Genomic DNA, 140,699 nt, shown 5'->3' with positions numbered 1-140,699 from the left:
TGAGTTGCCTCAGTTTGCCACTGACCAAGACTAGAGGATAAGAAAATACTGTCAGGCATCCACATGAATCTCTGTAGTTCCAGACATCACCTCCCTTATGTAGAAACAACTTAATCTCCCCTCTGATATTAAGCATCAGTAGTTTCAGCCAGTTCAGTGACTCCTTTCTCTGCTTGTTGGCTCAGTGGCACAAGGACCCCAAATGGCTCTAGTTTTTAAAAATGTGACTTTACCATATCCCACAAGTTTTGATATCTCCGTGTTACTCAACTGTATGTGTTCTTTTAATTCAATCATGCTTATATTCTTTTTTTTAAAGATTTATTTATTTTTTTGAGAGAGAGAGAGAGCACTCAAATGCGTGCATTGAGGGGAGGGACCAAGGGAGAGGGAGAGAAACACAAGCAGACTCTGTGCTGATCACAGAGCGCGACATGGGGCTTGTTCTTACAACCCTGAGATCGTGATTGGAATCAAAACCAAAAGTCAGATGCCCAACCATCTGCACCACCCAGGTGCCCTGTGATTATATTCTTTGAGCTATCAGTTACTTAGTGTGTGTTTAAATTTCTAAATGTGTGAGGATTTTTTTTTTTTTTAGCTTTAAGGCTCAAATAAAACAATACAGAAAGTGCATAAAAAGAAAAATAGCTGGAAGTTAACAGGCTAAGCTTACAATAGCAGAAGTTAAAAAAGGAACAATAGAACTAGTACAGGGAGATATAGAAGAAATAACAAAGATAAGCACAGAAGTCAACGTCAACAGCAACAACAAATATGATAGAAAATGATGAATAAAGCCCCAAATGGGTTCTTTGGGAAAACTCTGGCAGGAGTAATGAAGAGGAAAAAAAAAAGCGGGGGGGATAAAAGAAAACAGTGTTAGGAATGAAAAATGACCATAATGACAGATAAAACAGAGATTTAAAAGAAACTTGCAGAAATCTGTCAAAAACCATAGATCCTAATTTTAGATTTTATACAAAACAAATATTTAGAATAGCATATCTTGCTAAACAAATTTTTTGTCTTATTTATTTGTTTACTTGAGAGAGAGAGAGAGAGAACAAGTTGGGGGAAGGGCAGAAGCAGAGCAGGGAGCCCAACTAAGGACTCGATCCCAGGACTCTGGTATATGACCTGAGCTGAAGGCAGATATTTAACAGACTGAGCCACTCAGGTGCCCCTTGGTAAACAAATTTTATCAAGAGATAATTTTCCTTTAAAAAACTATTAAATAAATTGAAGCAGAAGTATTGTGCCTCGTTAGGCATATACTACAGTTTATGGGTGAATTCTACCAAAATTTCAAGGAACAAATCATGCTAATATGACAAAAAACGTCCAGAAAATAGAAGCCAAAATTCTTCCCCACTCATCTATGCAGCCAGAATTATCCTGATGCCTAAACAAAGATAGTTCAAGTAGTAAAAACAATAAGCCAATTGCATATATGAATATGGATAAAACATTTTAGCAAATAAAATGCTGTAGAGCACAAAAAAAATAATATAAATGACTACATTAATTTAAGCCAGGCATATAAAGGAGGTCTTGCATTTAAACGTCTACAAATGTTCACCACTGCCTAAGACATTAAAGGAGAAAAACTATAGGTCATCCCAACAGATGTGGGAAAAGGAAATTGGTACTATTTAGAGATCCATTCATGATTTAAATCACATGAATATGCACACAGACACACACACACACACACACACACACACACCTCTTATTATACTGGGAATAAAGAGACTTGCTTAAGCTAATAAAGACTGTCTTCAAGAAAACTTACAGGAACACCTGGGTAGCTCAGTCAGTTAAGCGTCCAACTTTTTTTTTAACTCAGGTCGTGATCTCAGGATCCTGAGGTGGAGCCCTATGTCAAGCTCCCTGCTCAGCACACAGTCTCCTTGCCCCTCTTCCTCTGCTGCTCCCCATGCTCTCTCTTTCATAAATAAATAAAAGCCTAAAAAAAACCCACCTATAGCAAACATCATTCGTAACATAAAAATACTGGAATATTAGCAGCAGTTTCTGTACTGCCTATCTATGCAACACTAGAGGTCCTAGCCAGCTCAGTAGGGCAATTAAAAGAAATTAAAGTATAAGGATTGCAAAGCAAAAGCATAGCTATCATTATTCAAATTTGATATAATTGTCTATATAGTCAACCCAATAGATTGTACAGGCAAATTATTAGATCTGATAATAGAGTTTAGTTATGTGGCAGATGATACTAATACTAAAACTTGATTGGCTTTTTATATACCAACAATAAACAATTTGAAAAAAATTTCACATCAATAAAATTTTTAAGCTACTTGGAAATAAATCTAAAGATATACAAGACTTATAGCTATAAGATTACAAAACTCAACTGGAAGATTAAAGAACAAAATAAATGGAAAGGCAGCCCATGTTCATGGATATGAAGCTAATATCATTTAAAGATTTTGTTTCCTCCCTTTGACCACAGATATCCATAGGTTGAATGCAATTAGAAAAAAAAATACTCCTGTGTTTATTGTTTGTTTTTGTTGGTTTGTTTAAAGTTTAATAAATTTTTCTAAAATTTATATAGAAAAACAAAAGACTCAGAATAGCCAGTGTACTCCTGAAGAAGAATAAAGTGATGAGACATGCCTTCCAGAAAGCAAGACTTCTTTTAAGCAATGGAAATGGAAAACAGTGTGATACTGGTGCAGGAATTTACAGTTCAGCAGTGGAACAAAATAAATAGCCCAGAAATACATACACACATGGTATTTGATATATGAAAGAGATGCCTTTGCAAATTAATGGGGGAAAACAGGACCAAGATTTAAAAATGGTGCATGGACAAATTGCTCAACTGTATGGAACACAAAATAAAGGAGATTAAATCCCTAATTCAAACTACCCCCAAAGGCAATTCTAGATGTATTGAGTCATAAGAGAGAAAAGCAACACTTTGAGAAGATATGTAGGATACTATTTACCTAATCTTGGGCTAGGGAAGGATTTCTTAAACAAAGCAAAAATAAATAAATATTAATACATTTAACTACATTAAACTTAAGATGTTCTGTTCATCAAAGACGCAAGGGAAAACATAAGCCAAAATCTAGAAAACAGTTGCAAGAAATATAACTAACAAAAAACTAGTATTCAGAATATATGAAGAATTCCTATATATTGATATGAAAAATGCAGACAAATATATTTTAAAATGTGCAAAAAACATAAATAAGAATTCCACTACAGAGAAAATAATCAGTAAAATATGAAAATATGCTAAGTAGAAATAAGAGGAATGTAAATTAATTCAATCACTTAGGAAAACTGCTTGCCAGTAGTTTGTAAAGTTGAACATTCATGTATCTTTTTTTATTTTATTTATTCGACAGAGAGAAATCACAACTAGGCAGAGAGGCAGGCAGAGAGAGAGGAGGAAGCAGGCTCTCCACAGAGCAGGGAGCCCAATGTGGGGCTCTATCCCAGGACCCTGGGATCATGACCTGAGCCGAAAGCAGAGTCTTTAATCCACTGAGCCATCCAGGTGCCCCTGAACATTCATGTATTTTATGACCCAACAATGAACTCTGACGTGTGACCAGGAGACATAAGCAAGAATATCTGGTGGCAGGTCTCTTTGCAACCCCCCCCCCGCCACAAATGTAAGCAACCCAAATTAATTACAACACGGTGGTGAAACACATATGAAGACATGAATGATTTTCAGAAACATAATTGAATGAATAAATCAAGTCTCCAAACACATGTTCCTATTTTGATAAAGCTAGAAACTAGAACAAAAAATAACAAACACAAAATTCAGGAGAGTGGTTACTTCTGGGAGGGAGGTAAGGAATGCATAGGGAGGAAGACAGATACAAATGTCTTGTCCTGTGTTCAGCACTTGGGTTTGAGTGACGGGTTTACTGTGATTTGTTTCATTCTACTTTACAGCTTACATACATGTGACACATATTCTTATCTATACTTCAAGTGTGACATTAAAGGTATAATTTAGATTAAAAGTTTAAAATTGGTTTCCATGGGAAGTCCACATTCTCCAATTTTCAGAACTTTGGCTTCATTTTGTGTGAATGAAATTATTTTGATCTACTATGCTAAGAGCTTTTGCTCCCTCCCTGCCTTGGGTCACTTGGTACCCACTGATCCATTCTTTCTTTCCTGCTCTGGATGGAGCATGGTAGGAGTGAGGATGACCATCACCCTTCTCTGTGGTGATTGGATGGTGCCAGTATTTCCTAGAGGGAGTGGCTTCTATTGTTTGTAGTGCCCAAGGCTCCAATAGGCAATCCATGAACTTACTGAACTTCAGTATGTTTTCTGATATTCTGGCAGACAGATGTGATGGAGGTGGGGCTTTCCTGAAAGATAAGGCAGGAAGAGGCTGTGGACTGGGGAGGCTGGCCTCAGAGAAGAAAGTCTGGGGCAGGAGTCCAAGTCAGCACTCTGTCGGGAAAGGGATTCAAAGCTCTTCCCAGGCTGAAAACTTTGGGACTTTCCACCTTTGCAGATGTGGTCAATGTTCCATTTCCCTATGAGCAGTAAACCCTGACAAGGAGCCTCGGTTTAGAGGTTTGACTTTAGGGCCAGAGGGGAATGGGAGTAGAGGAAGGAAGGACGGGTGTTGCTGGGCACAGGGTGCAGGAAGGGAAGTCCATGCTAAAAAGGAAAAGGAAGCAGCTCTCCACCTGGAGGCTGCTGTGACCAGCAGGGAAGCAAGGGATGCCCTGTGGCCTGTGGGTGAAAACATGGGTCCTGTCACTATCACCTCCTAGCTGGGTAACTTGGATAAGAGACTCAGTTTCCTTGTGTGTGAAATGGGCTAATAAGAGTATATTCTTTGTCACAGGGGAAGACCACCTAAAAAGAACTGACCTAAGCTTTAAGGAAAACCAAAACATTTGAGCTGCGGACCCACAAGGCAGGAAGGAGGGGCACAGGGAGGGCTGGCTGGAGCTGGAGGCAATAGTAGACACCCCAACAGGATCACGTTGTTCCCCTACCCCCTGCCCAACCTGTCCCATAACAGTTCCTGCAAGGGGAAGACAAAACCATCCGGGAACCGTGCTTCTGGTTCAACTGTTCCTGTTCACTGGGCTTTCAGAAATTGTGTGTTTTTCCTCCCAGGCCTTACGAGAAATTATCAGGACATTTCCTGTAGGATAGGAGTGACTTGTTCAGCCACTGGATATTTAAACAATGTACACCTAGACCCAAATAGTCCCGGTTGGGACATCTGGTCTGGGACTTACATGTTTCCTGCTTGGAAAGTGGAGCCTTTGAGAAGCAACATTTGTTCTTGCAGATACTTTAGCTTTATAACCTCAGACACTTGGGTAATTGGAATCTTAGAATCCTTGGGACTAAATCAGAGAACCCCCAAAGATCAGTGTGTGTGTGTGTGTGTGTGTGTGTGTGTGTGTAAGAAAGGGGAGAGTAGATAATACCAAAACAAAACCTAAGCAGGATAGATAGATCAAAGTCTTGCCCAAAAGGACAAAGCATTTCTGAAATCTGAAGTAGAAAGACACCTGGGGATAGCAGGTCAGCCACCGCTGACTGTCCCCATACCCCGGTAAAAGGCAGAGGCACCACTAGCCTTCTGCCCTGTCAGGGAAGGGGTGACCCAAAGATGAAGACAGAGGAAGCCAGAGGCTTAATTAACTGTTGTTTATGTTCAGATCTCTCGGGTCAAATAAATTGTGTGATCTCTGTCTCTGGATAGGACACTTCCTTATACAATAGATATTGTATTGGGATTTAGAAGTCATTGTCTGGCTCTTAGAAGGTCTGTATTCGAGACCTAAGTCTATCACTAGTATAAAATCAAGTAAACGATCCCATGGATTGTCCTCTCTTGCTCTGCTCCCATCCTCTTGGGTTACAAAGTTCTACCTGTTCAACTGCTCTTACTTCCAGGAAATAATAATAATGATGATGATAGTACGTATGATGAGTTTATTATGGATCCCATAGTTCCTCATTTGCATTTTCTAATTTAGTTTTCCAAACGAGCCCATAAAGTTGATACTAGTATCATCTTCACTTCATATATAAACACTGATACCCACTCAGAGAGGTTAAATGACTTGCCCAAAGACTCAGAGCTCTAGATGACAGGGCCAGAAATCAGCTCCATAGTTGACGAACTCAGAATCCATGTGCTTCACCTAGTGGCTGCCATGTTGTGGAAAGAAACAGGCTCTGCGTCGCAGCTCTGCCACCAACGCAAGGAGTGGCCAGGAAGCCAAGTACTGGGTAGCGCCATCTTGTGAAATGATGACCTGAGGCCGCGGGAGCAGGAGTGAGCCAGGTGCTCAAGTCAGCAGTGATGGGCGGGGGTTGACTGGAGCTCTGGCAGTGTCAGCAGCACAAAGAGGCAGAGTAGACTCTGACAAGAACTTCAAACAAGCTGGGGTTGTAGAAGGAACAGAGAAAAACCATCCTCCACTGGAGAGAGCTGCCATGTCTTCAGAGGAGGGCAGCTTGGAGTCAGAGCTCCGGGTATACATAGTGGTTCCCTGGGGCTGAACCAATGGAAATTTTTTGTCTCAGTTCTGGAGGCCAGAAGTTGAAAATCAAGGTGTCAGCAAGGTTGGTTCCTTCCAAAGGGTGTGAGGGAAGCATCTGTTCTCTCTTCTCCTTGGCTTATAGATGACCGTGTTTCATGTTCACACTGTTGCTTTTGGTATGTGTGTTTGTGTCCAAATTTCCTCTTTCAGTAAGGACACCAGTCAAATTGGATTGGGGCCTATTTGACACATTTGGCCCATAATGGCCTCATTTGAACTTGATTACCTCTGTCTGAACTCTATCTCCATATTCTCAGGTACTGGGAGTTAGGACTCCAACATAAAAATGTTGGCAGGATGCAATCCAACCCATAACAAGAATGTAGGGAGCAGTCATCAAAGAGACCAAGAGAGAGTGGGCTCTAGCTAGACCATGAGTCCCCCATGGGTTCAGGGAGGGGTTTGGAAAAGCTGAGGGCTCACACAAGGGTGTGATTAGGAGGTACACAGAAGAGTCCCCTGACATGAAAGCCTGGACTTCTGGCAGTGATTGTAGTGAACCAGGAAGTCAATGGACTGGGCTTGCCCTAAAGTTCTCTCAGGAAAGGTGGTAATCAGTTCCAGTGGCCACTGACATCTGCCCCTCTTCCACTCTTGGTGGTTCAGTGCCAAGTGGGGAGTGAAACCTCCCCAAGTACACTCTCAAGAAGCCTTAAAGGATGGGGTGCCTGAGTGGCTCAGTCAGTTAGGTGTCTGCCTTCAGCTCAGGTCATGATCTCAGGGTCCTGGGATCGAGCCCCACATCGGGCTCCATGCTCAGTGGGGAGCCTGCTTCTCCCTCTCCCTCTGCCGCTACCCCCCTGCTCACTCTTTCTCTCTCTCTCTGAAATAAATAAATAAAATCTTTTTTAAAACTTCCTTTAAAAAAAAAAGAAGATTTAAAGGTGAGTGGGGTTCTTCCTCCTAGAAACAGTAGAACAGGGATTCTCCTCCAAGGCCATCAAAGCAAAATTAGCATCACTGGACATCACTGACCATTCTGTACAGGATAAGGGCAGGTTCTATGGAAGTTCTGGAGACTTTGTGACTTCCCTCAATTAACCAGTGTTATTACCCATTTTTCTTTTATAGTCAGTAGGAAAACAAAATCCTAAGAATGCAGAATGCCCTCATGGCAGTTTTGAAGCATTCTGCCTTAATGGGTGTTGGGGGAACAAGAATCCCTGAGGCTGCAGAGGGAGTGGCCACTTGAAAAGACGGTGATGCAGAGAATTTTAGGAGCCTATAAAAGACCACCTGCTGAGAAGACTGGGCTAGAAGGAAGCAGCAGTGCTGGGGATCAAGTTTCTGGGGCATCTCCCAGATGGGGGAGGCCCTGAATGGCCTTGACCTCTAGGGATGATGGATGGCCCTGGACCCCAGGGCTGATGGATGGCCCTGAAACGCAGGACTGATGGATCACCCAGGACCCCAAGGATGTTTACCCAACACAGGCTGAACCTACTCAGCTGTCTTCATCTGCCTCCCCACCAAATCCCAACCCCTCCCTGCCTCATCACCTGAGACTGTCTGATGTGAGAGAATGCATGTGTCCAGTCAGCACCCCCACTTCCATCCTAATCACCCCAAGACACATTCTCACCACTTCCTCTGTCATACTCAAGAGTGTATCAATTCAAGGAAACAGTTACCCAACAGAGAGAGAGCAGTCGAGAGACCTGAATAAAACCACAGTCTAGAGAGCAGGAGAATCTTACGCAAGGAAAATGCATTTGAAATTGAGAACAGAAGCTGAGCACTCCATGAGCTCTAGACAAGTCCCTACAATGTTGAGGTGGGATGATGAAAGGGGCCAGGTGGACCTCGAACTCCCTCTCATCTCTCTGTCAGCAACCCCAGCCAGGGGGAGGTTCACCCTGGCTGTACAAGTTCCTAGCCCAGCCTGCCTTCTCTGAGCCTAGCAGCCTACACCCACCTCTTCTTTCTCCTCTATCCACACCTCTGCCCTCAGTCAGAGGCAGCCCCAGGCCTTGAGTCATACTCACAGGATCTGTCTGTCTGGGGCTCTCTCCAGGATGCCCCCTGGGGATCCCTGCATTCTTGCCTTGGGCATGGCCTTCAACCCCTTAGGACAGAGTTTTCAGTGATGCTCCTAGGTCATCCTTTCCCATGTATGAGCCACTGCTCATGTTCGCTCCCCATTTAGAGCCCTAGGACTGGAGCTGATGTAAGACAGGAGGGATTCACAGGGTCACAGCTATTCCCCAACCCTCCTTGAGACTCTGTTCTCACCCCTGGGTCTAGCCTTGTTTCTGAAAGCCAGGGCCCATTTATGCCTGACAGTTGAATTTCTATATACCTCTCCATGCCAGAGGCCCTAACTAAAAAAGCTCAAGATGTTCCTCAACTTGATAAAGAGTATCTGCAAACACCTACCATTGACATAATACTTAATGATGAGAAACTTGAAACTTTTCCATTAAGATCAGGTACAAAGTTAAGGAAGTCCCTGTTCACTACTCCTTTCCAACATTGTACTAGAAGTTCTAGGTAAAGCAATAAGATAAGAAAAGTAAATAAAAGGTATACAGATTGGGAGGGAAGAAATAAAACTGCTTTGTTTGCAGATGGCATGATCATCTACATAGAAAACCTGAAAGAATTTTTTGATCTCCTGGAAATAATAAGTAATTATGACAGGTTTCAGGGAAAAGTTAATATACAAAAGTCAATCATTTTCTTAAAACCAGTATATAATCATTTATATTAGCACCTATACAAATGAAATACTTAGGTGAAATCTAACAAAATATATATAAAATCTATATAAGAAAATTACAAAACTCTGATGAATAAAATCAAAGAATAACTAAATAAATGGAGTGTTATTTCACATTCTTGGATAGGAAGATCCAATATTGTCAAGATGTCAATTCTTTTCAAATGATCTATAAGTTCAATTCAACCCCAGTCAAAGGGGTAAAACACAAAACTGTGAAAGTCTTATAAGATAATGTTGGAGGAAATCTGGATGACCTTGGGTTTGGTGATGACTTTTTAGGTACTACACGAAAGGCATGATCCATGAAAGAAATAATTGTTAAACTGGACTTCATTAAAATAAAAAACATCCGCTCTGCAAAAGACAAGGTCGAAAGAATGAGAAGAGAATCCACAGACTGTGAGAAAATACTCACAAAAGACACGTCTGATAGAGGACTATGATCTAAAACATACAAAAAACTCCTAAAACTTGACAGTAAGAAAATGAATGATCCAACTTAAAAATGGACCAAAGTCCACTTTAAAATGGACCAAAGTCCTTAACAGACACCAAAGAGGTACAAACAGCAAATAAGCACATGAAAAGATGCTCCACATCATAAATCATCTGGGAAACACAAATTAAAATGACAATGAGGTATTACTACACACCTATTAAAATTGTCCTGATCCAGAACACCAAAAACACCAAATGCTACAAGGATGTGGAGCAGAAGGCATGTTCATTCATTGCTGGTGGGAATGCAAAATGGTATACACTCTGGAAGATAGTCTAAAGGTTTCTTCCAAAGGAGTAAAAAGTATGCTCACACCAAAACCTGCAAACAGATGTTTATGGCAGCTTTATCCATAATTTTCAAAACTTGTAAGCAACCAAGATGTCCTTTAGCAGGGGAATGGATAAATGAAGAGTGGTCCATCCAGACAAATGGAGTATTCTTCAGTTCTAAAAAGAAATGAGTTATCAGGCCATGAAAAGCCACGGAGAAAACTTAAATGCAAACTACTAAGTGAACAAAGACAGCCTGGAAAGGTTACGTATTGTATGACATCAACTGTGTGACATTATAGCAAAATTAAAAGGAGACAAGGGGAAAAAAAATCACAACTTCTCCCCCCCAAAAAGAAGGAAAGATCAAACTATGGAGACAGTGAAAGGGTCAGTTGGGTGCGAGGCACTGGGAGAGGGTGAATAGGGGATGCTACCAGATTGGTGGATACATACCTTACACATTCATCCAAACCCATAGAAGGTACAACACTGAGAGTGAAGCCCAATGTAAACTCTGGATTCTGGGTGATAATCCTGTACAGATATAGGTTCACTGGTTTTAACAAACCTACCAGTCTGGTGGGGGATGTTGGATACCGGGGAGAGGGAGTGGGGGTGAGGTATGGGGGAAATGGGAGATTTCTATACTTGCCCAATCTTTCTGTGAACCTAAAACTGCTCAAATAAATAAACAAATAAATAAATAAAGTCTTTGGGGCCCCTGGGTGGTTCGGCTAAGCATCTGACTCTTGGTTTCAGCTCAGGTCATGATCTCAGTTGTCATGAGATCGAGCCCCATGTCAGTCTCCACACTCAGTACAGACTCTGCTTAAGATATTCTCCCTTTCCTTCTGCCCTTCCCCCTGCTCACACAGTCTCTCTCTCTCTCTCTCTCTAAAATAAATAAAATAAAGAAATAAAATCTTTAAAAAATAAAATTAAGTCTTAAAAATTTTTTTTTAACGCTGAAGGTGGAGGCCTGCCTGTCCCGTCCCCTCCCTTCCCCAACTGGCCTTATAACTTTGCACCTGTGGCTCCTAGGCCCCAACCTTGAGGCATGGGGCCTGGCTCCCTCTTGAAAGCTTGTCCTCAGAACAAACATGCTTTCTCTGTCACTGTCATCAGCCTGGGGTGGGGACGCCCCTCTCCTTGGGCAACTACTACTGTCTGCTATTGGTGATGACCTCAAGTCCCTTAGCTTTGCACTCTCCTGTTGGGAAACCTCATGACACCGGCCCATCTCTCAGAAGAAAGTATTGCTTGTCGGGTAGGGATTTTCCTGCAAACTTCTCACGCGAGGGCAGTTGTTTTATCTGCCTCTGCACAGATGAAATGCTGACGGGCTTTTATCTTCCTCATCACTCCAAACCACACAGTTCAGTTCCTGGTATCTCCTTGACCACATTGGCCTATCCTTGAAAAACAGCAGGTGGTTTCAAGGCAGGGATTTGGGTTTCCGCTGCAGTTCCCATTTTTGGGCTCAGCATGCCCTGCTGGTGAGTTGGGTATTGGGTGCTTTCCTGGCCTCGGAAGAGCTAGTGGTCCAGGACAAAGCCACTAAGATGGTCCACTGAGAGGCACAGGCAGGAGGAGGTGGAATCATCAGGTCTCCAAATAAATTCTCCAGCTCTGGGATTTCAGACCAGCTTCCCTCCTGTCAGGGAAGCCAGTTCCATAAATCCTGAAAGAGCATCTTCCATGTGCCCAAAGTTGGTGGCCACCCCTCCCAGGTCTGAGGGATTACCATCACCAGACCTGGTGATTCTCTCCTTTAACTATGTCCAGAATCTACTCACTCTTCTCTCCTCCCTGTCACCATCAAAGCCCTGACCAGCGTCATCTTCCTCCTGGTGACAGCCTGCTCAGTGGCATCCCTGTCCCCAGTCTATTCTCAGCATGGAAGCCTGAGACATCTGTTCCAAAAACAAATCTAATTGTATTACTTCCCTGCTTGAAGTTCTCATAGCTTCTCAGTGCCTGTGGGATGAAGTCCCAAAGCACCCCAGAACCTGAGATATCACCATATCTCCATCTTACGACACCCCTGCTCTTCCCTCCTCCCTCTCTGCACTTCACCCCTGCTCTTCCCAGTTCCCAAATGCCTCATCTCAGAGACTCTTATCTGACACTTTTCCCTCCCAACCAATGCCTACCCACCTTTTCAGTCTCAGTTTAAATGAAACTTCCTTCAGGGTGCCTTCCCCAAACCTCCAGGCTAGATTAGGTAGCTCTGTTCTTTACTTCGCCTAGTAGCTACACTTTTCTTTTTACAAATCTTTGAAAGGTTCACTATACTTTTGCTTGTTGCTTCTGTCTTAAATGAAACTTTGGGCTTTGCAAAGGCAGGATCATGGCTGATTATTCATTGCTCAGTCCTCATGTCCTGCATAGTGGCCAGAAAATTGTAGGCACTAATATATTGTTCAGTTAGGGTTGTGTTCATCTGCAACACATTTTATGTGTTTATAAAATTTATTTTTATATGAATTTATAAAATTCATTTTATCTTCACAGAATAAATCTGAAAGTGAGGGATCCCAGTGTTGGTTCAGTGCCTTCATAATGTTGGGGCCCCTGTGTGAATTGTTCTCTTGGTTTTTCCCTCATTCGTGTTGCTCCATGGTCAGAAGATAGGGATGCTTCATTGTTCAAGTGTATATTCAAGGAGAGAAGGAGGGAGAAGAAGGGAAGAGCAAAAGACCATCTCCTTGCACTTCTATGTCTTTTTATTTGTGAAGAGGAGCTCTTCCCAGTAGACCACCCTTTTTGGGTTTTGTTTGTTTGTTTGTTTGTGGTTGTTTTACCCTTTTTGTTTTCATCAAAACAAGGCAGATATTCATCCTTAGGTTAATCATTTTCCAAACAGAAGGAGGCTTCCAAAACTGCTTTATTAAATCATTCTTCTCCTTCTTCTTCTTCTCCTCCTTCTTCTCCTTCTCCTCCTCCTCCCTCTTCTTCTTCCTCTCCTCCTCCTCCTCCTTCTCCTTCTCCTTCTTCTTCTCTTCTTCTTCTCCTCCTCCTCCTCCTTCTTCCTCTTCTTCTTCTTTTTTCTCTTCTTCTTCTTCTTCTTAATAATTTTTAAAGTCATGGTTCTTCTAATGGGTTGCAATAAAGAACTGCCTTCCCTGAGCACAAGACATCCTCCTATAGACCTAAAAAATAATGATTTTGTTAGAAGAGAAGAAGAAGGGTGAAAAGCATATAGAAATGATTTATTGCTATGTATTGAATTACCCCAGTGCTTAGTGGCTTGAAACAATAAACATCATCTCACAGTTTCTGTGGGTCAGAAATTTGGGAGCAACTTAGTTGTGTGGTTCAGGCTCAGGATCTCTTATGAAGTTTCAGTTAAGATTTTGGCTGGGGCTGAATTCATCTGAAGGTTGGACTGGGGCTGGAGAAGCCACTTCAAGTCAGTTCTTGTGTTTTCTGGCAAAAGGTTTCAGTTCCTTGCCATGGGGGCTTCTCCATAGGACTGTTCATGACATGGCAGCTGGCTTCTCCAGATTGAGCTATCTGTTTAGGGATTTGGGGTGTGAGGAGAGAGATATGGAGAGGGAGAGAACACATAAGACAGAGAGAGAAAGAGTGAGAGAGAGAATGAACCAAGGTGGAAACCACAGTGTTTATTATAATATCAGAAATGACATGCCATCTCCTACTCTCTTCCATCAGTCAGACAGACCAGCCATGGTGCAGTGTGGGCTGGGACCACATGAATGTGAACTCAGGAGATAGGAATCATTGCAGTGATCCTGGAGGCAACTAACACAAACCTGTAGAGTAGACAGCAGACCTTGGGTGCCACAGTGTGTGTTTATTCAATTGAACTGCACTGAAAGGAAGGAAATGGGTTGAAGTTAAGTGTTCCTGTTTTCAGGATGAAGAGAAGGAACAGATTAAGAAATCTTACAATAATTTAATGCTTGCTATATGCTAGCCATTCTATATAGGTAATTTCATGGACTTTTCCCAAGAGTACTATGACAAGTAGGTGGTGATGTTTCCATTGTCTGGGTAAGAGCATGAGGGGAGCCAAACCTCAGTATGCCTTCGCAGCTTCTGACCCTCAGAAGCCACCCTAACCCACAGCTGGCTGTCTAACTGTGATACTTGGATTCATTCAGTCTGTTTGATTCTCTTTTGTGAACTTGAACAAAGGAATCCTAATGAGAGAGTGAGGTTCTGGTAGTGGGATTGGAAGTTGATACTGATGGTAGACACTAAGATGCCCCATCAATGAAGGACTGGTGCCCTAGGGACAGGAAATGCTGTTGGCTCAACCGGCAGCCCCTTCAGGGACCGTTCAGCAGAATCTATGATACTGGAGCCATCAGTGGGAAAATGTGCATGTGGCAAGTCCCAATGAGAGAATCATAATGGAGACCCCTGGGGTCTGGGGCAAGGTTATGCCATCTGCAGTGGAGAATTGTATACCTTTTGGAAAAGAATCCTCTGCATGCTATGGGGCCCTAACAGAAACACTGCTTGATTACCGGACACCCCATGCCTGTGTGGCCATAACTGGCCTTCATGAATTAGGTTCTGTCAAACACACCAAGTCAGGATGTGGGGCAGGCCCAGGGCATTATGTTGTCAGGTGGAAGTGGTCTACCTGGGGTCAAACATGAATAGGACTGGGGGGCATAAAATAAGCAAGCTGCATGAGCACGTTGCCTGTCTGTACCAATGCCTCTCCCTTAGCTCATGCTTAGATTACAAAGCATGGGAAGGTCCCTTGGGACAAGCCAATAGAGGAAGAAAACACTAAGCTTGATTCATACATGGGTCAGCTGGATATGTGGGTGTCAGGATTAAGAGAATTATGTTTGCACTGCAGCCCCACGTAGGAGTGGTCTTGTAAAATAGTGGCAAGGAAAATCCTCCAGTGGGCAGAGTTTCAGGCAGAGCATTTGGCCACTTACTTTGCATGGAAAATAAAATAAATATAGACTTATGGGTGAGGCTGTGTTTGGACGTGCATCACAGCTCAGCTTCTGCTGCCAGCCCTGCTTCTTCTCCTTCCTTCTTGTAGGTTTTGATCCTAAGGGCGCATCTTAATAAGCACCCTGCAAAACACCAGGCTCCACCTTAGAGCCTGCCTGATAGGAGCCCCATTCTGTGACAAAGAGAGAAGACAGCTAAAAGAGACTCTGAGAAGGAAGAGCGCAAGGGAGCCATGAATAGTTCTGGGAGTCAGGTAGTGCATACTCGTGGGAGTGGCAGGAGGAACAGGGACAGAGATGGGGGGAGTGGTTGGAGTGGTGGCAGGTGCTGCTGCTAAGTAGATGATAGTGAAACTAGAGCTACTTCAGATTCTCAGCCACCTGCAAATCCCCAGTGGCTTCCCCAATTCTGTAAAGCTTGGTTCTGTGGGTTCCCAGGAACGCCCATCATTATTGCACAGTGTCTGTACTTCCTTATTCTTAATAAAAGAATTTGCGCTGGATACATAGTGTAGTGGGTTGAATGGTGGCCCCCCCAGAAGACATGTTTACATCCTAACCCCCAAAACATGTGAATGTGACCTTATTTGGAAAAAGAGTCTTTGCAGATATAATTAAGAATCTCAAGATGAGATCACCCTGGCTTATCCAAGTGGGCCTTAAATCTAATGATAAGTGTCCTTCTAATAAAAAGGGAAAGGATAGACACAGGGGAAAGAGGGAAGACCATATGAAGACCCAGGCAGAGACTGGAGTCGTCCAGCCACAAGCCATGAAATGCCTGGATCCACTGTGAGCTGGAGAGGCAAGGATGGATCCTCCCTAGAGCCTCTAGAGGGAGCACAGTCCTACTGGTGCGGCTGTTTTGGACTTTTGGCCTCTGCACTGGGAGAGGAAAGATTTCTGCTGTCTCAGACCATCGCGTTGGGAGTAATTTGTTACTGCAATTCTAGGAAACTAATGCATGTAGTTGCCACAATAGAGGCTGCATTTCCGTTTTCTTTGAAGCTGAGTGTGGTCATAAGACAAGACCCTGCTCCATGGGAGAAAGATTCTGCATTTCTATTTTCATTAACACCATGATTTTTAAAAATCTATAAGCATCAGGAGTGCCTGGATGGCTCAGTGGGTTAAGCCTCTGCCCTTGGCTCAGGTGATGACCTCAGGGTCCTGGGATCAAGTCCCACATCGGGCTCTCTGTTCAGCAGAGAGCCTATTTCCCCTCTCTCTCTGCCCACCTCTCTGCCTACTTGTGATCTCTGTCAAATAAATAAATAAAATCTTTAAAAAAAAAAAAGTCTGGGGCACCTGGGTGGCTCAGTGGGTTAAAGCCTCTATCCTCAGCTCGGGTCACGATCCCAAGGTTCTGGGATCGAGCCCCACATCAGGCTCTCTGCTCAGTGGGGAGCCTGCTTCCCTGTCTCTCTCTCTGTCTACTTGTGATCTCTGTCTGTCAAATAAATAAATAAATAAATAATCTTTTAAAAAAAAGATTCTGTATTTCTGACCTAATGCCGTGATGGTGCTACTGGTGGTCCGATGACCATACTTTGAGCAACAAGGGCCTGCTTAGCATCACCCTGGGAGAAGATCTGGGAGGGTTTGTGGAGCAAACAAAGATATCACAACGGGGAAAGAATATATAAAGTGTAAAGGGGTACAGCAGTGAGGCCTTGTCAGCTGCAAGCAACCAAAAACCACTGAAAGTAGCTGGGCCATATGATACAAAAGCTGGAGGTCAGGCAGCACTGTGTGAATTTCACAGGTCTCTGGGTCTCAACCTCATCATGCTCCCATGTGCTGCCCCTCTTCCTGCTCTAACAGCCCAGAATGTGGGTGATGAAGCCTGGAGTGGCTCCAGGTGTTACCAGCAGAGGACTGGGGAGCATGCCCAGAAGCAGGAATGATATTTTTCCTCACAAGGAAAGGTTTACCCTCATGCCTCATTGGCCAAACTGAGTACACATGCCCTTTTCTAAGCCAATACTGGAAACAGGAGGATTATCATAACGAGTTTTTATTGATCAAATTCTGCCTTCTTGGGACTGGGGACAGGAATATATCTTATATGCAAAATCTGATTAATCTATTATCTTTGGTTCTTGGGGATCTATGTCTATTGTTTGTTGTTTCTGCTTGCTTTCTCCCTCGGTGGCTTGTTTCCTTGTGGATTAGGTGATTATTAGTCATGGGCTTGTGTATGAAAGATATATGGAAAGTCAACATGTTTGGCAAAAACAAAACAAACAAACAAACAAAAAACCCCACAAAAAACAACTGGTGCTTTCTACAAACATTTACTATAGCTTGGTGCCTGAGAGACACTTGGGGTTGAGCTGATTCGTTGTGTCTCCTGATACAACTGGTCATGGTGGTATGTCGTGTGATTCCATGTCTGCTCTGACATACCTGCTCCCTCTAGCAGATGGCTGCCGGAGGGAAATCATGGAAGGCAGGGACCCAGGACAGGCAGAGAAGGGTATTCTCTCTCCTAACACTCTGTGCTAGAGTTCAAGGCAATCTAGGTATCCTGCCTTTGCCATGATATCAGGGCTATGTCTATACAGAAAAGGGAATCACTGTAAAAAATGACCATTCCCAGCCCAAGGAGCTTTTACTAATGGTGTCTCTCCTTGGACTTATGGCCATATTTCCAGGGTCTCTGCACCCACCACAAGCCTCCTGTTCCTTCTCTTACCCCAGACCTCATGCCCTAACCCAAACCCACCATTGCCTTCCTCCTGTTCTGCAAAGGGACCCTCCAGGTTCCTGAAACTCAGTTATGATGAGCAAATTTCTGGTAGGAGCACAGGGGCCTCACCTTTCAGAAACTAAAAGGAGGCTGTGAATCTCTCCAGAAGTCAGAGCTGAAACAGATTTGGGTTTCACAGAATGTGTGTGTAGATGAAACTTTCTAGGGGAGACACAGCTTGAGGTGGGCCAGGGGCAGATCTCCCTGGGCTGAGAAATAAGTAGGAGGTAAGAAGTGGCGACAGTGAATGTAGACAGAACACTTTAGAAATGGTGAGTATCTCCTTCCTCTACCCAAGGAGATGTACCCAGAACATCCCATTTAGTACTGCAACCTGCTGTTCCCAGACCCACCCAGGTCCCTTGCCCAGACTTACTTCTTTATTTCATAGCACTCACCTTCTTCCAAAATATTATATGTATTCTCTCTCTCCTTAACTAATTTATAATGTTCCTTGTTGATTGTGTCTCTCCCTTGGGAGACTGTAGAAGTCGTGAAGGCAGAGACCCTTGTCTGTTTTATTCACCGATAAAATCTTAAGGACCTAGAACAAAGGGTTGCCACCCAGTAGGTGTTCAAAAATTTTGGTTGAATGAATTAATGAATGAGGAAAAGGATCGGGATTGAGAAGAATGCCCTGGGCAAAGGAGGGTTTTGCCTTTAAAGATAGCAGCAGCCTAGGGGCGCCTGGGTCGCTCAGTGGGTTAAGCCTCTGCCTTTGGCTAGAGTCATGGTCTCAGGGTCCTGGGATCGAGCCCCACATTGGGCTCTCTTCTCAGCGGGGAGCCTGCTTCCCCCCCTCTCTCTCTCTGCCTGACTCTGCCCGCTTGTGTTCTTTCTTTCTGTGTCAAATAAATAAAATCTTAAAAAAAGAAAGAAAGAAGGAAAGATATCTGCAGGCTGATTATGGGTATGGCTTAGGCAAACTCTCCAGTTTGAAAACACAGGGGAGAGAAGTGGGAATTAATGACTCAAGGTCTTGGAAATGATGTGTTTCAGAGAACACTTGGAGAGAAGGGTATAGTTTGGGCAAGTTGTGAGTGGTGACACCTTAAGGCTGGGAGGGTAGGTTCATCGAGTGTCTGCAACAACTCTGATAGGCTCAGAGCTAATGTCCTGGGGAATGGAAATCCCAGACTGATGGTCTTTTTGAACAAAGTAGTGACAGTTCACTGTGGGGACCTCTCAGGGTCACCATGTTGCAGAGCTCAGGAGACACCACTCACAACCTCGTAGAGCATTTAAGTGACATCCCCCGAAGTTGTGCAACGTGGAGGCTCAGTGAGAAAAGGCCAGTACTGAGAGTGGTGCAAGGCAGGACTGTCTGATGGCAAGCTCTCAGAGATACAATAAGACCCGACAAGGGGGCAGCATAAGGGACAGGTTGAATGTCACAGAAGCCCGAGTTTTTGCCAGAGTTTTTGCCAGATCAAACAGCAGGTGGGAAGGAAAGAGGGTCAGAAATGCCAAGTGTGCCTTTGTTTATGGAACGACCTTCAGGGTGGAATGGCTGTGCTGGGGAGATAAGGAACTGAGGTTATGGTAGTTGCAGTTGCTCAAGAAAGAAGAAGGAAGTCCACTTAGATATCACAAATTTTTTAAAGTATGATTATAGATAAATTACCAGATAAGACCCATAAAGGGAATTCACTACTTACTCTTAAAAAGGGGGGCTATTAGAAGAGTCTGTGACCTTTGAGTTTGAGGCAGGGAGGCCACCTATGTCGTACTGAGATCGTCTTTGGTGCCCGTACCCTTCCTACTGGATCCAATCACATTCTGTCCACTCCATTCAATCCAACTGTGTTCCAGTCCATTCAACAGATGTTAACTGAGCATCTATAGTTCCTCAGCATCAAAGATAAGAATTAAATGGGATGGTCCTTGTTCCTGACTGGTTATCAGGCTGAAAAAGGAGAGAGAGAAGAGCAATGACAACAGAATGTGGAAGGGGTTGAATCGACCTGCAGGAGATTGAGGGAGGCCAGAAGCAGAAGTTTGGGAAGATTGAGGCTCCTTCTCTCTATGAGTTTCCTATGGAGATGAGACATAGTTGAGCTTTCCTTGGTCATCTTTCTTTCCAAAGTCCCAGGAGCTGGGGCATGCAGGAGCTGGGGCATGCAGGGGCAGAAAGGGGTATGAGAAGCCCAGGATTTCGTATTTGTTCCTGAGATCTCTTACTGTGCTCAGAGTCATAGAGGTAGCATTGGACTTGACTCGGTCACTAACTGGCTGTGACCTTGGGGTGTCACTCGCTACCTATAAGTCTGGAAGTACATGGAAGCTCTCTTGACTGCATGGTGCCTAGTGTAGCTAGCCATAGCAATGAGTAGATCCCAGAGATAATGAGTCCTAGTGCAAAAGCCCTCACCTCCAAGAAGGCTGCTCAGATATCCCTTTTTCTCAGGCTGGCAAGAATCTCCATAAACTCCAAGATCTAGCTCTGGGAAGAAGTCTACTGCAGAGCCTCCCCTGACCTCTCAGCAGATGAGTCTCTGCTCCACATGCTTCCACTGTGGTGGTTGTGGTGGGGGGGCGGGGAAGTCTCCATTTGCACAACACCTTTCCTAGGTTGTGAATTCCATGTGGTCAGGCACTGGGTTTTACTCCTCCTCCTGTTCCCTTACCAAGTGCACAGCAAGTGTTCTGTGCTTATTGAATGGATAAATAAATGATTGAATGTCAAAATGTTATACCCTCCTTCACCACCCAGAGCCAACGTCACTGTTCCTGGAAGCCTTCCCTTGCTTCTCTGGGTAAAAGTCTAGGCCCTTCTTTCTCATACTCTCATCCGGCTCTCTGAATATCTACTATGTTACAAGGGCCGGCAGACTTTCTATGAAGGACCAGATAGTAAATATGGCTTTGAAGGCTGTAGGTCTCTGTTTCAACCACCAGCAACCACGGCAGCATAAGAACAGAGTGCAGCCAGAGACAAAGCATGAATGAACGAGCATGTGTTCCAGTAACACAATTTCCAGACCCTGAAATTTGAATTTCATGTAATTTTCCTATATCACAAAATATTATTCTTTTTAAAAAATTTTTTCCAACAGTTTAGAAAATTTAAAAGCCATTTTTAGCTCATGTGCTAAACGAACACAGGCTGTAACCCGTATTTGGCCTGCAGGCCATGGTATGCTAACACCTGCTGTGGAAATTATTTAGATCTATTTGCTAATGGGCTTATTTTGGCATCTCCTATTATTCTAGGAAAATGAAAAGAGTGGAATAATTAAGAACCTAGCCCTTGGAGACAGTTGAGCCTACATCCTAAATCTGATTCCAGACTCCCTCCCCTCCCTTCCTTCCTTTCAAGTCAGTCACTAGGGAGGTCTGAGCGGGAAGGTGCCAGGACAACTCCAGGGAGGGGCCATTACTTTCCTAGGGATACTATAACAGAACACCAAGAATCTGGTGGCTCAAAGCTACAGAAATGCTTGGCCCCCAGTTCAGCAGTCTAGAAGCCTAAAATGAAGGTGTCAGCAGGGCTATGTGCTCTCCAATGTGACTGCCCTGGGTGAGGACCATTGCCTGCCCCCTCGAGCTTCTGGTGTTGGCCCCAGTCCTTGGTGTTGCTTGGTTTGTGTCTGTACCCCTCCCTGTGTGTCTACACATCTTCACCCCTCTGCACACATCTCTGTGTCCAAATTCCCCTTTTATAAGGACATTAGTCATATAGGATTCAGGTGCACACTCCTGAGCTCATTTGAACTTTGTTATCCCTCTAAAGACTCCATTTTCAAGTAAAGTAACATTCTAAAGTCCTGGGGGTTAGGACTTCAACATATTTTTGGGGGAGGAGAAGGGGGGACTGCTTGGGTGTCAGAACAGGGATGCAGCCCTTCAGGGGACTGCAGGCAGGTGTGTAACCATCCAGGGAAACATTCTGAGGATAAGAGAGTGTTTCTCGCAGCCAAGAGGAGAGATGCCGGCATATGTGAGAGAAAGCTAGAATGAACTACTGTGTCATTGGATTGGGACCAGGAGAGTCAGTGTGAACTTGGGATTTTCAAAATACTAGATATAGAAATAACTATAGCTGTAAATGCATAGTTCATGCATTTATTCATTCCCCGGATCGCTCCACTCCCTAGGCAGCAGGGGGCCCCATACCATTCTTCCCTAATAAAACTAAACAAAAGGAAAAGAAGAGAAAATAGAATTTCTTGGATCTATGTCTGAGCCTAAGGCTGGGGCAGGAGGAGTCCAAGATAAGACGAGAGTGTCTTAGGGTGCCTGCAATTCAGGAATGCCTACGGAATGATGCGGATATGTCAAAAGGACACAGGAGTCACTTTGAAGGAGCGTTTACTGGCCAAACCTGGAGGAATTAAATCATCCCCACAAATAATCAGTCATTGTGATGCATGCCAACTACAACAAAATAGGAATCCATAAGTTTGCATGGATTATACAAGTGGGAAAAAAAACAAGCTAAGACAATGAAGCTCTTTCTTCTAGTGGAATGTCAAGAAATGTGGAAGGAGGAATGATACCATCTAAAGGGGCAACCATTCTGGTTGTATTTGATTTCCTGAAGGAGCATCATGGCTTACTAAGTCTGCAGGTTGAAGGAGGCTGACAATGGGATCTCACACAGTCTCAAGGTATCCTCCACAAACTACTTATTGATTTAAAGGGTCAGTGGGGGACTAACTTTACAACAAGTTGACTTGGCCAATGTCATCTTAATCACGTGACCAAAGTGAGGCTCATGAATGAGCGTCACACCTGATAGGATGTCCTGTCCTGAGAAGAAGCCAGCGTCGTTTCTTTGTTATCCTGATCCAAAATTATAACCTGAGGAAACACCAGACCAACCTAAACAGGGAGAACTCCTGCAAAATGCCTGGCCTGCAGACATTTTGCAGAGGTCAAGGGAAGAGGGGCAACCAGCCCAGGTTGAAGGAGCCTGGAGAGACGTGACGTCTACACATGGTGTGTGGTCCTGGGCTGGATCCTTTGTTATGAAAGACTGTGAGGCTTGAATGGGGTTTTCAGGCAAAGGGTGTATTGAGGTTCTCTGTGCTGTCCTTAACACTTCCTGTATTTTGGAATTGTTTTGGAATTAAAGTAAAATGAAATAATAATGCAGTGTTACCGTAGACTGGCTATGTTACTTTTGACAAGTTATTTCCCTTTCTGTGCCTCAAATTCTTCATCTGTAATAGGAACTTGATGCCACCTGGCTACTTAAAGGATATTGTCAGGAATGGAAGAAATCATGTTGAGTGAAGCCCAGGGAGTCCACAATCTGGTCACATCATGAAAGTGCTCTGGCCGTGGTCATTATTCGTTTCATATTCTTCTCAATATTGTACCGTGTTTCATAGAATCTAGATGTCAGCAAGTGTAAGACACGTTTTTGATTTATATGCCCCTGGGAAAGTAAATCCACGTCCAATTAAATCAACAACAGGATTCCTCACTTAGAATGTTACATATTTATTGAGAGAGCTGCTTTATTTCTTAAATTTTTTATTCCAGTATAATTAACATGCAGTGTTATATTTTTTCGGGCATCCAATATAATGATTCAACAATTTTATATATTTAAACAGAAGTACCATATGAGGGTGCCTGGGTGGCTCAGTCTGTTAAGCGTCTGCCTTCAGCTCGGGTCATGGTTTCAGGGTCCTGGGATGGAGTCCTGCATCAGGCTCCGCGGGGGAAGTCTGCTTCTCCTCCTACCCCTCCCCTCACTTATGCATGCGCACATGCTCTCTCTCTCTCTCTCTCTCTCTCTCAAGTAAATAAAGCAAGAAAATCTTTGAGGAAAAAAAAAGTGACACCAGAAATTCATTAGGGAAGAAATACTGAGATGTTCTTCATAGTGTTACCTAAAAAAAAAAGGAAGTACTGTTTGATGAACAGTTCCACTGCTGGGCCTATTCTCAAAAGAATTGAAAGCAGGCCCGAACAAATGTTTGTACACTCATGTTCACAGCAGCGCCGTTCACCATAGATGAACAACCCAAAAGGCCGTCAACACATAAACGGACAAAGCGTGGTTTAGCTGTACCGTGGAATACTATTCAGCCTGAAAAAGAAGGAAATTCTGACTCATGCCACAATGTGAATGAACCATGAAGCCATTCCAGTAAGTGCAACAAGCCAGTCACAACAGGACACATGTACGACGGTACGTATGTGAGGCACGTGGGGTGGTCACATTCATAAGGGCAGAAAGTAGAACGATGGTCCCCAGAGAGGGGAAAGGAGGGGGATGGGCAGTTATTGTTGAATGGGGACAGACTTCTAGTTTGAGATAATGAACAAGTTCTGGAGGCAGACGTTAGTGATGGTCACACAACAGTGTGAATGAACTTGAGGCCACCTCACTGTGCATTTAGAAGGGGTAAAAATGGCAAGTTTTATGTGATATATAGTTTGCAACTGGAAGAAATAGACACTACGAATTTACAGGGAGAGAAATTGGAGTAATAGGGACCTCTGGGAGGCAGTGATGGGCAGGGGGCACAAAGGGTCCCTCTGGCGTCGGGGAATGTTCTGTATCTGGTCTAGTGGTGGTTACATGAGTGTATGGACTTATAAATATGTCCTGCACTGCACACTTAGGATTGGTTCACTTTAGTGTATAGAACTTGAAAATATTTGGGGGGGAGGGGGAGGGGGGGAATCTCAAGCAGGCTTCTCGCCCAGTGCAGAGCCCAACGTGGGGCTTGATCTCACAACCCCAAGATCATGACCTGAACTGAAATCAAGATCTAGACATTTTTTTTAAAGATTTTATTTATTTATTTGACAGACACAAGTAGGCAGAGAGGCAGGCAGAGAGAGGAGGAAGCAGGCTCCCTGCTGAGCAGAGAGCCTCATGTGGGGTTTGATCCCAGGACTCTGGGATCATGACCTGAACCGAAGGCAGAGACTTTAATCCACTGAGCCACACAGGCGCCCCTCAAGAGCTAGTTTAACCGACTGAGCTACCCAGGTGCCCCTAAAGTTTTTGGGTTTTATGTGTGTGTTGTTTTTGTTTTTAGAGAGAGAGAGTGCCGGGGGGTGGGGGCGGAATATGTTGAATGCAAACACAATAGAGTATGAGCAAAACTTCCCAAGTCCCAGGAGGAGAGGAGCTAGCCTCCACAGCATGCAAGTCACTTGTCCAAGAATCACAGAGCCGAGAAAGGCAGGCTCCCAAGGAACTAGCAGGATCCCTGCATCATCCACCCATCTCATCCGAAACCCCCTGAGTTACCACACGCCCCACCTCCCCTATGAGATCTCATCCCCGCATCAGAGGCACCCCCGTCCCCAAGAACATGATCGAGCCTTTCTTGTTCTATTTCCTGGTCTTGTTGTTGCTTGCTTGCTTTTATATCATCAGCAACTGTATTTTTTAAAAGCTGAACACTGGTAAATTCTGATGTTCTGAATCCAGGCCCACCCAAGGAAGGGGTATGACCTGCTGTCAGGAGCTTGGCCCCGGTGCGGGAGTAGCCAGCACAGCCATAAGCCCCAGGGAGAGAGGTAAGTGCGCCTGGTATAAGCCAGGCTCTATGCCCAGAGAAAGTACCAACTCCCCTTTCCCATCTTCCCCATTGAATGGAGCACAGGGTGAGAGGATCCTGGAGCCAGAACAGAAGGCTCTGGCCATTTTACAGAGGCTGGCGTTTGGGGGAGGGTGAGGGCAAGGGTTTGGAGTGGAAAGAATGGGGTGCTGAGTCAGATCGGGGGAAAGTGCCCCCCCAGATGCCCCTTGAGAAGAAGACCTCTGCGGAAGCCTCTGATGCAGATATGTAAAAGAGCATGACCAGCCCGGGGGGGGGGGGGGGGCGCACTCCCTCCAGGGCGCCCACAGAAAAGACACAGTGTGTCCCAAGTCTGGTGTGGGAAGGCAGCTTCCCCCACAGGCCTGCCCAGGAAGGCTTTGTGATCGCCCCCCGCCAGGCCTAGAAGGCACACACAGGCTGTCAAGCAGAAGCCAGATTCCTTACCAATGTGGGTCTCCTGCCCTCTCTTAGTGGGCAAGGGGGCGCAGGGGTCAGACCCGCCCTCAAGGTGATAAGACGGAGCTTCTCAAGTTCCCAGGCAGCAGAAATCCCCAGGCGTCCCCATGGGCCTCCTTAGGCGTCAGTGCTCCCAAAGGAGCACTCTGCCCCACCCTGGGCCCCAGGAGGGCCCGTCTCCTCCCAAGCAGGCTCCCGGTGCCCAGTGACCAGGCCTGAGGGAAGAAAGGCCTGGGGCATGACTTCAACAGCCAACTCTCCAGCCCTGGACACACCCCTGCATGACCTCACCCCACCAGGAAGGGATTTCACAGGAGGGACCCAGGTCCTGCAGGTGCCGCTCTGCCCTCTAGCATGGGCTTTTCCCACCCCTCCCCACTGCCCCCATAGACCTTCCAAGCCATCCTGGCCAGGTGAGCCCTTCCTGGCAGGAAGAAGGCCAGGAATCCAGGGGCTTTGTGACAGGGTCCCAGCCCCGAGCCCCTCATCCCTGCCCTTGACACTGTGCCCTCTGCCTGGGAGGTGTCCTCCTCTTCGCTCACCAAGCTCTCTGCTTGGGAGAAATGGCACTGCTTTTTCCTTCTGCCCGGCTCCAATACAGTTCACGGAGCACTGAGTGTCTTTATTTAAAATTTTGTGGATTTCTTGCATTACTTTCTACAACATTGCACTAAAATACTATTGATCTTTTTTATCTTAATTAAAACATTAAATTAATTTATCTTAATTAAATATTAATGTATTGATATATATAATTTATATTAAAATTTAAAATAATTAAAATTTATATTAAAATATTAATTTATTAATTTATCTTAATTAAAATACTACAAATACTTAATTTGTGGGTGTTTGGGTGCCCCTTTACATTTTCTGCCCAAGGACATGCCTTACTCCCTTTGCGTTGGCCCCAGACCCACTGTGCTCAGGAGTCACTCATTCATTTATGCCCCACAGGGTCACTAAGAGCCTCCTTTGTGCCTGGACACGTGCTGGGTGCTGGGCAGAGAAACACGAGCCACACTCAAGGCCGAGCTGGGAAAGGCAGCTGGCCACACTGAGGCTGTGGGGCAGTATTGGGGCAGGGGTTGGTGCAAGACAGATGGACACCAGGGAAATCACAGGAACAAGACTAAAAGGGGGGGGGGCGCTACGGAGCCCTGGGTTCTGAGCATCTCACATAGACGCTGCTTGCATGTGGGGAACAGGTGGGAGTCCCGACACATGGCCACCGGTGATTTGCACAAGGTCACACTCTGGGAGGTCAGTCGTAGAGGTGGGAGCGGACGGGCGGCAGGCACTGTCTGGCTCTGGTATCCTCCCACCTCCCCCTGGATCTTTTGGGGGCGTCAGGGACTGCATGAATCAACTAGGCAGGGAGCTGACTGACGGAGATGTGGAGGCGTCATCAGGGAGCAGTACTTGTGGCCAAAGGAACATTTGCAAACTCAGGAAGGCCTAGGAGAAAAAAAAATCAATTATCTCGGTGTCCACAGTTCTCAGAAGCTGGGCAGTCTTGTGAGGAGTCACAGAAACCGGCCTGGCCTGGTGTCGCTTCCTCTTTCTGCTTCTCTGTTTCCTAACGACGACGTCAGCATAAATAGCATAAATAGGAAGCTCCCGCGGCTCCCCCTCGCCTGGACACTCCGGCAGAAGAAGGCTCTGCTGTCCCACCAAGAAGAGGTACACTCTGGCTTTCAGGGGCGGAGCAGGGGGTGTCTGGGCCGGGAAACCAAGGACAAAGAGAGCCTGGGGGTGTGGAGTGGGCAGGTGTGGCTCTGGGAGCCCAGGAGCCAGAGGGCGAGGAGACAGGCAGCGCCGCCACCTTGCCGAGGGTGGTGTGGGAAGGGCTGTAAGGTTGTGGGTGGGCAGGGGGAGCTCACCTGCGGGGTCTGCCTGTCCTGGCAGCACGGAGGACGTGGGGTGGCGGGGTCGGGGAGGTGGAGAGCTCAGACCTCGGAGTCAGACACCTGCGCGCGTCTATGCTTTGCCATTAAAGTGTTGCTAAGATGTTGGTGGCGGTGAGAACATCCCCTCCCTGCCCCTGGTTTTTGCCTCCCGGTCTCTGGATCAGAAAGAACTCCCATAGTCCCTGACATCCTGGCTTAGAAAGGGAGAGTGGGAGAGTGAGGGCGCGTACGCGCTTGAGGGTGTGGGTGTCCGTGGCAATGCAGGGGGGCAAAGAGACTGGGAGGCGGAGGGGGAAACCCGGAATTTTGTCACGCAGCGACCCAGAGCTTGGTGTGGCTTTGGAAGCTCACTCTGGAAGCTCACTTTGGAAGATGAGAAAGGGCCCGGTCCCCTGCGGAGGGACTATTCCCCCCCCCCCCCCGCCCCCCCGGGAGAAAGTGTTTTGGCTAGCATACTGGACCCTGAGCCTCTGCTGCTTCGTGGAGTTCAGGCCCGGGTGTGGGTGTTCTGTACCCATGGGTGCTGGCTGGCTGGAGGGGTGCGGGGGTGGGAGCGCGGAGAAGTCTAGGGGTAGCTGCCTCCGCGCGTGCGCAGCTGCGTGCCTTTGCCCCGTGCGTGGGAGCGCAGGTGTTCCCCTGGTCGCCTTGGTGGTGCGAGCCTGTGGGGCTTCCTCAGTCTGGTCCCGATGACAAGTTGCAAATGTGCAATCTTGAGTCTTCAAAGACCTTGTATCAATTTTGGATCACGGGTTCTGATCCTCTCGACTTGTCATCTTTCCTGCTTTCTGATCATTTTATGGGGAACGGAACCTTTCCTGTTCGCTTTGATCACTCCTTTTCTCGTTCACCGGTTCTCCTCCTGTGCCATCCCCACCAACACTACAGGATAGTTATTGAGTTGTTTAATGAGCGTGTTTAATACTAAGTGAATACATGGGGATCTGCTTTATCAAGTTAGAATGATCCGGAACCTTGTCACACAAAAGAGAACGCGTGCCAGCTTTCTGTATCCCCTGGTCCAAACGTCTTCTGAGCAGGATGCAAGTATATAGTTTTCCTTTGTACATAAAAGGGATTATAATATACATATCGCTCTATGACTTATTTTTTCACCTAATACGTCATTTAGAATAACGTTCCTCAATAACACAAATAGATTTAACTCATTTTTTTAACCCTAAGAAATGGCGGCATTTACTAGTAGGGGTAAACCGCAGGATACCCGATCCGGTACTGATAGACCTTTTAGGTTGTTTCTTATTTTTCCACACCGGCAAAAGTGTTTCTTCCGCAGCCCGCATGCCTAGAAGCAAAACTGCTGAGCAGGAGTTTGTGTTTAAACATTTAATAAATATTGTCAGATCGTCCTCAAAGTAGTTGAATTGACATATACTGCCACAGCCTTGCATAAAAGTCAGTTTCTCTTTAGATGATCAGTCTTTAAACGGTGTCTAATGGGTGGATGAAAATTATCGAAAAAATTTTTTTTTAAATTTTAAAGATTTTATTTATTTGGCAGACAGAGATCACAAGTAGGCAGAGAGGCAAGCAGGCTCCCTGCAGAGCAGAGAGCCTGACTTGGGGCTCCATCCCAGGACCCTGGGACTATGACCTCAGCCAAAAGGAGAGGCCCCAACCCACTGAGCCACCCAGGCACCCCAAATTATCTGGATTCTTGAGTGAATTTTCCTTTCCCTGATTATGGGTGAAGTTATGACTCTGCCATATATATTCTTGGCCATCTGAGCTCCTTTTCTGAAATGAATGGAGATGTTTGGTCCATTTTCTTATGGGTTCTTTGCCTTTTACATATTTACTGTCATAGTGGCTTTTTTATTAGGTATCTTAACAATGTATTTACCTATGTTTTACATATGTTTCCAGATTATCACTTGGCTTTTTTCTTCACCAGGTTTAAGATATCTTGTTTCATATAAAAGCGTGCTGGTTTCTTCTCATATTTATCTTTGTTTTTTCTTTATGCTTTTTGGATTTGGTGTCTTCTTCAACACCTAAGGTTAAGGAAATATTTATAATGCTTTTATCATTTTAGTTCTGACTTTTAGATCTTTTTTTTTTTTAATTTACTTGACAGAAAGAGATCACAAGTAGGCAGAGAGGCAGGTAGAGAGAGAGGGAAGCAGGCCCCCCGCTGAGCAGAGAGCCCGACGCAGGACTCTATCCCAGGACCCCGAGATCATGACCCAAGCCGAAGGCAGCGGCCCAACCCACTGAGCCACCCAGGCGCCCTGACTTTTAGATCTTTAATCCACCTGGAATTTGAAGGGGTGGGTAATATCTAAAGTAATAATCTGACTTTAAAAAATTATCAGCTAACTGTCTCAATGTCGTAATTACGAGTGCATAGTCTGTCCTTTCTTCCTGATTAGAAATGCCGCTCTTACCTCCCAAATTCCTACTTGGTTATTTTCCTTACTGCTTTCCATTCCCATTGGGAATGGTTACATTCCCATTATTTTTCTGGCTAATAGAACCCGTCTCTCATGTTTGGTTTGTTACCATCTAGAATCAGTTTGTCACACACATTAAAAATCGTTTTGGAGTTTTGATTTAGATTGCATCGAATTTAGAGATTATTAGGAGGTGGATTGACCTCTGGAGAGAGCAGGAGTGGGCAGCCTTCCCCTGTTTGTTCCTTTGACCAGAAGAACACGAACATTTTCCTTTTGACTCTGACGTCACTACAGATTTGTAGTAGGTGCCCAGAAACGCCAGTGTTCCCTTCAATGCCTCCTTTGTCAAGATTCATCTGTTCGTTTGTTTCATCCGGAATGGCTTTTGTATTATCGAATATTGAGACGCATTTGTCAAGATAAGATATTCTTTTTTTCCCTTTTAATCTGTTGTTATGTTTCTTCTAATCATGAGGAGATTTCTTAATGGCTCTTCATCTATGTCTGGAATAATCCCCATGTGGCCATGATGCAAAACTTTTAAAAGTCTTTGTCAGATTATTCTATGACATTCTTATTGTCTGGAATGAATTTGTGTGTGTGTGTGTGTTTTTCATTTCCAGTTTTTATTCCTACCATTAAAGTTCTTCACGAGTTTGGGAATTTTGGTGTGCATGTTTGTTTTGAGTGAAAAGGTGCTTGCTTTTTCTCTTCTCTTTTCTCCCTCTCCCTCCTTCTCCTGTCTTCTCCCTATCAGTCTTTTGCTCCTATGCTTCCCTCTCACTCTTAGTGGGTTTTAACACTTACCTTTTTAACACATGTATTTAATGCATATTTTCCATCAACTTTTGGGTATAATAAACATACATTGTGCTTCTCCAAAGAAGACATGATCTTTAGCTTAGCAAGCTTTCAGTTCTCCTCTGCTTTCCACCCCTAATCTGACAGCCAACTCCCACATTAAGATCATCTGTGTTTTACTTCAATATTGTAATTGTGAATTTACTTATTTTCACTTTATAAGTAACAATTCTTCACTTAGTTTAAGTTTTACTGCTTTCTTTTCTTACCACTAATTTCAGTATCATACACTTTCTTGGACAATTTTTTTTTCCCCTGAAATGCATCCTAGAGTAATTGTGTTCCTCAGAAAAGATCTGAAAATTTTCCTTGTCCTTGCATTTCCAAAATGTGTTTTTCTGACCTCAAGCATCAGTGTAACTTTGACTTTTTCAATGATTCTAGATTTTAAATGTGTTGCCCCTCAGTATTTTCAAGACATCATTATCTACTTAGACTTCAGAGTCACTTGTGAGAAAGTCTGGCCAACCTGACCCATTGAAAATAATGTTTGTTTCCTTCTGGAAACTTCTCACAGTATCCTTTTATTCTTGGATGGTCAAAAGTTTACCAGCATGTGACTGAGCATGGCACTATTAAAAATGGAGTTTACCCTTCACTTAGTGGACTCTTGTCTCCTTTAAGCCCTGTGAAGTTTTCTTCTATTTCCATTTGCACGTTTGGTCTCCAAACAGCGGTGGCTTAACAGTATGGAAGTTTATTTTTTTTCTCACATCAAAGAAAAAAAAATCTCAAAGATGTCCAAAGTTAAGTACTCTCAGGCTGGTGTGGTTGCTCCACAGTGACAAGAAGGATCCAGGCTTTGCTCCTTCTGTTGTATAGGGCTCCATCCTCAAGGTAACCTCATGGTCCCAAACAGCTTCTGGAGTTCCAGTCATCACTCCCAAGTTGTAGGCTGGGAAGAAGCTGGAGAGCCAGGAGGGCAAACGTGGATCCTCCTACCTGAGCCAACTCCCTTTAAGAAGCCTTTTCTGGGGGCACCTGGGTGGCTCAGTGGGTTAAAGCCTCTGCCTTCAGCTCAGGTCATGATCCCAGCATCCTGGGATCGAGCCCCGCATCGGGCTCTCTGCTCAGTGGAGAGCCTGCTTCCCTTCCTCTATCTCTCTGCCTGCCTCTCTGCCTACTTGTGATCTCTGTCTGTCAAATAAATAAAATAAAAATCTTAAAAAAAAAAAGAAGAAGAAGCCTTTTCTGGAAGGCACAACCAATGTTTCTACTCACACCTCCTTGGACAATATTTAGTGACATGAACACACCTAGCAATAGAAGAGAATAGGAAATGTAATCTTTTATTCTGTGTAGCACCAAACCCAGCTGAAACCAGAATTTCTTTTACTGGAGGAAGGGAACAGCCCAGGAAATGACACTGTCTGCTGCATGGTTTGCAAGTTTAATAGGATAACTTCTTATATTTAAATGTGTAATTAACCTGCTATTTGGGGATGGTGTGGAGTAGAGATTTAGGTGGATATGTTTTACAATGTTATTCAAGTATCTTAGCACTTCTTACATTCCATCCCTTGCGATGATTCACAAATTCTCCATCATGTAGTACCTTCTTGGGGAGAATGGAATTGCCTGGTCAGTGTGTCCATTGATCTATCGTGTATATGTCCAACACACTGCTTTATTTATCAGATCTTTGAAATAAATTTTGCTATTGGGGAGAACCTCCTCATTTTTACAAAAGCTCATTAACTGTCCTCACGCATATTTTTTCTTCTGAGTTCCTGCAAAAAACATCATGTTAAATTTTGTTTGGAAGTGTATAAAACCTCTCACTTATTTTAGGATGACTCACTCTTTTTACATATATAGTATTTCTACTTATGGTAAGACCCAAATAGAAGCTCTGGGTTTTTAGGCTAGTCCCAGGTAGACAAAGCAAACTGGGCCAGCCACAAGGACTCGTACCCCTCCCCCCATGGCACTGCCCCCACCTGAGGATCTGAAATGGACAGTCTCTTTCCCCAGCTCCACACAAACCTCCTCTTCTTTCCTGAGCCTCTTTTTTCGTTATTGTTAGATTTTATTTATTTATTTATTTGAGAGAGAGAGAGCAAGCCCATACACAGGCTAGGGGAGGGGCCGAGTGGGGAGGGAGAAACAGATTCCCTGCTGAGCCCAACTCTGGACTCAGTCCCAAGTCCCTGAGATCATGACCTAAGCTGAAGTCAGATGCTTAACCAACTGAGCCACCCAGACACCCCTTTCCTGACCTTTTATCGGACTAACCGCTCTATAAACATCACCGCGTTGGGTTCTTCTCATGTGACACCCATGTATTTGTACCCACATTACTGGTGCAGAGAACAAGGTTCAGGTGCGTTGGTGGGTCAGCCCAGGCTGCTGGCATGGGAGGGGCAGAGCCTGTGCTGAAGGTCAAGGTGGCTGCATCCAGAGCTGTGCTTTTCCCTGTAAGACAGCTGCTGTGTGTGTGTGTGTGTGTGTGTGTGTCTTGAAGTTTCCTTCTCCCCACTGTCCTCTGCTCTCTCCTGGGTACTTCCCAGGGCTACACAAAATGAAAAGAGGAAATCCCCAACCTTCTGCAGAGAAAAGGGAACAGGCATTCTGAGGGTAGTGTGGGAGGGATGACAGTAAATGGAGGGAGGGTGGGACAGCACCAGGCCCCGAGAGCGTGCGCGTCCAGTGTTGAGCACAAGTGGGATCCCAGCCGGGGCAGGACACTGTGGACGTCGTGCTCTGTGACTGCTCTGAGCAGATCAGGTCGGGGGCCCTGAGGGAGCTCAGAAGAGGGCTCCCTCCCAGGTCTTCCGGTTGCAAGGGGTTTGCACGGGAGTTCCTGGGGCACGACCAGGTGGGAAGGCAGCTATGCTCACCACTATACCACCAACGCAGCACGACCAGGTGGGGATCCACTTCTGCATAAGCCATCGAATGCATCTCCCTCACGGTCATGCCCTAGGCACGGAGGCTAAGTGGAAAGGACCGCCCTGGGTGCCAGGCTGAGGTGGGAGGGGGTGCTGGAGCCCACACATCACTCCTGGGTTCACCCTGTAACATGGGCCAAGTCCTGGGGCTACAGGGCAGGGGGGGCCGGCTCTCAGCTCATGTCTCTTCTGCCGGCAGAGTCCCGGAGAAAGGATTCGCAAGAGCCGGGGACATGGGTCTGGCCTGGCCTCCAGCTGGAGAAGAAGCCAAGATTCTAGGCCAGTGAGGACCCCAGCCTCTGCCCAGCCCTGGATCCACTTGTGGTGGCCACCTGCTTGCCCAGAGCTGCCTGAGAGATGGTTGTGTCCCGGGACCTGCTCCCTGTTGTCTTGCTGGCTCTGTTCTGGGGGCCCAGCGTGGCAGGGGCCCATGGTGAGCTCTGCTGCTTCCTCCCCTTCCCTGGCCCCTCCTCACAGCTGGTCCTTGAACAAGGCCACCTCCACATGCCCACCCCCCCGGGCCCCGGAAGCCCCCAGGTCCCTCCTTCCCTCATTTTCCTCCTCCCCGATCCTCTCGGGTGCTCCCCTCCCCACTCCTGGATTCTCATTCTTCTCCAGCCTCCCGAAGGTTCATCTCTGCTTGGATGGCTTCTCTTCTCCACCGGGCATTCGAGGCTTCTCCCGTCCAGGCTGGCCGTTCCAGCCTCAACTCTGCCCCCATCCCACCCCACTCTGCTCCTCTGACGGTCTTGACCAGTTGCCTCCTTTGTGCCTTCCTTCCTTGGGGCCCTCAGACTCGTGGGTTTGCCTGCTTCGGTCCCAGCACCCTCTTCCTGCTCGGATATTCCTCTGGATCCTGAGTCCCCCAAGTCCCCTCCCCAAAGGCCCCCAGAAAACATGACTTCTCCCACAACCCTGAGAACCATGTTCCCTTTCCCAGCCACGAGGCCCTGCTGCTGACCAAGAGACTCGGCCAGGGAGGTCCCACGGGGCTCTGCCATGCTCACTCTTAGGGGTGGGTTTGTGCCCCTCCTCCCAGGCTGTCCCAAGGGGTCCTGGGCCTGATGCATGTGTCCCTCATGGGGTGGGAGGGAGACCCTGTGCCAGGAGCAGGCCCCAGCAGGGGCTCAGGAAATGTGCTGCACCTCCAGTAGAATGTGGTGCTTCTCTCCTGACGGGGGGTCCACAGCCGGAGCCACGGATCCACAGAACCTCTGGCCCTCTCGGGGCCCCCAGGGAGCTCTGCCTGGCAGCCGGGAGCCCCTAGAGCACTCTGGGAAAACTCTCCCCAGCTCTGGGCACCCCCAAGGTGCTAAGAGGGCAGGTGACAAGGGACATCAGGAGGGGAGAGTTGTGACCCCCTTTGTGCCTCTCCCTGGGCAGAGACCGTCCCACTGCAGACCCTGAGCTGCTACAATGACTACAAGAGCCTCATCACCTGCAGGTGGGCGAACACTCAGGAGGCCCGGGGGCTCATCGACCTGACTCTCTACCGGAGGCTGAATGAGTGAGTGACACCAGAACCCAGGGGCCGGAGTACGGGGAGGGACGCGGCTGTGTGGGGTTGCGCCAGGGGTGGGGGGCCACACAGAGGGCAGGGAGGGGGAGGCCCCAGCCCCGGCCCTGGCCGGGGGCCCAGGAGCTCCTGCTCTATTAGGCAGCCTGCCGGGCCCAGGTGCTGGTGTCCGATGTCAGGGTTTGGAGAAGAGGCTTACCCATTGACATTGCTGTTGATGACGGGATGGCGATAATCTTATTTCATCACAGTAGAACGGACTTACCCTGCAAAAGCCGATGTTAGATGGTCCTCCCTGTGAGGAGGACAGGGCAAAGGGTAGATGCCCCAGTTCACAGACACACAACCTGAGGCTGCAGAGAGGAGGTCCCTCTCCCAGCCACAGGGCGGCTGAGCGGCTGACTGAGTAGGGACCAGTGCCCTGTGTCCGGTGCATGGGGGACTGGCCTCCATGTCTCCCCAAGACCCTGCTGCCTGCAGAGCGTGGGTTTTCTCCTTCTCCGTCACGTGGTCTCTGCGCTATAAGCCATTTGGGAAGATTCCTCACACTGTCTTGGGGTCTGGGGCAGTCTAACTCACCGTAACAGAAATAACAAAATGGCTGGCATCCCAGGTGCAGGGAGACCCCGTGGAGGCCTGCTCCTCACACCCACCACAGCACCCCCAGCTCCCTCTCCCACGCTCCTGGGAGCCCCGCCTTCCCGTCTCCGCCCTCCTCGCCTGCCTCCACCTCCCCACTTTGCTGTGGTCCACTTCCTTCTGCATGGAGACTGGTGCTCCCAGAAGACGGGCTCCCGGCCCCCTCTGTGCTCACACCGCCCGCCCACCCCCTCTGCCATCTCCCTGGGTGCTCCCTGCAGCGAGTTCCCACCCCAGACCGGTCTAAGGCTGCGCCGGGGCTTCCCACCGCTCCTGCCGCTCGAGAACACCACAGCCGCCCCAGTCCCCGCTCTCCCTGCGTCATCGACAGGCCCTCTCCCGGGGTCATTCTCGAGCCCTGAGCAAAGGTATCCTGGCCCCCACTTACACCTGCCAACAAGGGCTGAGGCTCTGGAGAGGCCTCCAGACGCCCATCTTCTCCAGCAGGGCCCATCCTCTGCCTCCCTTTGAGGCCACCCTCCTCCACAGAGCTGTCTAGACCCACAGCACCCCGGGTCTTTCCAGTCATTCTGAACCCACTCCCCTGGGCTTCTGCTGCCCCCATGAGGCCACCCAGACTGCTCCTGCCCAAAGCCCCAAGGCCCTCCACGCTGCTGAATTTCCGTGTCCTCCCTTCTTGACTGTCCTCCCTCCTTGACTGAAGGCAGCACCTGGCATAGACTGACCCCACGTGTGTCCCCCCCCCCCCCCCCCCCCCCGCAACACCTCCATCTCCCAGCTTCCAACCACCACACTGTATCTCCCCTGGCTCACCTTTTCTGTCTCCCTGTTCGCTCCCTTCTTCTGTCTCCAACTCAAAGGGTAAGATGCCCGGGAGTTCATCCTTTGCTTCCCCATTGGTATATCCTGATGCAGGGACAGAGACCCAGCCTAGCCTGAGGCTGAGCACTGGTGAGTCTCCCACCCTCGCCGGCCCCACCTGCCCCCAAAGCCAGGCCCGCAGGTGCACCTGTCTCCCCACAGGTCCCTAGGGAAAGTCATCTTCCACCCCCAGTGCTCTACACCAAATTCCTGCCCTGCCCCAAACAGGGCTCCTGGCTCATCCCCATATCCCGTGTCACTCGCTAAGCGGGGGCTCCGAGAGGCTCCAACCCAAAAGCTGGGAGGTGTGTTCCTTCACCTCCTTTACCACTGTTAGGTCCGTAATCAAAGGAGAGAGACTGATACAAAGCGAAGGTCAAGCAAAGCTTTATTTCGCGCCTAGCATCGAGAATCAAACCAACTGGTCCTCTTACAAAGAGGCGACCCCTCCTTGCCTTACCGACTACTTTTATAGAGCAAAGGCCATGTGGTTGAGCCTGGCCACACACAGGTGGCCAATGAGATTGCAACACACAGAGAAAACTGCACAGTCATGCTAGGTCCCACACGGGTGGCCAATTGAATTTCAATTTACCCTACTAGCTATTTGCACTAGCCTCTCACCTTGGTCAGAACTGGTGCCCAAAAGGCGGGTCCACCCTCCTTGGTAGCTAGGGAGACAGTATGCGCGCCCCACTGATTGGATGTCTCCACCTGGCCTGACCCGCCCTTGTATCTGGGCTTTGCTACCTGGGACTGGTTTCCTGGACTTGCTTTTAAGTAAGTTCCTCTGGGAGGGGCAGGGTCAATCTAAGTTTGCTGCATAAACAACAAAATGACTCCCTCTGGCTCAGTAGGCCTTACACCACCTTTCCTTCCCCACCTGCGCCTCTAATCCACCAGCAAACGCTGTCGACTTCATCTTGAAATAGAATGTGGATCTGGCCAAGGCCAACATCACCAGTCTGTGTGTGTGATGTTGTGAACCACTGTGTGATGGTGTGAACCACTTCCCATCACTTGGATATTCTAGAAGCCTCCTACCTGGTCTCTGTTTCCAAGATGACCACCCTCCCCCAAACCCAATCTAACCACTATCCTCTATCCTAGAGGAAGCCTTTCAAAATATACATCACGCTATGTCATTCTGTTGCTCATAGCTACATTTTCCCCACTCACTGTGACATCCAGATTCCTTAAATTCCTCTTAAACCTTGCTGCCTGTCACCTTGCTCTACTGGTCTGCTCCGCCTCCCACCCTCCCGGACTGCACTCCACACGCACTGGGTAACTGCCTAGTCATGCAGCACGCCCAGCCTAGGCCTGCCCCAGGGCTTTTGCACTTGCTATTCCCTTTATCTGAACTCCCCTTTCCCCAGAATGTGCATGGCTCCCTCCCTCACTGCCTTCAAGTTTCTGCCCCAAAGTCACCTTTTCCACGAGGCTTTCCCTGTCTCCTCTGTTTGAAATCACACCCCCACCCCTGCCCTTCTGACTTCCTGATCTCCCTGACCTGCTCTATTTGTCTATGTGACGTTTGCTCCGTTTGACACGTGGCGTAATTTGTTAAGTCATTTCACATGTGTCCCCCGGCCCTGGGCAGAGCCTTAAACACCGTGACTGCTTGGTGACATTTGTTGAATGAACGCTGTGGGCTAACCACATTGTCTCCTGGCAGGGACCCTCCAAAGCCAGTGTCCTGTGATCTCAGTAACGACACGGCCTTGTTAGACCGCCCCTGTCCCGGCTGTGTGCCCAGAAGATGTGTCATTCCGTATGAGTTTTTCGTTATTGCTGACAGAGACTACTTCTCATTCCGACCAGACCGGCCCCTGGGCACCCAGCTCACCATCACTCTGACCCAGCATGGTAAGGCCTGGGGTCCCCAGATGGGGGCGGCCCCTCCACGGGTGGCCAGCCCGCAGAAGGGCCACGGCATGAGACTCTTCAAGGGGTGGAGACACTGGCTTGGGGGTGGGTTTGATCTCTGAGGAGAAGAGGCTATGGTCTTCCTATGATGGAGGCATCGGAGCGGCAATGTGAGGACCTCCTGGCCAGTGGTACCTCCCTTGACCCCAGCTGCCCCACCGCCTGCGGCAGTAAAGGCTTCCCTTCCAGAACAATCCTTCCTATTCAGGTAGAAACCTTATCACTTGAAAGCACTCATCACCATCTCGTCTCATCCCAGTTTTAAAAACTCAACTCATCTAAAACTCAACCCAGTTTTAGATGAGGTGATTAAAGCCCAGAGAGGTCAGATAACTTTTCCAAAGTGCCACCCGTGAGCAGGGGTGACAGTGACGGACGAGTGAGGGCACCAGGTGTCCACAACGGTGCCAGAAATCAGTGCTCTTGGGTGGATGTCAGTGATTGTTTTATTTAAATAGTTAAGCTTCGTTTGATTGTTGCACAGAAATATAACCAGCACTTCGATCTCATTAATTCAATTATATCTATGCTCAGGATGAGCCTAGAATAGAGATGGTCTTTGGAATTCACTTGGTAGGAATCCTACAGATGGCTGGCTTTTAGGAAACACTGCCCAGTAGTATTTAATCATTACAATAATGCATGGTGTCATGCCCCACTTTTCTTTTTCCCCCCATTTCTCTGATAATGAAATGGAACTGAGAGAAGAGGAACTTGCCCAAGGCCACTTGGATACATGTGTCTGATAGAGTGTCCCAGGTCCCAAACACGGGGCAGCCTGTCGCACCTGCAAGTGTTGGATGGAGAGGGGGCTCCGGCCTCCGCTTCCTGCCTGTTTTCCTCACAGCAGTTGCACAAAGAGGAGATGGGTTAGGGCATAGTGAATTCATTTCAAACAGGGTCTCAAAACGTGTTCGATGGTTGAGAAAATTCTCCATCTTGGTGGGGCTGAGAGCCTGCAGAGAGGCAGGAAACAGCAGAAATTGAAACACAGATGGATGCCATGTGCTGAGGGGCAGTGGGCGAGGAGCCTCTGGGGTCAGGATAGATTTCCCAGAGGAAAGAGTTTTGCAGGGAAATCCAAAGGGTGAGTGGGAGGACAGGACAGGAAGAGAAAACAGCGCACACCAAGGCTGGGAGATGGGAGGGCAGGGCAGTGTGGGAAAACCATCAATCACTGTATCCCAGGAGCATCAGTGTCCGAAGGGTTGGACAGTGAGGGAAGAAGGAGAGGGGCAGTGCGGGCAGGACCCTGACCTGGAGACGCTTCTGTGCCCTGCGAAGGGACTTAGAGGCCAACATCTAGGTGATGGAGAGCCATTGAAGGGACATGACATGATGCTGCATGGGTGAAAGATAGGTGGCAGGGGATGGGAGGCTGGGCCCCAGAATGCAAACTAAGGCGCCCATTCCTGGGAGAAAGGATGAAGATTCAAGTGGGACATATGAGGGGATGGGAGCAGGGGGGCGTACAATTCACAGAGAGGGTGTACACACACTTCATCCACCAATCTGTTCTCTCGCCGAGTGCCCACATGCACCAGCAAATCAGTGAACAAGCCGGTCAATGTCCCTGCCCCGTGAAGCTGGTGGCCTCATCACAGGGAAGGTGTCAACCTAGAAATAGGGGAAGGAGTGTGGCGTTTGCCTCCTGGAGTGTACGTTCAGCAGGGAGGTCAGTTCCAGCCCGAACCATTTTGGCAATGAGTCAGGGAGGCTGGTCGGTGCTGGGCAAGGGGACAGGGGTGCATCTGACCGCTCTGAGACCCCCACACATGGAGGTCTGGGACATTTCACATCCTCTCTCAGGTCTCCACTTGTGAAATGAGCTAGCAGAGTAAAATCTCTCAGGTCGGGTGAATAGGTTTTTCCTTGCATTCCCAGTTGGTCCAATTTTGTGTAGCAGCTTCTAGAGCTCCGCTCCCTGATGGGCTTAGGGGCTAGGAGGGCAGGGACTGATGAGCCTGATGGAGGGTTGGGGTGGGGGGACAAAGAGGAGGTGCCCTGTATCTGCCATTCCGGCCTTAAGATTTCTCTAGATGCCCCAGCGCTGCCATGTTCAACGTCCAGCCCAGAACATTTACATCTTGTTTGGAGCCATGGAATTTTTTGAAAGTCAGACCCAGAAGCTTCCGGAAGGAGGGAGCCAGGCCATTCTTGAATGAATATGCTCGCCCAGCAGACAGATGTTTGCTGTTGGCTGACAGAACGGTTCCTTGAGAATTCTCTGAAGGTTGCCTGTTCATGTATTCATTCAATGTTCACTCACTTTGTCCCCAAATTCCCTGAACCACAAATCTCAGGCCATGGGGACAGGGAAGGGTATCAAAATCCAAACCCTACCACCCATGAGCTCCTAACTACTTGCAGGGGCAGACACGGAAACGCATGAATGCACCAGGGTTGTAAGGACAATACGATGGGCTATGGTAGGACAGGAAAAGGATTGGGGGGTTCTTCCCAGGGGAGGGGGGTCCAGGAAGGTCCTAGAGGAGGAGACGTTTATGCTGGGCTCTGAATGGAGCAGGACCCTGGGAAGGTGGAAAGGGAAGGAGGACGGCAAGAGGGAGGGGTCGTAACATGAGTCACAGCGCCCTCTGCTGGGAAGGGGGGGATCACAGCCTGCACAGTAGATTGTGGGGACAGGTGGGGACAAGTGGGGACAGGTGGGGACAGGTGGTTCCTTTGGGAGATTATTGCCAGCCCTTCATGGAGCTTATGTGATATGCGCACAGCTTTCATTCATGTTCACAGTGAACCCAGACAATTTCACAGGTGAAGGGTCTGAGGTCCACAGAGGAAAAGGGTCTTGTCCAAGGCCACTCAGCTGGTAGGGACAGCACTTGGCCTGGAGCCCGTCTGCCCACACAGAAAAATGCCCCCCTACCATCACCCAGCCCCTTAAGGGCCCTTGCCTCCTCCTTCCTCCAGTGCAGGCTCCGGCACCCAAGGACCTCCTGATCAATAGTACCGGGGAACGCTTCCTGCTGACCTGGACGGTGGCCCTTCCGGATTCCCAGAGCCACTGGCTGTCCAACCTGGAGTATGAGGTGGTCTACAAGCGGCTTCAGGACGCCTGGGAGGTCAGGACCATGGCCAGCTCCGCCCCCAAGCCATGGAACCGGATCCAGCCGGAACCTGCTCCACTAACCACTCTCTCCCCGCAGGAGGCCTCCACTCTCTACTTGAAATCCTCCCCGGCCATCCTGGAGTCAGAACACCTCATTCCCAGCAGCACCTACGTGGCCCGAGTGCGCACCCATCTGGCCCCCAGCTCAGGGCTCTCGGGACGGCCCAGCCAGTGGAGCCCGGAGGTCCACTGGCACTCGCAGACAGGTAACATGGTCAGAGTTGGGGCAGCACCCTTCGGAGGGGAGGGCGGCTCGTCCAGCTCCTGGGAGTCTGCTGCCGGATTCCACCAGGCTCCTGTGTCGTGTTTAGAATCCCTTCGCTGGGCCGACTCCATCGGGGCCCCGAGCTCTGCACACCTCCTGGCTAGGAGCACTTGCGGTGATGATGATGACAGCAATCTTATGAGTGTCTCTGTCTCCTGAGGGCTGTGCTCCGTGGGGACCAGCCAACATCACTGTGTCCAGGCCCTGAGCCCTGAAACAAGATGCCATCCCCATTTTGCCCAGGGGGGTGTGAAGGGTCACAGAATTCACTCACTGAGCTGGCAGGCCCAGGCTGTGTTGAAGCTTGAGTTTTTCTGGGGACCAAGCCCATGATCTCTCTGACATGAGGTTCCTGGTAGGCCCCCCAAGAGTAAAGGAATGAATGCAGGAGCGAATGAATGAGGGACTGTCTCCCCTCCCAGGGGACAAGGCCCAGCCCCAGAACCTCCAGTGCTTCTTCGACGGGGCCTCCGTGCTCAGCTGCTCCTGGGAAGTGAGGTCCGAGGTGGCCAACTCAATCTCCTTCGCCCTCTTCTACAAGGCCAGCCCCAACGCGGGGTGAGTGTCCCCTTCCCCCCCACCCCTCCTCCGCTCTTCCCCTCCTTGCCCTCTCTCCAGGCCTCCCCTGACTCTGGGGGCCCCAGAGGAAGCCACACCCCTCCCGTGGCCCTTGCCTCCCTCTGCCCTCACCTCCACCGTGATCCTCAGGGAAGAAGAGTGCTCCCCAGTACTGAAGGAGGAGCTCCCCGGCCTCTACGTCCAGCACCGATGCCGGATTGCCGTGCCCGGCCCCAGGAAGGACAGCCAGTACACCATCTCCATTCGGCCAAAGGAGGAGGAGAAGTTTATAAAAAGCTCGGAAAACAGTGAGTCTGCCCTCCAGCCTTCGGCGCAAGTGCTCCTGCAGTGGTCCTGTCATCCGTGTCCCCCACATCCACTCAGGACTCCTGATGGCCCACTCTCCATGTCTGTCTCTGTCAGCAAAACGCAGCCCAGTGACCAAAGGGAGCCAAAGTGATTCAGATCTCTTCTTGAAGCGGTCAAGATGCAACAATCTGACAATAACAATGGCAAATAGTATGAAGGAAGCTTCAACGGAGAGTCCTCAGGAACGGATCCTTAAAACCCATTTCCCCCTTTCCTTTAGCTCTGCTTTCCTGTTGAGCCACTCTGCAGGCCGTCCTGCCAGCCACGCCCACCCCTGGTCCTCCCACTGAACTTTCCCTTTCCTTCCCTGATTGGATTTTTCTCTCTCGGGTTCCCAGAGTCCTCTGCAGATAGATATTTTCTGTCTTCACGTAACTGATCTAGGAATGACTTCTTCAATCGGGGGCTAGACTACGTGCAAAGAAATTGTAATTCCTTGCAGAATCCTACCCCCTCTTCTTCTAAAGTAGCAAAGACCTCACGCAAAGGAGCCTCCTGTGTGGCGTCCTGGGACCCCAGGCTCTCGCACCCAGTCTGGAGTGTGTGCAGGAGGCCACATAGCCCCTCTGTCTCTGTCACCTGGTTCGAATCCACCCATCACCCTGGGGTTCTGCCGTCTTTTTCTCCACCACTTGTTAGCTGCCTGTCCTTGGCGGGTGACTTAGTCACTCTGGGGCTCAGTTTCTCCATCTGTGAATTGTGACAAGTGAACAGGACCCACCACGTAGCAGATCTGTTAGAATCAAGTGCAAGGTTTCCTGCAGACAGAGCCTGTGTGGCAATGCTTACAACATACTTAATGATGCGGCAGGGAACTAATTATTGGTGTTTTTATTTTTTTTTACTTAAACGTGAGGAGTAACCCATGCTTTGGGTGACCTCACCGAAAGACAAGTGTATCTCAGCATCTGCCCAGAGAAGGGCTGCTCAGGTCCAAGTGGACAGTATGGGGAAGTGGGGGTGCAAGGACCCTGAGATGGGCTGGACCCCATTGGAGAGAGCACCTGTGACCAACATGGAATGAAAAGAGTGTTCCATCGGAGGCATGTTAGGAACAATGTTCCCTAAAGGTTTCCCTCCCTCCAGTCCAGATGGCTCAGCCCACACTCAATGTGACCAAAAGCAGAGACGGCTACACCCTGCACTGGACGGCACAGGAGATGTTCTACAAACACATAGGTCACACCTTCCAGGTCCAGTACAAGAAAGCTACAGCCTCAAGGGAGGTGAGGACCTCATGCCTGGGAAGGGGCCTGTACTAGGGTTGGGGGAGGGGGCGGGGTGGAGAGCCCCCACCTGCCAGGTGCCTGGCTCCCAGCAGGGAACCCATCAGAGGAAGCCACTGAGACTTAGCGGTCATGACCCTGTGTGGCCGGCTGGTCGCTGTCCCCTTCCTTGGTGAAGGTCTAAGGCTCACAGAGGAGATATGACATGGCCAGAATGAACTATAGGACCCTAAACTGCGGAAGGGATGCAGACATCAGGGCTTGGAGGGCAGAGAGACAAGCTGGATGTCGGGTTTTCCAAAGTCAAAGTCACCAGGCAACTCTTCTTCAGAGAAGTCTTCTCTGGAGAGCAACTGTGCGGCCGCTCCGAGCGGAGCTGCTCCTGATAAAGCAGGCAGGTCCCCAGGCCAAGGTTCTGTCTCCGGCCCACATCTTTAGGCAGTCTTAGGGTCTGTGTGCAGAACCTGGGGCTCCCCGTGGCCCAAGTCAGAAACCTCGGAGCCAGCCACAGAATCTTCAGCCCGGAAATAGGGAAACTGAAGCCAGGAGGGGCGTGGTCAGTGGGGGAGCTAGGAGCGGGGCCCCCGGAGTCCAGTCATGCTGCACAACGTTCCTGGGAAGGCCATAATCGGGGTCCAGGCTGTCCCTGAGGGGCTGGGAGGTCGGGGGGTTGTCTCAGAGTAAGACTGGGACATGGTATGTCCTCAGGATTTCCGGGCCTCGGTGTTGTCCTAGGTCACAGGGATGGCAATCCCCAGGCCCACCCAGGGTGCTGAGCTCTGTGAGCCCTGGAGTAGGGCCCTCCATGGGGGTCGGGGGGGGGGCTGCCCCAGACCTGGGGATGCCGCTGCAGCTGGAGACTGATGAGGCAGAAAAACTGGGGTCCTGAGGTAGGAGGGGATTGGGGCTGTGCCTCCACGCACCAGCAAGTTGCCTCGGTCTCAGCACACCTGCTCACTCACCTGTGCCCTCAGGAGAGCAAGACGGAAACCCTCCAGAACACCCACAGCATGTCGCTGCCGCCGCTGGAGCCCTCCACCAGGTACCAGGCAAGAGTGAGGGTCAAGCCCACCCCCGGCGGCTACGATGGCATCTGGAGTGAGTGGAGTGAGGAGCTCTTCTGGGACACTGAATGGGGTATGTCTCCCGGCCTCCACCCTCCCTTCCGGGTACAGCCCAGCTGGGCAGAGGACAAGGATGGTGTGGACACAGAAGTGTGACCCCACCCCACCCGAGTGTCCTCTCTTCTGTGTGTCACTAGTCATGCAAAGTGACCCCTGGTGTGGAACACAGACTGCAGGTGAGGTCCTGAGAGCAGCAAAGAGCAGTCCTCACCATTGCTCCTCCCTCAGACTGGACCTTAGCCCTCTATTAATATGGCCCGTGGCCTCATTAGGCTTTGTGGCAGCCCTCACCTAGTGACCACTGAGCCCGAATTTCCAGTTAGTTACCATGGCAGCAAACATCATGAGCTATGGACTGAGGCCTGGCAGTGGAAGGATTTGGTCTGACTTCTTTCTGATTTTTTTTTTTTTTTAACGTAGGCTTCACACCCAGGGGAGTTCAACACAGGGCTTGAACTCACAACTGTGAGAAAGAGACCTGAGCCAAGATCAAGGGTCAGACACTTAACCGCCTGAGCCACCCAGGCGCCCCAGATTTCTTAATCTCCCCCATTTCCCTGTACTTGCTGCTTCCATTTTCTCTCACCGTTCACCATTCTGGCCACCAGGAGGCAGGTACAAGACTAGGTCCAGGAGGATGGAGGCAGATGAGCAGCAAGGACCCAAGCCGCAGTCAACCTCGCAGGGGAGGAGTCTCAGGAAGAGGGTTACAACCAAGTGGAAAAGAGGACCGGACACCGGGCCTAAGAGAAGAGACGGAGGGAGTCCTGGAGGGGCCCAACCTGTGAGGGGCTTGTCACTGGGGCTCCCGATAGGCCTTTACACCTCCTAGTTCCTCCACCAGGTTTTTCCCACCTCTGCCTCTCCAAACCTCCCTGTTACTTGAAGCTGAAGCTTATGTGCTGCCTCCTACATGAAGTCCACTGTGATTGCCACGAGATGTAGTCATTGCCCCGCCCCCTCCTGCTACTGGAAAGAATCTAACCTTCTTTGTCCTTCCTGATGTGGGAAACAAAGGCAAAAGAAATGTAGACAAAATTAAATTTTCTTATAACCTGCCGTCTTTACCTCCCCCAGTTCCAGAGTAATCAGTCACTGCTCACAGTCCCTGGGCAGCCCTTCCTCCCACGGGTCCTGTCCCCGTGCTATAATAAAAACACCTTTTGGCATCAAAGACATCACAAGAATTCTTCCTGAGCCTTTGGCTCCGACCCCCAGGACTCTAGTATTTCCGCATCACTTCCCAGCACTTGAACCTTGTGTTGCTGGGGGGCGGGGGGCGGACTGATTCCTTGTCCTTCTTAGCCTGTGTCTGGGCTTCCCTCCCACTCTGCACCCCAAGGAAATGAGCTTCGGGAGCACTGCAGCTGCACAGAGCAGGGTCTGGGGACTCTGCCCGGCCTCACCTCCCCTTACCTCCTCCCGGCTCCTAAGCCTCCAGCTCTGTCCTCCCCAGATGCTAATGCTCTTTTTTCCCTTCCTGGAACCCTCAGTGCTACCCATGTGGGTCCTGGTGCTCATCCTGGTCTTCACCACTGGGGCACTGCTCCCCGCCCTGCGCTGCTGTGGCATGTACGGGTACAGGTAAGAGGACTCCATGACGGGTGGGGGTGCTTGGGACCCCACAGCTGGCTCGCTCTAGTCCCTGTTCCGCCCATCCCTCCTGGGGGAGCCTTGGACAAAGCTCACCTTCTCCTCTGGGCCTCAGCTTCCTCTCTGCACAGGAGCATGGGGCAGCTTCCCTGAGGTCCCTGGCCACTGTTACCCCCTGCTATCTTTCTAGGCTGAACCAGAAGTGGGAGGAGAAAATCCCCAACCCCAGCAAGAGTCACCTGTTCCAGGTAGGATCTGGCTGCGAAGGCGGCTAGGGTGGTAGGCACTCCTCTCTCCTGCACCGACCTCCCCATCCCTATGTCTCCCCGGCCTTTCTGTGGCTTTGAGCATGAAACATAGGTGGCCCGGTAAGGTGCAGAAAGCTCTCAGGGGCGGCCAACACCAGCAGGGTTCAGCCCTGCCCTCCTCTGGGCACCTGCAGAGGCGCAGGACTGGCCCTGCCCGCTGGGCTCCCGTGGAGCAGGGGTGGAGTGGAACGGGGGCCTGCCAGGAGTCAGGAGGTTCAGCGAGAGGCCCAGTTCTGCAGGGGCCGGTGGGCTGACAGGAGGCAGAATGTCTTCCCCGAGGACAGGACAGCAGAGCTGAGTTTTGGAGGATCCAGGGTGGCGACAGGTGGGAGAGGCCTGCAGTGGGTGGACAGGACCCCTTCGCAAAGGGGACTGAGAGGGGCGGGCCGTGAGCCTGGGCGCACATCCCAGATGCTGAGATGGTCGTAAGGCGAGCATTAGCATGTGGGTCGTGGGGCCCTTCAATCAGGCACGGCCAGCTTGCGTGTGGAGGGACGTCGTGTCTAGTGGGGAAGAAACTAGGGCATGGGTGTGGAGGCAGCAACGCTCAGATCTGTGGACTTGCGAGAAGACAGTCCCCATCCTCCGGTGCCCGAGGACCCACAGCAAGTCCCAGCCCCTCTCTGGGCCTCTCCTTCCTGGTGTCAGGAGGCTGGGCGGGGCTGGCCCTCGCCTTGCTGAGACCCGTCCGTGTCTGGGGACTCCCTGTATCCCCTGTGAGTCCTCCCCTCGTTCCTCCAGCTTCTCGAGAGCTCACACACCCACAGCACAAATGTCCCTTCCCTTCCCAGAACGGGGGTGCCGGCCTCCAGCTCCCAGGCAGCCTACTGGGACTCATCAGCAGGGACCCCCCGCACAAGGGGCCGCAGGGCAGCTTCGTCCCTGGGCTGGACGGGTGAGTGTCTGGGCTCGGGACCCCTGGGAGGTGGGAGGGTGGCCCCATTGCGCACGCTGGAGACTCAGAGGAGGCAGCCTCCAGCCTGGGGCTCAGGATGAAGAGAACCATGGAGGTTGGTTGCCCTAAAGCCGGAGGATACCAGATGGGTGTCGAGGAACTTCCCGAATCCTGGGTGAGGAAGGGCCCTACCTTGGACTTGACCCGAGGCAGAAGACTGGAGCAGGTGACCTCTCCCTGCCCTGTTGCCCAGGGAGAGTCCGCACCGGGGTGCTGATGACATGGTGGTGGGGGGAGGGACTGAACGGACGAGGGCATGACTAGGCATGTGTGGGCCAGGCATCCACTTGGTCCCTGGTGGGCGGATGAAGGAGCGGGGGCGAGAGGAGCCACCCCTGCAGAAGACTTTGAACCAGAGCATGGAGGCTGGCAGGCGAAGCCAGCAGGGGACCAGAGGCCCGTGCAGCACCCTCTCTTGGCTTGCTCCCCAACCTTGCCCTGCCCTGTGCCCTCCCTGAGCCCTGGGGAGGTTCAGGCCTCCCCCCGCCCCACTCCAGCCCCAGCATGAGCTGAAGTGGCGGCCCCGGGTGGTCTCAATGTCTCTGCGCCTGTTCTCCCCACAGCATGTTCCCTGTAGACTACAGACACAGCGAGGTGTCGCCTCTCACCACGGAGGACCCAAAAGATACCCGTGAATCACCATCAGAGCCTGACACGACTCCAGCCGCCTTGGACCCATACTCGGAGGAGGCCCCTGGCCCTCAGCCAGACCTGTCGGCCCCCGAGGGCAGGCCCAAGAGCCAGGCTTCTGGCTTCGACTTCAATGGCCCCTACCTGGGGCTCCCCCACAGCCACTCCCTGCCTGACGTGCTGGGCCAGCCGGCACCCTCACAGGCAGGCCTGAGCCAGAAGCCGCAGCCTCCGGGATCCCTGGAGTACCTGTGTCTGCCCGCAGGGGGGCACGTGCAGCTGGTCCCGCTCGCCCAGGTGATGGCCCAGGGCCAGTCCATGGATCCAGAGGGGAGACCTGACCTGGGCAGTGAGGGGAGCCCCTCCCTGGAGTCAAGGGCATGCCACGCCCCTTCTGCACCCGGGTTGATGGTAGGCGGTCAAGGCCCAAAGAACAGCCCCAGTCCGAAGGATGGGACACTTGCAGCTCTGCCCACTGGCTCCGGGGGCCCTGAGGATGGCCTTCTGGCGTCTGGCTATGTCGCCACTACAGACCTAGCATTCCCCTTGCCCATGGGGCTGCCATCTGCCTCCATAATTCACCCTCTGCACCTGCCCACAGACCAGAGCCACAGCCTCCGTCCTGGAGTGACTGGTGGGTCCCATGCAGCCCCCGGCCCCGTGAAGCCAGAAATCGAGGGCTATGTGGATGTCCCTCCAACCCCGGGCCAGTCTCCTAAGTCCCCTCTGGGCAGTCCTGCCCTTTCTCCGGCCGGCAGCCCCACCCTAAGCCCAGGGGAGCCCAGAGCAGAGGGGGCGCCCCTCTCCCCACACCCCGAGGGGCTCCTGGTCCTACAGCAGGTGGGTGACTACTGTTTCCTTCCTGGCCTGGGCTCTGGCCCGCTCTCACCCCAGACAAAGCCCTCTTCCCCAGGACCCCATCCTGAGATCGGGGACCCTGACCAGGTGTTCCAGGCCAAGAAGGCCCTGGGCCAGGCCATTCCGCAGATGCCAGCCATCCGGCACTTCAAGGCCCTCAAGCAGCAGGACTACCTGTCACTACCACCCTGGGATGTCGGCAGGCCTGGGGAGGTGTGCTGATACCTTCGAGCTCCTGGGGGCCTGAGTGGAAGTTCTGTCTCCCCTTCCACTGGTCCCTCGCCTCATCCGCACTCCGTTCTGCAAAGCTGCGTTGGGGCTTCTGTGTTGGAGCAGATGGAGGTGGGGAAATGAGTCGGCCTCCTCCCTTCTAACTTGACCTTCAGCCAATCGATTCTCCTGTCCCCACTGCCTCCCTCTCTCTCTCACAGACAGACAGGCGGACACAGACACGTGCACATGTTTCTTTCATGTTAATTTACTTTTAGGTTCCAAAGTATTCGAGCTTCCAGTATACTCATTCTATTTGCACCTGGTTTTTGTTTTTTGTTTTTGGGGGGTTTTATGGTTTTTGTTTTTGTTTTTAATAGATTTCCTTGCTTTTGCCACTGTCTTCTTTCCCTTTCCACCGATTTATTTTCTGAGTGACTTTGAGCTAAGCCCAGTCTGAGATGTCGTGTCTGGGTTCTGACACCGACATGTCCGGTTATGTGGAGGTCTTGGGTCTATGGCCTGGCCCTGGAAGGTGCGGATGCAACCCTGGTGTGGAGGGAGGCAAGGGGCTCCCCTGGCTGGGACCTCGGAGAGGGAAGGCTCAGGAGAGCTGTGCAGGGCATGATTCTTGGAGCTCTGAGCCATGGGCGTGGTAGGGGGTGTGCAAGAGGAGAGTTGTGCTGAGCTCACGGGAGGCCACCCCAACCCCGGTCTCATGGTGTATGTTCTGCCCACTGGCTACTTTCTACGTCCTGCCTGGTGGGGCCTGTGGAGAGACGTCCAGAAACCACACGTACTCCAGAAATGCTGGGAAGAACCGCTCAACAAAGGGAAAAAAGGGAAATTTTTAAAGACCTGGACCCTTTGGGGCTTAAAATCAGAGTCATGCTGCTGCCCTCCCTCCAGAAAGAACTTACAGCTCCTACCTCCCCTGGCCACAGCCCAGGGGCTTTGGATCTATGTTTGGTCCTACCCAGAGGATTACGGTTTCTTAAAATATGTGCCTTTCTGACATGCAAAAAAAGGAAAAAAAAGGCATTAAATTGTTTTAATTTGCATTATTTGATAACTATCAAGCTTGCACGCATTTTCATATTTCCTGGACATTCGTATTTCTTGACCGGGCTAAACCCATTAGGGACTTTGTTCTGCGGGGCGTTCATCTTTTCCCGATTAAGTTTTTTTTTAAAACTGTTTACATGTGGCTTTTCATGGTCGGTGGAGGTTTTCCCCCCTAGTTTGTAGTTTGTCTTTGGGATTTGGATCTGAGGATGGTAGACAGACCCGTGCAATGTAGCCTTCTCCGCACGCTGAGATTTGCTGGCGCTACTTTGGGTGTCCAATTTACAAGGGTTTTCCCCCTTGGTCCTAATTGATATTTTTCTAGTTCTTTCTCAGTTTCAAGCTTTTTGTGTAAAATGGTGTTGGGTTTGGAATGTACGTGTGCGAGAGGGAGAGTTGCCTTTACGTTTACCTGGAATGAGTGGCCTGGGTGTTTTTCCATCGTTTGCTGAAACACCCATTCTTTGTCCCTGTGTCTAAAACGCCAGTTTTATGATCTAGAAAGTCCCTGATATACTTAGTGGGTTTCTAGGTTTCCAATTTTCTTATCTTGCATGGTCTGCTCAATGCCCACCCCCCCCCCCAGCTTTGTAACGTTTTAACAAGTGGTAGACCCAATGTAGTTGTCATTTTTGTTCTCAAAGCCCTGCTCAATACAGCAATGTTGGGAGGAGGGAAAGGATTGTAAACAATGTAAATATTCACAAATGATGACTTGTTACAATAATAACACTTCAGGTTAAAGTAGAATCCTGGGTTACAGATGGATGAGGTAGTCCTACATGGATTAGAAAGAAATCCAAGAGAATGAATTCCAAAATGTTCAGACATTTGTTAGCTGAAAAAAAATTGCAATAAAATATTTTTTTATAAAATGAAACCCAAACCCTAAATTTGTGTCTCTTGTGTTGGAATAGCAGGGGAGGGGTGTGGTTTGAAACCACAGTTTCATGAAGGAGGGTGAATCCGGTAAAACAGAAGGGCCCGTGGGTCTCTGAGGCATCAAAGTGGATTTCGGGAAAGCCAGCTCGGGGTGTCCTTATCGTTGGACGGGGGTGTGGAGGTGAGTGCTGGTGGAGTCACAGATAATGAATCACAACAAATGCTGGGCCAGGTGGAGGGTGGTTGGAAACAGAACCTGAGGAGTTGCAGGAAGGGTCGGTGTTCTCTTCCCCGGGCCCCAGGGCTAAAGCGTGAGTCTGCACCACCAAGTGGTGGCCCTCATCCAGAAAGCCCTCAAAGACACCAGAGCCCAGCTCAGAGCTTTGACCCTGACTGAGCCTTTACTTGGCTGTGTCAACTTGGGGGGCCACCTGCCACCCCTGATCCTCACTGTGAGGTCTCCCCAGCTACAAAATGCTGGGACCAGATGGCATCAGCCAGCCTGTGCCCTGAACGTGGCTCCCCCAGACCCCAGGGTTCCCTCTTGCCCTCACCGCTCTGCTGATATCCTCATAAGCAGAGGTCAGGGTCCTGAGGATAACCAGTGCCCAAATCAACCATCATCAGCCTAGAACAAACTTCAGGCATCCAAAAAGGAACAGAAACATCATCCATCAGAAACGAAACATCAGGGGCACCTGGGTGGCTCAGTGGGTTAAAGCCTCTGCCTTCGGCTCAGGTCATGGTCTCAGGGTCCTGGGATGGAGCCCCGCATTGGGATGGAATCCCGCATTGGGCTTTCTGCTCAGCAGGGAGCCTGCTTCCTCCTCTCTCTCTCCCTCTCTCTCTCTCTCTCTTTCTCTGCCTACTTGTGATCTCTGTCAAATAAATAAATAAAAATCTTTAAAAAAAAAAAAGAAAGAAAACTTCACTACCAGTTTATTGCTGCAAATGTGAGTCTCCAGGCTTGAAACGCTGACGTTTTCCTGGCTACTAATGACAAGGGCTCAGCACTGTGGGTACCAGGCCGCTCCCTGGTTTCCTGTCCAGCACCCCACGCTGCTTCCTCGACACCCCTGGTCAACCAGCCCTTGGGATGTTACCCTGATCTTCCGGTGCTCAGTAGAACATAATTCAGGTCAAAGCTTCTAGCAGATATATTTCCAGAAGGAACCCCATACTCGGGATGAGTGGCTTAGACATATCCCGAAAGCCTCATCTACAACTCCCAGAGCTATCATTTCTACAAGCGTGTTGTTGAAATTTTAGCCTCGGAAGATGCAAAACTGTGAGGGGTGGTGTCTTACGGTGTTCGTGGTGAGTCTGCTGTGCTGAGGTTGGAAGAATAAGAATAAGCTGTTGGCCGAATGCCTTACTGATCTGTAATCCCGGCTCCCTTTCCTTTTTTGCTTCCCCCCTTCAGCACGTCTGCCTCAAACACACTTGCTCACCGGTGCTGTGCTGGGAACTTTGTCCCCTGTGAAATCTGGGCGCGCGCGGCGAAGTTGGCATTTTGCTTGTAATTTACTCTCCCAAGATATGAACGATTCTCAAACAGGTCCTTTGCTTGAAGGACGCATGGCCTAAAAGGCATGAAACTGCTCAAAAAGGAAACAGAATTCTTAAAGAGATTCTGTTCTGTGTGAGGAACGCTAGTACCCTCTAATTTCCACAGAGATTAGAATTATAATATAATTAAATCTCTACTTCCTGCCTTTTACTGTTATTTTAGTTTAATAGGATTGGTCTGTAATAGTCTTCCTGAAATTACCAAGCAAATACACTGTCTTAGTATTTGTACTAACCATCCATCTATGTCCCTATTTAACTTTTAAAGCTCTTAATTACGGTTTTCTTCATAAAATTAATAGCTTTCACCATCCTTAATTAGTGCAGCATTTTGCTCTCGAAATAATAAATATGTACTTATATTTCAACTGCCTGATTCAGTTGCAGCATGAGAAGTGTGTAAGCAAATACATTGCAAGGGGAGAAAAGAGCGGGTACGTATAGGTTACAAAAGGCAAAGTATGCATAGTGTTCAGAGACACACATTGGCTGTGCAGGAGACAAACACCTGGGGTGGTGATAGAGGCCCCCTTAGGAGTCAGGGTACTGCTTTGGGGTGGACTGGGAGTCTGGCCTGGGAGAAGGGCAGGGATCTCGCTCCTATCCTGGGGGAGGCAAGTACAAGGATATTCACCTTAAAATAATTTATTGTTAAGCTAAGCTGTTTCAGGTGGGTTTGAGTACTTGTGTTACAAAACAGCTCATGAAAAAAAAGATCCAGGACCCATCTGGAAATAAGAAACACTAAATGCTGGGACATACTACATCACATCCAAGGTCCTTTTATAAATTCCTTGTCCACCTGCCTATATCTGTTTATGCTTTTTCCCTTTGGTTTCCGGTCCTGGTGCACCCCTATTGCATTTCAGCGCGTCCCGTGGGGGTCATCGTGCATGGGAGAAACTTGTCCTCTCTCTGCTCCTGTCTCCCCTCCTGTGCCTTCCCAGCCCCAGTGCCTGGGGACCCCTGGCACCCCTCTGCTCTAGCTCCCGCCACACTGAGCTGAAATTGTCTGTCCACTCCTCTATCTCCCGTTCTACTGTGAGCACCTGGGGAGCAGACTGTCAGACACTCAGCAGACATCCGTTAAATTAGGTTTCCAATTTCAAATTCATGTTCCTTTCTGTACTGATAGCATCTCAGGTTCCATTCATGACCTCCCATGATTATTCAGGGAGGGCAACATATCTTTTCAGAACTTTAATCATCGGGAAAAGGGTTTTCTGGCTGAAGGTCTCTCAGGATGAATTGCTAGTCCAGAACTCTCCAGAGTCCCCCATGTCCTGCTCATTTTCTGTAGGGAACAAGATTTCAGGGGATTCTCGTTTTCCCTTTTGGTGAAACGTGGTCTTGTCGCTTTCCCATAAGCAATGCCCCTCTGTGTAATAAAAGAATAAAGGAGAACCTTCATTAGGGATAATGTTTTCTCTTTTCATTAGCATTCACTGAACGGTTAAAGACACCGAAGACATTTTCACTGCAAGGTTCTATCTCAAATGAATGCCGTGGCCAACCGTTTCCGAGGACAACGGCCACCGTGCCTCCCACCTGCACGCCCCTCTGTGCTGTGACCTTCGTGGGGCCTCTTGTTCACAGGTGGGAATGATTTCTCCTCCCGTCCGACTTGGATCAGCCGGCAGGGCGCCGTGGAGTGAGGTGGGGGACCTCTGGGGCAGGTGGGCAAGGGTCGGAGCTTGCCGGCTCCCGGTCGGCCAGCGGGTGACGCAGACGGAGCGGCCGGCGTCGAGGAATCAGGCAGACAGAAGGCCTGGAGGGTGAGCGGCCCCCACGGAGGGAGGGAGGCAGCCCAGTGACACTAGCGTGGCCGTCCCTCGCATTCCAGCCGAGGCCCAGCTCCCCGCTAGCCGCTGCACGTGGATGTTCCCACCTGGCTTCGTGGAGCAGAACCGCCCGCTGACTGGGGACATGTAATCAGCGCCTGTTCTCTTCAGCCACACATGTGAGTGGTTTGATCCAGGGCAACGGGTCCCTGGTTCTTCAGATGCATTGCTTTGCTGGGTCAGCTCCTAGAGGTTGGGGTGGGGTTTGGGGGGCAGTCATGTGATAGGTCACGCCGAAGCAAAACCAGAAGCTTCTCCGAAGGCGGGCACTTGGCCAGCAGGCTTTTCCAGGTCCAAGCTCATGGCATTCTTGTTCCTTGTCATCACACCCCTTCCCTACACCAGACTGTTCTCTCTCGTGTCCCTCAGTCCCACCAGCAGATCCCCTCTTCGTCTGGTCTGCTTTCTCACACCTGAAAACACAGTCAACACTCTTCCATCTTTGAAATGACATTTGTCCTCGCCCAGCCAGGACCCACAAGGAGTTGTGTGTCTCCTCGGCCCTCCCTCTGCAGCCAAGCTTTGCCCAAGAGCCGTGTTCCTCCTCCCATTTCTCACATGCCACAGTCTGGCTCCCGCCCCCCATGCCGCAGCACCGGCTCTTGCCAGTGTCACCCGGGACCTTGCCTTGTCACCCATCAGCCTGTCCCTGGACTCACCGCGATCCTCAGACACGGAAGCCAGATCGTGACCTGTCCCAGGGCCTTGTACGTATCGCCCGTGTAACACCTGGCACCTCTCAGCTCCCTGCCCCCGCCCGCCCCCTCTGATGGGCCCTTCTCTGTCCTCCCTGCAGCACAGTGTCCCCAGGGTTGTTCTCCCTTGCACGGCCCACGCCATATGACCCCCTCTGGTGCTCCATCTTCAAGGTCTCGGGCTCGCCAGCATTCTCCCAGTGTTTCTCCAGGTCTGTTCTCTCCCCCCAGCCCAACAGCCATAGATCCAATTTCCCAGAGGACACCTCCCCTCCGATTTTCCAGAGACGCCCCACATTGAACATGCCTCCCCGTGGCCCCAGAGCCCCCCACTACTTCTCCTTTAACAGGCCCTGGCCCCAGTCCTGCTGAGGCCAGAGAAGGGCCAGACACGGGGCGAGTCATGGGAGGGTGACCTGAGCCCAAAATGGGGAACCAGAGAGGAGACCCCCACCCCACTCCCCTAAGCTACATTCCTTTCATCAAGGGTGTGTCACAGGGCAAAGGGGGCACCAGGAACCGAACAGCGGTCATGAGGAAGATAGGACCTCAGAGCACTTGAGAAACGGCCCTCATGTGGGGACAGAGCAAAGAGTCCAGCCTGAGAAGCATGGCGGCCTCCCTTGCCAATAGCGGGGCTACACTTTTTAAAACCTATCCCATGGGAGCTCTCTAGTGGAGTCAGCCTAGAGCTGGAGAAGGAGAGCTAGTTTTGCAGTCCCCGGAGGGGAGGCCGCTGATTCTTGCTCTGCACAGAGCTGTGTGGTCCTGAACAAGTGACTTCAACTGTCCGAGTCTCAACTTTATCATCTGTAGAATGGGAACAATCATAGCTGTTTCTCCACTTCATAACACTACCGCAAGGATTAAGCGAGGTTGGGATACTCACATCTCCCTCGGGCCTTTAGCTGTTTGCGGGGGAGCAGGGGAAGGGCGGGCGTGGCAATTTTGAGGAAGAGGAGAAGACCAAGGAGAAAAGGGCTTTTGGGTCTGCAGACCACAGAGTGTGTGGTGGGAGCCTGGGGAAGAGGCCCTGGGTTGGGATCTAGAAGCCCGTCCTTGAATGTGGTGCTCTGGAGACGCCGGGGCTGGGCACCCGAGGAGGATGCTTGTCCTGCCCTTGGACCAGTGCCCAGGAGCTGTGATACATCAGGAAACCCTCCAGAAGCCTCCAAGGGGCAAGCCAATCCAGTCCCCCAACCTTGTCTGCCCATGAGAAGGGCCCAAGTGCCATGTGTTTCTGGAAGCTTCTATGGAGATGGTTCTGTTCCCAAGTGGGATCACTGCCTCCCTATGGCACCCAGGACATTCATAAGCCCCAAACAGCCCAGCAAAACCCACCCTCTGGGCCAGGTGGAGATGTACCTTACCCAGTCCCCTTACCCTGAGCTGGGAAGAGGGAAAGAGCCACGCCACCATTATCTTAAAACATAACGCAGGCCAGTAGAGATTGCCAGGAAGGCTCCAAAGGTCCTTAGGCATATATTCAGATAATCTCTAAAGAAAAAGATAGAGACAGTCCGGGAGATAAAGGAGAATGTCAAACCATGACACATCTGGTTATGAATAATAAGGGTAGTCTGATGTATTTCTCGCCCCCGGCTTACTAGAAACGACATCAGCTTTAACCAGATACTTAAAAAGTCCTCTTTGTCTCTTAAGGAAATCTGAAGTAAGCAAAAAAGATTGCTGGATGTCTCCAAAGGAAAATCACATTTTGTTTGGAGCACATGTGCTGTGATGGGTAAGTCTAGCCTTCTACTGTTTTTGAGCTAGTTTATAACTCTGTAGATTGCATGTAATTGATAGCAATGAAAAGCAATCCTTCTCTCCAGGAATGCAAGCAAACTCTGCCCCGTAGAAGGACAACACCCCTCCCCCCCACCCACCACCACACACATACACACACACACACACATAGCACAGACAAGCAGTTCATCCCAGTGTTCCTAATCTGTAAATATAAATGTTTCTGTTCTTCGAACTCCCCTTTGAACTGGTTGTAACATTTGCTTGGTCATTGATCAGGAACTCCATAACATCCTTAACATGTGGTCCTTTTATTCCCACATGGTTTTATCCCCTTTGAAGATTTGAGACGGGACCACACATAGGAAAAAAGTGTCGTGATCTGCAGCATGGAGGCAAAGGTCCCCGGTGTTGATCAGGCCCAGGGAGGTGGTCCGGGCATGAGGTTGATGGGCGTGTACCATGGCTGAAGGTCCACCATGCCAGCCACAGCCCCTCCCTCCTCAGGCTATCTTGAGGACACCCGGTTGCAGGTCCGTCACGTAGGCTCCTCCATCAGGAAAAAGAGAGCTGGGATGACGGATATGTCCATTTCCCTGCTGGAGAGCTGATGGTCCCCAACAGCCTGGACCCACTCAACATCCCACATCCACACCAAACCCTAATCCCCGATCTCCCCAGATCCCTCCACATGTCAGGCAGCCCTGTGTCTATGAAATCTCCAACCTCATCTCTCAAGGCACATGCTTACCACTTTTTCTGCCTCATTCAAAACTATGAATTCAGGGGTGCCTGGGTGGCTCAATGGGTTAAGCCTCTGCCTTCGGCTTGGGTCATGATCTCAGGGTTCTGGGATCGAGCCCCACATTGGGCTTTCTGCTCGGCAGGGAACCTGTTTCCCCATCTCTCTCTCAGCCTGCCTCTCTGCCTACTTGTGATCTCTCTCTCTGTCAAATAAATAAATAAAATCTTTAAAAAACAACAACTGTTAATTCAAAAGAACCAAGTCATACCAAGGATCGGAAACAACAGAAGAGTCTGGACGAACCCCAGTCCAGGGAAAGACGGGTTCTCATACTGGTGCCCAAGTCCTATGCACCTGAAACTAATTTGGGACACGGAGGCTGGGCACCCAATGAAGCCAGGCCAGGTCCTCACCGTGGAGGTGATTTGGGGGGGATCCCCCCCCGACGGCTGACTTCCTGCCTTCTTCTCCATGCCCGAGCCTCTGTTCTAAAAAACTCAAGAGACAGACTTGTTCTGTCCCTTCCCAGCTCCCATGTGCACTTCCGGCCCTGCATGCTGGATGTGGGACCCTCTTCCTACAGGAGCTTCCTCTCTGTGCCCCCCAGTTAGTAAGTGGAGGCATCCTTCCCCTCTATCCCTTGCTTCTCGGCCTCCAGCCTCTGCGTATGTGTTTCCAGACATTGAGTTTTCATTGATATTGATGAGTGAAAGGAAATGAAAAAAAAAAAAAAAAAAAAAAGCAAAAACAGGAGAAAAAGCATATCAACTTTTATTTCAAAATCAAACAATTCAAAAGAAACCATCCTTTACCATCAACCTCATTTTATATTTTTATAAAAGTCATGTTAATACAAAGGAAGTAAAAACATTTCTCATCGCTGATAGTAGGATGGTCCCTTGCAAGAGCAAGGCAGGTGGTCCTATGTTTCCCTCATTTCCTGTGGGACAGCAGGAAACTTCATCCTAGACCCGTCCTGGTCTCTACAATGACCTTGGGGATGTGCCTTGGCTGTGGTGTTCTGTCTACTGGACTGACAGTTTTTGACTGAGAGATACAGACCCACTGTAGCCGAGGTTACAAATGGAAACAGCGTTACTACTGAGAGGTCGAGAGGTCATACAAGGTGGCATTTATCTTGGTGACTTCAGGGGCATGATCCGTATCTGGGCCCCTCGCCTCCCACGTCTGGAACATCTGTCTCCTGGGGCCTGCAGCTGACGGGCCTCCGGGAAGTCAGACCCAGTTTGTGAAAGTCACAGAAACATGTCAGTTTGTCACAAGCAGTTCAGAAAGCGAGCTCGACAGAGTGCTGAGCGGGACTGTCCGGGACACCCACAGTCCGTGACAATCCTGCTGGAGAGCCACTTAATGACAGCAGGATGTCACTCAACCTCCAGCCTCACAGCGGGGGCTGGGCAGCCCAGTGGTGGGGGGGCTTCAGGCTCTGATAGAGACTAGGACTGTGGCCAGAGGCGGGCAGAGCACGCCCCTGCGCCAGGATGTCCTTTCCCAAAGAAGGCTCAAGGCCAAGGTGGGCGGCCTCTGCTGTTCTTGGGGGCCATGGAGCTGGCTGTGGTTGGGAATGCCGGCCCCCTCTGGACTTGGATTCTTTTCAATTCCCATGAAATGGCAGCAGCTGCCCAAACCCAAAAGACTGTGATCAGGGATGCCCTGGGGGAGTGGTTGGCTAGGCATCTGACTCTTGATGAGTGAAAGGAAAAGAAAAAAAAAAAGCAAAAACAGGGGAAAAAGCATATCAACTTTTATTTCAAAATCAAGAACAATTGACAAGAAACCATCCTTTACCATCAACCTCATTTTATATTTTTATAAAAGTCATGTTAATACAAAGGAAGTAAAACCATTTCTCATTGCTGATAGTAGGATGGTTTCTGCTCAGGTCATGATCACAGGTTCCTGAGAAGGAGGCCTGTGTTGGGCTCTATGCTCCGCACAGAGTCTGCTTGGATTCTCTCTCCTTCTCCCTTTGCCCCTCCCTCCAAAACACTAATTAATTAACTTTAAAAAAAAGATTGATCAGGCAAAGAATGTCCCTCTTTATTTTCTATTCATTATGTGGCCAGGCAGAGCCCAGACATCCCACCACTGTTTCCAGTCCTCTGCTTAAAGGTGGGGCTCTTCAACCTCCAGGGAAGTCTTAGAGTCTGGCTTGATGCCCTTTCTCCTGGGGATGGTGGCAGCACCAGTGGGGCTGGCCCATGGCCTGGGAGACCCCCTGCCACAGCCCGGTGAGCAGTTCCCAGGGCCCATGTGACATGCGTCTCACTTGGGATAAGGATGCAATCACTTTTCTTTAATTGTTAAGAGACATGTATCCATATGTAAGCAGCAAGCAAGAGGGATTCTGAGCACAACAGTTCTTAAACATCATTTTGAGAAATCAACTTTGAACTCAGAACTTGCAGAAAATTGTTGCTATAATTCCCATGTAATACATGAAATCATTAATATCCTCAATGCACAATGTTGTCTAATCGGAAGCAGAAAGAGCCCAGTTCTCACCTGGTTCAAGTCTCTCCTCCCTGTTGCAGTAGCCTTGAATAAGGTCGTCCTTATCTGTTTAACTTTGCCTGGTACCATTTTTGCTTTGACGATTCCCAGCTTGGTGACATGGAAGCCACAATGGCAGACAGTCCCTTTGAACGCCGAACCCACCATGGTGACAATGGGTCTGGGTCACGGGGCAATTTCTAATGCCATAGGATTTACCTGTAGGATTTCTCCTTTTATCTTTTGCGCTGACGGATTTCCTACATTGGCACCATCACCGCCTTGTTGGAATGAATTCCAGTATCAGAACTTTCTTCTTCTGGTGGGAAAAGGGGAATCTTTCCTCCTTCTGGGGCCATACCTGTTCAGATATTCCGTGAAAACATTTGTGTTTGATTTGCCGATATCTTATTGATGATTTTGTGTCTGCATTTATAAGTAAGGTTAATCTATAGATCTTTTTTTGTGCTAGCTTTACCAGATGTGGGGGACATGGAAGACAAAGTTTAAAATGACGGTAATGAACAAGCATTGCTTTATGATTCGGGTGTCAGCTAAAGAAAGCTGGCAAATATCACCCATTTTAAAATTCTATTGCAGTAAAAAGAGAACAGAGGGATGTCTCTCTTAATGCCGCCATCATCCATTGGGGCGTCACAGTCTCTGAATTTCATGCTTCTTTAAGAAATTTGCTAAGCCTGCTGCTGAATCCTTTATGTGTCCTGACATAATTTTTGAATAATCATCAACTTTCACGAGTTATATAATTTAGCCTGAGCAATGTTTCACCAGCATTTGAAACAGCTAAATTATTCAGCGAGTCTGAATATGAATAACAAAGAGTAAATTAACATGTTTATTAGCATCAGAGGGACTCATTTGTTTCTGGGAGGCAGGACTGAGTTCAGGTAAAGCAAAAGTGCATTAGGCTTTGAGCCTTTTTCCTTAGTTTTAACCCCAAGCTTGTAAGTCTATTCCTGATGAGCTGTTAGCTGACCTCCATTCTGCAGTCAAATGCTCTACCACTGAGCTATACCCCCACGCCTGACCTCCATTCTGAAAAGGAACTTCCCAACCTTAGGTTTCTTTCCAAAAGGGGAGGGAGGCGGTTATATGCTCTCTCCCCACATTGTAGGAATGTGATAGTTGCATGGAATGAATGCAGAAATTTCCCTCCCATCAGTATCCCCTTCCTCTGGGATCAGTTAAATAACATAAGGATTGCCTAGTGCTTAAGAGGGCCTTGCTTTAAAAGATCTTAAAATCTCAAAAGACCTTGACTGTTGAACTGTCTGGGTGACGAGTTTATAAGTGGTTCATTATCAAATATGATTTTCCATTTTTTTTCTAACATTTTTCTAGGTTTTAGTACTTTACGTTTAAAAGGAGCCATTGCTGGGGGTGCCTAGGTGGCTCAGTCCAGTTGAGCCTCCGAAACCTCCTGGTTTCAGCTCAGGTCATAATCTCAGGGTCGTGAGATTGAGCCCCACATGGGCTCTGTGCTCAGCAAAGAGTCGGCTTAAGAGTCTCTCCCTCTGCCCCTCCCCCAGCTCATAATTGCTCTTGTACACATTCTTTCTCTAAACTAACTAACTAAATAAAAATCAATCTTTAAAAAAATAAAAGGGGACATAGTTAGTTTTTGAAAACTGCTTCCTTTTCCTACATGGCAGCTGGCGTTCTTGTCTCAAGGATCTGTGTCCAAAGTAAAAGGCCCTCCTGGGAGCTGTGCCCATCTTCGTGGGAGGGAATGAAATTGAGCATCTCATGAAAATGAACATCAGAAAGAGTTTCATCTTTTCTCTTTTCCATTAGCATCTCTACTGCTGTTTGACTTCGTTTTGGTATATTTCACCTGGTAGTTGTGCATTTCAGCGAGATTTTCCCAACGACTGGCATACATTTATTTGCACATAATATTTCTTATAATTCTATTAATTTTCTCTCTCTCCATGACAACATCTGCTTTTCTCATCTGTGCCTTACAGGCTATTGTTCTCTCTTTTCAAAATTTGGGTGGACAAGGTCAGCATTAAAAGCTTCTAAGCACTCAGGATAAAATTGTCGCTATAATCTCCATGTAATACATGAAATCATTAATATCCTCAACGCACACTGTTGTCCTTCCGTAACTGGAAGCAGAAAGCGTCCCAGTTATCATTTTATCCACATTCACATTCCATCCTTGGTGAATGATTTTCAGATTTTCTTGGGAAAACTCTTTACATGGAACCTGAGACCTTGTGATAGCAAAGTACCAGAACTTTCTTCTTCTGGTGGGAAAAGGGGAATCTTTCCTCCTTCTGGGGCCAGACGCTCTGTTCCTGAACCTCTTTCGCAAGCATGAGCAGAACTATAGCGGTATTAGCTGCATTATTTACTTAGCCCCACGTTGTGTTTTGTTCCCTACTTAATTGTGTTTTACGTACCTCTTAAGCTCATGCAAGATCAATCATTAACTTTGCCTTTTTATCCCTACTCCCTGTTTACCCACTGATTGTAGAAACCTAATGGGGACAAGGGCAGTTACATTTGTCCTGACATATCTGAATGTACCAGGTCCCAAACAGCGCCTTGCTGTCTGGAACAGTGCTTACCTCCAGGCTGTTTCAAGCTCTCCCGCCCCTCCCCCGTCGCAGGTTTCAAGAAACCCAAGCATTCACCTCCTTCCCCAAACATAGAGCTGTCCCTTGGCTCAACAGGGCAAGGCAGCCTTGGGAATGACTCCCCGCCTTCTCACCATTCTGATAATAAAGCTTTCCTTGCTTCAGAACTGTGTCTCGGATATTGGCTTCCTACATCTTGGGTGCATGGACAAGTTTGAGCTGGGTAGCCCATCCTTCTTTCCTTCCCTCCTTCCTTCTTTTGTTTTTCTTTCTTTAGCTCTCGCCTGGTTTTCTTAAGCAATTTATGCCTTGGGCTTCCTGTCCTTCCTAGGAAGGCTTGCTAATCTCTAACAAGAAGGAATTACGTCATGCCTGCGGATTGCTGGAAGTTATCTCCTCCAAATGACGTTTAAAAAGACCCTGTATGGTTGGAATTTCGCTTACTTTGCTCTTTCTAGATGTATATGCTTTTCTTCAAAATGAGAGGTACGGGAAAGTTGAAGAGAGTAGATCCTGAGTCCTCATCACAAGGAGAATTTCTCCCCCTTTTCTTCTTTTCTTCTTTTTGTTGTATCTATGACTAAATGTACATATGATCTACTGTCATTCCACAGTGCACGTAAATCAAGCCGTCATGTCATTCGCCTTAAACTTACACAGTCATGTATGTTGATTATTTCTTATTGAAACTGGGAAAGAAATTCGAGGGAAGTACTTACATCACTATCCCAAATGAGAGAATAGGAACTCGGGGTCGCGTGTCCCACAGGCCCTGGGAACCTCTCCATCGGGCTGTGGCAGGGGCCTCCTGGGCCAATCCCACTGGTGTTGCCACCATCCCAAGGAGAAGGGGTACAACGTCAGACTCTAAGACTTCCCCGAGGATGAAGATACCCACCTTCAAGCAGAGGACTGGGAACAGTGTGGCGGGTGTCTGGCATAGAACAGTACCATGTATTACCTCATGGCCTCACAGTCAGACCAGATGTGGCTCAGGCCGGGCCACAGTCAAAGCGCTGGGGCCGTGGTCCCTTCAAGATTCAGCTGAGCGAGGATTTGCTTCCAAACTCACTGGGTGACTGCTGGTGAGATTCGGCTCCTCGCGGACCATTGGACCAAGAGCCTCAGTCCCTTCCTGACTGTTGGTCAGCACCCAACCACGTTTAGTTTCTCAACACGTGATCGGTTCTCTCCTGCAGTTCCCAACATGGCGGCTGGCTTCGCCAACATGATCAAGTAAGAGAGAACAAGAGAGAGCCAGTGGGAGGCAGTCATGGCCTGTTGTCACCTAATCTCAGGAGTGACACCTCATCATGAGTGCAGTATTCTGTTGGTTGAAAGCAAGTCCCCAGGTCCAGCTCATCCTTGAGGGGAGGGGACTCCACAAGGGTGGGAATATCAGGAGGCAGAGATCACTGGGAACCATTTTACAAGGCTGCCCGACACAAAAGTCTGCAATAAAACCAGATATATGTGGGGAGTTACTACAAGACAATGGAGGCCATTTCACCATTTGGTGAAAAGATGATACTCGCACATAAAAATGCTTGAGATAATCAACCAGCTCTGGTTTGGAAGTTAGGTTCCCTGCCTCACACCATTCACAAAAATAATTTCCAAATGGCTTAAAAGCTAAAAGTAAAAAGACACCATGAAAATACTAGAAGAAAATGCAGACAACTGTTTTTATAATCTTCAGATGGGACTGTCCTTCTAGACATTACTGACATGCTCAGTTCATGACGGGAGGGGAACTGTATGGTTTTGTCACTATGGTTGTATTCCCAGAACTAGAAACGGTACCTGGCATGTTGGGAATGTTTAAATAATACTTGTTGAGAGCATCTGGGTGGCTCAGTTGGTTAGGTGATTGCCTTCGGCTCAGGTCATGATCCCGGAGTCCCAGGATCGAGTCCCCCAGTGGGCTCCCAGCTCCACGGGGAGTCTGCTTCTCCCTCTGACCTTCTCTCCTCTCGTGCTCTCTCTCACTGTCTCTTTCTCAAATAAATAAATAAAATCTTTAAAAAATAAAAAAGTAATACTTGTTGAATAATGGTTGAAGGAATAAAAGCCCAAGACCCTAACAGAAAACGCTGACATTTCTGACCAAAGATGATTGTAAAAGGCACGGGGGATGGTGCACACAGGAAGCATGAAGAATTGAGCCAAATGGAGAACAGAATGTTGGCTTCATTAATGGCTGAAAACGAATCAATAACGCAATTTGTAAAACGTCTCATAAAACATGGTATACGAAGAGGAAGGTCTTTTCATCTCTCCTCTGAACCCAACCTCTGTAACCCGTGAACAACCCATGGGGAAGCTGGGTCTGTGGTTCCCACTCGTCCTGACTTACCTGTGGGCCATGGGCAGAGAGGCTGGAAAGAGGAGGTTCTGCCCCAGGAGCTGGGGAGGAGTGGATGGGTTGCTTGACCGATTTCAGGTGTCCCTGGGGAATGAGAAGTCAGCGTGGTCACCCCAGAACAGTGGCCCCCTGAACCAAGTGTCATTTCTTCCCTAGGGAAAAAGAAAGACTGGAAGGTGGGAGGAGATGGAGGGCGGGGTTAAGACTCCTCTCCTCTGTGGACATCAGGGATGTACGTGTGTGAGTGTGAGTGTACGTGAATGTGGGAGTGTGTGTGGGAGTGTGAACTTGAGAGTGTGTGAGAGCATGAACAAGTGTGTTAGTGCGAGTGTGTGAAATACTGAGTAGTGTGAGTGTAAAAGTGAACGTGTGTGTGAGTATGAGGGGAATGAGCGTGTGAAAATGGGTGGGAGTGTGTCTGTGCACGTGAATGTATGAGAGTGAGTTTGAGTGTGTGAGAGTATGAGTGTCAGCGTGTGTGTGTGTTGAGTGTGTGTACATTGGGGGAGGAGGGGCATTCCCTCTTCCCAATATTCCAGGACAAAAGTGGCCCACAAAAGATCACTATCTACGTTATACAAAGGGTTCCCTCAAGAAAAGAAAGGAGCAATATCCCATTAAAAGGGAAAAAAATCAAGGCACGGCCCGCTCAGTCAGTGGAGCATGCAACTCTTGAGCTCGGGCTTGTAAGTTCTAGCACTGCGCTGGGTGTGGGTACTCATTAAAAATAAAATATTTTTTACAAAAGGGGGAAAATCTAGAAGAAAACACACGAGCAGACAACTTACAGCAGAAAGACAAAATGGCTGCTGAAGAGGTAGCAGATCGAGAGGGTTTTTTGTTTTTTGATTTTTGTTCTTTTTTTCCCCCCACTTCATCTTTGTTTTTGTTTTTGTTTTCCTGCTTCATCTTCTTTCCTTGATCTCCTCACTCCTGGAGGGAAGAAGCAATAATCAGAGATTATTTTTCACATAAAAGCACACAGAAGTTCTCCTATAACACGTGTTCAGTAGGAGCAAGCTGTGCGGGGTTCGGTCAGGAAAACGGCAACCATTCTACGCATTTTGAACATGAAGGACTAAACACAAGAATTGGGGGCTTCTCCGGTTTATGGAAGAGTGGAGGAAGCAGCCGGAAGCTATAACCAAAGAGCCCGGCCTGGAACACCAAGGGACGGGTTCCTGAGAATTCTCCAGGAAAACGGGATTCACATGCACTTATGGGTCTGGATGCGTCTGCTTCCAAAGAACAATGTCTTGTCCTCAGCCACGCCTGGGGCATCTCACAGAATGTCTCTCACTGGCAAACTTTGATCCTGGGCCACACAGAAAAGGGATTCTGGGAACTGTAGTTCCTGCTTTCTCCGCATTGAGCAAAAGACCTGGGCGGTGCCAGCGATGATGTCAAGGTGACTCAGACGGCCGGGGACAGTCCGCGGGGTCCACACACATCCCTTCACTCGTGTTTGGCTTCCAGAAACAGGAAGTGAGAACGTCATGCTTCTGCTAACCAAGCCAACCGCCGCTCAATCCGATAACGCCATGCTCACTGTCTCCCAGAGAGACAGGCATCTCTCTCAGAGACATTTCCTTTCTCAGCCACAACTCCCTTAAATATCCCATAACATAAATGTTGATTCAAAAATACTTTGTATTAGAGAGAAATAGAAAGAAAAAGATTTTTTTTTTTTTTTTGAAGACAGAAAAAAGCCCAAGAACCAGGCCAAATGTTGCAAACATGTTTTATGAGCAACTTCCTATTTAATGATGTGCGAGTTTCGATCTGAGGACGTCTCTGGGGAAACTCTTAGAAGGAAATGTATGTCTGGGCGCCTGGGTGGCACAGTCAGTCTGTTGAGAGGCGGACTCTTGGTTTCCCTTCAGGTCATGATCTCTGGGTCCTGGGATCGAGCCCCATGTGGGGCTCTGTGCTCAGGGAGGAGTCTGCTTAAAATTCTCTCTCCTTCTTTCTCTGTCCCTCCAACCTGTGCACTCTCTTTCTCTCTCTCAAATCAGCCGATCAATCTTAAAAAACAGAGAAATGAATGTCAGTCAAAACTGACTGCCTTGGGAATGTTGATGCTCCTGAATGCTCTTAGTAATTCAATAGCAATAAAACGAAGTATGTTATTTTAAAAGGAGAAAAAACTGAATAGCGCCTACACAGTCCTCCTTTCTGCAACTGGTCTTGTGGGCACGATGGGAATTAGTAACGTGTTTTTCCATCATCCAACCTGTGTTTTCCTTGCCCTCAGCCATCACTTTCACCCTCGTGGTTCTTTCCCTCACAGGGGGACCCAAGGGATTCCTAAAGGAGCTTCTGCCTCCATTGGGTTGCTGAAGTCGTTTAACTAACTTTTGCCACTGGACATATAACACTAAGAGGCATTGCAGACAATGCCCTGGGTTCCTGTTCTTCCCCACTGCATGGTGTGATAATAATCTTCTTCTCTTTGCTATCACTACCAGTCACTCCAATGGGACAGCACCTGCCTTCTTGCCTCTTGGTTCAAAGGGATGAGAACCCCCAAATGGTCAGGTGTCAGTTTCAACTTCCAGGTCAACAGAACCCTGTTTGATTTCCCATGAGAAGCAGTCTTCTCTTGGGAACTAAGATCTCTAAACCAGCAAAGCCCCATGTTGCAGAAACAGGAATAAAATGTTTGCTAGAGGGCCATTAAGCAAGCCCTGTCCCAGCTCTAGCCTGGTTTCTGGAGCAGTCACCTTCAAAACGTCTGGGTACTTCCCTGTCCCCAGAACACAGTGCCTTTGGAGAAGGCAGGGAGAAGCACTTCCCATATACATTTTGGACAGTGTAGCTGAGTCCTTCCTCGAGAGGACCACTCTCCCCTTCAATCAAGGGGCTCTGGGTCGGTGAGCTGCCTCTGTTCTAGGAACTGGTCAAGGGGTCAGAACTCCGTACTGAGGTGCCCCACATCACACCTCTGGCCACTAAGAGGTTTTTCACTTGTACAGATTAAAACTCTGCAAGTTGCCCTACTATTTCGGTCCTAAGTACACCACTCCCCATCAACACCTGCTAAAGCTCTCTCAGACTGTGCTTAACGTTTCCTTCTCCATCTCTGCTTCCCCTCTTGCCAGCCACAGCACCTCTGAAGATCTTTCTTTCGGCACCTGGATCCCACCCTGCCCCACGGACCACAGGGAGCCCATCATCGAAGGTGGCCTCTCCCACTCTCGTCTGCAAAGAAGAACCACTCCAGAGCCTTTCAAGGAAGCTGAGGTTCCTCTTGCCACTGAAGCAGGAATGACCACATTCCCGGGGTCTCTACAGCCAGTGGTTGGTTTGATGGAAGATGGCAGAAATAGACAAGAGAGTAAGGAGCTCCAGGGACGCCAAGGTCAAGCGTTTTGTTGCTTCTGTCTTCCAGCGGTAAGATGTACCTGCCCTGTGCGTCTCTAAGAGGTGGTGGGGGAGGGGGGTCACCTGAAAGATCCTGCTTGCTCTGTCAGTTACCACGTGCTCGCCCATCACCACAGATCACGTCCTGTTCTGAATCTGTCCTGACGACAGTCCTCTCGGAGCGCTCTGCATGCTCATTAGATAGTATTTTCGTCTCGTGCAGCTGCACATCTGCTCCAGATGCGGCCCGTGTCCCCAGATGACTGGTGGCAAGCGGCTTCTCCGTCCTCAGCAGGACTTCCCGTGGCTTATCACACCCATGTATGTCTCCCCACCAGCTTTATTAACCTGTGATCGACAGACCAAAAAATGTACACAATTAGGCTGTACAAGGTGATTTTTCAGGGTGTACAATATGAGGATTTAATATACGTGCATGTTGTGAAATGATCACCACAGTCAAGTTCATTAACGTGTCCAAGGCCTCCTATAGTTACCTTGCGTGTGTGTGTGTGTGTGTGTGTGTGTGTGTTAAGAACACTTGTGATTTACTCTCATAGCAAATCCCAAGTCCACAGGAGAGGATTAACTACAATCACCGTGCTCTACATCAGATCCCAGAACTTATTCCTCTTATAACTGGAAGCTTCTACCCTTTGACCCATCCTTCCCTACTTCCCCTAACCCCTCTGTTTCTGGCAACCGCTCTAGCCTCTGGTTCTATGAATTCAACTTTGGTAGATTTCACATGGAAGCGAGGTCATGCAGTACTGTGTCTGGCTTATTTCACCGAGCACAATGCCCTCCTGGTCCGTCCCTGTCGTCACAAGTGGCAAGATCTCCTTCCTTTTTATGGCTGAATAATATTCTATTATATATATCCCATTCCATAACACACACGCACACAATTAGTTATTAGACTATATATGGAATGAAATCTATCTCATAGATTTGTTTTTTTATTTATATTATGTTATTTGTTTGGAGTTTTTTGGTTTGGTTGGTTGGTTTTGCTACAGAGGTGTAACAGTTCTTTGTATATTTTGGCTATTAATCCCTTATCAGATCTATAGTTTGTAAATATCTTCTCCCATTGGTAGGTTGTTGTGTTCATTGTGTTGATGGTTTCCTTTGCTGTGCAGAAACTTTTCAGTTTGAGGGACTCCCACTTGTTTATTTTTGCTTCTGTTTCCTGTGCTTCTGGGGTCAGATCCAAAAAACTGTTGCCAAATCCAATGTCAAGAAGATTTTCCTTTATGTTTCCTTCGGTTTTGCACTTTCAGGTCTTAGATTTAAGTCCTCAGTCTATTTCAATTTGATTATTATATACGGTCCAATCTCATTCCTCCTAATTTAGACACAGAGGTACCCAGGCTCTGAAAGGAATCACAAACGACAGATGTCAGATGTCCTCTCTGGGTTCTGCCACCCCAAGTCATCTGTGACACACTCTGGCTGTTACTCCTGACTCCCATCCCAGAAGCCTGGGTAGAGAGGAGGAAGGAATGTCAGAAAGGTGAGTGCTTGGCCACTTGGAAAATCTGTGGCTTCTTCCCCTCTCTCCCCATGGGGAATGGGGACTGCTCCCCACTACCCAAAGCCAGATGAGGATACCTGCAGGAGAACCACTGGTGGAGGCGGGGGGTGGGGGGGAGAGGTGTGTGCTGGAAGGGGAGACTCACATTCCCTCCCCAGTTAGGGGGCGGAGCCTGCAGGGGACTTGGGGCTCTGCCTTCTGAACATACCAGGAGAAGGAAAGAAAACTGGAGGCCATGGTAGGTCCAGCAGTGGGCACGGAGGAGCTGTCTGTACTCCCCCAGCTGATGGCTAACATTCCACGGGACTCTGAGGAAGGTATCGAGGTTTGGGTGGCCAAAATCCAAAAGAGGACCCTGACATCAGGTCAGAGCCGGCCAGAGAAGCAGCGACGAGTCCCAGAGGCTGTCTGTCCACAGAGGCACCAGGAAAGAGGGAACCCTTCTCCAGTCCTCCCACCCTGAGACGTCGGAGGAGCTGGAAGCATGCAGGAGAGGGGTGAGGGGAACGGAGCCACCAAGACCCTCCCTTTCTGGTTCTCTCAGCAAGGGTTCGAGTCTTAGGGGAGGGTCAATGAGACTGAGCGGGAGTAGACTTTTAAAATAACTGACATTGGTCAGAAAGCTGGGGAACTTGCCCAAGATGTCACTAGGGGACGAAAAGGGGAAAGCCCGGGTAGCTCGGTGAGGATGCGGTAATGGGAGAAAATAAAGCTGCCTCATGGATGCATGGGCTGAGAGCAGACCGTTCAATTCCCTGCCGCCTGCGTTATGCGGAAGCCAGGCTTAACAACTAAGTGAAAATTAACTTCAAGAACATGCTCAGAATATAAGTCTATTTGGAGGAAAATGAAACACTTCTCTGTGTGCATATACGTGGAGGCGAGAACCATGGGTAGGGGCGCCTAGGTGGCTCAGTTGGTTGGGTGGCTTGATTTCAGCTCTAGTCATACTCAGGGTCAGGAGATCGAGCCCCGCATCAGGCTCTGCGCTCAGCGGGGAGTCTGCTTGAGAACCTCTCTCTCCCCTTCTCTCTCTGCTCCTCCCCCACCTCAAATAAATAAATACATCTTTAAAAAAGAAAGAAAAGAAAAGAAAGACGGGTAGGGGCTTGGGAAAAGTGTCTGGCGTGTGGCAAGTCACCAGATGGAGAGGTAATGTCACTTCCTTCCACAGCCTTAAGACCAAAAGAACCAAAAGGTGTCAGCTTATGGCTGATCTTTTACTGTTGTGTGTGTGCTATTTTCTGTAATAAAATGTACTGCATTTGTCATCAGACAATTTTTAAAAAACAGCGAAAAAAGAAACACAGTTAAAATGAATGGGAAAAAATGAATTGGAAGAAAATACAGGCACAAAAAAAAAATGGATTGGAAAAATCCCTAGGAGGCTCTGATGCTTCCAGGAAACCTCCATGCTTTCTGGAAGAGGGTAGATTCCGGGAGTGCCCCAGTGACACCCACTTCCTTGTCCCCCGCTCCCCACCTCCCACCCCACCCCTTCCTTCCTCCCTAAGCCTTGACCGACCGCAGCTTGGCTGGACTCGGCTCGGTGCTGCCACCTAGAGGTCGACGGCCGACATGACTTCAAGCCCAATCTGTCTGGAGCGGGACCCTTCCAGCTGCAGTTTTCAGTTTTTCATTCTGAGAAAATTGGTTTCAGGGCTGAGGATGGAAATTCGTGGGAACTTCCTGTGAAAATACAAGAGAGGAGGACGGAGCAAAACAGAATGAGAGAGAGAACACCTGTATGTGCATTATTAAGCATTTCAGAAACCAGAACAGTGGGGCACTAAACAGGTGTGGGGCTTCCGAACATAGGTTGCCCCCCCCAAGAAGCCGCTCCCGCTTGCACGCTTGTATTTGGATGTGTGCCCGTTAGCGAGGCTTTTGTGTGCCGTGCATTTGCGTGGACGTGTGCACACGTGTACATTTGCACTGTGCGTCGTGATGATAGGCACCTGTCTGTGCAAACATGCGAGCGACATTAATACACGTTGGCTTCGGTGATGTTGTGCATGTTCGAGTATGGTGTGTTTGCGTTCGTACGTTTATGTGAGTGTGAGAGATCAAACAGGCGTCTGCGTTCTGGGTCAGGGAGCTTGGCTCTCTAGCAGAAGCTGCCGGGCAATGGCAAATGGGCTGTCTTCCCTGACGTTACCTGTAACAGGTGCTACAGAACTGAAAGAACTCTCAGCCCATGACCAGTCCATCCAATCCCCTGCACCAAGAGGCTTGACCAAACTCTAGCCTGGTCTTGCAGTGGCATAAGTCTGTGTCCCTAGGATGAGCCCAGGCTCCCCCTGAGATGGCTGCCTAAGAAAGCTCACTTCTGCCAGAATTTTTGTATGTTCTAGCCAAACCTGGTGACAGGTCCCTGCACTCATTTCCTTCGAGCATTCACTAAACAGAGCTTAGACTTGCAAATCTTTCTTCGGCCTCCTTGATAGATCTCCGTATCTCCTAAGAGCCAGGAGTATCTTTCTCCAGGACCTGAAAGCTATTCCTCTGAAATGCAGTCATCTGGAAGGATAGGTCTCCATCTCGAGTCTCTGCTGGAGGACCGACTCCCACCTTGCACAATGACCAGTGTGCAGACACAGCTGGCCTCATGGCATTGACGCTGACCAACCCTTTATAACTTGCCGCGTGAGCCCCCTTTCTCCACCCTCATTTTGCCTTTCCAAATCTATTTTCCCCTCTTTAACCGATGTCTGGCTTTGTTTAGCTTTGACACCACATGCCTGCCCCCATTCCCGCTCAGGATACTTGATCTGACTTTCCCCGCCAGACCTGCATGGCCTCCCAGAGGACACTCTCGGGCTGCTGGGGACACAGCTGGCCAGAGGCCTTGAGCGCCAGCTCCCTGGCCTCTTAGGAGCAGCTCTCTCCCCACACCCTCTGGTGGGATAATTCGGAAGCTCAGGGGCCACCCGGCTTCCGGAGTTCCTTGGGGGGGATTTCTGTTCCTTGCAGGGGTCAGAGCTGTCATTTACCAGACAATGTACATTTTGCTGGCTTCCTGCTCTCTCCCTTCCCCACCCACCGGGGGCATCTCCAGGTTAGGGCTTCATGGGATCCTCACCCCAGGGTCTGGTTGCAGGGAACCCAGACTCTGAGGTGACCTCCCAAGGCCGGTAGCCAGCCCTCAAGGCTCTGTCCCCACCGGCTGTTCTCCAGGTGGGTTTTGTTTGTTTTTGGTGTCTCCCTGCTCAGCCAGCTGACAATGAACAATGACAGCTGGGTGAAGGGTAATGGCTTTTTCTGCCTCCTGCATGCAAAGCCTCCAGAAAGGGGGCCTGATTTCTGACCCTATGGGTGTCCTTCATCTCCCCTGTCAGCTTTTCTGCCTCCCCACTGCTTTGCTTCTTTGTTTTTTTTTTGTTTTGTTTTGTTTTTAAATGATTTCTAGGGAGCAAGGGCCTGTGTGGAAAATAAGACAAGAGTATTTATCCAGCACCTACTCTCTGCCCCACACTCAGGGACACATCTAGCCCTTACTGCCGATCTGTGACAGAGATCTCACTATCTATCACACTGCAGGCCAGGGTTCTGGGCTGGGAGCAGGCTTCCCCAGCGCTGTTCAGTGGCCCAGCCGGCCCCTGGGGGGAGAATCTAGGACCCCGAGTCCCAGCTCTGCCGGCAGTGAGCTGAGGTAGCAAGAGTCACGAGGTCACTGAGTCCCACTTCAATTGCCAATGTATGCCTCAGTTTCTCCATGTGTTAAACGAGAGGGTGCAGGGTCCCTCGACACTTTGCAGCATCTGTGCGCCCGCTCTTCTTTAAGGAGGGAGCACGAGGTCCAGGACTTCAGAATCTCAGTCCCAGACGCCTGCGTGAGCGGTCGGTCACCCAGAAACACGGCCCGGGTTCGTTTTCTTTGCAAGCGTTGCCTGGTGATCACTGAAGTCAAAGGCTCCGCAGCTCTTCCTCCCCTCTCCAGCTTCGAAAGATCACTGACATTTCATTATGAGGAAGAATTTAGAGACAAGCAGCAAACAGGAAAATCTCTGTGTGAACTTCCTCCTCGGAACTCTGAAAACAAACATTCTGGAAGCCTCGCCCAAGCCCATACTCATTCCTGACAGAACCACTGTTCACCCTTCCTCAGAACACCCCAACCTAGTGCTTAAGGGCATGGACTTGAGAGTGAGACCATCTGGATTCAAAGCCCAGCCCCGGCACTTACTCACTGTGTGACCTTGGGCGAGGCACTTACTCACTGTTTGACCTTGGGCAAGTCAGCGGACTTCTCCGTCCCTGGTTCCGGATCTGTAAAATGAGATAATAAAAGCACGTACGGGGCAGGTGATGTGGTTTGGAAGAGTTGTTGGGGTCTGGAAAGAATTCTTGAGACGTCTGGTGCAAAAGGGTGATTTTATTAAAGCATGGGGACAGGACCCCGTGGGCAGAAAGAGCTGCATTGTAAGTGCGATCTTATACTTGGGAGCCGGGGGAGGCAAGCAAAAAAGGAGGAGTCCAAAAGGACTTTCACCTGCGAAAGAAAACTCTCCAGATCCGGGAGGCCAGGGTTCTGTCTAACTAAGGTTGTTTTCTTTCCCACCTCTAGTAAAGCTTTAACTTTAAGATAGTTGGGAGTTTCCAGGAGGAATGTTCTACTCTATCTCAAGTTATTTGTCTATGGGCTGCAGGTTATAAAGACATTTAATTTTCTTGACATTCCCTTCCGCCTCTGTTTCCCACACTGTGGAGAGGGCCTTGATGTTAGGGTCCCAGGAAATGGGATCTATGGGTCGCTGAAAGTTAGGCTATCGATAAGAATGCTTTTTTTCTTGTAAATCACAAAGACCGTTGTAAGCTGGTGGAGACTCCTGTCCTGCGGGACTGGGATCTCTCAGTGAACCATTCGGTTTTTTCCTTCCCTTAGTTATAGGGGAGCCAGGAGTGCCTGAGGAATGTCACGCACATATCCCATGGCAGGGGGGTGGGCTAGCCCTTCTGTTCCCTCATCCCGGGGGCTTGTGACTGACTTAATGTACAGAGATGTGTCAGTGGTGCTGGCTACTACTCCTAATGGGGTCGCCCAGGGCTGGGAGCCTCCAGTCTGAGGAGATAGTCTCCAGAGGGACCCAACTTCTCTGGGGGGGACATTTGTACAGGGGCTGGGGGATGGGCAGTTACCCTGGGTAAAGGGGTTAGCAGACCTAACTGAAGGGCAAACCAAAACCTAGGGGAAACCCCGTAAGAGCCAAGGAAGAACCTTATAGGGGAGCCTGGGTGGCTCAGTTGATTAAGCGTCTGCCTTTGGCTTGTGAGTCTGATGTCTGAGATTGAGTCCTGCACAGGGCTCCCTGCTCCGCAGGGAGCCAGCTTCTCCCTCTGCCTCTCTCTCTGTCTCTTGTGAATAAATAAATAAATTTTTAAAATCTAAAAAAAAAAAAGAAGGATGAGCCTTATAAATCCCAAGGGCTTGAGCACCTACAGAACCAGAGGGGAAGAGCTGTGGGAATGAGCAGGGACCCCTTAAAAAAACAAAATTCAACTGAGTAAACTGAAGATTTAATTGGCTTTATTCATGGATCGGGCAGCGTCCCCGGTAGAGGGGAGCTCTGACCAGCTGCACAGAAATGATAGGATTTGATAGCAAGAAACGGGGTGGGGTGATTAGCAGCAGAAAAGAAAGGATCCCTTCTGACAAGGTCACTTTCCCTGAGAGGGAAGAGCGGGTACATGATGACCTCACCTAGCTTCAGGGGATGGAGAGTCCCTGAGACGGGTGACCTCATTGGTGCTGCCCGGAGAGTTCCCAGGGAGGCCAGAACTGCATTCGGTTAGGTTTAAGTCCCCCACTTGGTGACTTGGCCTAAGTGACTCCATTTTGGGCTCATGGCTTTCTTATTAACAGGAGCAAAGAGGCAGCGGCGGCGCTCTTCATTTCTGACCTCCACAAGGCCCGCAGTCACAAATCTCCTTCCTCAGATCTGGAATGTTCCATTCCAGCAGGACCCTGCCCTCCTCCAGAGCTCCAGCAACATTCACCCAAAACCTCCTGTGGCCCACAGGGGGCAGTTCATCACAGCTCCCGGAGTCCTGAAGGCCCCAGAAGGCCCCAGAGAACGGTACTACTACCCCTCCTCACTGTTCCGTCCTGACCCTCTCATCCCCTTATAAAAGGCTCATCTATGTTCCCCATTATGAACCCCCAACCTGGGAGCCCTCTGAGCAGAAGGACAACTCATCCCTGTTTCTCCCATGGTGCCAAGCGCCCAGCACATAGGGTGCTCAGTAAATCCCCGCCCACTGGGAGGAGATTTGCAACAGGAGAGGTCCAGGCCTACCTCCTGGCCGTTGCCTAGGGCAGGTCACATTTCTACTGGTGAACCGGGGAAGCTAGCGGCACAGGGTAGTGAGCAGGAGGCTGGGCTAGTCCTCCTTCGGCATGCCTGGTGCAGGACCAGTCATAAACCCCAGGCCCCTCGCCCCTACCGGCCCAAGGACAGGCTCACACCTTCTCTAATTATGTATCTGCTCCCCAGATAGGCTGCCTGTGGGGTTGATCAGAGGGAAGGGGTGCCCAGGTCCTTCGACAGCCATAGCTCTGGAGGAATCTTGATAATGAGCACCTTGATTCACACATTAGCCCATTTACCAACCCCCCCTCCAAAGAAAAACAGGGTTACTCTTCCTGGCCTGACATCCCAAGCTTCTGAGCCTACAACGTTAATAAAATCATAATTCTTGTCACAAGTATTAGTGGCTCACTCTTTCTGCACAGTCACGGCGGGAAACAGGGACCCTACGTGCAAGAATTTGGAGGGACACAAGGAATTTTAGCATAGTCAGGTTCTAAAAAGTCTTGCACAAAAGGAATCTGTTTGGCGTTATTTAAAACAGTGTCACCCAAATTCCCTTGACAGTGGGACAATTTTTACAGGACACCTGTTAGTGTCTTATGGTGTTCCCTGCAGCGTGGCCCCAAAGGAAAGAAAAGAACAAGTGTTTATCCCACCTGTAAGAGGGCTCGGCCCTGGTCAGGCCCTGGCCGTGCACTGTCTCAGGCAATCCTGACAATGGCCTCTGTTGGACATGAGCACCAGGCTCTGAGAAGTCAGGGGCTCTTCCCAGGGATCCAAGCCCTGTGTGAGAATCCCCTATGGCTTTAAAGCCCCTTATTGCCTCTAGACTACAAACCTGCACTTGGATTTTCCCCTGCTTTTGCTGCAGCTCAGAGGCAGCTTTCTCCTGGAGGGAGAAAGGGAGATGACTGCCTGCTTCCCAGAACCGCCACCACTAATGGTTTGGATTTGCAAATCTGGCCACACGGACAGTTCACGTTCAGATTAGACATCAGCTCCCTCAACTAAGACTCAGGTTCCTCATCTGTAAATGGAGCTATGGGTGGGGGAGAGCAAAGGCATGGTTAGAGAGATGTGACCTAATGCTCTCAAGATCCCCTCCTTAGCACGTATGTCCTGGATTTACGAAGCCCAGGTACTCAGCCTGCAATTTAGAGACACTGCCACCAGGGGGCGAGCAGGATCGAGATAATAGCCAAGTGAGGCTAGAGCCCCAGGTTGCTTTTTGGTCCCCCCTCTGGCTGGGTATAAGAGAAACTATGAAGATGGTTCTGGTCACTCTGAGCAAATGGGATGGCATGGATTAGGGTGGATAAAAGGATGGATAACTTTTCCACCATGTGAATTAATGCTACTTAAGACCTGGTCCCTGAACCTCCTTGAAACTTTAAGAATCACCGTGAATTCCACCATCTAGGGGCTTCAGGAGCATGAGGAACAAGGAACAGTGTTGGAAACAGCACCAGTGGGATAAAGGACTTAAGTTAAAAAAACAATCTGTATGTTTTATTTTGCCTGTATAATGGCTCCTCTCTCTCTAGAATATTCAATGTTTAACCTAAAAGAGTTCATCTGGGGTCAAATCTTAAGCCAAGGCAAAGCCATGACACCTGTTACCTTCGCTCGCTTCTGTCAGAAGTGAGAAGAATTGAAATTGTTGGCTTGACGTTCAATCAACTCCCCTTCTGGCAACTCTCTTGTGATTGCAGAAAGCAAGGCATCTGAAAAGAGCTAAATAAATAAATACAATGCGAGGGCGCCTGGGTGTCTCAGTGGGTTAAGCCAATGCTTTCCGCTCAGGTCATGATCTCGGGGTCCTGGGATCGAGTCCCGCATCGGGCTCTCTGCTCAGCAGGGAGCCTGCTTCCCTCTCTCTCTACCTGCCTCTCTATCTACTTGTGATCTCTCTCTGTCAAATAAATAAATAAAATCTAAAAAAAAAAAAAGATATTTAAATAAATACAATGCGAGGCTGAATGTCTGCCTCTGTCCAGCCCGCCTCCGCTACTCATCACGGCTTCCGAGAACGATGGAGTGGCTCTGTGTGCGCCTTTTGATGGTGGCACAAATGGTACTGTTTCATACCGCGGGAATCGTGCTGCAGATTGTCCTTTCCTCACTGCAGTGTGTCGTGAGATCGCTCTAGGCTGGCTTCCGGTGAGCTGGGTCATTCCTTTCCCCTGCTGTAGATGACCCGTTTGCCCATTCTCCTGCTGGCAGACACGTACGTGCACACGGCACGGCCGTGGGTGTCTTTGCACAGGGCTCCTCGTGTTCACATAAGAGTTTCTCCAGGGTACACAGAAGTGCAGATTCTAGGTTCTGAGACTTCAATTTTGCTTAATTCTTCCTTGTTGTTCTGCATTCACAATTCACGGAGTAGGAGAGGTCCCACTTCCCACCTCACCTTCCCTTGCCTTTTCACGTTTGCCAACCCAAGGAATTTTAGTTTGTGTCTCTCTGATCACTGGGGCATCTTCTTGACTCTTCCATTTGGCTTCTCCAGTCCTTATCAATGCTTCCGTTCTGGCTAAGCTGGGAGCTTCCGGAGGAAGGGGCTGGTCTCGCCTGTAAGGCTCTCCCAGGGCACAGCCCCATCCAGGCACAGATTTTTCCATGTGTCTTTCCCACCTGATCTCTGTACCTTACCCTCCAAGTTAACAAGAGCCCTGGGCTGTATGAGGAGCCAAGTATGCCGTTCTGGCTTTTTATTCACATTGCATCCTCTGTCTCAAATGCTGCGCCTCTTCCAGTCCCCCTGAATGTGCCTATTGATGTGCCAAGACTCAAGAGCTACCTCTTCCGTGAAGGCCTCCATGACCACCAGCCCAGACCATCCCAAGTTTGCCTTTGCACTTTCTCTGTCTTGGATGAACTTCTCGTTGCACGCGCAAAACCTCCGAGCATCCGTATAGTGATGTATCTGTCTCTCCACCAGACTCTGGGCTCCTTGAGGATATGCCGTGTCCTGTTCACCTCTCAACTCCCAGTTCACTGGGCAGTGCTGGTCAGAGGGTGGAAGCACAGTACGTGTTGGTCTGATGGACAGATGAGCCCCAACGCCAGCCTTGTCCACATCAGTCCTCTGCACACTGAGACCTCCTTGAGGACAAGGACTGTATTGGATTCATATCCCTGTCGTTCACGGTACCTGACAGGGCTGAGTGTTTGTGCCCCTCAGTATCCATTTGTTAACAGGACAGTATGACTGTCTGGTGGAGTAGAAAATGGCTTTGGTCAGAAATTTCTGGACTTCCGATCCCAACTTCCTAATGGCATGAGTTTGGGTATTTACTTGGTTTCTCCAAGCCTTGGTTTTCCCATCTTCAGAAAGATATAAGCTCTGAGGACCGGTGTTGGGGAGAAAGAAGATCGGTGTGTAAAGCATTTGGCATTTAATCATAGGCACCCCGCATATTATAATTTCGAGGTCAGAAGAGTATGAGGTCTGTTACTGCTGCGACACTCAGGATGGGGTCTTTTTTCAGCTGTAAGTTTGAGGAGCGGATAGTAGCTACTCAGTAAAAGTCAAGTCTAGTTTCCCAACCCAAGGACAGTGCCTTGTAGAAATTACGAACCCAGCAAAGAACTTGAGCTGAACTCAGCACCTCGCACGTAATTAGGTACCCAGTCAATATTAAATGAAGCCGAACTCACTTCCCCCAACTGCGTCCTGCTCTGATCCTATCTTAAAGAAGTCTCTCCCTTTTGTGATCCCCCTCTTCCTGACAGCAATCTGCGTTCAGTTTTTCCAAAGCATGATGGTCACTGTGCTAAGACTATTATTGAACTTGAACTTGTCCTGCCTATAGTAATACTCTGGTGCAGTCTCTTGCTATGAGTCTGGGCTGGACCACACGTCCCTTTGACCACAGAGACATTAACAAGCCAGTGAAGGTGTGATAACCTCTTCCACACTAGAGCCTTGTCCCTTCGGAAAGCTGCTTCTTGGGATGTGATCACCATGTCAGGAAGAAGCCCAAGCTAGTCACGAGGGAAGGGAGCAATGCCCAGGCAGTCCCCAGCTACAGTACTCATCCCCACGGGGTACCAGGCGTGGGCAGGCAGCAGTCCCTCGCACAGCGGATGCCACATGGGGCGGAAATGAGCCGCACTGAGCCAAATCGCATCATCACCAGCAAATAAATGATCACTGTTGTTTCAAGCCTCTAGGTTCAAGGGCGGTTTGGAACATAAGGGATAATAACCTCACGGGTGGGACTTGTTTGGAGGATGCATGTCAGTGACCTAAGGGGTGGGGTGTGCTGCTGGCTTGGAGACTCACCAGGTAAAGCCCTTCCAGATCAGCTGGTAGACATGAGGGTCTAAAAACAGGAACCCCATCTCTGGGGGACTCCTCCCTGGGAACCCAATTCCCAGGTCCCTCCCTGGTTATTACTAGGAACCTTGCCTGACTAATGATGACTGTCTTCAACAGTGAAAAGTTGCCCAGGCTTGCATTATACAAAGTCCAGCAGTGATGGCTTCTGGCCATGTGGATGAAGTGGCTCAGTGAGGTCAAGAAGAACCCAGATTGTGCCCCAGCGTCTGCAATTCCATCGGTCCCAGACTTTCCGCCAGGAGCAGTCTTCACTGCCTCATCCTCACTCAACACAATAGGAGAGAGGGATGCTTCCCAGCTCCCCCAGCGGAGAAAAGAATTTCCCAGAAGGCTCCACACACCCGCACCTCTCCTTGCATGTCATTGGTCCAAACTGAGTCATACACCCATTTCTGAACCAATCAGTTTGTGTGCACTGGGAGAGAGACGAGAATTACCTTGAGACCAATCCAATCAAACCCACTCTTGTAATGGGGGGGGGTGTGTGTGCCTGATTTCTCTGAAGTCCACGGGCTCCCGTGGGGGGTGGGTGGAAATTATGTCCGGAAGTAACTGGGGTTCAGCTAGGGAGGTCCTGCAAGGTAAGCTCCACCGTGAGACCCCTCCCACAGGACGTGAAGGAGAAGCCAAGGAGCGCTCAGCTCCCACATCCTGTCCTGGAATTGTGAGAGAAGGGGTGTAGGTCTAGGGGGAAGATCTGAGGAGGGTTTGGGCTTTCAGGGCTTCTCTCCTCCCCCAGCCTTTCCAGCACCACACATCCACCCCCACTCCAACAGGAAAGGAGGCAACAAGAAGAGGAAAACATTCAGATGTGTGTTTTTCTTTATTATTAGCGCTCTCTCTGAGTGGAGGGCGACTCTTCCCAGTCATATCTAGGACTTCGAGCTCTTGCTTTTGCTCTTTTCTCCAAATTTCTCATCCAGTGCTTTCTGTAAGTTCATATTCATCGCGTTTTTCTGGTGCCACCGTCCTGCAGAGAGCAGGGAAGGAGCCAACCCAGATCACCAAGAGGACTTCTGGAGTGTCCGGTCCCCAGTGGTGACCCATGTCTCTCCCAGGCCCAGCCCGGAACTCCACGCGCTGCTCTGGTTTCTCTCTGCACCCTGGGGCCAACACACTCAGCCTGGGTAGGGGAGCACCCGCCTCCCACAGCCCAGCACCCCTACGTACCTAGATCGTCCGTCTTCCTGCCATGCCAGTGCTCTATGTCCCTCACTGATTTCTCAATCACCTCGGGGGTGTAGGAGGCCTTCATGAGGCTCTTCGTCTCCTCAGGGGCCCCTGTGGAACCCCGTGAAGAAACCCCCAGAAGCCCCAAGTCAACGGAGGTCAGGCACTCAAGGATTCATACCTGGATGTCAGTTTCCCGTAGGGATGGTGGCGTGTGGGAGGGCGGGCCTGGGTTCAAACACCAGCTCTGGCATTTGTAAACAGTGTGGCCTCAGGCAAGTACTTAACCTCTCAGAGCTTTGGTCTCTTCATCCATTCAAAGGAATAAAATTTTCTTGCAAGATTGGGAAGATTACGTTACTGGAAATTTGCTGGAGCATCTGGCACGGAACAAATAATATCTTTTATTTTCAGAAAATTTATTTCTAGGGACACCTGCGTGGCTCAGTCAGTTAAGAGTCTGTCTTCGGCTCAGGTCATGATCTCAGGGTCCTGGGATTGAGCTCCGCGTTGGGTTCCCTGCTTAGCAGGGAACGTGCTTCTCCCTCTCCTGCCTGCTCGTGTTCTCTTGCTCTCTCTGTCTCTCTCTCTCAATTAAATAAATAAAATCTTTTTTTTAAAGAAAGTTTATTTCTATATTGCATTGTATGTTAACTAAAATTTAAATTAAAAAAAGAAAATGTATTTCTATGTATACAGTTAAAATACACACACAAAGAAATAAGTTATCAAGATCAAGAGTCAGCAGAAATATCAGAGAACCAAATCCCAAAAGAGAGCAAGGATTCAAATGATCAGTTATGGAATATAAGTGTATTTAGTGTTTGAAGTCACGAAAGAGAGAATAAAAGTATCAGTAAAGAATAAGAAGTTACCCAGGGGCGCCTGGGTGGCTCATTGGGTTAAAGCTTCTGCCTTGGGCTCAGGTCATGCTCTCAGGGTCCTGGGATTGAGCTTAGGATTCCCCTACCCTTCGGCAGTGTTAAACTCCTCTGTTAGTTTTTGTGTGTGTGTTTTGTTAGTTTGTTTTTGTTTTTTGTTTTGTTTTTGCGGCTTCTTACAAATAGTATATTTTTAAAAATGACATTTTAATGATTTTTTTCCTTTGATCTGTTGATGTGGTAAATTTATATTAGCCAGTTTTCTAATAACACCGAATTTATCAACCTGCATGTAACAAGTGTAGATGTATTCTCTTTTTAAATTGTGAAAACTGTTGGGGTGCCTGGGTGGTACAACCCTTTGAGCCTTTGGCTCTTGGCTTCAGCTCAGGTCATCAGCTCAGGGTCATGAGATCGAGCCCTGTGTCAGGTTCCACGCTCAGTGCAGAGTCTGCTTGAGATTTCTCTCCCTCTCCCTCTGCCCCTCCCAGTCGCACTCACTCTGTCTCTAAAATAAATAAAAATCTTAAAAAAATTGTGAAAACTATCATCCATGTAGAAGAGTATGTATAATCTATGTGTGCAGTTTATTTTTTTTTAAAGATTTACTTATTTTGAGAGCATGCATACACAAGTGGAGGGAGGGGCAGAAGAGCGAGGGAGAGAATCTCCAGCAGACTCCCCACTGAGCTTGGAGCCCCAAGTGGGATTCGATCTCATGACTGGAGTCAAAGTCAAGAGTTGGATGCTCAGCCGACTGAGCCATCCAGGTGTCCCCAACTCCGTGTGCTATTTAAAGCATAATAGTAATAGCTCCCTCTCCTGCCACCTGCCAGGTTCAGGTCAGGTTTCACAGCCCCTCGGGCACTTCTCCTGCTGCAGTTCCTGCCTTTTGCTAACAGTTCCTCTGCTTGTCTTTATAGTGGGAGCCCCTACATGTGAACCCCTAAGCAGTGTTAAATAGACCAATCTAGGTGGATCTCAGAGAGAAGGTGACATTTGAGTGAAGACCTATAGGAGGGGAGCAGGTCAGCCAATGGATTGCTGGGGAAGAGTGGTCAGGCAGAGGGACCATGACCATGCTGGGTACACTGGCTCTTCCTGGGCTTTTTATTGGGAGCCATTATGGAGTTTCATACATTTCAAAGGATCCATCTGGCTGTTATGTTGTGAGGCTGGTCAGAAGAACACAGTGGGCGTGATTAGTAGCAGGGAGACGAGATGAAGGTAGGATTTTCATGTAAATGGCTCCAGGCTGGTCCTCTCTCCACCAGTCCACACCTGGGCTTTGGAACACCTTTGTACTTTGTAGAAGGAGGGATGACCTGTGCATTCTCCCTGCCCTGCCATCTTGAACCAGTGCCTTTTGCTCCAAGCCTCGGCACCCACCCAAAATCTTGGGCTCTACATCAAGCTCCCAGGTAACCCTACTGTGGAGCCTCTAATTAGATTTAACGTAAGAGGTGGGTCCCATCTTGGCTTTAGTGGTGGGGAGCAATGACTCAGCCAAAGTAGTCCTCTCAGGAACATCCTAGCCAGTTTCCCAAATCAGACCATCTCATACCTCAATGCTGATGAATCCTTCATCAGATTTTTAGAAGCCTACTTGGAATTTCCATGGAGAAATCTAGAGGAGTGGGCTTCACAGCTTGCTTTCTGATCTCTGTTATGCTTGGGATTTCACTCCAAGTTCCTTTTCTTTTCTTTTTTCTTTCCTTATTTAAATTCTAGTTAGTTAACATAGAGTATAGTATTAGTTTCAAGGGCAAAATGTAGTGATTCATCAGTTGCTTAGAATACCCAGCACTCATCACATCATGTGCCCTCCTGAATGCTCATCACCCAGTTATCCCATCACCATCTGCCCTTCCTTCCAGAAACCCTCCTGTGGGGGACCTGCCTGGCTTAAAGGGGCTCAGGCGGTGATGTGGGGCGGAGTCCCAGCAGTGACAGGGTGGTCTGGGCATCCCTGGGGTCACAGGAAGAATAAGTGGTGCCTAAGCGCTGTACTGATCCCGGGCACAGGAGCAGGAAGCCAGGGAGCTGCGGTCTAGACTCTGCCCTTCTGCTGCATGTTGCCATAAAGTTGCAGCACTGTGCAGTCCTGCAACGGCTTTCCTGGGATGGGCCAGCAAATGGCAAAGGCTCGTGGGGACCGGCCCCCGGGGACCATTGAGGGTCTGCTCTACAGGAGTCCCTAAAATTTGGAGTTCTGAAACCCATCTCCTGCCTGACATGAAACAGCTCAGACAGAAGCAGGATGAACACAGAGTTCTGATGCAAACTGGGGATCCAAGAGTGATTGGCTGCTCTTCGGTGAGGGCTCCGTGAAGGACTGAAGGGAGGGGGTGCAAAGTTTCAGCTCTGGGGCTAGCGAGCTGGGCGACATATTCTTCGCATCCCACCTTGAGGGCGCAAAGCCTTCAGGGAGCCAAACAGCGCCACCTGGTGGAGACTGGAACTGTTGACACTGAGCCCCGGGCTCCCGAGGCGCACTTCCGCCGAAACAAGCCTGAGTCCGCGAGCCCCTCCCCCAGAAGACAGGCACAAACAACTCCCTGGCACCAAGTCAACTGCTGATCAGCGGCTGCAAAGCTTCAGCTCTAGGGGAAAGAGGATCTAGCTGCCTTTTTATTTTTATTCTTTATTTTTTATTATTATTTTTCATTTGCTTTCTTATTTTTTCAATTCCTTTTAAAATTTTTATTATTTTTTTTAATTATTAGTGATTTTATTTTATTTTATTTATTTTTGGATCTAGATTCTTTTAACAAGCAGACCAAAACACCCCGAGGATCTAGGGGTTTTTTGCTTTTTTTTTTGTTGGGTTTTTTTTTTTTTCTCCTTTTCTTTTCTGGACAAAATGACAAGATGGAGAAATTAACCCCCTCAAAAAAAGAATAGGAAGTAGTACTCATGGCCAGGGATTTAATGCAGATATAAGTAAGATGCCTGAACCAGAATTTAAAAGAATGATTGTAAGGATATTAGTCAGGCTTGAAAAAATTGTAGAAGACGCTAGACTGCAGAGATAAAGGACTTAACTACAGTCAGGCTGAAGTTAAAAATGCTATAACTGAGATGCATTTTATGGATGCCATAAAAACGAGGATGGATGAAGCCGACGAATGAGTCAGACAAATGAGTCAGTGATATAGAAGATGAAATTATGGAAAATAATGAAGCTGAAAAGAAGAGGGGGAAAAAAGGTAATGGACCACGAAGTCAGACTTAGGGAACTCAGTGACTTATTAAAACATAATAACATTCATATCATAAGAGTTGCTGAAGATGGAGAGAGAGAAAAAGGGGCAGAAGGTTTATTCTAACAAATTAAAGTTAAAAACTTTCCTAATCAGGGGATGGACACAGACATTAAAATCCAAGAAGCACAGAGAACTCCCATTAAATTCAACAAAAGCTGACCACTGCCAAGGCATGTCATAATCAAATTTACAAAATACACAGACAAGGGAGGAATCCTGAAAGCAGCTAGGGGAAAACAAATCCTTAACCTACAAGGAAAGACAGATCAGGTTCACAACAGATCTGTCCACAGAAACTTCTCAGGTCAGAAGGCAGTGGTAGGATATATTCAAAGTGCTGAATGGGAAAGATATGCAGCCAAGAATTCTTTATCCAGCAAGGCTGTCATTCAGAATAGAAGGAGAGAAAAAGAGTTTCCCAGACAAATAAAAAGTAAAGGAGTGCATGACCATTAAGCTACCCTGCAAGAAATTTCAAGGGGGACTCTCTGAATGGAGAAAAAAAGACCCAAAGCAACAAAGACTAGAAAGCACCAGGGAACATCACCAAAAACACCAACCCTACAGGTAACAAAATGGCACTAAATTCATATCTTTCAATAGTTGCTCTGAATGTAAATGGACTAAATGCTCCAATCAAAAGACACAGAGTATTAGAATGGGTTAAAAAGAAAAAAAACAAGATCCATGTATATACTGCCTATGAGGGACTCATTTAGGACCTAAAGACACCTGCAGATTGAAAACGAATCTTTGGAGAACCATCCATCATGCTAATGGACATCAAAAGAAAGCCAGAGTAGCCACACTTATATCAGACAAACTAGATTTTATTTTTTTAATTTATTTTAGAGAGAGAGTGAGTATATGTGGGAGGAAGGGAGAGAATCTTAAGCAGACTCCACACTGAGTGCGTAGCCTGATGCAGGGGTTGATCTCATGACCCTGAGATCATGACTTGCCCTGAAACCAAGAGTCGGACACTTAACCAACTGAGCCATCCAGGTGCCCCACAAACTAGATTTTAAAACAAAGACTGTAACAAGAGATGAAAAGGGGCATTTCATCATAGTTAATGGGTCTATCCATCAAGAAGATTTAACAATTGTAAATATTTATGCCCCAAACTTGGGAGCATCCAAATATATAAATCAATTAATAATAAACATAAAGAAACTCATTGATAATCATACAATAATAATAGGGGACTTTAAGCCCCACTTACAGCAATGGACAGATCATCTAAGCAGAAAATCAACAAGGAAATCAACAAGGAATGACACAACTGGACCAGATGGACTTAACAGATATATTCAGAACATTTCATCCTAAAACAGCAGAGCACACATTCTTTTTGAGTGCACATGGAACATTCTCCAGAATAGATCTCATACTGGGTCACAAATCCGCCCTCAACAACTACAAAAAGATTGAGTTCATATTATGCATATTTTCAGGCAATGCTATGAAACTTGAAGTCAACCACAAGAAAACATTAAAATACATGGAGGTTGAAAAATAGCCTACTAAAGAATGAATGTGTTAACTAGGAAAGCAAAGAATAAAAAGAAAATACATGGAAGCACTTGAAAATGAAAACGCGACAGTCCAAAACCTTTGGGATGCGGCAAAGGAAGTCCTAAGAGGGTAGTATATTGTAATACAGGCCTTCCTCAAGAAGAAAGAAAAGTCTCAAGAAGAAGAAGAAGAAGAAGGAGAAGGAGAAGAAGAAAGAAAGAAAGAAAGAAAGAAAGAAAGAAAGAAAGAAAGAAAGAAAAGAAGGAAGGAAGAAAGGAAGAAAGAAAGAAAGAAAGAAAGGTTGGTTTCTCAAATATACAACCTTACACCTAAGGGAGCTAGAAAAGGAACAGCAAATAAAACCTAAAATCAATAGAAGAGGGGATTCGAGCAGAAATAAAGGATATAGAAACAACAAAACAGTAGAACCGATCAATGAAACTAGAAGCTGGTTCTTTGAAAGAATTAATAAAATTGATAAACCCCTAGCCAGACTCATCAAAAAGAAAAGAGAAAGTACCCAAATAGACAAAATTATGAATGAAAGAGGAAAGATCACAACCAATGCCTCAGAAATATGAACAATTAAAAGAGAATACTATGAAAAATTATATGTCAACAAACTGGGAAATCTGGAAGAAATGGACAAATTCTTAGAAACTTCCAAACTACCAAAACTGAAACAAGAAGCAGCAGAAAATTTGAACAAACCTATACCAGCAAAAAAATTGAATCAGTAATCAAAAATCTCCCAACAAGCAAAAGTCCTGGGCCAGATAGCTTCCCAGGGGAATTCTGCCAGACATTTAAAGAACAGTTCTTCTCAAACTGTTCCAAAAAATAGAAATGGAAGGAAAACTTCCAAACTTTTCTACAAAGCCAGCATTATCTTGATTCCAAAACTAGACAGACTCTACTAAAAATAGAATTACAAGCTAGTATCCTTGATGAACATGGATGTAAAATTCTCAGTAAAATACTAGCAAGTCGAATTCAACAGGACGTTAAAATAATTATTCATGATGATCAAGTAGGATTTATTCCTGAGCTGCAGGGTTGGTTCAATATTCGCAAATCAATCAACGGGATACACCACATTAATAAGAGAAAAATGATAAGAACCATATGATCCTGTCAATAGGTGCAGAAAAAGCATTTGACAAAATACAGCGTCCATTCTTGATAAAAACCCTCAACAACTCGGGGAACCTGGGTGGCTCAGTGGGTTAAGCCTCTGCTTCAGCTCAGGTCATGATCTTAGGGTCTTGAGATCGAGTCCCACATCCAGCTCTCTGCTCAGCAGGGAGCCTGCTTCCCCACCACCACCCAGTCTGCCTCTCTGCCTACGTGTGATCTCTGTCTGTCAAATAAATAAATATTTTTTTTAAAAAACACCCTCGACAACTCAACAAAGTAGGCATAGAAGGAACATACCTCAACATCATAAAGGCCATGTACAAAAGACCCAAAGCTAATATTATTCTCAATGGGAAAAAACTGAGAGCCTTTCCCCTATAGTCAGGAACAAGACAGGATATCCACTCTCACCATCACCATGTAACCTAGTACTGGAAGTCTTAGCTTCAGCAATCAGACAACAAAAAGAAATAGAAGACATCCAAATCAGCAAGGAAGAAGTCAAACTTTCACTATTTGTAGACAGCATGATACTCTGTAGAAAAGCCGAAGGAGTCCACCGAAAAAATTGCTAGTTCCAGAATTCGGCAAAGTCACAACATATAAAATCAATATGCTGACATCTGTTGCATTTCTATGCTGCAGTAATGAAGCAGCAGAAAAAGAAATCAAGGAATGGATCCCATTTGCAATTGCACCAAAAACAGTAAGATACCTGGGAATCAACCTAACTAAAGAGGTAAAAGATCTGTACTCTGAAAACTACAAAACACTTACGAAATTCAAAAGGGCACAAAGAAATGGAAAAGCATTCCATGCTCATGGGTTGGAAGAACATTGTTAAAACATCTATCCTACCCAAAGCGATCTACACATTTAACGAAATCCCTATCAAAATACCACCACCATTTTCACAGAGCTAGATCAAACAATCTTAAAATTTGCATGGAATGAAAAAAGACCCTGAATAGCTAAAACAATTCTGAAAAAGAAAAATAAAACTGGAAACATCACGATTCTGGACCTCAACCTCTATTACAAAGCTGGAGTTATCAAGACAGTGTGGTACTGGCACAAAATCGAACACATGAACCAATGGAACAGAATGGAGAACCCAGAAATGGTCCCCAAACTGTATGGTCAACTAACCTTCAACAAAGCAGGAAAGAATGTCCAATGGCAAAAAGAGAGTCTCTTCAACAGATGGTTTTGGGAAACCTGGACAGCAACGTGCAGAAGAATGAAACTGGACCACTTACTTACACTATACACAAAAATTAATTCTAAGTGGATGAAAGACCTAAATGTGAGACTGAAAACCTTCAAAATCCTAGAGGAAAATTCAGGCAACAACCTCTTTGACCTCAGCTGTAGCAACCTCTTACTGACATCACCAGAGGCAATGGAAACAAAAGCAAAAAATGAACTATTGGGACTTCCATCAAGATAAAAAGTTTTTGCACAGTAGAGGAAATAATCAGCAAGACTATAAGACAGCCTACAGAACGGGAGAAAATATTCCCAAACGACATGTCTGATAAAGGGTCAGTATCCTAAATCTATAAAGAACTTATCAAACTCAACACCCCAAAACCAAATAACCCAGTTAAGAAATGGGCAGAAGACATGAATAGACACTTTTCTAAAGAAGACATCAGATGGCTAACAGACACATGAAAAGATGCTCAATATCGGTCAGCATCAGGGAAATACAAGTCAAAGCCACGATGGGATATCACCTTACTATGTCAGAGTGGCTAAAATTAACAATACAAGAAACACCAAGTGTTGGCAGGGATGTGTAGAAAGGGGAACCCTCTTACACTGTTGGTGGGAATGCGAACGAGTGCAGCCACTCTGGAAAACAGTATGGAGGTTCCTCAAAAAATAGTAATAGAACTAACCTACAACCTAACAAATGCACTACCAGGTATTTACCCAAAGAATGCAAAAAATACAGATTTGAAGGGGTACATACACCCCGATGTTTATAGTAGCATTATCAACAATAGCCAGATTATGGGGGGAGCCCAAATGTCCATTGACTGATGAGTGGATCAAGAAGATGTGGTGTCTATATAATGGAATATTACTCAGCCACCAAAAAGAATGAAATCCTGCCATTTGCAGTGATGTGGATGGAGCTAGAGGGTATTATGCTAAGCAAAATAAGTCAGTCAGAGAAAGACAGACACCATGTAATTTCATTCATGTATGGAATTTAAGAAACAATACAGATGAACACATGGGAAGGGAGGAAAAAAGGAGAGGGGAAACAAACCATAAGAGACTCTCAACGATAGAGAGTAAACTAAAGATTGGTAGAGGGAGGGGTGCAGGACGAGTCAGATGGGTGATGGGTATTAAAGAGGGTACTTGTTGTGATGAGCACTGGCTGGGGTGTGTAAGTGACGATGCACTGAATTCTACTCCTGACACCAATATTTCACTGTATGTTCACTAAAATTTAGACAAAAAATCAAAGAAAGAAACCGAACAAAGAAAAACTACATAGTCCTTATAGAAAAAAAAATGATAAAATGTAATTTACAGATACTGAAGGAAGACTTGAATTAATGGGTCTACACATCATATCTGTGGATGGGAAAATTCCTTATCATAAAGATGACCATGGCCCCTCATTTGAGCTGTAGATTCAACAGACTTCCAATTAAAATCTCAACAGGGTTTTTGTTTTGTTTTGTAGAAATTGACAAGCTGTTCTAAAATCTCTATGGAAAAGAGGTGCCTGGGTGGCTCAGTCAGGTAAGTGTCTGCCTTCTGCTCAGGTCATGATCTCTGGGTTCTGGGACCCAGCCCTGCATCCTGCTTCTCTCTCTCTCAAATAAGTAAAAAATGAAAATAAAATCTGTATGGAAGAGTCAGGGACCTCAAACAGTCAAATATTTGCCAGTGGTGGTGGTGGACAGGCAGGCGGATATCTGCCCAACCAGACACCAGACCACCTCTCCTACTTGGTCACTAAAAGCATAACAGTCGACCAATGGGTAGAAGGCAGAGCCTGGAAACTGACCCCTGTGCACGTGGGAACTGGGTGAACACCAGTGATCCCACTGTGGGTCCCTGGGGGAAGGGCTGAAACTATCCAGTAAAAAAGGTTCTGAGATCATTGGTAATCCACATAAAGGAGGAATTAAACAGGAATCCCTGCTTCTCACTGACAACAGAAATCGACTCCGGGTGGATTAAAGGCTTAAATGTGAAAAGCAAAACTAAATACTTTAGAAGACTATATAAAAGATTTTCTTCATGACTCAGTGTGGGATCGGATTTCTTCAACCCACTCTCCCTGGAACCTTCTCGTGGAGGAAAGAGCAACTCCATCCTCTACGGCGTTCAGGTCAAAAACCTTGGAATCGACCTTAATTCCTCGCTCAGACACCCCAAGCCCATTTACTAGCGTATCCTGTCCTCCAGCTTACACAAATACCCAGAATCCTACCGCGCCATTACTCCCCTGGGCCGCCATATTGCCCAACGATGCCTCCAGAGTTGTGCAGGGCCCCCGGCCCTGCTGCCTAGACAAGCCACCCTCATCTCTCCCACCTGCATTTTTGCCGTCCACTCCTCACTGTTCTCCCTCCTTCTACCCCAGCGCCCCCACAGCTATCCCCTTCGGCAACTAGAATGGGTCTTTTCACCAACAGTGCCCTTCTCCCGCTTGAGACCCTCCCCTGGCTTCCCCACCCCGCCAAGGAAAGAGGCTCTCTGCTGCCTTCCCCACTGAGCCCATCTCCTGTCTGGTTTCCTCTCTGGTTCAGCCACAGCCTGGATCAGCAAGGGCAAGGCTGAGGGGGTGAATGGAAACAAGAGGGAGGTCTGGGTGAAGCCCAGCGACACTAAGGCTGAATACAGCCCGAATTCACGGTGCTTGTCAATGTCTGGGGTATAAATGCTACTGAGGCCAATGCCATGCCCATCAGTCAGGGAAAATTTGACAATGGGTTCTTGTGAGCAGGTGGGTGCAGGCCGGTTTGCGCCGGTTCCAGCACCACCCCGGGCCCAGCTGCCACGGTTGTGTTTCTCAGCCTGGAGAACCGTGCTCAGATGACTTTTAGATAATTCTTTTATGTTTGGGTAGATGTTACCGTACGAGGCTGTGCGTACCCTCGGGTGATAATTATTACAGAGGCAAGTGGAAGGCAGGAACCCCGAGGCCCAGAATAAAAGACAATCTGAGCTGCCTTCTCTCTCCCTCTTCCAGCACCTCCCCTTCTCCAGGCTCAAAGAAAGAACCAGAAAGGCTTCCCATGGCTGTCTGGTTCCTTGGGTGACAGGGATCTGAGCCCGGTGAGGAGGTCTGCCAGACCCTGGGGCACAGGAGAGGGCCTGGCAGAACAGAGGGAAGAAAAAAGGGGACCAGAAGAACGTCATGTTTGGCAATGAGGAGAGACTTGAACGTGGGGCCCCAGAGAAGTCCCTGGGAGCGGGCTGTGGACCTCCAGCTGAGCCGGCCAGTAAACCACTTTGGGAACGGGGTCATAGCTGGGGAGGTGACCCGAAGCCAAGGAAAGACTCTGGGGCTCTGGAAGCAGGAGAAAAACGGATTTGAGCTCTCATAAACGTCCTGGTACCTAGAGGTCTTGAGCAAACTGTTTCCAATGAGCCCGTGAAATGAGGCTAATAGCCATGAAAAAACAGGATGACGGCTGACCCTCAGGAAACACTGTACACTGAAGTCCGAAACTCCAACCCTCCCTTCTCCCCAGGCTGTGCCAGCACAGCTCCGGGAAGGGGAAACAATGGCCTGCCGGCTGCTCGTTTCAAGCCCCAGGCCAAGCGCCTTCAAGTGGCATTTCAGAGTCCTGTCGATGACCCAGTGAGGGCCACACCGTCATGACTATCCCCACGGTGCAGGAAGGTGACCGCGGCTCCGAGAGGGGAAGGATTCTGCCCGAGGCCACACCCAGGAAGCAGGAGAACTGAACTTTGAACCTAGGAAGCCTGATACTGTCACTGTGAACAGAGGTGCCCAGGTCAGGGGTGCCCGGGCCTCCCTCTGGCAGACTAGGACACCGGAGGTACCTGGGGAGTGAGGAGCCATTTGCCAGCTGGGCTCGATCATCTGCACAGTGGGAACAGATTTGCCCGGGGCCTGGACATTCCCAGCACAAGTTACAGGGCCCAGAGAGGGCCCTTAGTGGCCACACAATGACTGTCCCGTGTCCCCAGGAATGTGTCCTGGGTCTCAGACCCCATAGGGGTCCAGGAAGGTATGGTTTGGGGACCACAGGTGCTGACAGCCCCGACCCTTGCCCCTTGGCCTGACCTTGAAACAGGTTTGATCGCATGTTGTAGCCCAGGTCATAGTAGTCTGAGAAGATGGAGGTGATTTCCACGGGACTCTGGGTCCTGCTGGGCCATGAGTTTGCCCTCTGCTGGCCCTCAAAGACCTCACTGACGGCCCTTCGAGCCTGCGCAGCCAGCCAGGGAGAAGAGACAAGGGATAGAGAAGCAGGATCAGCCCCTATCTCCCCTCCAACTCCTCCTCCCTCTCACCCGCCCTCACCATCCCCTACCCCACCCCTACCCTGCAACCTTGAGCCAGGCCCAGGGCTGGGGAGCTGGGAGAGCTGAAGACCCTCCACCCCTCACACCACCCCACCTCCCACACGGGCACTGGGGAGGGTAACCATCATAGAACCTCCTCCCTGCTTTGAGCGCCTACTGTATACCATCGGAAGAGGTCTTCATAAGGTAATATGACCCCTGCCATTTTATAAATGAGGAAGCTGGGCCTCGGGGCAGGACGCATGTGTGGCCACAGCTGGTGAACTGCAGAGCCCCACTTGCCTCTAGAACAGAGTCATCCCCCAAGTCCGCTCTGGGCCCCTGAGATTTCACTGGAGCCTACTCCTTCTTGTACCAACGAGGGACCTGTGAGGCTCCGAGTGACTGAGCTCAGGCCTAGGAGCCAGGAAACCGGGGTTCAAGTCCCAGTTCTGCGATAACGCAGTGGCTGACATTGGGCAAGTCTCTGGGTCTCTCTGGGCCTCAGTTTCCCTACTTGTAAAATGGGGATGAGAGCAGAACTGGATGGTCTTTGAAGTAGCTTCCTGCTCTGATAGTCACTGGCTCAGGGACACCTGTGATGTGTCAAAGCTAGATAGAAAAACCAAATCTCAGGGCACCGGGGTGGCTCAGTCATTAAGCGTCTGCCTTCAGCTCAGGTCATGATCCCCAGGTCCTGGGATCGAGCCCCGCATCGGGCTTTCTGCTCAGCAGGAAGCCTGCTTCTCCCTCTCCCACTCCCCCTGCTTGTGTTCCTCTCTCCCTGTGTCTCTCTCTGTCAAATAAATAAATACATAAAATTTTTAAAAATAAATAAGAAAAAGAAAAACCAAATCTCTCAATTCAAGCCCAGGACAGCACAGGCCAGAGAGACAGCTGCCAAAGCTGGGAGGGCAGGGGGAGACTGTGACCACAGAGCCAGGCTCAAACTGGGATAAGATCTTCCAAGTAGGACAGGACATTCAGGATGGTGGCCTTCCAGATTAGCAGGCGGGTGTGGTCGCCACACCTTAAAGATGACAAAGTCGAGGGGAACCCTGCCCACAGCCTTTGTGATCCTGGAAATTCCACCTGCTCAGGGCGACCCCAAGCTGATCATGTCCCCTCTCTGAACCTCTATTGTACCGTATGTTCAAAAAGAAGCTCTAACTCGGGCCTGGCCTAGTGCACAGCAGTCACTGTGGGGGTTGAGATGATGGCCCAGTGCACAGCATAGTCACAAAACTGGACACAAAACTTTGACAGAAAGTCTCAAAACACCAGAGCAGGAAGACCCCCTAGCATTTGACCAGAAATAGGAATTTTATCTCAACTTTCAGGTGATCAGTAGTAACTTTGTGGAATCATGCATCAGGTCGGGGGAAAGATGCCGGCATTGACTAGTGATGTCTGCCATGCATACAGTCTAGGAAAGTTAGGATATGCATGCCATCGATTTGTCTGCCTGATCCAGTCCAAACGGCCTCATTTGCAGAGATAGAGACAAGAGCCCAGAGAGGGGAAGTGAATTACCCAAAGTCGCCCAGCCTCCAGGGGGCAGAGCCAGGATTCAAACCCAAGTCTTCTGATCCCCAGTCAACAGCATCTCCTTTAGGAGACTTGCTCGAGTAAAAAGCATCTCATCCAAGAGCAGACTTATAACTGGAAAGTCAGTAAGGGCCAGGACCCCAGAATATGTTGGCCCAGCTTGTATCCTTATCCCATAGAACTAGATGAGTTTAATTCACTGAACCCCTCTAAGCCTTGGGCTCCTTATCCACAAGATGGTGTTAATAATACCTTTCTCACGGGGAAGATCAAATGAATCATTTTCTGTGAAGACTTGCTCTGCCTGGCACCTAGCAAGGGCATAGTCAATGCTCCTCTCTAATGATACTATTGTAGGGCCCTGTGCTCAAGAGCAGGCTCCTTGGTTGCGGGGGGGTGGGGGTGTCCCCGTGAGTCTCCATGTGTAACCCTCCTTTTGCTCCAGCCCCCGTGCCAGCACGGGTACCTGCTCCTCCGAGACAAGGTCATCCACCACGTTGCTCCCAAACTTGTGACGAATGTTGTCGGGAATGATGCTGCTTCTCGGGCCCTGGGCTCCTGTGTTGGGGCCTTCCTTCAGCCCCTGGTTTGGCTGAGGCCCCTCTCGGAAGGAAGTCCTACTCTGCCTCAAGGAGGGTCTGTAGCCTCCCTTCCTTGGGGACCCACACTGTGGGTCCATTCCCGGGGACAGACGGTCGCTGCTGATGACCGATGGGGGTGGAGTCTGGATCTCCTCCGGGTGGACCTGCCATAGGGGGCTGCCTCCCCGGTGCAGGGTCTGCTGTGGGGAGACTGGGGCCTGGTACTTGAACTTGGAGGTATTCAAAGGGCTGGGGGCAGTTCTCCAGGGTTCCGTGTCCTGCTGGTCTTCCTTGCTGTTCAGACGGGCCCTGGGCAAAGTGGTAGTACCTGAATAGGGGCAGAGAGGGAGGGAGGGAAGGAGGGAGGGAGGGAGACAGACAAGTGCACAGTGAGGGGTGGGAAGGGAGACAGTGATGGGAGTGGGGAGGAGGAAGAGACAGCCCCAGAGCCCCAGAGCAGCAAAAGAAGGTGAGGGAAACAAGGGACCCCATGAGAAACTGCTTTCTCTGCTCCTTTTGCTGCCTCTACTCTTGCTAGGACCTGGACCCCCCTCCATCACCCCACTCCCCTGCCCCACACACCCAGATGGGCCTTACAGAACAGACAGTACATGTGGTCCTCATAAAGTTCAAGGATTTAATGATTTTTTTTTTTTTTTTGGAGTCTTCCAACACAATAGATGGTATCTAAGGAGTGTCGTGAACATTTTCCAAGACCACCGACTCACCAAGACCCCTGGCTCCAGGTGTAAATGACTTAGAGGGAAACCTAAACATGCATTTTTGTTCCTGGATGCCTGAGAGGACAGGCACTGGACCACCGTCCTCAGTACAAGCCCCAGGCCCCGTGCAGAGACAGGACTCACTCTCCTTTCCTTTCTGAGCCTCCCAGACACTCCGTATCTGCACACACTCTCTCTGTCTTCAGTAAACTCTGCTCTCACTTCCTCTGGGCATGCACTTGACTTCTATACTGTGCAAAGCCAAAGACCCTCTTGGCTGGTCCTGGAGGAACTCCTCTGGGTCCTGGGACCCAGCCAGTCTGGATCAAAGAGACGGGCACAGAGAGAAGTCACGGGATCCAGAAGCACAGGTGAGAAATCAGGAGAGACAGAGGAACGAGATAGTTCAGTCTGCCAAGCCTCCCAGCAGACGGGATCATCCCACGTTGTTTTAGACAATAGGAGGGGCAACCTTGAGGTCTAGCTGTGTGACCTTGACGTCTCTGAGCCTTAGCGGACCTAGCTCCATCTGATTCGTTCCCTTCCCCTCTTGGAACCCCCCAGCCACCCAGTGAAGGAAACCACAGCTGTGGGAGCTGGCAGAAGGCATCTTGGCTTTTGACCACGTCACGGAGCTGGATGGCCAGGTCTTTGCTCTGCCTTCAGAGCTGCCGCCCAGCCCCCACTTCCCTCTGCTATTGTCACGATTCAGGTGGCATCACCCCAGCCACTTCCCCGCTCTCACACCTCCACAGGTCTCCCCTTCTAGCCCTGACTCCCAGCCCCAGAGGGCTCTTGCTCCCAGCCTGCCGGCCTCCTCCCTCTCTTCACCCAACCCTGGCTCCCACCAAACTGGCTGTTCCTTCTCCCCACCCGTGCCCTGTCCCCTGCCACCTCCCATGTCGGCCCAGGCTGGTTCTGCTACCTGAGGGCACACCCCTCTTTCTCCATGAGACAAAATCCTATCCCCTTCTGCTCCTTCTAATGCCATCTTGTCAGGAAGTCCTCCCTGACACCACCCCACGCTGGCCTGGCCGAGGGCTCCACACCCCTCTCACAATCCTGGGCTTTCCCTTTCTCTGTCCGTCCCCGTGGGCTGCAGACCTCCTCATGTCCCCTCCAGGATGGGAGGTGGCGTGTGGCAGCCTCACTGAGGCAGGTCCAAGGGTGAGTGGATCCTGGATCCCCCTCAGTGCCCACCAGACAGCCCTCTGCCAGTGGAAGCTGTCAGCCAGCTGGGGAGTGGGGGGCGGCCGCTGAGGGGGGGGCGGACCCAGAGGAACACTGTGCCTCGTCAGGGCAAGACACCATTTCTTTTCATGATCACACCTCTGACATCAGGCGGCCTCTGACGGTGTGTGACCCTTTGTCTAACCCAAAAGGTTTTCTCTTTGTGGTGACTTACTCCCATAAGTAACAATGTATCTGACAACCAGCCTCAGGAGACTCAATTTATGTAACATGTTACTTGTGATCATACCCGGGTGTGTGTGTGTGTGTGTGTGTGTGTGTGTGTGTGTATAAATTTTTCCTTACTTATTCTTTCTGGTATTTTCTGAGCAAAATACAGAAGAGAAGCCCTTCCCCCCACCCCACACATGGCTTGGTCTCACCCCCTGCTTCCCCATCTTCAGTCCCAGGCGACAGTAAATACATGTGGTGAGCTGCCCTCCAAAATGTTCTAGATGGTTCCTCCAGGCCTCTTGAAGTGTTCATGGTTTTGCTTTGCTTTTGTTTCTAGATGAGATTGGATTTTACGGATTGCTTTGTAACTTGCTGTTTAAAAGCGTCCCACTGAGGTGCCTGGGTGGCTCAGTCTGTTGGGCATCTGCCTTCGGCTCCGGTCATGATCCCGGGGTCCTGGGATTGAGTCCCGTGTTGGTCTCCCTGCTCAGTGGGGAGTCTGCTTCTCTGCCCTTCCCCTGGCTTGTGCTCTCATTCTCTCTCTCTCTCTTTTGCAAATAAATAAATAAAATCTTAAAAACAAAACAAACAAAAGTCCCACTGGGCCTTGGGGATTGACCTGTTGCTGCAGACATAGACCTGACTTCCCTTTCAAAGGGGCTCAGCAGCAGTCCCACTGTTGAGCATTCTGACTGCCCCAGGCTGCCTTTTCAGAACAGGCTGCTGGAAAGCAGCAGGTCTTGCCCGCCTTTGGTGGTTTTAGTTCCCTCTCACCAGACCCTGCACGGTGGGGATGTGCGGAAAAACCCTTCCCAGGGGCCCTGGAGACAGAGAAAGCTGATATCCAAGCCCGCCTGCCTCCTCCTTTCCTTCCCACCTCCCTCTCCCCCGGCAGTGAAATCAGACGCCCTTTCATTCTTCCTCCTTCGTCATCGTCATCGACACAAAAGGTAGAGGGAAAAACCTGTTCAGCTGACCAAAAAGTCTCCCGTCCTTCTAGTCCTGGTGCTGCCCCAGCAAGCAGGCAGCCAAGCAAACGGGAGCCTCTGGGCACACCCGAGGCTTCCAACATGGGGAGGGTAGAGGGGGACAGGCATGAAACATGCTCGGCACACTCAGCATCCGCCAGCTCCGCCATGGTCCCTCCATCTGCTTCTGGGGGCCCTGCAGCCCAGCACAGTGAGGGGCTCCCCCTGGGGTCCCACAGGATGTGGGGCTCAGGACTCCAGCGACAGAGCTCCCGGTTTCCCCCAGGCTGTGCTCCCGACTGCCTCATCCATGAGCACGTTATAGCAGAATTCCCTGCTCCCCCTGCCCACCCTCCGGGGTGATGAGCGTCTCACTGGCCGAGTCCTGGCTTTGAAGGCTGATACTGACCCAATTCACACACTGAGGGAGCACCTACGTCAGGTACTGTGCCCAGCACTGGGGACATGAAAAGGAACCAAAGGGCCAACCCCTGTCCTCTTGGAGCTCAGGGTTTGTTGCATGAATGAGTGTGGCCAGGTGGCCCAGGAGCCTCATTGCAGCTCTGCCCCATCCCTTTGGCAGGAAAAAGGGCAAAGCGAATCTAGCTTCACTTGCTAGTGTGAGGTTCAAACAGTCCGTGGTCAGTTTTCCCAGGTTGGCCCTTAATCAGAATCCCTCCCGGCCAAATCCCCCACCCATTACATTTGCAGGTCCTTGTGCCCCTCCCGGCGCCTGCATCTGAACCTCCTTGGGAGAGGCTGGGATCCGAGGGTTTAACAAGCCTGGGTCCTTGGTTGTTGGAGACGGCTTCCAGCAGCCACTTCCCCCCAGTCTCACTGGATGGCCACTCCCCATGGGGCCCCTGTCAGAGCTGACCTGACCCAGTGACTCCTGCATTGAAAGCAGAGCCCCCACCTCGGGGATCAGACCCAGCTGCCTCTCCTGCCTTCCAGCCATATTCCCTGGGCTGCACCAAAGCACCAGGCCTCTCACTTCCCGACTTTTGCCCACACTGTTCCCTGTGCCTGGAATACTCCCTTCACCCCTCCTTGGGCCACACCACTCCCTGGGCTGGGCTCACTCAGGACCGACATGCACCTTCTTACCACCACCACCTCCCCCCGCAGCTAGCCCCGGCACCCACCGGGTTCTCCCTCACCCCTGCACTCTGGGTGTACACTTCCCCTCTGAGTCCCACAGAGGGACAAAGCACTGGGGTCACAGTCCCTGGCTGGATGGGGGGGTGGGTGGGTAGCAATATTCCCCTCCCTTTGATTTCTGTCTTCACACAGAATGCAGAGGAAGTCAGGGCCCCGCAGTGGGTCTAGAGGCCCAGGCAAGACTGAGGGAGGAGGAGAAAGGCATGTTCCCTGCTGCCTACAGGGCCCCCATCCAGAAGCTCTGGTCCCTGGTCAGCCTGTCCTACCTGCTTGGTGGCCCAGCTCCATCAACTCTTGCTCTGGGATATGTAATTCCAAGCTTAGCCCTGTAGACAAAGAAACACATTTGGTCATCTCAGATAACACGCAGTCTACAGGGAGGCTTGTGGCATCTGTCCAGCCCCTGATCAGAGGGCCCTCCATGTTGTTTCCAGTCCTCTCTGGTACTCAGCAAGCCCCCCTGCTACCACACCCCCTCCTCCCTGGCCTGCCTTCTGGACCCCTGCAGACTCTGCTCTCTCGGAAAAACCCAGGTCACTTTCAATGCCAGTGCCTCAAAGAACTTTCTCGAACAGCCTGGGGCCCTGAGCTCCTCTTGCCCTTTGCACCCTCTTCCTTCCACCTTGTCCCCCCTTTGCACCACCCAGTGCTTCCCTGGGATCCCCCAGCAGGCCTCTGGCTGTCAGAGGCCTTGCCCCAATATCCCTGTCCTGGTGGCTGTTTGCCTCCCTGGAAGGAGGACTGTGTCCATTCTAATAGCTGGTCTTTCAAGCTCCAGGGAAAGGAACCGTTTGGCCAACATAGGAGAGCTGAGATCAGGAGCCACGCTGCTGGGACCTCAGTCTTCGCTCCACAAAACAGGCCTTTGGACCAATTCTGAAGAGTAGTTCTGGCATCTCCAATAGCCCCTGGGGCATTCAGGTTTGTGTTCCTTTTCCTAGTGATCTTCTTATTCAAAATATCTGGTTTCACTGCAGTGTCTTTAAATCTCGTAATATGAAAAAGTGAAATGTTGTGTCGCATGCAGTGAATGCTTCGTCCCTAGGACTAAGCAGAAAGTATCTTTGGAATAAGGAAAACATAGAAGTAGCAAGTCAGAGCCGGAAGGGGTCTTTGGGATCAACTAATCCAATCCCTTCACTTTATGGATAAAGAAACCAAAGCCCAGAGAAGATGAGTGACTTTTGTTGGGTCACCCAGCAAGCTGGTCTGCTGGTAAGCTCAGAGCAGACTAAGAACCAGATCAATTTTAGTCTCTGTCAGTTAAGTCTCTGACTTTGGCTCAGGTGAGGATCTCAGGGTCCTGGGAAGTGGGGAGCCTGCTTCTCCCTCTCCCTCTGACTCTCCTCCCACTCATGCTCTCTGCCTCTCTCAAATACATAAATAAAATCTTTAAAAAAAAGAAAGGATCAATTTTATTCTTTTTGAAAAATCACAAAACAAAACACCTTATTAATGTTGACACTTAATAATTGTGTAGTGATAACTGTGTGATTGTGAAGCTTTGGACAGGACTCCCTGTGATCCCCCCCATTCTTACACAGCATTAGCCCTCCCCTCCACCATCCCATCCCCCTGAGGGTGGGCTGGACTTTGAAGCTTGCTTTTGATCAAAAGAACATGACAAAAAAAAAGAAAAGAAAAAGAAAAGAAAAGAAAAGAAAAAGGGAGGATGTCACTTTGAGATTAGATTAGTGACTTCTGTCTTATTCAAACTCTCTCTGGCTCTTCTTGGCCTGTTTGCTCTGGTGGAAGCAGCTGCCATGTTTTGAGCTGCCCCATGGAAAAGCCAACAGCTCATGAGGGACAGAGACCCTCTGTCTAATAGTCCTCAAAGAACTGCATGAATCTTACCCCCCGAAGGAGCATGGGAGTGGATCCTTCCCCGGTTGAGCCTTCATATGAGAACACAGCCCAGCTGACATATTAATTACAGCTTGTGGGGGACCCTGAGCCAGAAGACCCAGCCAGGCTACACCCAGGATCCTGACCCATAGAAACTGGAGAAAATAAATAGATTTGTACTTTCTTTTAAGCACATAGTCTGAAGTTGCTAAGCTTTGTGGTCATTTGTCATGCAGCAGTAGCTCACTAACATATATTTTGGGACGAAGAATGGGTTGCAGCTATGACAAATACCCCAAAATGCGGGTGTTCATTTGGAACTGGGCAGTGGTTGGAGCGTGGGTGGATTTTTAAGAAAAAAAAGGCTTAAATTGCCTTAAACAGATAATGAGTGGAAATCGGGACTTGGAGGATGCTGCCACTGCTGGTACAGAAGAACATGAGGAACATGTTCTGGAGGAAGATGTGTCCTTGACTCTGTCATTGACAGTTATGTGGAAAGCAGAACCCGTGACTAATGGGTATCTAGCAAAGGAGATTTTCCAGGCAAAGCAGGGAAGTTGTCTCCTGGTTTCTTCCTGCTTGTAGTGAAATGTTAGAGAAGAAAGAAGCATTGAAGGAAGGACCATTAAACATAAAAGAGGCAGGACTTTCTAGTTCTGGAAATTCTCATCCTCTCCAAGCGCCAAAAGATGCTAACATTAAGAAATGGCTTCAGAGCACTGTCAGGAAAAGATAGCCAAGGGTGTGACTGTACCACCTTTTGTTAGAAGTTTATAAAGATAAGGCACCTGGTTGGCTCAGTTGGGCGTCTGCCTTCCACTCAGGTCATGATCCCCAGGCCCTGGGATCAAGCCCCACATTGGGCTCCCTGCTCAGTGGGGAACCTGCTTCTCCCTCACCTCCCTCCCCTGACTTGTGCCCTCTCTCTCTCTTTCTTAAATAAATAAAATCTTTAAAAAAAAAAAAGGAAACCTTATAAAGAGGAAAAGCATGTTATTCAGTCACACAGAGGACCCTTTAAAGAGATAAGGATGTACCTGACAGACCCCCAGTGGGGTAATAGGGCCCTAGGAAGCTTAAGGGTGCTGTCTCTCTGCAGAAGCCCCAGGAGAGAGGACCGTAGTTGTTGTCTAGTGGGGCGAGTCCCTGTAGGCTTCAGTTAGATGAACTGTAGGCTTCAGTTGAGAAAACCATATTGGCAAAAGCACTAGCAGCTTGGAGCAAAGAGGGCAGAGACAGTACAAAATGGGAGAGACTAGTGGACTCTCAAATTCTACCAGTAGAAACATATGCTACTCAGTACACACACATGCTTTTATTCTATTTACTTATATTACATTACATTATTTATTTTTAAAAGGATAATTAGGGAGTGGAAGCCAGTACCTGTAGGGCAGAGCTGAGAACCATGGAGAATTACTCCCAGGCCTTGAAACCCAATCAGGAAAAGTTCAACATTTCCTTGGCTGGATTTCAGAACTGCTATGGGCCAGTGACTCCTTTGTGTCTCCAGCGTCCTCATTTTTGAATAGGGGTGTCTATCATTTTTATCCCAGCTCTGCCACACCATTTCATGTTGGGTGTGCTCAGAATAGGCAGCTTAGTTTCAAAACAGGTAGCTTAGTTTCATAAGATCTACTGCTGGGGAGGGACTGAGCTCAAGAAATCACACCCAAGGAGTCTCATCCCTGCCAGGGCCTGATTTGTAGAACCAGGTTCTAGATTTAGAGCTGATGCTGTCATGGAATGAACCCTTTCGAGATCTCAGGCAGAAATGAATGTATTTGGCATATGGAAGGGCTGTATATTATTGGGGCCTGCGGGGGGGGGGGGGGGCTAGATGGCAGTTGACATGGCTTCCAAGGATCCTGTTCTTGCTATTCACACCTTTGTATCATCCCTCCCCTTGAGTGTGGGCTGGACCTGTTGACTTGGCTTCTAACCCAACAGGATGTGTGATGGGATGCTGCTTCCAGGGTCACTGAAGATCGAATATAGATTGTGACTCTGGCTCATTCACACTCTCTCAGGCTCTCCTTGGCTCACTCACTCTGATAGAAGAAGGGTCCGTGTCATGAGCTGCCCTCTGGAGAAGTCCACAACCAGGATCTGAGGAAGGCTCCTGGTCCACAGCTCCCAGGTCAACAATCCATGAGGAATGGAGTCCTAGCATACGCATGGCCCTGGAAAGGGGTCCTTCTCTAGTTGAGCTTTGATTATTATGCATCTGTATTTCTGACCCAAAGAAACTGAGATTAAAAAAAAAATCTTACGGGAACCTGGGTGGCTCTGTAGGTTAGGCATTTGGTTTTTGATTTTCAGCTCAGGTCATGATCTCAGGGTTATGAGATTGAGCCCCACATCAGGCTTCACGCTGAGCATGGAGCCTGCCTGGGATTCTCTCTCTCCCTCTCCCTCTGCCCACACCCCAAATTAACTAACTAACTAATTAATTAATTTTAATTGTTCTTCTTTTAAAGATTTTATTTATTTGACAGATAGAGATCACAAGGGCAGAGAGGCAGGCAGAGAGAGAGGGGGAAGCAGGCTCCCCACTGAGCAGAGAGCCCGATGTGGGGCTTGATCCCAGGACCCTGGGATCATGACCTGAGCCGAAGGCAGAGGCTTTTTAAAAATGTTCTTAAAGCCACCAAGTTTTGGAGTGATGTGTTACATGGCAAGAGATAACTGATACAGCTCATATGTTACACCTTCTCACAACTAGTAGATGGGTCTCTCTTCCTAAGGACTCCGGTGTTCGGAGAAAATATGAACTCCCCCTCTTTCATAGATGGAGAAACTGAGGCTCGGAAAAGACATGGGACCCCAGCCAGGTGGCACTGAAACCAAGCCCAACATCTTCTGTTTCCTTCAAGCGAGCTGTCTGCTCCCGTCTCCATTCCCCATCCCCAGCACCCACGGCTGTGTCCCACCAGCCCTAATGCTACCCACAGCTCCCAGCAGCCTGGACTGGCTTGAGCAGAAGTGCAGACTCACTGCCAGTCTCTGGTCTGGAGAGAAAGGTCCCAAGAAACGTCAGTCAAGGAGGATGGGGGAGGAGGTCCAGTTGCTTCTGGGTACTCTTCCCTCACGAGCAGCCCTGAATGGAGAGAGGGAAGATGAAATCCCTGGTCCCGGGAGACCCCCGCCCACCTCACAGGTCTCTGCCTCACCTCTCCACTCTATCTCATAACATCAGAAAACACGTGAACCACTCTGGTGTGCGCTGCAGCCCAGGAGTGCAGATCCACACTGCCGAAGCTCTGGTTAAGACCCCTGAGTGGTTGCTAGGGAGGAGCCGTCCTCTGCTCCTGGAGTCGCCATGGTGAGCACTGTTCATGGGGCTCTGTTACCTCACAGGGCTCCTAGGCCCATCCTAGGGAACTGAGGCCAGGGAAAGCCGGGTACTGGGGGGCAGGGGGGGGGCGGGGGGAGGCCGGGGAGGGGGAAGGAAGAGTCTTCAGACATCATTCACTCTCTCATCCACTCAAAATGTTTCCAGGGCCCCCTACGTGTGTCAGGTTGCGTGTCAGGCAGTGGGGGCTTCAGTGCCATCAGGTGGAAAGAAAGTTCTTGGGACAACAAAGGATTGAGTTGAGAGCGTGATGAGTTTTGTCTGGGGAAGAGTCAGGGCTCTCCAAAGGGCCATTTGAGCTGGGCTTTGAAGGATGCATAGGAGTTTAACAGCTTAGGAGGGACTTGAATATTAAAGGTGTGGACGTGTTTATGAGCATAGATATAGATCAAGAGGAGCGGGGAGGAGAGCGAAAGGTGCACCTGGAGCTCTCCGAGCTGGATCAGAGAAGGGATGAACGACTGAGCATAAAATGAGAGCAGGATGGGTCAGAGAGAATCTGCTCTCCCCCGCTCGAACCATGAGGGCTACTGAAGATGAAGAGCTCAGTGGCTTCCGCAGCTGGTGCCAGCAGCAACTCAGTCCGGTCTGGCTGTTGCTCAGCAGGGGCGGGGGTCTAGAGGCGGCTTCCTCACGCCAGCCTTCCAGGGAGGGGCTCCCCGGGAGGCAAAGACCGTGGCGACACTCAGGGCCCTTGAGTCTGGGCCTGCCACTTAAAAAAAGGGTGACTTCGGCTGGATTCTTTGGCTGAGCTTTCCTTGCATGTGAAACAGACACAGCTCACCGCCAAGGGTAAGAATGAGGACTGCCTAGTGCATTGCTTGCCACAGAGAGATATCGCCTGTAACTCACAGCTAACCCGGTAAGTGACTCATCAGCAAGGCCTTCAGAGGACACCAGGCTCGCACCCCTTCAGCCACCTCCACCTTCCGCCCCGGCCCCCAGTCCAGACCACCACCACCTCTTGCCTCCTCACTGGTTTCCTGGGATTGCTCTCACTCCCGTATTATCTATTACTGAGTGACAATATTACAGCAAATTTAGCAGCTTCACACATTCCCTAGGGCAGTTGCTGGGATCAGGGGTCTGAGCATGGCTTAGCTGGATTCTCTGGCCCCCTCAAGGCTAAAGCTGGCATAACAAGGACCGTATGGAGGCGGGAGGGGTCAGCCCTAGCTCTCTTCCATGCAGACCCCGCAGGACTTCAGCCTGACCCAGTCCAACACCCAGTCTCTACGACATTTACTGAGCACCTGCCCTCCCCAACGCCGGGCTGGGGACTGGGGCATGTCATCGATGGACTTGGTCTCTGACCCTCAGTGGCCTTGTCTTTGCCCAGGAAGGCTGCCCAGTGGAAGCAGGGGACCCCTATTAGGTAAAGCCAGTGGGAAAACAGCCCTCCTGAGGCACTGCCCAGACATTGGACAATGGGACGACCCTCTTTGTGCCCGGACTCTGGACATAGACAAGGGCCCGAGCTTAGGATTTTGTCTCAAATTCCAGCTTTGTCTTTCCCAGGGTGCCCAGTAAAATAAGCACTTTGAGCTGAGCCTGTGGAAAGTCAGTGCCCTCGGCCCTACCCACCTTATGAGTAATAGGCTCCCTGTTCATGTGTCCTGCTCACGCATGACCTGGGACGGAGGACTGCCCTCCCCTTGCTCATCACCCCCCACCCATGTCTGGATCTTTAAGTAATAAATCTTGTGACTTACCTTCTTTTGTGTGGTTCTATTGAAACTGTCTTCCGTCAAAATAAACCCAGGGTTTTCACATTCCCAAGTGGGAGCTTGGATGCTGAGGGGCTACCTGCCGACCCTGCGGGGGGGGGGGGGGGGGGGTTGTGCCCCCTCATTCAGCAGGTCGTAACTTGATGCTTCTTTTTTTTTTTTTTAAAGATTTTATTTATTTATTTGACAGAGAGAGAGAGAGAGAGATCATAAGTAGGCAGAGAGGCAGGCAGAGAGGAGGAAGCAGGCTCCCTGCCAAGCAAAGAGCCCCATGCGGGGCTCGATCGCAGGACCCTGAGATCATGACCTGAGCCGAAGGCAGCAGCTTAACCCACTGAGCCACCCAGGCACCCCAACCTGATGCTTCTTAATTCAGTACACCAGCTATGGGCCCCCCAACACATGGACCCAAAGGAAGGCTCAGAAAAGCCTGTTTTTAGGAAACTCAAAATCCACCCACGTGGGTCCTGCCTTCTACCATAGCTTCCCAGTGCCAGGGCTCTGGAACCTTCCTCCAGGGCTGAGGCTGCTTCTCCAGACTCTCTCCATGTGTTCCCTGGAGGATCAGGTGTGAGCCAGGAAGGACACCCCAGGAGAAGGCCATCTTCCTCGGGCCTGCTTCCGAGCATCGCCTCTTCCGAGAAGCCCCAGGGCCTGCATTGGGGGACACTGCTTTGGAAGCCTGGATGTCCCCCACCCTATTTCTCCTCTACCTACAGCAGGAACGGCTGGCGTCGCCGCCAACCTGTTTCACTTTTCTCCACCTTCTCCACCCCCTTTCAGGTAGGTCCCAGTATGCTGTACCAGACATGGGACAACAGGTGGCCTCCTTATAGGGCGGCATGCTCAGTGTGGCCTCCCCAGCTAGGGGCTGCTCTGGAGGTTTGTGGCCTCGGTGGGTACTAAGGAACATGAAGAAGCTGCGCGTATGGGGCACATGCCCCCAGGTGAAACCCAGGGAGAGGCAGGCAAACACAGCTACTCAGAAAAGGCAATTTATTCCAGTGTTTCAGGCGGGGAAAGGAGAGCTCTACATAGCGATTCTAAAACCCGGTCAGTGTCCTTTGCTAAAGAGGTACACACGACATGTCAGGCTGCGGTCACTAAACAGATGGGGGCTGCCTGCTAGCGAGGAGGCCCGCCACTCAGGCTTTCTCGCGCTTCCACTGGGACACACGCGTCTCCGGGGGTGCCCGGCGGAACCACTCGGACCAGGAGCCATCGTAGACGGCCACATCCGGCTTGCCGCAGAGGTAGGCGGCCAGGGCGATGTGGCAGGCAGTGACTCCCTTCCGACACGTGGCAATGAGGGGCTGCGCTAGGTTCACCTTCTTGGCCTCGAACATAGCACGCAGCTCCTCTGGGGTCTTCTCGAAGCCGTCCGCGGTCAAGAAGTCCATGAACGGCATGTTGACTGAGCCGCGGATGTGGCCCGGGTCCAGTCCTGGGCGCAGCAGAGGACAGAGGGAAGGACAGGTTTAGGAGCTGGAAAGGGAGTAGGGGGGACAGGGGGTGGGGCCATGGCCATAAGGATAAGGGGCTTCACACACAAAATAACACCTTTGCCCTTCTCAGTGTTCAACGGACTCCTGGCCCAGCCCCCAAGGAATGCTGGAGACTCAAGACGAAGGGCTCTCTCCCCCAAAACATGCCCTGAGGTTGGGATGTCCAAAATCATACCTGCTTGAGAGGACAGGGATGAGTCTCAGCTCTGCCATTTACTGGCCTTTTTATTAACATTTACCTTGGGCAAATGCTTCCCTTCTCCGAATCGGTTTTCTCATCTGTAGAATGGGCTCAATGGTACATACCTATCTCATAGGGTTATTGAGAAGCAAATGCTTCGTGCCGGGGCCAATTGCTAAGAACACAGCGGTGGACATGGTCCAGGTTCTCGGGAAGATTACAGTCTAGCAAGAAAGGCAGATGCTAGATGGATAACCACACGATTCATTAATATAATATATATTCATTAATATAATGTATAATGCATAAAATGGAATGTCCATTTTACAGATGCAGACACCGAGGTTTGGCAGCATGAAATGGCTCACCTAAGGCCACATGGGGAGGCAAAGGCAGACCCAGGATTACACCAAGTCCTCTGATGTTCCTGTTAAAGAAAATGTGACCTGCTGCTAGATATAAGTTCGAATCCCAGCTCGGCTACTTACCAGGAGGGTGACCTTAAGCAAGCCATGTCACCTCTCTGAGCCTCAGTTTCCCCAGGGGTAAAATGGGAATGAGAGTCTCCATGGGCCCAGGCTGTTGTAAGGAGCAAAGCACCAGCTGCTGCCCCTGGTCGATCCATGCTCGGACGCTGATGCTCCCGTCACTTCACAACCCGCCCCGGGGGAGGGAATGGGTGGGGGCAACGTGATCCCTGCAGGCCTTCCTAGCTGAAAGGCTTGGATAGAAGTAGAGCGGGGGGGGGGGGGGGGGGGGGGGGGGGGGGGGGGGATCTGAGCTGGCTCCAAGGTCAATTCCAGAATGGTCTCTCCTCTGCTAAATCTGGTTTCAGAATAGTCTGCAGGGGTGGGGGGGGGGGGGGCGGGCAAAGAGGTCTGGGCCAAGGCCAGAGCTGCCTGCAAGACCAAGGTCTCCGTCCCACCCTGAGCATGCCAAAGGTCGCTCCTCTCTCCCTCAAGCACCCCACACCCTGGCAGACTTTGGATACGGGGAGTGGGGCCCAAGACAGATTTGAGTATCTCTTTGGGCTCCCCTTCCTCCAAAATTCCCTACTACCCCCTTAAACCTGGACTATGGGACAGGGCAGGGCCAGGGTGGGCAGCAGTGGGAGGGAGAGGGTAGGACCAAGGCACACACTGGGGTGTAGCCAGGAGGCCCTGCATCCCTGACCCTCAGTCTTCTCACCTGTGAAATGGGGAGATAACCCCATCTACCTCTCAGGCTTGTGGAGAAGACTAGCTACAGTAGGTAGAAGCCCCTAGTAACCCCGGGCACAGTCGGGGTACATGCCAGCAAACATCCCAGTCCCGGGACCCTGAAGCCAAAGAGGCTTGCCAAATTCACGGAAATGAGTCACGAGATCCTTTGATTAAACAGATGTCCTAACTTAGAAACTACAGTGATTTCTTCCTGCTGTCATTTCATCTTTTGTGTCTTGCAATTTTAATCTGAGCCTGGATGTGCACTGACCCTACCAATGAGGAACAACAGATCTGTTGGCTTCAAAGGCATCCTTTGCCAAGACACCCAACTTAAAAATCTTTCGGCGTCCGAGCAGTGGGCTGAATTTAAGTGCGTTTGAAAGTGCAAGCGTTTGTTAAGTTCGGAATGTTGTTTTGTTTCTTTCCTCCCATCCTTGATGAAAACAGCTTCACTGCTTTCTTCTGACTACATAAAAGGCAACTCCTAGGAGCAAAGAAGTCGGGGTGGGGGGTTTCTGTGATGCGGGCTTCCCAAAACTGGGCCAGCCTCAGGAGGCGGGGGTCCTCCTTTCACCTCTGCCAGCGAGAGCTCAGGGCCTGTCTGAGGAATTTCAATGAGCATGCATTGACCGCCTGTGCATGACAAGGGCCAAGATGAACTTAGCCCAGAGAACCTTGGAGAACAGCCAGCCGAAGGAAAGGCATGTGGGCCCAGAAGTGGGGGTTCCTGCTGCTTTTCCCCCAAGTCTGACCTCCACTGCAAGTTCAAGGCTTTCTGCCACCCCCTCACCCCCACCAGCAGGCAGGCCACCATGCTCAGACTTCTGGCAGCAGGCATCAGACAAAGGGTTAGCTTAAGAGCTTTGTCTTCCCGAATCCTCACAAAGCCAGATTATCCTCCTAGCTCTGATGGGAATCCTCACAAAGCCAGATTATCCTCCTAGCTCTGATGGGACGAAAGGAAACTTGGCTCAGGACACACAGGTGTGTGACGTGAAGTCAGGTCTGTCTGACCCTAAAACCTGTGTTCTTGGATTACCCTGAGCCTGTCTAGAAAAGGGAACTGAGGCAGGGGAATGGATAAGATGAACTCTCATGCTCCTCCTGTTCAGGGACCTGGGACTTTGTGCTCCAGCTTTGGCCAAGAAGATGCCAGTGGAAGGGGGCGGGAGGTCATCGACAGGATGTGACCACTGGTTCACCCAGGAGCTGGACTGGGGCCACTGGAGGTTCCTCTCCCACTCCCCTGCCCTTGGAGTGCACATTCTTCTTGCCTTCCCCGCTCCCAGAGGCTGCCCCAAGGACTTGGCCTTGCGATGGTGATGTGGTGTTGAGACCAGCTGGATAGTGTGTATGGGACCGACCCAAGTTAAGGCGTCTGTATAAACTGTTGAGATCCGGTGGGTGGGTGCGGCAATCTCATGGTATGGCCAGCCAAGCCAAGCCTTGTAAGTTCCCTTGCTTATTAAACCTGCCACCCAGTGATCTGGAGTGGCCTGCCCCTTTCTTCAGCCTCTCCCTGCCCTCTGCCTCTGGGGCTGGATTCAGATTACCCCAGAGAGGCTGGGAACGAAAAGTTGGCCAGCCAGCCAGGAGACTAAAGAAGTGGGGCTTGGGAGGGGTGCCTGGGTGGCTCAGTGGGTTGAGGCCTCTGCCTTCAGCTCAGGTCATGATCCCAGGGTCCTGGGATCGAGCCCCGCATTGGGCTCTCTGCTCAGCTGGGAGCCTGCTTCCTCCTCTCTCTCTCTCTCTCTCTGCCTGCCTCTCTGCCTACTTGTGGTCTCTGTCCATCAAATAAATAAATAAAATCTTAAAAAAAAAAAAAAGAGGTGGGGCTTAGGAAAGAGGCATCCGTGAAGGAAACCTTACAACGGCCAGCGACCCCTATGTGGGGAGGGGTGACTCATGTTAGGGGATTATGGACCCTGCTTGAGTCCAGGAACGTCCCCCCCAAACTCTGGCTGCTTTCCTGTGCTTTTTGAGACACTGCACAGCACTGAGGCAGAGAAATGAAACGAACGGCTGTCACAGGGCACTGGCCTCTACTGGGAGTGGTTCAGCAGGACACTGGTGCCCAGCCAGAGGCTCAAAGTCAAGTTAGAAAGTTGGAAGAAGAGCTGAGGTTAGAGAAGGCCATGCAGGTGTCCACTACTCTGTTGGCTTCGAGCAGGAGAGTAGAAATCGGCTGGAAACCTTGGCGCACCTTTTTTTTTTTTTTTTTCAAGGCGAAGAAAGCATGAGATGCTGTGGATTAAGACACAGGAGCTTGTAACAAAAGCTGATTAGGGCGCTGAGAGGTGGATTGTCAGGCAAGCAGCAATGGGAATGAAGAGGATGCTACGGCTGAGGGAAGTGGAGATCCCTCATGCCTTCCCGCCCCTAATACAAAGGAACATTTTTAATAGCCATTGCCCCTAAACCTAGAGGAAAACTAAACCCAAAGTTGTAAATCTCATGTCTTTGAAATGTAAACACCCCAGGAGATAACCAAAACAGTACCCACAGAGACTGTAGCAAAAAATCTGGGGGTTGGGGGGATACAGACTGTTCTAGAAGGTCCCTTGTCCAAAGACTAGCCCATAGTCTCCCCAAGATGACTTCTCAAGGGCTAAGTTATGGGATCTCTGTCTGTATGTTCACATAGACCTATATGTTAATATATACTTTTTCTACCTCCTGAAGGTATTACCAAAATTAATCTGTAAAAGAGCACTATTTAATTAGCTTTAAAATAAACTGTATATCAAAGTGAACTCATGTGAAACTGAAATTTAATTTTCTCTCATCTGCTATACTGGATAAAGTTTTCTTGGATGATTGGTCTGTTCTTGATGGGATCGTGAAAGGTTTTTCTTTGCCTTTTAAGTAACCTACCTAGAAAACAAAGATTCTGTGTTTTATCAAAGTAAGTTCCTATGTTTCATGGAGTCTTTACCAGGTCTTTGATGACCTAAGAAAACAGAGTCTTCTCTCTTAAAAGAGCTAAGTGTTCGGTTTTGTTTTTTTTACAACTATGCAATTTCCCTATTTGCCTTTGAAGCCTTTAATTGTCATTTTGGTTAAATGGATAACTGAATGTTGCTTCACAACCATCCATGATCCTACAAGAGCATGTGTTTTAAAATCTTTGGTATTTTTGACAAACTTCCCCCAAATCAAACTCTAAATGAAGCCTTACTGATCTTGAACTAACTTGGAGATTTTCCTGGACAGGCTCGAAAGATTCGTTTTTTTTCTTCTCGTAAGAGAGAAGTATTAAACTAATCAGACATTTCATATCTTAAATTACATGGGGAGTATCGTCAGTCGGAAGTAATGCTCATCTTTCCTTAGGAACTATTTATATGGAAGTTATTAATAGGAGTGTTCCAGAAAGTATATAAAATTCCTAAAAACCTGATATGTTCTGGTATCATGTTACCAACCATAATCTTGGTTTTTACTTTAAAATATCTATCACGGGGCACCTGGGTGGCTCAGTGGGTTAAGCCGCTGCCTTCGGCTCAGGTCATGATCTCAGGGTCCTGGGATCGAGCCCCACATTGGGTTCTCTGCTCAGCAGGGAGCCTGCATCCCCCTGTCTCTCTGCCTGCCTCTCTACTTGTGATCTCTCTCTCTCTCTCTCTGTGTGTCAAATAAATAAATAAAACCTTTAAAAAAATAAAATAAAATAAAATATCTATCACAAAAATAACCACATTCCCTTGTCAATTACATGAGAATGAATTCTCATTGGAGCATTTCTGCAAAGGGGTCTCCTCTTTAGGGAGATTCACAGGCAAGACGGACGAATAAAGATCATACCAGTGACCTGAGTAAGGATTAATTATATGGGATGGTATTCCGAGAACTACTCTCCTTCCTCACATCAGTAAAATGCGCCCATTACATTGACGCCGTAATATTAACGTGAGCAAACTTTCATCAGCGGCGGGACATGCTGTAGGCTTTGTTGAACATCTGTGTGGGAAGAATGGTGGGGAAATTGCAGAAGATTCAAGGCCCAGGCACTGTGACAAAGTTTTTGGGAATCATTTGCTCAGGGAAGACACAGTTCTTCCTCGATGTTGTGACTGGTAAGATACGAGTCCTTCCAACCCTGGAGAAGACAAAAGAGCTACAGGCCTTTGTAGGGATGGTAGGGTTTTTGAGGACTTTTATCTCCCGAGGCACAGTGCTGCTGTCCCTTCTGCCACCTGGTATAGAAATGGTGACCAGGGATCAGAGCAGCAAGCTGAATGGGAGAAGGTAAAAGTACTAATGAAATGGTCAGTCTCTGGGCATTTCCCAAGCAGGGCTCTCATTGGAGTGAATGAGTCTGGGACTCTGGGAGATAGGGGTCAGGCACCGTGGCAGAGACAACAGGAGGGAGTACCCCTAAGAGTTTGGTCCTAGCTCTGGATGGAGGCCAAACCTCTATGTGCCGCCATAGAACACAGGCTCCTAACAGTGCCCACAGCACCCCTCCAGATGGAGACGCTCAGAGAGGGAGCAGTCACGGCAGCCAGTGGGCTGAACTCGTAGTCACTCCTGAGTCTTGGTCTTCAACCACATTAACGCTATAGTTTGGGCAATGGGGAGCTGAGGGGTGGATGACCACGAGTGGGCCCTTATGGGGTCAGGGTAGATGAGGGAATATTTGGGCTTCCCTGCAGGAGTCCGAGACAGGGCGCCTGGGTGGCTCAGTGGGTTAAGCCTCTGCCTTTGACTCAGGTCATGATCTCAGGGTCCTGGGATCGAGTCCTGCATCAGGCTCTCTGCTCGGCGGGGAACCTGCTTCCTCCTCTCTCTCTCTCTGTGCCTGCCTCTCTGCCTACTTGTGATCTCTGTCTGTCAAATAAATAAACTCTTAAAAAAAAAAAAGAGTCGGAGACAGTCTTCACTTTTCCAATTCCCAGCTCATGAGGCACAGACACCCACCTCCTGGCAGTCAAGAAACCGATGCCCCAGCCCAGGTACAATCCCTAGCGACTGGCTCTTCAGGACATAGAACAGGTTGGACGCATGAAAGGTGGGTTGGCATAGTGCCAAGGATGCTGGTTTGCCCCTGACATAGAGTGACTTGGTTAATGCAGTGACAGCATGTCCTGTGTCTTGTAAATGACACACAAGGCAACTGGCAAAGGAGCCTGGGGCCATTCACCAGAATTCCCAACTGGTGACCAATGGGCAGATCGTTTATGCTGCTCCCTCTCCCCTATGCCCGGTTTGCGTGGATACCACATCCGGTCTCCCTCCAGCCTTCCCTGGTGACAACGAACCAGGCTGCCACCACGAGAGGATTAGAGAAGCGGAACGTGGTGTTTGGCTACTCTCGTTGACTAGACCACGATTGGGGGTCTTACTGCAAAACTGGGCAAAAGAACGCGACCTAGAATGGAGGTCCCCATCTCTCCTATAACCTGCCAGCAGGTGGGGTGATAAAAAGGAAAAATGAGGGGCGCCTGGGTGGTTCAGTGGGTTAAAGCCTCTGCCTTCAGCTCAGGTCATGATCCCAGGGTTCTGGGATCAAGCCCCACATCAGGCTCTCTGCTCTGCAGGGAGCCTGCTTCCTCCCTCTCTCCGCCTGCCTCTCTGCCTACTTGTGATCTCTGTCTGTCAAATAAATAAATAAAATCTTTTAAAAAAAAAAAGGAAAAATGAATATTAAAGCAGCAGATTCAATTACTCCCGGGTAAAACCACCTGGGCTGGGGGTCATTTAAAGCCGTGTCCCAAGCTTTCCTACATGTGAACGATTAAATAGCAGGGCATGTTGCCCCATTGCCCAGACTGGGACCCTCGCCAGCGCTATACATGCAAGGAACTGGAGAGAGATGCCCATTGTCCTGCTCCCTGCAGGCCGACGTGCTGTGCTGCTGAGAACAGAGCCTAGCACATGTGGGCAAGGTGTCATCTGCTGGAATTTGCAATGAGATGCCCCACCAGGACGGGTGAGTGACTTCACGGGCCTGGGTGAGGGGGGAAGTGCTCCCTCTTTGCGGGGATCTCATGGTCTTGCCAGAAGGCGGACCTGCTAAAATGCATTACACCTGGAACAGAACAAGCACCATTGGAAGAGGGGAAGAGGTGGGGGTCCTGGGCTGTCCATCCTGCCCTTAACGAGATTCACCCAGCAAGCCTCGAATGACGGCCAGCAACACCTGTCCTTACTGAACACCAAACTATCCTCAGCGAGAAAAGGTGTCCTCCAAAGCAGGATGGTCTTAGACACCATCGCTGCTGGGTAAGGAGCCACCTGGGCCGTTATCCAAACTGAATGCTGCCGCGTTCATATCTGATGAGTCTATTATGTCACCGTTACTGAGCCATATGACAGGGGCACCTGGGTGGCTCAGTGGGTTAAGCATCTGCCTTCAGCTCGGGTCATGGTCCCGGAGTCCTGGGATTGAGCCCCATCAGTCTTCTGCTTTCTGCTCAGGGAGTCTACCTCTCCCTCTGTACTCTCTCTCTCTCTTACTTTCTCTGAGATAAATAAAATCTTTAAAAAAATAATAAGTCACTTGAGAAAATAAGGGAAGGCCTTATGATCTGAAGTGAATGATCTGACTCCCAGGCCAGGGGACTTCATAAATCAACGGTTTGGATCATGGGGCTCTTTTGGAAAATGTAATCTCTGATGGGGGCAGCACTGTCTGACTCTGTGTTTTCTCTCGTAAGTGCCCATATTTTCTCTTGCTGTGGCCTCTGCCTCCAACACAGAGAGCCACCAAGGGAGCCACCAGCATGTTCATGAAGCCTCTTGCTGACTGTTAGGGCACAGTGCAGAAGTGGGGGGGGGGGTGACAGGTGTGACAGGTGCTAGGAGCCGACATGAGGGGTAGAACGTGGTGGGAGAGGTCATAGAGAGGACATAACCACCAGTTGACCCATGAGCAGGACTGGGGCAACTGGAGATTCCTCTCCCCCTCCTATCCTTGGAAAGTGCCTTCTGCTTGCCTTCCCTGCTCCCAGAGGCTTCCCCAAGGACACAGCCCTTGAATGTGGTTCTGAGACCAGCTGGACAGCATGTATGGGACTGACCCCAGTTAAGGCCTCCGTATAAGCTTTCAAGATCTGGCAGGCGGGTGTGGAAATCTCATCTTGCAGCCAGCCACCCAAGACCAGCCCTTAAGTTCCCTTATTAAACCTGCCACCAACCGACCTGGGGTGGCCTGCTCTTTCCTTGGTCTTTCCCTGCCCTCGGCATCTTGGGGCTGGTTTGGATTACCCCAGGAAGCTCCTAGCTCCTGAGGAGGCTGTGAACAATCACCAGTAGGGGTTGGGGGGTGAGCTGACATCTCTCAGGCCGCTGATCCGTGTGGGTTTTCCAGGCCAGAAAAACCCGTTCGGCTCTTTCTTGCTTTCCTCCTACAGACACAAAGCAATCCAGGGTTGGCTGCCCCAGTGGGCAGCTCTGGGCCACTGGGAGGCAGCTCAGCACGCTTTCTGCCCCCATCCTACACCAGCCCTCAGCCCCGGGGAGGGAGAGACACAGGCAGAGGGGCCCCAGGATCCCATGAAGCAACACTACACTGTGAGGCTGTGACCTTTCCCCTCCAGGCCCTGTGTTTGCTTACACAGCAGCGGCCTTGGGAAACGGCCTCCCTTTGAGGCCTGCCGACTGGGGTCAAATCTTGGCCACTCTGCCTCCTTAGAGAACCTCCTCCTCCCCTTTCCCACCTGCAAAGTGGGATCTGTCCTAACTCCCACGTTCCTCCCAGCACAGGGTGAGAATACAAGGAGAGAGAATATGCAAAAAACAAACATTCTACAGATGAAAGTGCCCATGAGGGGGTCAGCCTCCTCCCTCTTCACCCTCCTTGCCCTCGAGGCCGGAGGAAAAGAGAACAGGGCTCATACGGACCCTGGGTGCATTTGCCCGCCACCTGCTCTGCTGGCTTCCCCCAGCGTTCTAGAAGGTGAGCACACTCCTTGCGGTAAGGAGGAAAGGGCCTGTGCCCGCAGCTGCCCAGTGCAGGATGCAAACTCAGATCTGCCTGACTCTCACCTTGGGCTCCTTACAAACAGGACCAAAGGCACTAGGGGCATAAAGTTGGGCTGGGGAAGGTGCTTGTCTCGGTGTCCGCAGGAAGCAGCCGCCGGGAGTCCAAGGCCCACTCCCAGCTCCTCTACCAGGACGTTCTGCCAACCACACAGCCCCTGGGGGTTCCATCTAGACCGCTGAGCCCACACCACGCTGGGCACCATGAAGTCAGAGAGCCCCACGCGCCTCCGTGCTCCCAAACCGTGTTGTGCGGGAGGCCAGCAGAGCCTTTTAGGGAAGAAGTGCCATGCCCCTGTCTTGTAGATGGCCCAGCCCTCGGCGCGGCTCCTACCTTTCTCAAAACACCCTTCCAGCCACTTCTGCATTTAAATAAGTACACAGCCAGGTGGGCAAGGCTGGCATTCCTCTTCTTGTTTTAAAATAAGGGAACCCAGAGAGGCCAAGGAATTGACTGAGGTCTCACCACAGAGGAGGGGCTGACCTCCCAGGAGGAAGCATCCATGCTCCCCGGGACCCAGGGTCTGGAGGTGGTAGGAGGTAGGGAGAAGGGCGATGGGGAGGGACCCCTCTCTGAGCCTCAGTGCCCTCCTCCTAAAATAGGAGTGAGGAGATGGGATCTGACCCTCTTGGCTTATTTCCAGCTTGCTCAGGGCAAGCCAAAAAGGAGCTAAGGGAAACAATTCTACCAATCCTCCCCATGATGACAACGTAAGTTCCAATGAGGGAAGGCATCTTGGACCAAGGCCAGGATGGGGTCTGTAGGAGGTCCGTGCTGGAAGTCTCTGATTCTTCAACTCCAGACCTCCAGAGAGCAAGGTGGGCAGGAACCACATGGGGCCTAGGGAGAGCCACGGCTGTGCCATGAACTAGCCACAGGGCCTTGACCTGCCCCTGCCTCTGTGTGCCTCAGTTTCCCTTCTGTCCGATGAGGTGACCTTTCAGGACCTCCAGCTCTAAGAATGTCCAGAACTGTTTTCACAGCATCCTCTCCCTCAGAGGCACAGACAGGAAGAGCCATTTTTCAACAAGTTAGGAAAAATGTTGCACCGGACTTAGGTTCTGCAGACCGCGCCCGAGGACAGAGCACAGAGCCGGGAGGTGTTGGCCACTCCCAGGGCTCGGGTCAGCCTGGAGTGGCCCCCACAGCAGTGAGGCAGGAAACCCAGCCAGGGTGATGGTGAGACTTCTAAGGTTCTTGGTTAGGAGGTTCTAGAACTCAGCACTTCCTCTCCTGAGACTCCCCCCCCACCCCCAGCAATGAGGAACCCTCCCCGCCTCCTCTTTGTCCGCAGGACAGGACGCGCCATCTCCCTGTGGATGCCTGGTTTAGAGCACTAGTATGAAACTAGTCAGCACTGGGTTCAATCTCAACTCTGCCACTTAACTGAGCAAGCAACTTAAGGTCCTCCCTACTTTGTTTCCTCCTCTCTAACATGGCCCATTATAAGCCTTCTTGGATGAGTTAATGCGGTGTTGAGGGCTTAGCATGAAACCGTAGCTAATCTTACAGCTCTGCGAACAGGCTGCAGCTGTTTGGAAAGGTCAGGGGGCCCAGGGAGCTGGAAGCGGGGGTGGGGGTGGGGAGAGTGCTGCCGGCAGGGCGTTGTTGATATTGTTGATGTCTACCCCGGTTTTCTGGGCGAACTAAGGGAGGCCCTCGGAAGCTAGGTGTCCTTGAGAGCCTCTGTACAGAGACGCGTGTGTGAGCTCATGGACACACCTTTGGGCACGTCCGGGAGCCGTGCCTGGGCATGGATGTGGGTGGAGATGTCACCGGCCACCTCTGCCGATGCCACCCCATAGGGATGCTAGGTTGCTTGTTAGCTCGCGGCTATGGGAACACAGAGGTAGGTCCTTGCGCATCAAAGCAGAAATAGCTCTTAGCTTTGGCTCTGCTCTCTCATTTCACAGATGCAGACCAGGACCTACCTTTGGGGGGGGGGCAGGGAGCAGGGCACTTTAGTCACCCCCTGGAGAGGTCCCAGACATCCTTACTCCCCATCATTCCATGGGGGCATCACTCCCCGGGAGCCACCCACCCCCCAGGACACCTACCTACTGCGTCGGGCTCTGGCTCAGTGCCCAGGTACCGTCCTTGGGACCGTGAATCCACCAGCTGGAACCTCTTAGACTCGAGGTTCTCCAGCACCTGCTCATAGGTTTTGAGCAGGGAGCGGTCCAGGGTGGCTTTGAAGACGGCCGGCTCTGGGCGTGAGGGCTCCGACGTCACCGGGAGGCCCTCCTTCAGCCAGTTTCGGAAGCCGCCGTTGAGCACCGACACGGTGCGGTGGCCAAACACACGGAACATCCACCAGACCCGGGGCGCATAGAAGCAGCCCAGGTTGTCACCGTCATACACCACCACATGCGTCTGGTTGCTGATGCCCAGGCGGCCCACGTAGTCGGCGAAGTGGGCCTCGCTGGGCAGCATCATCTCGTAGGGCGACTCTGTGTTCCGGCACTCCTCTATATCAAAGAAGGAGGCGCCGGGCACATGCCGCTCGAGGTACTCCTTGCGGGCCTCGCGGGTGCCCGGCGAGTACCAGGACGCATCCAGCACCCGTAGGCCAGGCCCCAGCTTGCCAGCCCGAACCGACTCCGCCAGCCACTTGGTGGAGACCAGCGCCCGGTAGAGCACCTGATGAACCATGGTTTCAGCTCTGCGCATCACCTGGCGCGGGTGGAAACCAGGAAAGAGAGCGGCATGAGGCCCGGGTGTACAGCGGGGCGGGGTCTGGGAGGAGCTTTTTCCCACCGCACTCCCCCGGGGTGGTGTGTTCGCGGCAGCCCAGCAACCCCGCCGCCGCGCGGGAGGCAGGCTGCAGGAAAGGTCTGCCCATTCTGCCAAGGAAAGGCCGCTCCGCCCCTCCCTGGGGCCCCGCCCCGCGCAGAAGGGGGCGGGGTGAGAGCCTCCGAGCGCCCCAGAATGGGGAGCTGGCGGGGAGGGCTCCGGGTCCCGGGAGTTACGGTTCTCGTCCTCGGGATCCTGCCAGAAAAGAGCGGCGAAAAGATTCCCAGGACGGGGGAGGAGGGAACCTGTTGAACTTGGAACCCCCTTGGCTGGGAGGGGAGAAGACGGGGAGCCCGGGGGAGGGGTCGCTGGGGCTCGCACACGCGCTCGCCCGAACCTCTGGCGAGACCCCCACGGCCAATCTCAGCCTCCCGGGAGGGCTCGCCCGCCTCCAGAACGCCCGCGCCCAGCCCCAGCTCGGTGCCCTCTGCCCCTGCTGGGTCCGAGGTTCCCCGGGCACCCTGCCGCGCTCTCGCCGGGGGGGACCCTTCCCGCGGTCGCAGGGGCCAGACCGGTGGCCCAGTCCCTAGCGGCCCGGGCGCCTGGCCGCCGCCCCACCCGGCCGCACTCACTCGCCCTCGCCGCCGCCCTGGCGCTCGTCCCTGACCGCTGGAGAAGTTGGCGGGTTCAAACCCAGAGCCCACACCTCCCTGGCCGGCCTGCACCATCGCGCCGCCGCCGGAGGGGGGTACGGCGCGCCGTCCCGCCGAGCCCCGGCCCCGCGCCGCGCCGCCCCGCGGCGCCCGCCCCCTGCCGCCCCCCCACAGCGCGTCGCACCCCTTCGACTCCGGGGACCCTCCAGGGGGGCGCGGGGCCGACGCGGGGCGGGGGACGGCAGCACGGGTGTCCCCCCTGGGCCGGCGAGTGGAAGGCGCGGGCAGCCGCAGCTCCAAGTGGCCGCGGCTGTGGGCTGTGCCCGAGTCTCCTCCCTTTGGCCGGTCGCAGGTTGGTGGCGGGAGGAGGGGACGGCTTCGGGCGCGGGGAGGGGGCGCCCTGCGCTGGGGCCATGACCGATCCCGGAAGCCCGGAGCCCGAGACCCGGGTAACTGCTGTGGCATCGCGCTTGCCTTTCTTTAGGGGGAGGTCGATCATTGGGGTGTGCGGCGCGGGGTTCCCCCGAGGGGTCTGAGCGGCGTAGGGGGCTGCAGTCTAGGAGGGAAGGCGCGCCCTGAGCATGGCTGTCCGCAGGCCGCCCCGTGGCCTAGGCGTGAGCGGCAGGTGGGAAGCTGGGGTAGGGGGGTGGGGGTGGGGGGTCGCGTCAGCTGGTGTCACCCGAGAGAGCAAGAGGGAGGGGGGAGGACTAATAAAACCCCACAGAGAGGCCAGGGAGACAATGCCAAGTGACCCAGAGGCTCCAAGGGAAGTAACTGGCAAAGAACTTGCTGGAGTGAAACGAAACTAGCCTTGGTCAAGGCCTGCTCCGTGAGCACGTTGCTTCCAAGGTTTTACTGACTTCCCACAATCTTGCGGCGCAGGCCAGAAACTTAAAGACCAGAAAGACAGGCCTAGTGAGTTACCCCAGGGGCTCACAGTGGGGTTGAGACCCCCACCCCCTCGCAGTTGTTAATCTCAGATCTGAAGCCCATGTGGCCTGCCTGCTGCCTTTGTTTACCTGGCTCACTCCCAAAGCCTCATACTTCCAAAAAAAAAAAAAAAAAAAGTCTTTCTTTTTAATGAATCTATTTGATCGTAAATTTGTATCATTACATTTTTTAACAATGGCTGTGTTTCACAACCCCTTCACCTCATACCTGAAAAGGGAACAACTGTTTCCTCCAAGCTGGTGGGCCACCCCTGCTGCCTGCTCAGCGTTTTGTGACATATGCCCGGAATGCTTTTCTCATCTCCCCTCTTTAGAAATTCTTTTTACTCTGAAGTCATCAGATCCTCCCAGGAGATTGGCAAATGCGTACTTTGACAAGCATTTCCGTGGAGAATCTTCTGAACTTTGTGTTTGGCCCTGCCCAGGCTTCCCCTAGTGTAGGTGTGTGTGCTCTTGAGATGGGCCAGGCGTCTACGGCCATACCACCCTGAACGCGCCCGATCTCGTCTGATCTCGGAAGCTAAGCAGGGTCGGGCCTGGTTAGTACTTGGATGGGAGATGGGCCAGGGGCTGTCCCGTGTGACCTGGATTCCTTCACTCGTAGAGCATCTGCAGGGGGCCAGGCCTGGCCACCACCCAAGGGCCCCGGGTCTGCGCCCTTAAGTAACACACAGCCCGCTCTCCCAGACCCTCCTCTGCCTCCTTCAGGCCTATGGGACAACTGCCAATCAAGGTGAGGAGGGGCTGCGGGATGACCTCAGACCTCTGAAGTCCCACCCAATCCTGAAACTAAGATTCTAGACTTGCTGCTGTTCAAAGTTCACCAGTGAGAGTAACTTCTCAGAAATAATGGGATTTTTATTAAGCCATTTTTTAATATATTTTTATTATCTTTTTTATTAAGCCATTTTTAATGATGATTAAAACCAGCCAGTGCAATGCCTTATGATGGCTCTCAGCATTCATTGTTTAATCTCCACTGTAAGAGCTGAAGGTTGGGCACCCACAGATGCTGGAATCACCCCTTAGCCAAAGCCCCCTTGGCGGCCTCCTTATCCTGAAAGTCTAGCGATAGTTTTCTGCGTCCCTGAAACGGTCCTTCAGGAAGACTTCCCATCCCTTCTGCTCCCGCCCTACGCTTGAGGTTGTGGCCCCTCCGTGTTCACACTGAACTCCAGACTTTTCCTCAGTGATGCCGTCCTCTGAGCAGGCCTGTGGCCTGTCTTTACCTGCAGGGCCCAGCAAAATCGAGAGTTTCTCAGTGTCCAGCACAGGGCCTGGCCGAGCTCCGGCTTCAGATCCCGAGGCTGCCTGTGACCAGCTGCGTGAGCAAGGGCAAGGCACTCCCATCTTTAGTCGCCTCCTGCAGAAAACGGGCATCCTCATAGGCCCACTCTAGAGGCTGCCGTGCTGAGCCTGGGGCAGGGCCCACAAAGCACCTGTTCTTTACCACCATCACCCCCCACCATGGGAGGACGGCTAGGTATGGGTGGTAAGGTGGTGCCCTGCTGAAAGGGGAAGGGGGGCTGACCTGCCACTCACCCCCCACTCACCCGGTCACATGTCCCAGCAGAGGGGGTGCCTTTCTCGGACCCGCAGCCCCCGGAGCCTGCACAGTGCTTGCCTGTGAGCGTGTGGAGTCCAGGGTCCGACTGCCTGGTGTGAGGTCTTTAGCCGCCGACCTTGGCCAACTCAGTGCACTTACGTGACCCTCAGTGTTGCCCTCTGTGAAACAGAATGTTGCCAGCTTTCTTGGGGCCACTTGTTCCACTAATTAATTGAGAGCCTACTCTGTCCTGCGGTGTTCTGAGGTATTTTGAGATTAAACGAGGCTTAGGAGTCGGTAAATCCCGACTGCTATCCCCATGAGGCTGCTTGTATAAACGTTTGATGAATGAACGAGAGAACGAATCCCACCAGAGAACTTGGGTGGCACGAGAAGCAGAGCTACACCTCCGGGAGGGGCTGAAACTTGGCCCCTACCTGCCTGGGGTCTTGAGCCGTGTCCCTACCTCCTCCCCACCCCACCTCCAGCCAGCAGCGGTGAAGGGCAAGGGTGCCCTGGAAGGGGTCAGGGTCATCCTGTTGCTCTGTGCTGTGTCTGTGTCCCCACGATGGGGAGCGAAGTCTGCACCTGGGTTCACCTGGGTTCGCCTGGGCTCACCACTGCTGCTTTTCTGTGCTCCCTGGACTCTGCCCTCCCCGGGGCTCCACCGCCCCTGCGGGCTAGGGCCGGCCCCAGCGGTGCAGGCGGTTCCCAGCCATCCGGCCGGCCTCTTCCTCCGTTCCCTCCTGACATTCTCCCTCTCTCCCAGGCCTGCAGCCCCCGTGTCGCCGCCGCCACCATGGCCCCACAGCAGCTGTTCCGCGCGCTCGTGTCAGCGCAGTGGGTGGCCGAGGCACTGAGGGCCCCTCGCGCGGGGCAGCCCCTGCAGCTGCTCGACGCCTCCTGGTACCTGCCCAAGCTGGGCCGCGACGCGCGACGCGAGTTCGAGGAGCGCCACATCCCTGGCGCTGCCTTCTTTGACATCGACCAGTGCAGCGACCGCACGTCGCCCTACGACCACATGCTGCCCAGCGCCGCGCACTTCGCTGAGTACGCTGGCCGCCTGGGCGTGGGCGCCGCCACCCACGTCGTGGTCTACGACGCCAGCGACCAGGGCCTCTACGCGGCGCCGCGCGTCTGGTGGATGTTCCGCGCCTTCGGCCACCGGGCCGTGTCGCTGCTGGACGGCGGCCTCCGCCACTGGCTGCACCTGGGCCTCCCGCTGAGTTCGGGCAAAACTCGCCCCGAGCCCGCCGAGTTCCGCGCCACGCTCGACCCCGCCTTCATCAAGACGTACGAGGACATCAAGGAGAACCTCGAATCCCGGCGCTTCCAGGTGGTGGACGCCCGCGCCGCCGGCCGGTTCAAGGGCACCGAGCCCGAGCCTCGAGACGGTAACACACCTGCACGAAGGGGCGGGCGGTCAGCTGGGCGCGGACCCAGGTGCACCCAGAGCTCTGCCTCTTCCTTGCCTTTAAAGGACATCGCATGGGGTGGAGGCCTGAGATTTGGGTTCTAGTTGCCTCCCTCCTTAAGCTTCACTGGCTTTATTCCTGAAGAGTGCACAGTAGTCCTCGCCCCATCTCCACCCTCACCCGTGTTGCGGGCAGTGACTACCCCAAACTCACTGGGAACCCAGGGCTCCCTGGATAAGAGGGAGAAACCAAACAGCCCTACCCTGATTCTGCGGAAGTAGGGGCGTCTCTGCGGAATCGGAGAGGTGGCAGGCAGGCCCAGTTTGGGAAAAGCCCAAAGGGATGGGGCTTGATCGGGTGTTTACCATCCTGCTGGAGCTGAAGGCAGACAGGAAGGGGAGGAGTCTGGGGCGGAGAGTGAGTAGAACGTCCCTCGTCCCTCGTCCCTCGGAGGGACCAAGGCTTGCGGAGGGCAGGACGGAGAGGGCACTAAAGAGAGAGAGGGAGGGATTGCTGCCCCAGCTGGAGAGAAATTGAATAGAGGTGGTTGCTGGCCTGAGTGGGGGCGGAGCCTATGAGCTGGTTCCCCGGGGAAGGAGACTGCAGGAAAGCCCTGTATCAGGGGGGCGGGGGTCCCCACAAACGAGTGGGTCAATGGCCATGTTGGTGTGAACCTTTCAGTGATTCAGAGAGGTGGGTGCTCTCACTGGACAGGGAGGAGATGGGGTCTCAGGATGGCCACCTTGTTCTAGGTCAGGAGGGGATTTGAGGCAGTTCATTTAACAGCCCTGAGCAACCAGTAATCACCCAGCCTTTTCTCTGCCCGCCTTCTTTGGGGAGGATACAAAGAACTTGCCACTTCCCCTGGGAGCCTGTCCCTGAATTGCCTCCCCCATGCCCCTGAGTCAGGCCTGGGGGACCGTCAGGGTCAAATGTCAAATGAGAACAAATGGGTGAAATGCTCAGCTCCAGGTCTCACACAGAAGGGGCACTAAGAGATGGGACATGACAGAGTGACTGTGTGCTTCTGTGGTTATAACTCTTCCCAGAAGTGCTTAATGCTGCTCGGTCACCTGCAAAGCGGGCTCGTCGGTAAAGTGGGCGGTGATGGGACGCCCCTAGCAGGCTCATCGTGGAGCTGGACTGAGCCAGCGCATGCAAAGGCTGGATCTAGATCGGTGGCGGACATCCCCTCATGGTCATTGTTCCCGCTGCACGGGCTGAGAGCCGACAAGCGTGCCCCTCAGTGAGGGGCCACGTCGGTCGGGCAGTGTAGGGGGAAGCATGCTTTGCTTGGTGGGGATTCAAGGCACAGGGACAGCCTGGCTCTGATGGTGACCAACCCGACTGGAGAGCTTGTTCTTCCTCCTTCCTCCGCGTTGATCTCTATGTGATGTCTCCCAGCAAGCCGCTTCTGCACTGTCGTGGGGAGGCACGGTGCACTCCCACCTCCCCGTGGACTTGGAGCGCTGTCTGTACGCTAAGTCCTGCCAATAGCTACCCATGTGGGTCCGCAGCTCCCTGGAGGAGGGTCCCCCCACTGCAGGGGGAAACCGGGACAGAAGCCACCAGTCTAGAGCCCCACCCCAGAGGCATTCAGCTATTTTTGAATCATGGGCTGTGAGGGTTGATTCTGTTGCAAATCTCAGTTCTTGGCGTGAAAATGGGGGTATTAGTGACACCTGCCTCATAGGGGATGGTAAAAGCAAAGTGATTAGGTTTAAGGGGGGTGACCCTCTTAGTGAACGGCTCTCTAGCCTTGCCCAGGTTCTACGTGCTATGATCGAAGTGATCTTTTGAAAATGGAAGTCTGGTTTCTGCTTGTAGTCATGGTCAAAGCTCTCTGTCTTAATCAAGGCGGTTCCTCTTGGGCCTTAAGCTCCTCTGTGTCTGCACTTTTGCCCAGTGACCTTGAACCCCTCTAAACACCATGTGATTTCCTGCCTCCTCCGATTCCCTCCCCCTTTCCCTAGTCTGGGGTGCTCTCAGGCCCACTGCCCAGACCTGTCTATGTTGACAGACCCCTACTCACTCGCAGCACTTTCTCAGAGAAGCTTCCCTGCCTCCCCGCCCCCATGGCTTGGCGTTAGCAGCACCTGCTCTGGGGCCTCTGTGACTTGGGCAACTGAGAGTCTGTGTGCCTCAGTCTCCTCATCTGTGTAAAGGGTGAGGGCGGGGGGGATGGTCATTTCTGTCCCGTAGAGTTTGGGGGAGGATTAAAGGAGAAGATACAATGGAGAGGCTCTGAATAGTGCACGGCACAAAGTAAGGGCTCAGTCATGTCAAGGATTATTGTTTCTGTTAATATCTTTTATAATGTGTCCCATGACATCCGTAGGGCCTTTGTAACACCGCTTATCCTTGTAATGGATCAGCAATGCCTGTCTACCTTGCGCAATCTGTTCCTTTACTGCAAAGGCCAGGAGTCCTAGCCAGGTGGAGGGCTTGTTTATCTTTGTTCCCCGCCCCCCCCCCCCCCCCCCCGCCACTGTCATGCCCCCAGCACATGGGTGATCAGGAGGCCAGAGGCAGAGTGAGACTCTGGTGGGGTCCGAGTCATAGGTCCCCATTCCAGCCAGGCCTGGCACAGTACCAAGCCTCAGCATGCCCATCTGTAAACTGGGGATGCCTGTAAGTGGTATCTGGGTTTCCTGGGGGTGAGTACTGCGTGGGGTAGTGCGTATGGAGAGGGTTCAGTGCCGTGGCTACCTGGGAGACTCTCGTACTGCAGTGGCCTTTTCTCATACGCCCTTATCCTTATCCCCACCTTCCTGCCGTCCCGCTGCAGGCATCGAACCCGGCCACATCCCTGGCACAGTGAACATCCCCTTCACGGACTTCCTGACCAAGGAGGGCCTGGAGAAGAGCCTCGAGGAGATCCACCGTCTCTTCCAGGACAAGAAGGTGGACTTGTCCCAGCCACTGGTGGCCACGTGTGGCTCGGGCGTCACAGCCTGCCATGTGGCTCTGGGGGCCTACCTCTGCGGCAAGCCCGACGTGGCCATCTACGACGGCTCCTGGGTGGAGTGGTACATGCGCGCGCAGCCAGAGGAAGTCATCTCCGAGGGCCGGGGGAAGACCCACTGAGACTAGGCAGGACGCAGGGAGCGCTGCCCAGCCTCCTTGTTGACTCTGCTCTGACCAAGTGTGCGTTTCTTCCTGCGAGCCAGGTGGCACATTAGAGAGACATCCCCGAGGCCGAGAGTTCCATTGACTTGTGGGCTCCCAGTGGAGGCAGGAGAGAAGGTGGTGCTGGGTACTGGGGGAGGCGGCTGCCCCACACACCGAGCGGGGCCCTCCCTTGTTTCCCTGTTGAGGAAATAAAATAGCCAAGGGCTAAATCTTTCTAACTGGGGGGTCTGCCTGGTGTTCCTGATGAGTCAACGGTTCCAGCATGCCCAGCAAAGGGAGCTCCACGGAGCCCGAGGGACTTGGGGATCCTGTCCCTGCCTTCCAAGCAGGGCAGGAGCCCCAGGACCCTTCCATTCCTGTGAGCAGAGTGCCCCCAGCGGACTGTCTTCCACCACGTAATGCCGGGGGTCTCCCTGCTGGCTTCCGGGCTATTTAAGATGAGTCTTGCTGTGATGGGTCTAGAGTGCCATCCAGAGGCCCACCCAGGTCCACAACACTTCCAGTGTCCAGACAGAGATAGGTCTAAACCGGCAGGAGGCTGTACCGCCCGGAGAAGGCCTGTCCCAGCCCCGCCGGGATGTTCAAGAGAGGGGTTAAGTTCAGCCAGGTTGGAGTTAAGCCACCTGGGTTCCCGTACTTGGAGGCTATCCTCTGGAGCAACGGGGCCGGGGGGCGGGGGTGCCTAGGGGGGATGCCAGGGGGTTTGATCCTTTCTGAACACCTCTGCCCCCCAGGCTTGCCTCCCGTAGAGGCTCTGTCCTCCTTGTATTTGTCCTTTGTACAGAGATGGACATGGTGTCTGAGAAAGCCCCAAGGGGCCCCTGCCTAAAGTTGGGTCACATCTCCCCATCTCTAAGCCCCCAAGGCACCCCTCAGTAGCAAAGAGGCAACATCAGTTGGGAAGAACCCCAGAAGAACAAAACCAGAGAAGACAGTGACTTACCTAAGGGCACATGATGGGTTTACTACCGAGCTGGACCAGACCCAGGTTTCCTGACTCTGAATTTACTCTTCTTTGTACCTGCAATCCCCATCCCACGTCCTCTGACGCTGAGTCACCTCCCAAGTCCATAGCCATGAGGGAGCCAACGGGACAATATCCTGGTTTTCTGGGTGAGAGCTTTAAAGTTGGTTCCAAGCTCTCCGAGTCCATTTCCTCACCTGTAAAAGGGGAAGGACGCATACTTCAGAAGAAGGGATTTCAGACAAAGATTTAGCCAAGAGCTCATGGCAGAGTCCCATTTTTTTTTTTAAAGATTTTATTTATTTTAGAGAGAGCGCGTGCACAAGTGGGGGGAGGGAGAGGGACAAGCAGACTCTGTGCCGAGCACGGAGCCCAACATGGGGATTGATCTCTGGACCCTGAGATCATGACCTGAGCTGAGATCAAGGGGCCTGATGCTTGACCGACTGAGCCACCCAGGCACCCCGGCAGAGTCCCATTTTTCGAGCTCAGGGTTTCTCCACCCCAGTGCGACTGACATTTCGGGGTCGGGGGGAGCATTCTCTGTTGTGGGTGCCGTCCTGTACCTTGTGGGGTGTTTAGCAGCATTTCTGGCCTCTACTTACTAGACGCCAGGAGCACCAGCCAGTTGTGACAACCAAAAGTGTCCCCAGGCATGACCAAATATCCCCTGGGGATGGGGGGCAAAAAGCACTCTGCTGAGAACCACTGCTCTAGGGGCAAATAACAGTTGAGCCCAGCAGTCAGGACAGTGTAGACAGGTAATCCCAGCGTAGAGGGGACCTTGTCTCCCCATCACAAGCCCGTTCCCCTGGAGGCTACATTTAGCAGCCCAGAAGCCTCCCTCCTTTGATGCTCAGATAAGCCTCATTTTTCTCTCTCGGGAAGGGACACATCTCAGTCTCTCCAGGGAGAAGGGTTTGTGTGCAAATGCAGATGAGTTCTGATCTGGCTCCTGTCTCAGCTACCCCGTTCAAGGCTGCCTGACCTTGGACACCATTGAGCCTCTCTGACCTCTGTTTCCTCATCTTTAAAATGGGAGGAATCTCACATCCCTTGCGCACTCTGGGGGTTACATGAGAGAATCCCCCGAAATTGTTGAGCTTGCTGCCGGGCACAGTAACTTCGAGTGCTCCTGTTTTGTTTTGTTTTTTTAAAGTACTATTACTTGGGACGCCGGGTGGCTCAGTCAGTTAAACGGCTGCCTTCGGCTCCGGTCATAATCCCAGCGTCCTGGGATCGAGCCCCACATTGGGCTCCTTACTCAGCGGGGAGCCTGCTTCTCCCTCTGCCTCTGCCTGCCTCTCTGTCTGCCTGTGCACCCTCTCTCTCTCTCTGACAAATAAATAAAAAATCTTAAAAAAAAAAAAAAAAAGGACTGTTACTTAATTCAGCATGCTGAATGCTTCCTGTACTTGCGGCATTGGGGGAGAGGGGACAAAAAATAACTAGAATTGTGTTCCTGCCCTCGAAAAACTTCCCAGCCAGGGAGTGAAACTGGTCAGTGCTATCATTTCCACAGAGAGGGGAGGACTTCGAAGTGGCAACAGACTCACTCTACAAGTGAGAAAAACAAGCTCAGAGAGGTTGAGTGATTTGCCTCAGGGCACACAGCTAGTTTGAGAGAGGGGGGCCTAAATGGAATTAGAAAGCCCCGCTGGGGGTTCTTGTCTTTGGTGGTTTTCCAGATTTGGGGGATCAAGGAGAGAATGGAGGGTCGCTCGGGGTTTGGAAACACAAGTGACAAGCTTGGGGAAGATGGCCAAACGTCTCCCAGCGCCACAAGGAGGAGACACTCTGAGCTACGAGATTTGAGCTAGGGGTTTGGCTAGGTTCCCTTCCCTCATCCTCATCCTCCTCCCAGCCAGGAACCCAGGCAGATCCAAGCTGAGGCTTTTCCTCCCGGGAAAGTCCCAGATGGGTCTGGACAGGTTTGGAGAATGGCCCGGGGCGGGAGAAAGGAAATGGAGCCTTGCCTTTCTAGAATTCCCAGAGCTGCTGTTTAATTTTGAGGCGTTGACTGGGTTCTGCCCTGCCTCTTGCAAGTCTCAACTCCCAGAATGATTAACCACTGGGAGGGGGTGTCCCGGCCGCAGCCAGCGCCCGGACTATCCACCCTGTGTATTCCAGGCAGGAATTCGCCACACTGGACAAGGGTGATGAAATTTTTGTCCACCTGGCAAATATTTGCTGAGCACCCCCCTGTCAGGGACAGCTGGACAATTCCCAACCTTGTCGACCCAGCTGCATGGGAATGTGTGCTCACTCCTTGGATCGTTGCCATGAGGGTTCATGGCCCAAAGCCCGCGCCCCACACGGAGTGGACTGAATAATGCATCAATGTAGTGATTTGCTCCTGGTGCTTGGAATCAGCTCTGCACCAGGCCCCAAAAGGCCTGCCTTCCAGATCCTTCTGGGCGGGGCCTCGGTCATCTAGTCTGAGAAATGGGAGCAAATTCTTGGGGTGACGTCAGGTAAGGTCAAGTTTGGAACAGTACAAGGTGTCACTCTTGCTGGAATAACCCAGCTAGCTATATAAGGACAATGGAGTTTTATTTCTGAGTTTATGGGGGAATGAGTCATTCAGGAGGAGATGGAATTTTTAGGTTACTGAAGCTTTCTAATTTTAAGCACTGGAAGTTTCAACATATTTACCTGTTGGGGGGGGAGGGTGGGTGGAACGTTTTAAACTGAGGGCACCTGGGCTGCCAGTAGACTTGTAGACAGTTCCCTGGTGACTGTCACATTCTTCAGAGTCTCTGCTTGCTTCTAGGTGGGCCCACGCCCTCTGGATAATGAACAAGTTCTTCTGGTGGCTTAATCCACTGTTGAACCCGTCACTCTCATACGTGGGCTGCCAGCAGCTTGCAGGACCCGGATCCCCACTGAATTCAGATCCCTGCTGGAGCCCTAACCCTACCCTCTGTCCATGTCCCCCGTCTCAGTGTACACAGCCACCACCAAGGGGTCACCTGTGCCCAGACCCGGCAGTGAGTCTCCAGATCCTACCTCCCTCGGCCTGTGGAGCTCTACCCTTCTTCCCACGGCCTCGGACCTCTTGCCACCCCACAGCCAGGATACAAAGATGCAGCCCGCCCCATCCACGAACTCCAGCACCCACTTGCAAGACAGGCCTTGGACCAGGATCTGGGGGCGTGGAGACTAAAGTCAGACCCTGAGACGGGGAACTGACCGAGTGGGGAGGGGAGGAGAGACAGACAGACCACGACAGGTGTAAGGAGGAGCATCTAAGAGGCGGAACACAGAACAGGAGAGGGGCAGTAGGTGGTTCTGGCTCTGAGAGGCATGCGGCCGGCAGCCCCTTTAGGGACTCCCTGGACCATGCCTCCATACCTCATGTAGAGAAGTGAGAGTGATCGGGGTTCAAGCCCAGACCTCCTGCTTCCTGGCTGTGAGTTTGGCAAGTACCCCAGATACCGATCTGTGATGTGGGGCTAACCCAGTACCCACCTTATAGGATCAGATTCCTACAAAACACTGGGAACAAAGCCCAGAACAGTGAGCACTACATACCTGCATCATTACTACTTTTTAAAAAAGATTTTATTTATTTGAGAGAGAGGGAGGGCAGATGAGTGGGGCAGAGGGAAAGGGAGGAGACTCCCCACTGAGCAGGGAGCCCAATGCGGGGCTCAATCCCAGGACTCTGGGATCATGACCCGAGCTGAAGGCAGATGCTTAACCACCACACATTGTTACTGTTACTAACATTCTGTCCTATCCCTCACTCCTGCCTCCCCATAACGGCCTGAACACACGTGACGGTACCTGCCTTATTCATGTTTCGCTTCCTGCCCCCAGCACAGTGACCGACATAGACAGGTCTTAGTAAATATTTGACCTATACACATGAATACCCTGGTAGGGCTAGGAGAGACCTTAATAATCCCTCCTGTTTCTCCAGTACCTTCCCCCACATCCTCCAGGGAGGATGCTAAGTGTTTTTGTGTTCATTTAATCCAGCAACCCTGAAAATAGTGTTCTTCTCTATTTTACAGGTAAGGAAGGTGGGGGCTTAGAGAGGTCACAGGGAGGTGAGGGCTAGGATTGCAGTCCTGGAGGGAGTGAGAACCAGGCCCTCATCGTCAGTCGGAGGCAGGAGCCCAGCTGCAGAATGTGGGGCCCAGAATGAGGCAGGAGGGGCCTGTGGAAGCTTCTAGGCCAGCCAGGTAGCTTCCAGGGGCTGGTGCTTGGGGAGTTATGACCCCAGAGAGGCTGGCGGTGTCCAGGCTTCCTTCCTGCCTTCTTCCCCTGACAGCCTCCACCCCCTCCCACAGCCTCTCCCCATTTTCAAAAGGCTTGAAAATCAGAGGCAAGCCCATGAGAGAAAGCAAGTCAAATAAGAATAAAGGAGCCTGAGTGGGAGCCCAAAGACTTCAGGGTGCGGGCTCCCATGCTTGTGTGATCCCCCTGGAGCGAACACTGAAAAGGGGGAGCCTCACTCAAGGAAGGGGCTATTTCTGGTGCTGCCCAGTTGACTTTTCTGAATTTGAAAGCAAGAAAGCAGGGGAAATAATGACTTTAGTCCACCTGGTTTTACTTCTTTCCCTAGGGTTCCAGGAAGCACCCCTTCTCTCCTCCCCCAAGGGGTTGGGGGACAAAGTGTCCGGTAAATGCTCCCTCCCACCTGTGCAGAGCGGGTCGGGGTGGGAATTCAATAGCAGACCCGTGCTTGGTCTTCTGACCGGCGGAGGGGACAAAGGCCCCGCCCGTGGCTGCACAGGATTCTGGGAGAGGCAAGGGTGTGATGTGATGGGCGGTGACAGGCAGCAGCGGCTGGAGACAGCGGAGGACCCGCCAAGAGCTCCCAGCCATCAAGACCTGCTCTGGGCACCTCCGGGAGCGGAGCCGGAGACTTGTCCTGGGGAAGCATAGGGCCTCCGGCTTGCCTGCCCTCACACTTCCCACTAGCTCCTCACTCCCTTGGCCCCGAGCCCTTTCTAGCTGCCTGGTTGCCCTTTATGGGCCCCATACTCATGTCCAGCTCCGCCATCTTGACTTGGCCCTTGGCCTGACTCACTGTGGTGTCCACTCTGGCAGCTCCCATCGGAAAACAGAAGGCCGCTAAGAAATGTGGAAGAAACGATAGACTTGAGGGGGGAATCACAATTTGGCCATCGTATAGGTATGGCAAGAATCATCAATGACTATTCAAATAAAGGATGAGATAAAAGCATTTGCTGGAAAGCAGGATATTAATAGTCTCCATGTGTCTCACACCGATGAGTTCACAGGGCAAGACAGAGATGGTACAGATCAGTGACTTGACTGCCGCCTCCTTCCTGAGTGACGGGTTGACCTTACCAGCGATGGGATAAACAGACATGAGTCCCTCTTCACCAGGGGCCGTGAGGACACGACTCCACTTCCCAGGGTTCCTGCCCCAAATGCACACAGTGCATAACCATGAAGAAGTATCAGACAAGTCCAAACGGAGGGCATTCTCCAAAATAAACGGTCTATTCTCCTCAAACACAGGAGACAAAGAAAGACCAAGGAACCGTTCCACACCAAAAGAGTAAAGAGACGTGACCACAGAATGCGACGCTTTCTGGATGGACCCTAAAGGACTTTGTGCCCTCTTTGGCTGTAAAGGACATTAGCAGGACAAGGGGAGCTTTGAAGAAATCTGTGGATTAGTTCATGGCATCGTACTGTTGCTCCTTTCCTGATGTGGGTATTCTCACCGCGATTGTATAAAAGACGGTCCCGATGTGTGGCTCGCACGGAAGGGTTCAAGTACGAAAGCACATTAACTCTAGGATTTGCTCCCTAAGAATGGAAGAGCCCGTGTAGTAAAATGTGAGCATTTGGTGAATCTGAGCAGAGGCTCCACCAGAATTTCTGGTATTATTTTTGCAACTTTTCTCCAAGTCTGAAATTGCTTCAAAATGAAATGCTATTTTTTTAAACGCAGGCTTTTCTGATCCAGTTTCAGCCAGAGCTGCTAACTGCACCCACATTCTAAAACGAGGTGCTAGACCATCTAAAGCAGTTTTTCCAACCCAGGTGGTTGAGAACTGGTTTTAGAAACCCCAGGAGACGCCCCCCTCCTGTCTCCAGTGGGGAGAGATGCCAGCAGGAGGAGCTGGAAGGTGGGGGGCTCTCTCTCCAGGGAACTTTTGGGGTGCTCTGTTTCTCCCCCTCATGGGGGGAAGTGCACAGTGGGAGGGAGCTCCCCTTCTGGAAGGTGGAGGGAGTGGTGTTTCAGGAAGCCCATCTGCAGAGCTTGGCCTGTGTGTCCTGGGTTCCAGGGGTGCTCAGAGGCGGGCTGGGCCCCAAGCCTGGGAAAGCTTGCAGGAGGGATGCCAACGTGGCTGCCCATTCCGTGGTGGAATCAGAGGTGCGGGTTGAACACTGTTCAAGCCTTGGTGGAGCCTTGGCTTTTGGAGAACCAGCCGAGGACCTGGGTGAGGAGTGGTGACTTGGAGCTGTCCATAAGGGACATTGTGCACACCAGCTATGGGTTGGGCAGCAGGAGAGTGGGCAGTGGGACCTAAAGGAGGTGGTCCTTGAGTAGGGTGTTCCAGACAACCAATCAGAGGAGGCTCTGCCCAGGAAGGAAAGTACAGTGTGGGGGGGGGGGGCGCTCCAAAGAGCCCTCAAAACAATCCTCCAGGAAAAAAATCTAGCCAGCTTGAATTTTAACTCTGGCCACAGCAAAAGCGCACTAGAGGGCATGGGTGCCAGGCAAGGAAAATCTTCCCTTTCTTTTCCCATCTCTGTTCCACATCAGTCATGGAGGGGCCGAGGAGAGGAGGGTGGAGGAGCAGGAGAATCTGGGGGTCCCCAGGGGTTCCCCACTGTAAAATGGCAATTACCATCGCATCTCCCTGTTGGGTTGGGATTAAAAGAGATAATCCATGAAAGTGCTTGGCGTGGACCTGGGCCCATGGAAGGGCTCATAAATGTCCCTGCGACAGCAGGAGCAAGGAGCCTAGGGGGCCAGGGGCTGCGCAGTAGATGCCTGGTTCTGTGTGATTCGAGCTGTGACATCAGCCGGAGCCAGAGGGGCCTTTGCAGGGCAGAATGAGGTCCGTGCAGGAGGCAGATAAGACTGAGCCGATGGTCAGGACCTCCGTCCCCTGGAGCTGAGCTGAAAAGAAAACCAGTACCTGCTAACTGGACTGCGTGGGCCTGGCGGGCTGGGGGCGGGGGACTCTCCAAAGACCCGAGCACGCTGGCACGCCCCCTGGCAGCGAGGCCGAACCGCCCGCCCCACACGCGGGCTCGGGGACCCCCTGGCTGAAGAGGGCAGCGCGGAGGCTCAGCACCCGGCAGCGTCACCGCCCGCCCCAGCGACACTTACGTGCCAACTGGAGAAAGGTGCCCCTTCCTCCAGACATTCCGCTGTGCCTTCGCGGTGCGAATGGCGCCCCCTGGAGCCCGCAGAAATTATAGGCTCACTCTTCCAGGGGAAGGTTTGAGCCTCCTTCGTTTCTGAAACTCTAAAGCCCAGCAGGCTTCGTGAAGGTCGACAATCCAAGGAAGTTCTAAGTAAAAGCATCGGGACATATTTGTTCTTTTATAAATATCCAAGTCCGCGGGCCAGTTATGCAACGCTCCGAGCCCCGTCTGTAAAATGGGCACAAAAATACTGACCTCGGCTGGAAGGAGAGCCTGTCTGAATATTTCTGGGCGCTCAGGACACACTCTTACTGACTGAATATACTCCTTTCTCGCCTCAGGTGACCCGCAAAGGCGACTCAGAACCAACAACCCCCACTTGGAGCTAGGAGGCAGAGCTGAGGGCCAAGGCAGCGACGGGATTGGATTGGGTGTAACCACAACAGCAGAGTCGAGGCTACTCAGAATGTTCCTACATCAGAACGTGGGAAGAGGAGGACTGAACCCCAGACCCCAGCAGGGCCGAATGACCTCTTAGTCACGGAGCTGAGAGCAGCTGTGAAGCTGGTCAGACGTGGGGGGGCGGGGGGGAGGCGCTGCTTACACCAGAAGATTCGAAACAGGCTGCCGCGATGAGCTCAGGTGAGGACTTTGGGATATATCTATGTTCCTTCAGCTCCAGTGGGGGGCGGGGGGGACTCCTGGGTCACTGTGGGTCTGGGGATTTAACCTGAGGAAACGATAGCTGCTGTGCTCTGGAGGCTGGGTCCTTGGCGGTGGCCTTTCTCTCTGCCTGTCCCTCCAAATCCGGCATGGAGGAGTGGGTGAGGTTGGTTCCTCCCGGGCAATGGGAACGGATTTGAAGGACCATTAAAGTGCCTTGCCTCAGGCCCCGATCTCGGGTCCAACCAGCAGGAGGCAGGGCTGGTTCCAGCAAAGCCAACACTCACAGAAGCTTTGCTCAGGAAATGTGCTTCGTGCTCTTCACATGCCTTCCCCTGTTAGCTCATGGAGTCCTGACAACTGCATAATTACCTATAACTATTACTATCCTCACTGAGGTGCAGAGAGGTTAGGTGACTTTGCCAAGGTCACCTGGCTAGCACGCCGTAAAGCCTGGGCTGGCACGCTTGTCTGGGATCCTGTATCCCTCCTCCTCCAGTCTCACTTGCTTTCCGAGGTCCAGTTCAGAGCCCTATTAAGAAGGACCTGAAAGCTGCTCTTCCCAGAAGGGGACAGCAGGGAGCAGCGTAATGAGCAAGCCTTAGAAGTTTGGCTCCCTTCCAAGGTAATCATCATCCTGAGAAACTGTCTCAGGGATGTTTGGTTTTGTCCTCTAAATGGGGAAGACATGCAAAAAACCCAGAAGATCAGAAACAGGACCGCCGTTCTCCCGAGCATCACACCCGGAGAGACAACTGTCGCTTCCCCCACAGGCACCGCAAACACAGGTCGGCCCCAAACTGACCTCATCCCCCTGCTCACTGCCCAGATCTGCCTCTCCTCCTATACTGCCTCCCTTGCTTTATAGAAACTTCTGTTTCTTCTGCATCCTCCTTGCTTCTCACACTCCCTTGAACCCGAGTCTCTTCCTTCCACTTCCGAATCTACCCTCTTTCGTCTTGGCCTGTTGACTCTGCCTTGGTTGGGTCTTCCCCCTGTCCTGACCCAGATGGCCTCTTAACTAGACTCTCAACGTTTCAAACCACCCTCCCTGCAGCCCCTGGAGGGCTCCAAGTGGCCAGTCTGATCCCATCACTCCCTGCGTACATGCTTTAAGTGGATAAAGAAATATTTCCCGCTCTAGCTTTGCTTTAACTAACAATGGCCGAGGGCTCACACTATGTTCTAGGAGTGCTGCTGATCTGACAAGCCAGTCCATATCCCACTTCACTCATCTACCCATCCCCCACCCCCCCATCCATCCATCCCCCCATCCACCCATCCATCCATCCATCCATCCACCCATCCCCCATCCATCCATCCATCCATCCATCCATCCATCCATCCACCCATCCCTCCATCAACCCCATTCATCCATCCACCCACCCATCCACCTATCCACCCATCCAATATACTGAAAGTCAGGGACTAAGCCAGACGTTTAACAGACACTAATCTTCACAACAACGCTCTGCAGGAGCTACTATCCTAATTCTCATTTTGCAAAAGGAAAAATAACAAGGCTCAGAGAGGAAGTTGCTCAAGAACATATTGGTGAGTTCTCAGGAGCAACCCTCTAGCAGCTGTGACCTATTCCCTGCCAAGGGGGAGGGCTTTGTGGAGCAGGCAGAGCCTTGGGTCATAACTGAGCTTTCAGCACACAGCCAGGCTGCCTAGTGTGGGGAACCTGGGGTGAAGGGGGGCACCGGTATCACTGAGGGGAGCCTCAGGCCCCTCCTCTTTAATCCAGGACCAGGACAGTCACATCAAGGAGAGAAAGAGAAGGAGGTCAGCTTCCCTTTCAGCCCTCGTCCCCACCTGGTTCCGGATGACATGAAGAGCTGTCCCTCTTCCCCCACCCTGCAGGATCCAAGATGTCAGTGCCAATGCCAAGTTATCTGGCTTAGAAGGGGACCCTCGGAACCAACCCCTCCTCCCCCTCCCAAATTACAGATGGGAAAAGTGAGACCTCACCTAATACCTCAGCCTACAAAAGCCGGAGTGAAAACCCAGTCCTCCTGACTTTGACCCACTGCCCTGTCCGCCCTTCCTCC

The 140,699-nt window shown here is 50.6% G+C and overlaps 4 protein-coding genes and 1 long non-coding RNA gene across 9 annotated transcripts; 2 read left to right on the top strand and 3 right to left on the bottom strand.

Moving 5' to 3' along the window:
* The first annotated feature begins 27,219 nt into the window (after window positions 1–27,219).
* On the top strand, window positions 27,220–51,023 carry CSF2RB (colony stimulating factor 2 receptor subunit beta). Its single transcript, XM_046012003.1, has 14 exons — window positions 27,220–27,437; window positions 34,030–34,263; window positions 35,214–35,337; window positions 38,486–38,676; window positions 41,668–41,819; window positions 41,904–42,072; window positions 42,554–42,689; window positions 42,840–42,997; window positions 44,145–44,284; window positions 45,259–45,421; window positions 46,902–46,992; window positions 47,192–47,249; window positions 48,101–48,204; window positions 48,828–51,023. Exons 2-14 carry the CDS (start codon window positions 34,188–34,190, stop codon window positions 49,972–49,974), a joined length of 2,709 nt encoding a protein of 902 aa, XP_045867959.1. The 5' UTR covers window positions 27,220–27,437; window positions 34,030–34,187; the 3' UTR covers window positions 49,975–51,023.
* An 18,968-nt stretch (window positions 51,024–69,991) lies between these two features.
* On the bottom strand, window positions 69,992–75,340 carry LOC123945862. Its single transcript, XR_006819510.1, has 3 exons — window positions 75,084–75,340; window positions 72,419–72,582; window positions 69,992–70,732 (listed from the first exon to the last, which is right to left on the bottom strand). It is a non-coding gene; the product is annotated as an uncharacterized LOC123945862 (long non-coding RNA).
* Window positions 75,341–82,421: 7,081 nt separating this feature from the next.
* Window positions 82,422–101,714, bottom strand: TEX33 (testis expressed 33). Its single transcript, XM_046010658.1, has 5 exons — window positions 101,683–101,714; window positions 97,047–97,489; window positions 94,812–94,956; window positions 82,720–82,830; window positions 82,422–82,519 (listed from the first exon to the last, which is right to left on the bottom strand). The coding sequence occupies exons 1-5, from the start codon at window positions 101,702–101,704 to the stop codon at window positions 82,422–82,424; spliced, it is 819 nt and encodes a 272-aa protein (XP_045866614.1). The 5' UTR covers window positions 101,705–101,714.
* Window positions 101,715–109,325: 7,611 nt separating this feature from the next.
* On the bottom strand, window positions 109,326–122,666 carry TST (thiosulfate sulfurtransferase). The gene is made up of 3 exons (XM_046010892.1): window positions 122,587–122,666; window positions 121,279–121,894; window positions 109,326–109,790 (listed from the first exon to the last, which is right to left on the bottom strand). The coding sequence occupies exons 2-3, from the start codon at window positions 121,889–121,891 to the stop codon at window positions 109,492–109,494; spliced, it is 912 nt and encodes a 303-aa protein (XP_045866848.1). The 5' UTR covers window positions 121,892–121,894; window positions 122,587–122,666; the 3' UTR covers window positions 109,326–109,491.
* A 143-nt stretch (window positions 122,667–122,809) lies between these two features.
* On the top strand, window positions 122,810–129,868 carry MPST (mercaptopyruvate sulfurtransferase). Of its 5 annotated transcripts, XM_046010888.1 has the most exons (4): window positions 122,950–123,056; window positions 124,162–124,290; window positions 125,873–126,497; window positions 129,307–129,868. In XM_046010888.1, the coding sequence occupies exons 2-4, from the start codon at window positions 124,270–124,272 to the stop codon at window positions 129,603–129,605; spliced, it is 945 nt and encodes a 314-aa protein (XP_045866844.1). In that variant the 5' UTR covers window positions 122,950–123,056; window positions 124,162–124,269; the 3' UTR covers window positions 129,606–129,868. The 5 variants fall into 5 exon arrangements, with proteins under 5 accessions (XP_045866845.1, XP_045866843.1, XP_045866844.1 ...); XM_046010889.1 differs by lacking the exon at window positions 124,162–124,290 and having other exon boundaries at window positions 122,810–122,959; XM_046010887.1 differs by lacking the exon at window positions 124,162–124,290 and having other exon boundaries at window positions 122,935–123,056.
* Window positions 129,869–140,699: the final 10,831 nt, after the last annotated feature.

This window comes from Meles meles, chromosome 7, assembly GCF_922984935.1.
Source record: "Meles meles chromosome 7, mMelMel3.1 paternal haplotype, whole genome shotgun sequence".
NCBI lineage: Eukaryota > Metazoa > Chordata > Mammalia > Carnivora > Mustelidae > Meles > Meles meles.
The sequence above is the reverse complement of the archived record's forward strand: the minus strand, read 5'-3'. Positions and strand labels throughout refer to the sequence as shown.

What these genes read in the sequence shown, in the direction of transcription:
- CSF2RB (XM_046012003.1), top strand. Translation starts at nt 34,188, where the DNA reads ATGGTTGTGTCCCGGGACCTGCTCCCTGTTGTCTTGCTGGCTCTGTTC. An exon ending in CAGCGTGGCAGGGGCCCATG is followed by an intron (nt 34,264 to 35,213) that starts GTGAGCTCTGCT and finishes CTCCCTGGGCAG; the next exon opens with AGACCGTCCCACTGCAGACC. An exon ending in AAGCTACAGCCTCAAGGGAG is followed by an intron (nt 44,285 to 45,258) that starts GTGAGGACCTCA and finishes CTGTGCCCTCAG; the next exon opens with GAGAGCAAGACGGAAACCCT.
- TEX33 (XM_046010658.1), bottom strand. Translation starts at nt 101,704, where the DNA reads ATGGAGCTGGGCCACCAAGCAG. An exon ending in GGAGCTGGGCCACCAAGCAG is followed by an intron (nt 97,490 to 101,682) that starts GTAGGACAGGCT and finishes GCCCCTATTCAG; the next exon opens with GTACTACCACTTTGCCCAGG. An exon ending in GCGATCAAACCTGTTTCAAG is followed by an intron (nt 82,831 to 94,811) that starts GTCAGGCCAAGG and finishes GGGGTTCCACAG; the next exon opens with GGGCCCCTGAGGAGACGAAG.
- MPST (XM_046010886.1), top strand. Translation starts at nt 125,672, where the DNA reads ATGGGGAGCGAAGTCTGCACCTGGGTTCACCTGGGTTCGCCTGGGCTC. An exon ending in CGAGCCCGAGCCTCGAGACG is followed by an intron (nt 126,498 to 129,306) that starts GTAACACACCTG and finishes GTCCCGCTGCAG; the next exon opens with GCATCGAACCCGGCCACATC.
- TST (XM_046010892.1), bottom strand. Translation starts at nt 121,891, where the DNA reads ATGCGCAGAGCTGAAACCATGGTTCATCAGGTGCTCTACCGGGCGCTG. An exon ending in GCCAGAGCCCGACGCAGTAG is followed by an intron (nt 109,791 to 121,278) that starts GTAGGTGTCCTG and finishes TGCTGCGCCCAG; the next exon opens with GACTGGACCCGGGCCACATC.